Source organism: Camelus dromedarius, chromosome 21, assembly GCF_036321535.1.
Source record: "Camelus dromedarius isolate mCamDro1 chromosome 21, mCamDro1.pat, whole genome shotgun sequence".
Taxonomy (NCBI): domain Eukaryota; kingdom Metazoa; phylum Chordata; class Mammalia; order Artiodactyla; family Camelidae; genus Camelus; species Camelus dromedarius.
In genome coordinates, this window is record NC_087456.1 from 28,261,881 (window position 1) to 28,406,059 (window position 144,179).

At 40.2% G+C, this 144,179-nt stretch overlaps 2 protein-coding genes and 1 long non-coding RNA gene across 3 annotated transcripts in view; 2 read left to right on the forward strand and 1 right to left on the reverse strand.

The window, feature by feature from the left end:
• The window catches only part of LOC105100345 (usherin), a 370,866-nt gene extending 343,708 nt beyond the window's left edge, over positions 1 to 27,158 (forward strand). Inside the window, exons 40-44 of the mRNA XM_064477011.1 lie at positions 1,511 to 3,027; positions 5,722 to 6,043; positions 23,681 to 23,890; positions 25,736 to 25,974; positions 26,941 to 27,158. Coding sequence (XP_064333081.1) covers positions 1,511 to 3,027; positions 5,722 to 6,043; positions 23,681 to 23,890; positions 25,736 to 25,974; positions 26,941 to 27,157 — 2,505 coding nt within the window. The 3' untranslated portion in view covers position 27,158. The remainder of the gene's footprint in view (positions 1 to 1,510; positions 3,028 to 5,721; positions 6,044 to 23,680; positions 23,891 to 25,735; positions 25,975 to 26,940) is intronic.
• Positions 27,159 to 36,106: 8,948 nt separating this feature from the next.
• Positions 36,107 to 39,748, forward strand: LOC135318803 (uncharacterized). The gene is made up of 3 exons (XR_010377176.1): positions 36,107 to 36,333; positions 38,908 to 38,979; positions 39,699 to 39,748. It is a non-coding gene; the product is annotated as an uncharacterized LOC135318803 (long non-coding RNA).
• An 11,426-nt stretch (positions 39,749 to 51,174) lies between these two features.
• KCTD3 (potassium channel tetramerization domain containing 3) lies at positions 51,175 to 102,799 on the reverse strand. Its single transcript, XM_031438373.2, has 18 exons — positions 102,653 to 102,799; positions 98,330 to 98,383; positions 97,875 to 97,920; positions 96,094 to 96,167; positions 90,515 to 90,573; positions 90,162 to 90,242; positions 89,106 to 89,246; positions 88,559 to 88,649; positions 84,221 to 84,411; positions 73,850 to 73,965; positions 66,026 to 66,113; positions 65,784 to 65,900; positions 63,793 to 63,963; positions 60,225 to 60,380; positions 56,570 to 56,666; positions 53,816 to 54,000; positions 53,599 to 53,737; positions 51,175 to 52,843 (listed from the first exon to the last, which is right to left on the reverse strand). The coding sequence occupies exons 1-18, from the start codon at positions 102,733 to 102,735 to the stop codon at positions 52,279 to 52,281; spliced, it is 2,454 nt and encodes an 817-aa protein (XP_031294233.1). The 5' UTR covers positions 102,736 to 102,799; the 3' UTR covers positions 51,175 to 52,278.
• Positions 102,800 to 144,179: the final 41,380 nt, after the last annotated feature.

Consider the following 144,179-nt stretch of genomic DNA (forward strand, 5'->3'; position numbering starts at 1 on the left):
GGCCAAAGGAAGGCAGGCAGATAGTGTGTCCAGATTCACATGCACATGGCAGCAATCATGTGTAACATGAGAACATTCTTTTCTGACGGCCTCCACTTTCTTCAGTCAAATGTCCCATCATGTCAACAACCACCTGTGAGGGAAGGAGGGTGGTGTTGGCAGTTAGTGGGGAAAGGAGATGATACGAAATCATCACTTTGGAAAATGAGACAGCAAGCACATGGGACAATAGAATAAGATGACAAGTTGGTAAACGTCTATTAAGAAGTTTTGGTAAGAAATCTAAAGTGAGACCAGTCAGTACATTTGAGTGTTTTTCTCCAAACCCAGTTAGAAGTTATGGTACAGAAGGAGAGTGGAATTTAACACTAGTTAGAGATTTGCCAAGTGAATACGATTAGAGGGGGAGGCAGGGAGTCACTGAGGCTCAAATTGATTATGGAATCTAAGCTCTCTCCAGAAAATACACTGTTCCCCTTCCCTCAGGGGTGTGATCTTGCCCAGGGACCCCAAGAAGAAAATCACACCAAAATATAATAGTCCAACACAAATAGACTTCCAAGTCTAGGCTATTTAATCTTCAATCACATTAATGTATATCAACAGTCCAATCAGAGTCGAGCTTCCCCAGGAAGAACCTGTGGGAAGACCTGCCTCCCAAGGGACTCTGATGTGTGTCCATTTCATCTTAAGAGGCACCATCATAGGGTCACTACCACCTACAGGAAAGTATCCTGTCTCTCAGGGGCATCGGAGCATGAAAAGAGTGGGGAGACCACCATTCAAAAACAGCTAGATTCCAATTAAATGACTTCCCATCTTCCCCAAAGAACAATGAATAGTGTGGGATGGAAAATTGCTCTGCATCTGCATCAGGAGTGTCCAAATGGTTTTCCCCAGAATGAAAGAATACTTTGCTCCCAAGAAACGATCAGTTCTTCCAAAGCTGGCAAAAGAAAACATGGTGCTTTTTGCCCTCTCCTAGTCATCGGTTTGTATGTATGTTTCTGTACACACGTATAACATGTATTTGTACACACGTATGTGCACATGTGCTTACGCACAGACATGGACACGGTTTCCGCCCTGGCACCCTGGTACAAGTGATGAAGCATTATCATTCCATTTCCCAGTAAATGCTGTGGGAGGTGGACAGTGTAGACGGACCCCATTTAGCCTCTTCAGGCTGAGATCAGGAGCACTTACTATCTATAAAAGAGGGGACTTGAATACTATTCCCCACTTCTAATAAAAGAAAAATAGGAGGGGACCCCATGAACACTCTTCAAGTCCAAGAATCAGGTTCAATAGCCCTTAGCTTTTAGATACATGCTTACGTGATAGCCAACCCTAAAAAAAGAGAAAAGGCAAAGATCATATTCCCCAAATTAATATCAGAAAATGTCTTCTGGTTAGAGTCATCAAGATGAGGGCTAGGAGGCAGGAAAGGTTAAAGGGAGGAGACACCTACACCAAGAAGTCACACACCTTGCTTCTCCCCTCCCTGCAGACATACAGTGTCTTCAGCGATGGCGTCCTGGAGTACGCGGGCCTGAGGCGTCAGTTTCTCTTCCGGCGCCTGGACCCCTTCACCCTCTACACACTGACCCTGGAGGCCTGCACCAGGGCCGGCTGTGCGCACTCTGCACCCCAGCCCCTGTGGACGGAGGAAGCGGCTCCCCAGTCTCAGCTGCCTCCCACCATCCAGTCTGTGGGGTCCACCAGCGTTGAGCTGAGCTGGTCAGAGCCTGTGAACCCAAATGGAAAGATCATTCGCTACGAAGTGATGCGCAGATGCTTTGAGGGAAATGCTTGGGGAAATCAGACAATCCAGGCCGATGAGAAAATTGTTTTCACAGAATATAATACCGAGAGGAAAATGTTTCTGTACAACGACACAGGTCTGCAGCCATGGGTGCACTGTGAATATAAAATCCACACTTGGAATTCAGCCGGCCAGACCTGCAGCTCTTGGAGTGCAGTGAAGACAAGGCAGGCCCCTCCAGAGGGCCTCCCTCCACCTGAGATAGCCCAGGTATCTGTAAGCCCCCCCAAACTGCTGATTTCCTGGGTGCCCCCAGAGAAGCCGAATGGCATCATCCAGTCCTATAAGCTTCGCAGGGACGGGGTGCTCTATCCCTTCAGCTTTGATGCCATGACTTTCAGTTACACTGATGAAGAGCTGCTCCCTTTCTCCTTGTACAGTTACGCCATCACAGCCTGCTCCAGGGGAGGCTGCTCCACCAGCAGGCCCAGCAGCGTCACAACCCTTGAGGCTGCCCCTGCAGGGGTCAGCCCTCCAGCCCTCTGGACCATCAGTGCCACTCAAATAAATGTATCTTGGTCGCCACCATCCATTCAAAATGGAGAGATCACTAAATATTTACTTCGATTTGATGGTGAGGAGTACCTGGCTGGACAGAGCCTGTCCCTGCTGGTCTCCCACCTGCAGCCCTACACACAGTATAATTTCTCCCTGGTGGCCTGTACCAACGGAGGCTGCACAGCCAGCGCAGCAAACTCCGCCTGGACGATGGAGGCTGCACCACAGAACATGGACCCGCCGAAACTGCAGGTCACAGGCTCAGAGTCAATAGAAATCACCTGGAAACCGCCGAGAACCCCCAACGGCCAGATCAGAAGTTATGAACTTAGGAGGGATGGAGCCCTTTTGTATACCGGCCTGGAAACTCGCTATCATGACTTCACTCTCACCCCAGGCGTGGAGTATGGCTACACGGTCATGGCCATCAACAGCCAAGGGGGTGTTTTGAGTCCACTTGTCAAAGATCGGACCAGCCCCTCTGCACCTTCAGGGATGGAACCTCCAAATTTGCAGGCCAAGGGCCCCCAGGAGATCTTAGTGACCTGGGACCCTCCAGTCAGGACAAATGGTCATATCGTCAACTATACCTCCTTTATCCGTGAGCTGTTTGAACGAGAAACAAAAGCCATACACATAAACACAACTCATAATTCTTTTGGCACACGGTCGTTGACGGTAAACCAGCTGAAGCCGTTTCACAGGTAGGTAGCTGACGCTGGGTTTACTGAGAACCGGCCACTGCCCTTTCTGTTGAGTGAGCCCGCAGTCAGTTCCAAGGAAGACTCGAGTAGCAGGATAAGTAGTGTCCCCAGCCCCCATCCCTTTAGCCTTCCAAGTGGACTAACCACATCCTCATCCAGCCAAAACCTGCTTGCATAACTCCTGGAGAGCAAAATTCTTGCAGGTGATGTTTTGAGAGTCAGTTTTCTTACAAACGTTTGCGATTTATCACGATGTCTGGAACAAGTAGCAAGGAGGTTGGGGCCACTTCCCTGAGTCTGGTTTCTCCTGGAAACAAGACAGCACCTGGACAGGTCTGAGAACCCTAGTCGTGCTATCTGACCTAGGCTGGGAGGAAAAGGAGGTATTATGTTAAAGAAGGAGAAAAGTGCCAGTCAGTGAGAGCTATTGCCAGCCAGAGCTGGGCTGATCCAAAGTTTGTTCCAGGGAGAGTCTTTCTTACTGAATCCAGCACCTCTTCCAGGGTTAATGAGGCACCTCTGATTCCATTTGCCCCACCCTCATGGTCCCCCCAGCTCTGATCTCGTGGTTTCTCGGGACGGTGCCACCTTGCCAGCTCATGTTTTCTCAGCGGTCCCCTCTGTGCTGTCTGATGAGCACGGATGTTTCCACACAGAAGAATCTGACCAGCAGCCCTCTTCCTATAGCTTAAAGAATAGCTTGGCATTTTTCCCCATCACATTTTAAGTAACTTAAAATCCCCAGAGAGAAGAGTAATAAAAGTCATATTATGCTTAAAATTTAGTAAAATGAACAGAACCACTTAAAAAAATTAAAGGCTGGGAGGGTGTTGATTTCCAACCACCGTCGGTAAGATTCAGCTGTTACTGTAGTCTACTGACGTGTGGATCAGATCCCTCCGGTAATTATCTCTGATACATAGTGCTGTTTCAGTGCAACATTCACGGTCTTCTGTGCATCTACTCAGGACAATTATTTAGGTTCGCATGAAATATTAAACAGTAATTAAAACTTCCACAGGTATCTTCCTTAGCTACTCCACATGCTGTGTGAGTTGGCTTTTATCTTACTCTGATTCAAGGCATAAAAAAGGACCACATTAGCTGCAAAGCTATACATTTTATACTGGCTTCCTCTTTACCTGACTGGTCCCTGCAAGTTTTAAAGATCATAATCAGTTTGCTCCCCTCTGAAACTCGTATTCAGAAGGATTTCTAGGGAAGAAAAGGTTTCCAGATGTGAAAAGGGCACTTCTCTCAGGCTGAAAAAAGAAAGTCTGATTTTTCTGAGAAACGTAGCCATGCTATTTAAGGCAACAAGATGTCTCTTGCCTGTCCACTTTAATTGAAGACGTAAGTGACATTAATGACTTAAAACAGAATGTCACTTCTATATGAAGTTGGGATTCGTGTCGTTTGGGGTCCTTCCAGTGGATTGATGTTTATTGAAGACTGCAAATTCGTGTGTTCTCCTTGGGGTACCGCCAGCTGATTAGTTGGAAAAGAGATCCTGGGAATACACTAAGAAACAGAAAGAATCTGACCCAGAATTTTAAAACTGCCACAGATAATCCTGAAAACAAATAATCCATATGTGGAAGATCTAAACTGACTTCTCAGAATCGCTTAGAAGTCAGAGCTGCCAGTCACAGCTGGTAGCCCCATCACGGTGGAGATGAAGCAGGCATCAGAGGAGCGGGAGAGAAGGAGCAGCAGAAAAGGGGAATGAGAGGCCCCCAAAGGGAGAAAGGGAGAGGGGAAACAGAAAGAAAGCAAGTCAGAGAACAGAAGGCAGTGATTATCTGCAGGAAGGAAAGCAGAAAATTGAAGAGGGAAAGGCTGGAACCGAAAGAAATAAAGGGCGAAAGGTAGGTGGTGGCCAGAGCTTGGGGGGAAATTAGGGGTGTCATAAAGTCAGTGGGGCATGGGAAAGAGGGGGAAGGAATTATTTGCAGCCATAGGCACTTAAGACTAACAAAAGCCCCTTCTGTTGGAATGGAAACATCCCAGCTATGTAAATAGACCTTTCCGAGTGGCAGGAGACCAGCTTTGAGGAAAAACGTAATTGATTGGTTGAGCTTAACTGGATGGTGATAAGGTGTCTCCGTGATTGATAATCTGGTGTGTGGCTGGGTAAACTTTGGCCCCAGAAGGTCTCTGTGTGGTGTTAGGGAGCCTGTTTTAAGATGTCAGGTATCAGGTGAGGGGATTTATTACCACAGAGACCTTAACTCCGTGATGTTCCTTCCTGACCTGGAAACACTCCTGAGGAATCATTTAGCTCCAGCTACAGAGGGAGGAGGAGCCCAGGGCTGTGGAAAACTGGTGCAGACTCCCAAGATCTGCATTCTTCCTCACTGTGTCCAGTCATTCTGCAGAATACCAGCTTCCTGCTGGATAGAATCTTGAAAGGTTATTGATTCTGTACATTCCTGTTTAGGGAAGAGTTGCATCCGGTCCACCCTTACTAGACAGGTGAGAATCTTTGCTGTAGTTTGGAAAGCCAGGAGGATTGAAAATGTTCTAAAATTTCCGTGGAAATATGACTGTTGTCCTTGAAAAGGATTCGTTGTAGACAAGAATAAATATAAACGTATCTTTTTGTTTTTTCAGAAAACACTTGGTCTTTGAAAGATTCTTCCCATGAAAATCTATTTTGCCAATAATGAATCATTTCTGCCTTGTGTCCCGAAGGTATGAAGTTCGAATTCAAGCCTGTACCAGGCTGGGATGTGGGTCAAGTGACTGGACATCTATCCAGACCCCTGAGACTGCACCTCAGAAGCAGCCCTCTCCACACCTAGAGGTGCAGATGGCTCCAGGGGGCTTCCAGCCCACGGTTTCCCTTTTGTGGACAGAACCTCTCCAGCCAAATGGAAAAGTTTTATATTACGAATTGTATAGAAGACAAGTAGCAACTCAGACTGGAAAATCAAGTCCAGTGCTAACCTATAATGGAAGCTTGACCTCTTTTAAGGATGCTGAACTACTGCCTTTCACAGAGTATGAGTACCAGGTAAGAAATGTGTATACCAACAACTCACACTGAGATGGTGTGCACATCTCCGCGCCTGCCTGGGAGAAGTGCTTGCAATTTGAAAAGCTACTTAAAAAAATATGGAGCTTAAGTAATTTAATAATATTCTTTTTAGGAGGTGTGAGTGGTTAACGAGGGAGGGAAGGGCATGTTCATTTGCCGCCTTCGTTTTCGTGGTGCTTAGTCTGCATGACATGTGCGTGTTATCCCTACGCAGATTTCAGGTGAAGCATTTGCATTCCTTACTCACGAAGTGGTTTCCACCCTTAAGCTTCCGTCTGTCAGTGTTGCCTTGGTCGGAAATACTCCTTGTGAAAAGATTGCTTTGAAAATGACTCATTAATGGTACCAAGAGGAAATAAAATCTCATGGCAAGCATCTCCAGCCCCTGTCCTCAAGAAAGTCACAGGCTGCTGAGAAAAGTCTAGAGGAAAGCAAACAACCTGTGCGTGTTTTGTAGGAGGACAGCCTGAAAAAGAGGGCCTTGCATATGCCCCAAAAGCCAGGAATTAAGAAAAATATTGTGAAGGTATTCTGAAATCTACAGAAGACTTCTGTTAGGTTTGTTCTGTTTTGCCTTCAGAGTGCGTTTGCATTCTTCTTGTAACAGCAGCCCCAGTTCCTGTGGGGGCAGAATTCCTCCACCCTGGGCTCAGGCTTGGTGCGAGTGGCAGTCAACGTGTCAGGCTGTCTCCTAGCCAAGTGGTGGGCACCTGAGCCGTGCTCAGCCCCTCAGGCTTGCCTGGGGCTGAGCAGACTTGCCAGCAAAGTAACTCAATTTTAAAAGGGGGAGCTAAGAGGTCCTGATAAAATATCTCTAACTTCAACTCCAAAGCTTTTCTTATCCCTGTCATTTTCAAGCAAGTTTCTCCAACTGTTCTTTTAATTTCATATACAGTTGTCCCTCAGTATCCAAGGGGGATTGGTTCCAGGACCCCTGCAGATACCAAAATCCTCAAATGCTCAAGTCCCTTGTATAAAAATGGAGTAGTATTTGTATGTAACCTGTGCACATCGTCTCATATACTTTAATTCATCTCTAAATTATTTATAATACCTAAGACAATATAAATGTGATGTAAATAGTTACAATGTAAAGGCTATGTAAATCGTGGCAGGCAGGCAGCAAATTCAAGTTTTGATTTTTGGAACTTTCTGGAATTTTTTCCCCCCAAATACTCTCGATCCATAGTTGATTGAATCCGTGGATGCAGAACCACAGATAAGGAGGGTTGACTGTACTCCCAAGAAACTCTTTTGCCTAAGTCAGAATCAGTTTCTCTTGCTTGCAGTCAAATTGTTACCCCGAACGGGGAAGGGAAAAGACCCCAGTTCTTGTCTTAACAGAAAGATAAGGATTCAGATGGGAGATGGAAGCATTGTGTAGTGAAAGTTTTTAAAGGTTTTCTTTAGGAAAGGAACAGTACACCTCCAATAATGGGAGGCGGGCTGATCCGAGGGCGGAGAGCAGTGGTCTTGTTTGCCCCCTTCTCTTACACCTTCGCTTAGAGGTGGTCTCTTGATTGATTGATGGCTCTTGCCCCTGGAAATCTTTGGCCTCTAATTAGACAAAACTAAGTGACCCACGGATACTAAAAGCAAACCAGTGATGATAGCTTCCTTGGCATCATGTTGTGTCCTTGGGTTAAGTAATTGGCCACATGATCTATAATGTTTCATCGGTTTTCTAAGGAATGGTAAACTCCAAGCATGGGTCTTGCTGTTGGAGGACGGAGGGAATGAAAAATACCCACCGAACTGAGAAGGTACCTTGAGACTGAAAAACCTCCATCTAATAAATGGCTCAGTTTATTACAGGGTAACTTACAGGGTGGGGTTGAGTGGACAGTGATTCAGAAGACTGGTAGCTGCCCTCTGCCCTGCGAAGGAACCAGTGGGACAATTTTATCCTTAATCTAGAGTCTGGGTGTAGGTGCCTGGAGACAGGACGTGCGTTCCTAAGTCAGGATTTCTGAAAGGGTATCTATTTTCACCGGGAATATGTCAGCAAAGGTCTTCATCATTGTTTGGGGACTAACAGAGCATAGAGGCCACCTGGTCCTAGTGATTGTTAAACAATGTCTATTAACTACAAAGTCCTTGATGACCGAGAAGTGATTCACTGCACAGGACAGTCCGGGGTAGGGTCAGCGGAAGGGCAGGAGGAACTGTGTGAGCCCAGGAGGGTGTCCGTTAGGCCAACAGCTGTACTCTCACCAGAAGCTAAGGACAGCCAGGTACCAGGGGACCCACATGTCAGAGGGGAGATGAATTAAGGACGTCAGGCTCCACTGTCTCTTTTGTAACTGTTATTATTGTCTTCATCTTCCATACTCACTGTATTCAAACGAAATTATTTAATTTGATTTTCATAACAAACTGGTCTCAAAATTGCATTTAGTAGCTAATCCTATGTTGTTACAGCATAAGGATAGAGAGAGAGAAAAAATCTAGCCTATCAGCCCCAAAATCCAGTCCTTACAGGAATTATTTTCAAAAATATAGATTAAATGCCAAAATAAATAAACTAAAATATTGGATTTATTTAGCCTGTGTAAATGCTGAGTCTTTATGGATCCCGAGTTATCTTACAGAAGTCATTTAGGAAGTAATGTACTAAAAAAATTGATTTCCCTTTAACAAAAGAACATTTTGTCTTTGAGATGAATTCAGATTGCTCTCAAACCTGTCTGAGGGCTACTTTATCTTCAAGTTGTTTTTTCAGAAAATACCTTTATTGTCCTAGAGTCATGGGTTCATCCAACATGTCTGTGATTTGACCCGTCCGCAGAGGAGTGTATTTTTGAAGCAATCCATATATTTGTATGGAATGAAAGCAAAGAACTGAGAAACTGCCCAGAAATGTGAACCTATTCATCAGGCAGGTGGTGATGATCTGTGGTTGGGTAGGTGGCTTCCACCTGGTGTGCCTAAGGGGGTCATGTGTCCATCCCCACACCCCTCTACATGGCCAGACATCGTTGTCTTCGTTTCTGGTTTTAAGTCATGGAAGGTAGCTTCCAAAATTTAGTTATGTGGTAGAACAGGACAGCGTTCTCTAGTCTAAATTAATTCATCAACGACCAGCGATAGCACCCGGGGAAAAGGATAGAGCGTGGATAACTTCTGATGGATGGGAGGGTCAAGAAATAGCTGAAATGAGATTCTTACTGAGAGAGGAGGGAACCACTGGCTACAGAAGATCTTAACGCCAAGGACCGGCAAATGTCGCCTACCTCACAACAATTCACACAACCAGCCTGGGAACCAGCAAGTCTGAAGGCAGGAAAAAGCGATGTGATTTTATGAGCACCTTCTAAGTTTTTCAGTAATATCTCAATTTTTAAAAAATGTCATACATTTTATTTGTCAACAATTTCTCGATAAAGCCAAGAAGTTTTCTAGAAAGAGTATCTAGTTATGTTTTATATGAAAATGCTATAGATTGAATCAAGTTAAGTTCCTTTTTCAGAAACTTTTCAGGAACACTCAAAAAGTAGCCATCCTACATGTAGGTACACATTCTGAATCAAAGTGAAGTAAGAACTAGTTGTGCACATTCTATTGGTGTGATTTTTTTTAATTGAAATATAGTTGATTTACAATGTTGTGTTAGCTTCAGGTGTACAGCATAGTGATTCAATTATACATATATATTCTTTTTCATATTCTTTTCCATTATAGGTTATTACAAGCTATTGAATAGAGTTCCCTGTGCTATACAGTAGGACCTTGTTTGTTTATTTTGTATATAGTTTGTATCTGTTAATCCCACCACTTTCCCTTTTGGTAGCCATAAGTTTGTTTCTATGTCTGTGAGTCTGTTTCTGTTTTGTAAGTAAGTTCATTTGTGCCATTTTTTTAGATCCCACATATAAGTGATATCATACAATATTCATCTTTCTCTGTCTGATTTACTTATAATGATAATCTTTAGACACATCCATGCTGCTGCAAATGGCATTATTTTGCTCTTTTTTGCCACAGTTTCTTTATCCAGTCATTTGTCGATAGGCATTTAGGTTGCTTCCACATCTTGGCTATTGTAAATCGTGCTACTGTGAACACTGGGGTGCATGTATCTTTTTGAATTAGATTTTCTTCAGATATATGCCCAGAAGTGGGATTGCTGGATCATATGGCATCTCTACTTTTAGTTCTTTAAGGAACCTCCATACCATTTTCCATAGTGGCTGCACAAAATTATATTCCCAACAGTGTAAGAGGGTTCCCTTTTCTCCACACCGTCTCCAGCATTTAGTGTTTATGGACTTTTTAACACCATTCTGACTGGTGTGACGTGCTACCTCACTGTAGTTTTGTTGTGCATTCCTCTGATAACTAGTGATACTGAGCATCTTTTCATGTGCCTACTGGCCGTCTCTATGTCTTCATTGGAGAAATGTCTGTTTAGCTTCTTCCACCCATTTTTGGATTGAGTTGTTTGTTTTTTTCTTATTGAGTTGTATAAGCTCTTTGAGTAATAGCTCGATATTGAACGCCCTAATGGTAGTGGCTCCCAGTGTTTATAGTACAAAAAGGATTGCCCAAAGAGTGCTTCAAAGTGCAGATACCAAGGGGTGGGGTGGGGATTCCCCAAAATCTGCATTTTTTTTTTAACAAGCAGCTTAGATGATTCACAACCTACTTTTTTGAGAAATACTGTCCCAGAGGGTGCAGCGTTGTTGCCATGCTACTTAAGCCTGATTTTCAAGCACTGATTTCCTGAATCAGTGGTCCTCAGCCCTGACTGCACATTAGGGTCACCTGGGGAACTTTAACAGCCTTTCCCCATCCCCCTGTAGTTCTGATTCTGGGGTGGGTCCAGGCATCAGTGCATTTCAAGGGGTCCCCAGGTGACTCTAATGCACAGCCAGGGTTGCGAATCACAGTCCTAAACCATCGTAAACTGATTGCCTAAGTAAGTGCAGCCTGCTCCCCACAAGCGCCTAATTTACATGATGATAATTAACGACCAGCCTATCTACCTTGGTCTGTCCATGGCTTTCCTGAATCTGAGTCCTGTTTATGGCTTTGGTATGAAGCTGGAAAGGGGGACAGACTATATTACCTGCTAAGCTCATGTCTCCATCAATCAATTTTTTTTTAACTCTGGAGTGTGAATTTCATTTGATTTTTGCTCTCGTTGTTTAATTCTGTTTCGTTTCTCACTTGGGAGACCTGGATTTTTGGTGGGAAGAGTAACATTCATCATTATTTACAACGGGATTTTTTTTTTCGTAGTTTGATTCATTTCAACAAAACTTCTGGAATTCTGGGATTTTGAAGGATTTGACTCTGAAGGATCAGCTTTAGTAAAAGGAGTAAGATTTGAAATAGAAATCACAGAAACTTGGATTTTTTTTTTTAAACTACTTCACCCAGATGAATGGCCTGGCTTTGCAGAGCGCTGCAGCTCAGGGTCCCATTAACAAACATTTTTCAGTGAATTTCAGATACAATTTAGTTTACCCAGAGCTGATTTTCAAACAACTCTATAAATGTGTGATTCATCCATAAATGAGATGCATCTTTACTAAATGAAATTCTTTCAATGCACAGAGCTTTTCCCTTTTCTTTTTCTTTTTTTTTTTTTTTGGTGGTGGTGGGGAACATTTTAAATATGAACTTTATTTTAAATTTAAAGAAACACTGAAAATAAACACTTTTTACAAATTCTATCAAACAGTTAAAACATAATCTAGGAATGATAAGCATTAATTCTTAATTCAAAATAATGACATTCATAGATTGAAACTTCCTCTGTGCTTTGGTTTCCTTATCTTTAAAATGTGGATGGGAGCACCACCCAACTCCTGGGCTTGCTTTGGGATAAAATGTGTTGATACGCGAATGTGCTTAGGACAGTGCCTCATACATAGAAACTATTCAACCATTATAATAATAGCAGCTATCATTATTATTGCCTTCCCACCTCGGAGCTGAAAGAGAACTTCTCTTTGTATTCATAAGTCAACCAAGGACAGGTCTCTTCCCGACATCCTACAGCTGTGTATCTTCCTGTGACCAAGAGGACAGAGGACCGTGACTGAGTAGGCCTGCTCATAGGACCCCTTCCTACAGTCAGGGGTTCAGGGGTATGTGGGGAACACTTTTACCCAGAACCAAGAGCTGCCCCGGCACACGGCACACACCAGCCATGCTGCTGTGAAATAGATCATTTCCCATTAGATGCTCACAACCATTCTGTTTTCCAGGTGAAGAAACTGAGTGAAAAAAATCACACAGTTTTGGGCAAGTTACTTAATTTCCTATAGCCTCACTTTCTCATTAAAAAAAAAAGGGGGGGTATATTATGAGAACTGAGAAATGTTATGTGTCTAGCAGGATGCCCGCTACATGGTAGGGCCACCTCCCCACTCTACCCTCAGCCCCCTACTCAATAAAAGAAGGGAAAAAAGCCAAGTTAAGAAAAGTCTTTTTTAAAAAATTTAAAAAGAGAAAGAAAATCCTTAAGTCTCTGACAGTGAATCATTAATAAAATGCTAGAGTGTAAAAATCTCCAGCCAGGAGCACAGCTGGCTCTGAGGGGTGATGCCCTTTCCACGAGGCACCTCGGCCTCCCTCGTCCTCGCTGCTTCTCTCCCAGGAGGACTTGCCCGCATTCCCACGGCTAAGCTTCTTTCCAACTGTCGTAGTCTGATTCTGCAATTCTGTGACTGGCTATTTGCTTCAAATTGCTTGTTTTCTGTTCCTTTCACCCTTAACTCCTCCCTTCCCTACGCGTTTTTATACATCACATTTAAAGAAAATTTATTGAGCATGTTTTCTGTTTGGCTTTGGACTTGGCATTTAATTAGATGTTAATCCCACGAATGTATGTCTGACCAGCATTGAGGCTTTTGTTTGGTTCATTTCTCCCACGAGATCCCAGCCACTCCACCCTCAACTCCCGCAGCTCAAGGTTTTAAATGATTTATTGATACTGGCTGACTCAGCAGTGTGTTTATTCTAAAATTTTAGAGCCTGAGCACTGCAACTTAGCCTGACGGCCATCAGGACATTTCAGTGAATGGAAATCTGAATTCTGCCACTGGGCCAGGGACCATGTCCGGTTTTGCCATCAGGTCTTTTGTGCCAAGAGGAGATCGTTTCTGCCTGTGAGTGTGTGGGCACACTTGGCAGCAGGCCCTAATTCACACCGGTGCAAGTCCCTGTTCTTTCCTGTCTCTCGCGGCAGCTCCTAGGCCCCCATTCCTAAATCCCCATCTCTACGTTACAATCACTGCGCCGCCTGTGGGATGGATGGCTTCTCCCCCTCAAGGGGAAGAGGATGCTAAAACCATTCACTGAAGCACATGTTGATCCCCCCGTCTCTGTGTTAGAGGCTTGTTTGCTGGACGTAAAACATTCAGTGCAACCAAATTTTCTCCAACTGAATGTAAATAATGTATAATTTCCAACCCATTCTCCTGGCTCTTCACAACAATTCCTGTTCAGCAAGGTAGCTATAAAAGTGAATGCTTCCCAAAGTCACCTGGGCCTTAGGTCCTACCAGAACATCCAGGAAAAGGAGAGACATGTTTTACTTATTTCCCTTGACCCTTTAAGTTGAGGATTTAATAACTTGTCATTATTATGCACCCACCAGGTTCAAAGTGTAAACCCAATTGCTAGGATTGGAGCAGGAGGCTAAAAACCACAGACTCTCCCCCTCAGGGGCTTGAAGTGTAGTTGATAAGACAAAGAAACAGCCCCATGGACAATGTATTCATAAAAATGCATGGAAGGTAGCATCAGCTGTGAAGGGACAGACCTGAATGATCCAAATGATGGTGCAGCAGACCCGGGAGAAGCAGAGACCTCGTCCTCACCTTCAGGGACAGCGCCGTCTCGGAGCCAGACTCCCCTGGACGCTCATTCCACTCCCTGGCCTGATGGTCTTGAGGAGCACGGGGTGTTCCTTGATATGAGAGACATGAGGAGGCACTATTTCTCCATTTCTTCAGTCTCACAAAAAATGCCCTTCTAAATCTGCATTCTCTGATGCCCCTCCCAGCCTACACACTGTTATTGGTGCCTTGTAAGGGTTCAAAATGTTCTCCCCTCCCTCAGTCAGGATCTCAGCAGGAAGCAGCATGCTCTAAAGGGCATTTAAAGGGAATTTAATGAAAAGGTTATTTACAGAGGTGTGGACGGGATGAAGGGAGTCAGCAGGATGTTGAGGCATCCAGGGACAGCCGTAGCCAGAAGCTATTTCCCTCTAGGCCTAAAGGGACAAGGGGAAGAGGAAGCTCCTGGAACCCAGCAAACGCTGTAGCCAGTGGGGAGGGGCTGCCCTATAGAAGCCGTGCCCATAGAGAAGGAGCACAGCCTTGCCAAACTGGGATGCCACAGAGAGAGCGAAGGAGAAAGCTGAAACTCTCTTCCTCTTTTGTAAAGCAGTCTGCAGAGCCAGCTTTTGGTGGGTGCAGAGCAGAGGTGGGCAGAGAACAGATTTGGGAACAGACGGAGAATGCCCAGCACATGCCCTGTACCCCAGACTGGCACTGCTTCTTGCCCAAGTTGTGACAGCACCTTCCCCAGCAGAATTCTTTCTGAGCTAGGGGATCACCTGGCAAGCTTCGGCTGGCCACTCTACGATTATTGACAAAACATTAAGTAAATCTGAAGGTTTTAGGGGGATTGCTTGGACTAATGGTTTGTTTCCATTAAATTCTAAATAAATGTCTTGGCCTATAGGAAGCAATCAAATCTACAGGTGGAAACAAAAACGTTAACATATTGAGGTAAATCAGATGCCTTCAATTGAAATCTTTAAGAAGATGGTCGAGGTTTTCTCTTGTAAATTGATTTATCTATCTGATCATGACTAAGATGCCTGTAAGTGTCTAGGAGATTGTACAGTTCTCTCCCAAAGGCATATTTGCAATGGAAACTGGAAATGGATTTCTTTTCTTTGAAGAATCCATTGAATTGCTCCACTGTTTCCTTTTCTCATAGTTTGGGGTGCTTTTGAGAAATTTTAGTTAATAATAAGGTATGTAGAGGATGCCATCCAGTCAACAAATTTTGATGTAGAAGTAATATTTTGGAAAAGCCAGGCTTTATTTATTCTAACTCTGAGTTCTAGAGTGGAGAAGTACCTGGAGACAGAGACACAGAGAGCTGTGGGCAAACCTCAGGATGCTGTGAGGGTTTTCAAATCTGTTGTTGATTTATCACAGCTAAATGGACCCAGAAGTGAGTTATAGAATTGCTGTTTAGTCTCTCTTTCTCTCCCAAGCAGTCAAGTCACTCTCTCCTGACTTTCCACACAAATAACATAATAATAACCATCATTCTTTATTTAATGCTTGCTGTGTGCTAAGGACTGTGTTAAAAACTTCGCATGCTTTAACTCATAATAATCATTTGAGATAAGGATTATTATGAACAATAACACTTAGGAATCCGAGGCACTGCGAGACTGGTTAACATACCCAAGAATACAGCTGGTGAGCAGAAGAACTCAAATTTGAACCTTGAAATTCAGGTTCCAAAGACTGTGTTCTTAAATTCACCCTCTGGTGGCTCCAAACTGCATTTGTGTACAACTCTGGGGCTTTCAAAATTTTAATAAAATATTTATAAATGTACTTATCCACCACCCCATCCCTCAAAATTTATAGCAATTTTATTGCACATAAATCTCAGAATAGCCTTGCAAGGTAGATAATTATTTCTTCTGTATCATCAGAAAACTAAATGATAGAGCAAGTTACCTAGTCAGAAAATGGCAAGAGTTAGAACTCAGGTCCAGATGTTCTGCCCCAAATCCAGTCCCCCCGCAATAGGAGCATGAACTCCTGACCCTGCCAAGATAAACTGACTTAGGTTGTAATCTGGGCTACGTGGTTTATTGGCCCTGTATCCTTGGCCAGTAATTTACTCTCTAAGCCTCAGTTTCCTCACCTATAAAATTGGAATGAAAAGACCCACCTTATAGGGTTGCTGTGAACTTTAAGTAAGTTAATTTAAAAGCCGGGAGACGGTCTTGTATGTGTAAAATTAAAATTTAAGATAGAAATATATAGAAATTATTCAATATCTAGTTATCCTTGTATAATGTAAATAAAGTCCCTCCCTTAATGGGAAACAGCCCACCACCACCCCGACTCCTCTTGGCCTTCCATAAAATGCAGGCTTCTTTCTGGTTCCATGAGGTCTTTCCTGGTCTGACTTTTGTCCACCTCTGTCCTCATCTCATCACTCTCTGAACTTTACTCTCCAAGTTCAGCCGCACCAGCCTTTTTGAAAATCCAAGAATCCAGCCTCAGGGCCTTTGCACTTGCTTTTTCTTTGCCCAGAATGTTCTTCCCCAGATCTTTGTCTGGTGTCCTTCTTCTTGCCATTAATATCCCAGCTTGATTATTACCTCCTGAGAATGCATCCTGAACAGTTCACCCATTCTCTGCTACATCATTCTGTGTTGTATAGTGTATGCACTGCTTAAGTTGTTTCCTTTCCAGCACAGATCATTACCTTTTTGTTCTGTGTTCACTGACTGCCTCTCCCTACTAGGGTGTTAACTCCAGTCTTGTTGACTGTTGTATCCCCGCTCGTAGAGTAGTGTCTGGCACACAGAGGGGCTCCATCGGAGTCTGTCAAATTAATGGATGATAAATAATAATCTGACCTGGTTAGCTATGCTATCATTTCTAGAGATGTTAGTCATAATTGGTGATTGTGAGCTTAGCTTACTCTAGCAACTAATTGTGGAGAAAGGATATGTTTCCGATGTTATATTTGTAGGGTGTAGTTATTATTTTAGTTAACATAATGGAATTCAAGTGTGTTTACACATGTTTAGAGTGGTATGGAAAGTATTTGAATAGTATTTGCCTCTGCATAACATGTACTATTGTTTTAAGTGTGGTAAGTGGCAGCCGGTACAAGTGCCGTGATGACTGTGGTCATTTCCATCACTTCACTTTGGGGCTATTCTCTGCAGAAACAGCCTTTCCATGCAGGGTTCCACAAACTCCCTGGGCAAGTATGTGATCAATTTCAAATTTTCATTATCATTGTGAACATCAAATGGAAGCTAATCTCAGTATTTCCCAGTGATCCTGAAGCCAGTTTTCCCTTCCTCGTATTTCAGAAGAGAGCCATTCATGTTTATCGAGCGCCTCTGAAGGGCGAGGCTGGGTGCTAAGCAGGAGTGACGGAAGGCACCCTTTCTGGCAAGGAGAATGTCTTGTAATCTCTTTACTAGCTTCACAGCTCTGAATTTCCAAAGTGCCAGTAGAAAGGAAGACAATGTTCTGCTGTTCCCTTCTTCCCCTGGGTCCCAGAATTCAATTAAAATCATGTTTCATCTTGCCTGATCCAAAGCGTTTTAGATTAAAGGAGCCTGGTATGCAAGGACCGTATCTGTAAAAGCGTAACTAGAATGGACCCTGCAAAGCACCATACAAACAGAGATGCTGAAGAAAGTCCATTTGATGATGAAAGAAAGTCAGATAGGTAGATAGTTAGACCGCTACACAGAGCTTTTCTGCAAATTATTCCTTTACGACTGCAGCCTGCAGGACTGTTCACGAAATTAAAAAAAAATAAAATTTGTTATCACATCATTTGAGATTTATTGCCTCCTCTTTTTAGCCGTGAGTCTCTCCTAACCACAGTTCTGGCGAAGCCCATTTTGCCATGTTGCTCTTTGAACATATTCAAAACCCACGAGAAGCTACCCTTTTAAAGAAGCTTTAGCCCAAGAGCCACGGGAAAATAGACTCCAAGGTTGTGGATGAATTGATATGATTTCCTTGATTGTATCTTTTTATTTATGAGGCATAATTTATGAGCGCTGGGGAGCAAACTGCAATGAGTGATGACTCCCTACAGCCAAAGTCATAAATCAGGAGCCGTGAAAGAAGAGGTGATTTTGATCGAATCTATTGAATTAGCTGTTGGCCTTAGCCAATACAGGTATCGGAAAGACCTTTTTAATATCTATTTGTCTCTCTCCTGGGAATGTGATAACAATCTCATTACATGCCCCTAGGAAACAAATAATTTAATTGTTTGCCTGTTAACATGCAACCTATTTACTCTTCTTATTAATTACTGGCATGGCTGTTCATGTCAGATTTTTGTCTATTTCTGATGTGAATTGTCATGAAAATATATTCACATTCCCTGGTTTTTTATAAACAATGATGTTGCCTCCCTAGCACTGCTGGATATAAAACAATATTGTTGAAATATTTTTGTTTTATCAAAAACTGTCATTATTCCACCAGAAGGATGTTATAGCAAGTCACAGAAGTTACAGAAAACTGAAAAAAAACCCTCCCCATGTCAGTCCTCTGAGAATAACAGTTATACTACAATTTATAATAAACAGCCTGGGGAAAAAAAAAAGAGCAAAATCTCAAATCACTCCAAGGACAAGGACAGCCACCATCACTTACACTAGGAGCCAACAGATTAGAGCGTTTTTGTGAAAGATCGCTGGCTAAGTTTGGTTATGCCTGTGGTTCTTTTCTGTATGGAAAATGATTGCAAATACAGGACCAAGCAGACATCAGCTGGATGCTGACAGTACAGAAGGCATCACCAGGTATGTTCTCCTGGTCTTATCGAGACGTGGCATTTCCTCGGCCAAAAGAATCATAAAATATTTTTACAAGTAAGGAGATTTTTTATGATATGATAAAGGAAAAACACATCAGTAAACCTAAAAATTTACAGCAAAAGTTTCTCTTTGCACTAAGACTGCACTTGGAAAACATCAGTCCTAGGAAATGCTGTTTCAGAAACTTACGAGCCACTGAGTGAGACAAAGCATTAAAATGAAAACTACTTTATAGTTAGTTAAGTGTGGAAATTGCAGTAAAGAATAAGTAGCTCTGGGAGGGGGGCAGGTAGAGGTCTGTGGTAGAATGTGTGCTTAGCATGCACAAGGTCCTGGGTTCAGTTCCCAGGACCTCCACTGACAAAAAAAGAAACAGAAAAAGAATAACTAGTCCAGTAAGGTAAGCACCCAGTGGGCCGCCACTCTATGTGGAGAATATCTGACACATCTCCCCTTTTCCCATCCTCAGCCGAGTCATGGTTCCTTCTCATTCTCTTTTACAAAACTTATTACAAATGCTTCTGTTCGTGAATCCTTGCTTTCCTTTGGGAATAAAATTAGGAGAAAGTTTGGGTGAGAGGAATGAAGAGCATTTTGAATAATTAATAACATTCATCTGGGCTGCAAGGAAAAAAACAGACCCAACAAGTTCCAGAAATATTGGTGTTTCAAGAAATTTGCACCTGGAATGAAAACGAGGCAGCAAGAGGTGGTTCTTCCAAGGCCAGTGCACTCTGGTTTTGTTTGGAACCGTGGCCACGGTGATGAACTCGGTGATGACTATTGCAGCTGTAACATACTCAAACAGATACGTGCTTTGTGCTTATTTGAATGACTGAAGGCAATGACAAAAGTCATGCAAAGTGCAACCCTAAAGAGACATCACGTGAGTAGAACTTAAAAAAAATGTCTGGTGCCTAGATTTCTGTACCTGGTTCTGTAGCGAATAACAAGACTGGGCAGAAGAATCACTTGGAAATGTGTTTAAAAGGCAGGTTCCAAGATCTTTTCACCAGACACTCTGTTCTGGGAACCCAAAATGATTTTGATGATCGTAGCCAAGACACACATTTTGACAAAGACCCCTCTGAAGGAGGACTTCTAAGAGGCAGTTAGAAAGGACACAGGACAAACAATTGAACCCATTGTTTCCACAGCAATGAGATTTGGACAGCTTGGTCACAGATGTTGACATTTCTTGTAATTAAAACTTTTTAAAGCAAAATACAGTGATTAGTCCAGGGGGCTGGGGAGGTAGGCAGAGGGTAAATAAAAGAATAATTTTATTTTTTAATGGACAACAGCATAAAGATTGTAATAGTCACTAGTTAGATAACAAAAATTACATTGAAAATAAATTGAAACATATTAATTTATTTTTCACTACTCAATTATAGAATTTGTGGTTAGATCATTTTAGTTATTTTTAATTTATTCAAATAGTTAATCTGTGTTTTCTGTGACATCTTCTTACATTGTACCTCCTTTCATGGTTTCAACCGAAACTTTAGAGAGGAGAGCACTCCAATTCGGCTAGTCCTAGTATGATCTCATTTTTAACAGCTCTGCACTGCGAAGTTCCTAACACTTATAGTTATAATGTGTGTGTGTGTCTGTCTGTACACACACATGTACAAGTGTTCATTAAATCCAAATAATAAGTTACTTCAGTGGAAATTTTAATCACCTTTAATTTTTTTTATTATAAAAGAATAAATATGTTCAGTTCAACTGGATACTGTGGGCATGAGGATATTCTGAATGAACAAAAGATGAAAAGTATCCTTACTCTTTTTTCTCTTGGCCACAGAATTCATAAGCTGTACTTTTGTTCCCGACTCTTAAAATGTCCCTTCTTTTCTGTGAGTAGCTCACACACTGTTGACATAGTCAATAGTCATGTGAAGGACTCTTGGGTTACAAACCAGTTGCATTGGCTTATCAGTTAGGTAACAGGTAGGTGGTAGAAGATAGACAGATAGAACACGTAGAGATACACTAAGTGGGCCACCCTGTGTCTCTTCTCAAGATATTTCATTTCTCGATTTTTATATGGGTTCATTAAAAATAAAAGATCAGGGCATGTTACTCAGATTTTCCCATGCAAGAGCTCTGCTTTTTCTTTCTCCACCATATAAACCATGGACCCAAGTCTTGGGACCGTGGTTTCTCAGAAGAAATAAATCATAAGCATAATCTGTTAGTATTTTTTATCCTGAACCTCAAACTATACGTCACTTCCTTTCTCTCTTGTTTAGCTGGGCGTAGACAAAAATCCACAAGGACTTTTGGATAAAGGACTTAGAGAATATCATTGGTGGTGTCTTTTTTTTTTACTTGTCTGCTGGTGATTTGGTCTAAGAGCCTGCCTTGTGGTGCGAGTTTTATCAGATCCATAATGCTGTAGGACCACGGCTTTCTCTTCATTGTAACTGCTTTCATTTGCAGAAGAGCTCATGTAAATAGGCTGCTCCTGCTTTGCATAAGCATGTTGATTTATATGAATGCTATTTTGATCTCAAATTGATTGAATACTAAAAAGAAAGGCTCGGGGAAAAAAAGCACTGTATTATGAAGGTCTCCTGTCAAAGACAAAAGACACTAGACCCCACCTACATTCCCGGTTACTGGTGGGGAATTCTGTATTGTCTGGTTTCTAGGAGAGAATATTTCTAAAGAAATACAGCAAGACATTATATTATTGAGACTCAAGTGTTTTAGATTACCATGGATTAAATTGAATTTTGGAAATAGGACTCCACCCAGTAAAAGCTCATGTAATGCAGAAAAGCATGAGGTTCAGTCCTGTCTGCCAACACCAGCATTAAAAAGCCTTGCTATTGCTAGTATTCGGTGCTTAGTAATTAACTGGCAACTTGCTAATTTTTATTTTATCACACCTAGTTGCACTTTCCTCCTTGTTTTCTTCTCCATCCATTGTGGCCCCCACTAAAATTCTATGTGCCCTTAAATCACCAAAGCCCTACTCATGGCAAAGCATTTGATACCAATTTGTGTACCTTATTTTGTATCCCTTTCTCAAGAATATCTCCTTTTCAGACTTTGCCATCACTGTGTGATCAAAAATGTCCCCCTACTCCCCCTGAAAAGATACTTGCAGTAAAAGAGGTCAGTGTGGAGCAGACTGAGGGGTCCAGGACTCTTTCACATCAGCCCTGAAACCTGGCCTCTTCACCAGCCACCCCCTGCAGCTCCCCGTACCCTGTTGCAAGACTGGCCTTGGCCATTTCGGAAGAGATGCTAAGAGCAGCCGCAGTTCTGCTCTGCCCTGGACCCTGGTTTCCAGGGAGCCTGGCTCTCCCATTGTTAAGACAGTTTCTTGCTCCTTGCCTCCCTGTGCCTATCAAAGTAAACCTCCATCACTTGAGACGACCTGGCCATGTCTATTTACTCTCACAAGCTAAGAGACTTTACCTGATCCAGAACTGCAGGTAATTGTCTACACACGAGTCACTTAATATTCATGATCCTGAGTCTCTTATTTTTTATCCGTATGGATGACACAAAAATCAAAAGCACAGTTTACTGGAAAGAGCGATGGAAGTGTTCACTGGTGAGCAGAATTCTAGTTTCAGCTTTTGTGACTCCTGTCACCTTGGACAAGAGAGTGACATTTCAGAGCTTCGACTTCCTCATCTGTAAGAGGGGCTGATAATACCTTCTTCAGCCACCCCACAAGGTGGTGATGTGAGGACTAAGTCAGCTAACATGTGTTAAAGTGCTTTGTAAAGTACAGAATTTATACAAATGTGAGTGACTATTATGCAAACGATGAGAGAAATGTATCAGAGCTCTAAAAAGAGCAGTTCCTGCTATGTAAGTAGGTTAGTTACTTCTTTTTAGAATGAGGCATGTATGTCAATTATTTCTCAGTAAAACTGAAAAAAGAAAAAGGGTGGGGGATGCTTCTGGCAATCCTATCAGCAAGAGGCTGGAGGTTGGCATTTGACAGCAATCCAAGAGCAATTCAACATCAGAAATTTTACTTTTACAAAGAAATCTACCCCAAAAGAAGTATGGAAACACTGATAGGAGTTGGTCTAACTACTGAAAATCTCTGTAATATTTATTTATAAAAATGAATATATTAATATTTATATATAAGTATTGTATATACTATATATTGTGTATATTATAATATTTGTATATATATATATACACACACACACAAAGACACTAAGTGAGGAGAAAATTTCCTGAAGTTAGATTCACACAGCACGAAAGCTTACTAAGGAGGACTCCCACTCCTAAACATGCAGACAGTCTGCTTGGATTGCCATTTAGATCTATCATCCTGATTGATCACTGTGTAGCTGGCTGTTATTGGGTCTAATTTAACCCTACACACTCACACATCCATCTCCTCTGTCTATTGTACCTGACACCCTACAAATTACTTACTCATGCAAATGATGACCTAAGGCAACCTTTTAGGATATTCGTGTTTAATTATACAAATGGTCTTTGATAAATAAGATTATACATCCTTCCATATGTTTATTCCCTCCTTAATGAAAGGAAGATTTAATTTTCATGCAGATTTGATGGGGACGGGGTTTAAGAATTGCTGAGTTTTATGGAGTCTGCAGATCCATGCAGTATGCAGAAGTTGACAGAATCGCTCGGTGCCCAGCACAGAGACGAGCAGTTTCCAATTAGGCTTTAATCAGCCCAGCCCGTCGCAAAACTGGGGCTCCAGTCAGCCTCCTCAGTGGTCCGGTGGTCAAAGGCAAGGAAGAGGGAGGACCTGCCCTCCTTTGTGATTACAAAGTTGCAAGACCAGGAGGGAGGGTACAGCTCAATGGTAGAGCGTGTGCTTAGCATGCACGAGGTCCTGGGTTCAATCCCCAGCACCTCTGTTAAAAATAAATAAACAATTAAACCTAATTACCTGCCCCCACCAAAGGAAAACAAAGTTGTAAGACCAGCTTGTGCTTGGCGGCTCTGAGTTGGCAACTTGTTTGCAGCCTGAGGTTATCTTGCTTTTGACTGGTCTCATTGATTTCTCTTTGGAGGTCTGGGCTGTGAATTCAGCAGGAAAAGCCCCCAGCCGCTGGACGCGGTGTAGAACCGGGCCTGCCCCGCCAGAAGGTCTCGGGGCCCCCAAGTTCCATGCCGTCTCTCCCACCCACGCAGTGGCCGACATCAGTGCCCCCCGGAAGCCCAACGGGATCGTCAGTCTCTACAGACTGTTCTCCAGCGACACCAGCGGGGCCCAGACAGTGGTGAGTAGCAGTACTTTGACCGGTTTATTTTTTAAAAAATAATACTATACCTTGATGCCCTTGCTCTTTCTTCCCCTCGCTCCTTCTTTCTTCTCCATCTGTTCTCAATTGCCCTGTGGTGCCCTGAGAAGCACAAAGATCCTTCTGTGAAAAAATAGCATTGGGAAACATCCAGAAGGTACGTCAATGCTCAGGGAAGGAAGGGCTAAAGGCGTGATTAAAGACTCTGCAAATCACGTAAGAAACCTAAGACTTTAGAGATCATCAAATTAGGTGAGTTAATTTAATTAGAAAACACATGTCAAGCACTTGACATAGTCATGGCTTATACTAAGGAGCCAACAAATAGTCTTCGGTGGTGGCGTAAGTGCTAACATGAAAAAGGAAAAGAGCACAGGAAGGCTACCCTCGGAGTCCCCATTTTGGCATGAGCAACTCTCTAGTAATACACTGAAAACTCAGTGTTTGATGACTTCGAGAAAGTTCCAGCTCTTTGGAAGAGACAGCAGAACAGCTCACTGTCTGTGTGGTAACACACTTGGGGCACATGGAGGAGGCAAAATGGACTGTGGGGGAATATCGTCTTTCGATTTTGGACAAGCCACTGGGTGGAAGGACACTCATAATCAGCCAGACCAGTTCCTGCGTAATTTAAATGAAGAGACGACGAACCAGTGGGATGAAGTCTCTTTTCTCTGCAGGACACCTTGTGTCACTCTCACGTTTCTCATGAAAAAGTATAGATTATGATACTTTGTTCCCACAAAGCTCATAGAGAAACTTCGCAGATCCCAGTATTACGTTATAAATTATTTAGACCAATTTAGGGAGCAGTTTTGGCAAGTGTGGAGAAATCCTCTGAGGCCAGCGAGCCAGGTATTGAAATATAATTTCAAAAGATAGCTCACATGCAAGGAAGTCTTGTGTTGAATGTTAAAGAAATATTAGCATATTTTCTACAAGGCTTTGTAGTCAATAAATATAGATGATGTAAATACAATCAACCCTTGATTATCCACACTTATAAAATGGTAATATTAATAAACTAAAATAATTTATATTTGGAGTGCACTGTACGCATTTTTTTAAACAGCAGGTAACTCTTCTTAATTATACATCGCTTATGTCAATGTGAAAATTAGTTTCCCAGTTTCTGAGCTCTTCTGTTTCCAAGAGCACTTAATGAAACCCCAATAAGTTAAAAAAAAATTTGCTCCAAATCAAAAAGTTTATAATACAACAAAGGTAATTGAAGAAAAATACTATATTTCATGCAAATCAATAACCTTGGATGGAGACATGAACTTTCAAACTCTCAAATATATATAAATATATAAAGCATATATTTCAAGTTCTTAAATACTCAACTCTAAGATTTGGGAAGATTAGAGGGGATTTTTGACCCCAAAATTAGATGCCAGTAACAATGGGAGAATAAGGACCTCAGTGAGTGTTGACTTAGAAATGTAACTTACAGGTAGATTTTGTTTTCCGAAAAGGGCATCCTTCTGAGGGTCACGGAATTTGGTCAATATTTTGTGAGTTTTGCACCATTTTCTAATGTCTTTCTATGGTAATGGACAATGTTGTGCCTTGTGACTTCTCTCGTGTTACTCCAAACTTCTGTCTAACTTTTATTTCATTGCCTTTTTTGCACGTTGAAGCCATGCCTCTCCAGCTGGCTGGGTCACTCCTGAGGGGAAGTGTTGTGCTAGAGGCCGCAGTGCAGCTCCCAGAGTGACCAGGGTGGGACCCTATTCACAGAAGGTGTGATCCTTGGTAGAAGTGAATCAGCTGCTGTGGTTTGTGACACGGCTGCATCCCGTCTCCTCTCTCCTCCTGCAGCTGTCTGAAGGCACGGCCGCCCAGCAGACTCTTCACGGCCTGCAGCCCTTCACGACGTACTCCATCGGGGTGGAGGCCTGCACCTGCTTCAACTGTTGCAGCAAAGGGCCAACAGCTGAGCTGAGAACGCCTCCGGCTCCGCCTGCAGGACTGTCCTCTCCCCAGATCCAGATGCTGGCCTCGAGAACAGCCTCCTTCCAGTGGAGTCCCCCCCAGTTCCCCAATGGTGTCATTCAAAGGTAGCATGGGGAAGCCAGAAGGACAAATAAACCACAATAAGACATGCAGAGAGACATGCAAATACCCACACTCCCCCAGGGGGTCTTCCGTACTGAACAGCCACCTATAGCAGAACAGACCAAAAAAATTGATCTGAGTGGTAACGTTCCCTGCAAAGTATTTCAATCATAAAATCAACTAATGATAGAAATGTGAACTATCTTTAAATAAGAAAGACGATGCAATGTGCTTCCATTCCCAGAAAGGCTCTGCCCCTCACTGGCATGTTTCATCCTACAGGGCGCAGCTGCCACATAAGGAACTTCAGTGGCTGCTAAGTCAGAATTTCCTTGATCTAATTTAAAATGTCATGATCAGCCCCTGTTTGAAAGAACTAAGACGTTATTTCATTCAAAGTAATCTTAAGGGAAAAACGATATCCTTTATTTTCGACAGAGGAAAACAATTTTATCTCTCCTCTAAAAAGAGAATGATCTGATCGCTACCAGCAAGGATTCCTCAGCGCTGGGCGGACGGCAACACACGTACACACTTGGCGTCGCTCATCACTTCTCTGGTTATGTCCGCTGCCTGTTCCAGTGGCGTTTAAATAAAGTGTTTCTGAGAGCAGTCTCCCGCAGATGGAAATTTTAAAGAGCTGGTAGTTCTGTGAAAACAAGATGTCTTCTCACAGAATATCACCAAGTTTAAAAGAGAGTTAGATGGTGGGGGGTGGGGGGTGAATATAGTTCAGTGGGAGAGTGGGTGCTTACCTTGCACAAGGTCCAGGGTTCGATCCCCAGTGCCTCCACTTAAAAAATAAATAAGTCAATAAATAAATGAACTTAATTACTCCCTCAAGTCCTCAAAAATAAAATAATAAAATAAAATAAAACAGAAGTCATGCTAAAAAAAGAGAGAGAGAGAGAGAACCTTAGACTAACCCCACTACCTGTCTTCTCTTTATCGGTCCACTCTCATCCCAGCTACGAGCTCCAGCTCCACACGGCCTGCCCCCCGGATTCGGCCACCCCCTGCACTCCCAGCCGAGCAGAGACAAAGCACACGGGGCCCGGGCAGAGGGCCAGCGTCGGGGGCCTCCAGCCCTACACCAGCTACCAGCTGAGGCTGGTGGCCCACAACGAGGCGGGCAGCACGGCCTCTGAATGGACCAGCTTCGTGACCCAGAAAGAACGTGAGTAGAAGTGGCGGCCACACAAGCCAAAGGGGTAGAGGACAGCGTGGGGGAGGCCGGTCTGGAAAGGCTGGGGAGACAGTTAACTAAAGGGACAGTGTTTTCTGTTCCATTGACTGCTACTGAGACATCAGTGAGGGTGACCATTGGGAAAAAAAATGCCCATTGGCTCAAAAAATATGGAGATCAAGAGTGAATTTTGGAAAAGCATTCATGTAGCAATGGGATGAAAACCAACATAGAGAAAGTTAATTCATGGGTAAGAGGAAAACAGACAAGCACTTGAGGGGAGTTTTTTTTTTTAAACTGAGGTACAGTCAGTTCACAATGTTGTGTCAGTTTCTGGCGTACAGCACAATGTTTCAGTCATACAGGAACATACATACATTGCCTTTCATATTCTTTTTTACCGTAAGCTACTACGAGATTTTGAATACAGTTCCCTGTGCTATACAGCATGAACCTGTTTATCTATTTTATAAATACCAGTCAGTATCTGCAAATCTGGAACTCCCAGCTTATCCCTTCCCACCCCCTTCCCCTCTGCTAACCATAAGTTTGTTTTCTATGTCTGTGAGAGGACTTTTTAAAGAAGTTTGTCACTCTGTTTCCTCTCAAATGGCACAGCGTGATCGCTAGCATTTCCAGAAGGAACTGGGGTGAGGCACTGTCAGGAAGAGCAAAAGGGCCGCCGCCTGCAGAGAAGGGCAATCAGCGAATTAATTAGGGCCTCCTTACGTGTCCACAGAATAACTTCTTTTCATATTTTATGACGTTTATGTATCTACTGTTTAAAAATCGCAGCTGAAAAAAGGATTGAGAATAAAATAAGTACTTATAATCCGAACCAGCTATGTAAATTGTGGGGTCCACTGGAAAATGAAAATATGGAGCCCCTTGCTCAACAGTCATTAAGATTTTCAAGACAATGACAGCAGAGCATCAAACTAAGGGTCTTCTACCTGGGCGGCCTTGTACAGCTGCACAGGTCGTGAAGCCTGTCCTGTTTATAATTCTACCACACCCAGAGGCAACCACCATGAATACTTTAGCATAATTCATTCCTTTAGTCCCTTTCCTTTGCAGAGTTTTTATTACATGGCTGAGATCATACTCCAATGAAAATTCCACCATCTGCTTTTTATACTTGACATTATTTTTTTTGCATTTCCCATGGCATTAAAAACTCTTTAACCACCCAGGTTAATGGCTATATAATATTCCATCATGTGAGTTAGTTGGGCTTTTCAGTTGTTCCTATTATTTTCCTTTTATAAATGCAATGAGAAACGTCTTCATGAACAAATCTTTGTGAATGTCTGATTATCTTCCTGAGTTTCAACAAATGGAACTGACGACAGCAAGCATTTTGAGTGTGTTAAGGCTTTGGCTACTTAATGCAAATTTGCTCTCCAGAAACATTATATCAGATTATAATCTCACCTTCAGTATTCAGCGCTGACATTTTTAGAAGTAAGAGTTTTACACTTGTGAAAATCCGGTGTCTCATACAAAGACCTTAATGTGTCAGAGAAACGACATGGCAGGATATTAGCAGGGGGTCACATTTAGAGAGGACTTGCTCTTTCCTGGCACTGTTCAAGCATTTTACAAATAACCCTTACCACAAACCTCTGAAGTAAGTACCATTATTACCCAAATTCACAGAAGAGAAAATTGAGGTGGGACTATGGACTGTGCCCTGGTGGGTGAGGCTAAGCCGTGATGCTCAGTTAGGTGAGGTGTGGTAAATGCATTTTCAACTTAGGATATTTTAAATTTATGATGAGTTTCTTGGGATGCAGCTTGATCATAAGTCAAGGGAGATTTGTATATATATCTGTGTAATTATAAGCCGATTGTGCTAATTATTCCACGTTTTGTGCATGTGTAGCCAGAAGGCTGTGTGAGGTTTTCAGGTTATGACCAATTCTCTTTTTAGTCATGAAGCATAGTTTTTGCCAGATATTTCCTCCTTATGCTGGAAGAACAAAGTGAACGGGTTTAAGACGTCCTGCACTGGTTCTTCCTTGACACTGGAGAAGTGGCTGAAGGTTACAGTAGCACCAAAGGAGAAAGGATGGATCCACAGACATGGAAAAACACAGTCAATGACTGGCTATCGTATGAGGGTTAAATACCACTTATGCTCCTTTTAACTTATTATACAAACTAGCAGAGAGTAGATGTGGGTCAGAGAATACAAATCAGAATATGCTTTGAAAATAGTATTTGCAATTTTCTATAAACGTGGTCACATATACACTCAGAAAAGGGTCTGGAGAAGCATCAGCAATGTATTCTGCCCTCTCTGCCTGAGCCACACCTTCTGTGGATGAGCAGAGGTAAGATGTAAATGTTTAACAACTGGCCTCCTTGAGAGAAAAACATCCTGGTTCAAAGTTCTTGCCAATCCACGGTGTAAATACTCCCACCTGGCTGAGTTCAAAGTTGCCAACATGACAGCACTGAACACAGAGTTGGGAAGAGATCATGCCCATTATAGAATATTTCCACCATCCAGATACAGTACATGTTAGTGGCCTGAAGAGCTTAGATAACAATAAAAAGTAGGGAAAAAATTAAGAAGTTACAAAGTTTTAATATTTATTACCTTTGTTTTAATATACTTTGTGTAGATTTACATGATTTAATTTTAATAGTGGCTGGGTTGAATAACTGACTCACAAAACTCCTGAATATTTAACCAATAGGATGGAACATACCCATAAAAGTGAATTAGTAAATCATGCTCCTTTAAATAAAGTGTACTGACTGTAACAAAAGAACACGGGCTTTGGAGTTAAGCAGACCCGGGTTCAGATCCTTGGTCTCCTACCAGCTATTGACATTAAGCAAGTTATTTGATCTTTCTGAACCTTAGTCCCCTCACCTGAATAATTAGGAACTCTTTCAACACTGTTCTGAGAATTAAATGAAGCAAAGCACATCACGTACTTCATTGTACTTTACTACCTTATCAGCATAGTAGCTGCTACCATTTTCTCAGTTTCCAGATCCTTTATTCCTGATTATTTTGGTTGTTAGATCACTCTTTTACCTCGAGAAGATCTCCAAATCCTGCCAGGCAAGTAAAGCCACTATCTTTCTACTTTTGTGCTGTTCACAAGCATTTTCTTTGTACCGTTATAATGTAGAGGAGATGTGGAAATCTACTGAAATTAACAGAGTGAAGCCACCCAAACACAACAGTCTGTTCCATTGTGATATTAGGCAAAATTTGTGTTAGAAAAACAGGTATTTAAAGAGAGCTCGGTAGCTCTTGTTTCAGTATTTGCAGAAAATTTTTCCTATGGCTTTATGAAAGTACCTTATTTTGAAAGCTAAGAATCAAATTTGTCTTCATGGTTGAATCTTACAATCACAAAAGTATAATTATTCCTTACTTTGTTATATTTTCTAGCATCAGCAACCGATGGATTTAATTTTTAGGGGAAAAAAATACCCAATTTATTTCCACCACTCACTTTTTTCCTTTCTTAAAAGCCAATTTCATACATAGATGGATCTTAATGCTGTTACAAATGTATTGATTATTTTGGAGAAGATGAGATCTCATGAAATAAATCTCTTCTGACTTGACAAGATGATATGATATCCCATCATCTGTTTCTACAAAAATTGCTCGTTTAAAAGATGAGCCTCAGTTAAGGATTGTTCTTCCTTTATTTCAGTAAGGAGCTAAAAAATGAAAAGAGAGCCTTCCTGCTAAATGCACACAAAGTTGCTCCTCTGTCTGATATAATACTTAGGAGACCTGAGCTTGATTATATACTAATGTACTGTACTATTGATTGATTAGTCAGGGCAATGAATTATTATACACGAGTTGCTGTTTGCAAGGCTTTTTAACTATCTTAGAAAACAAACTAACGGTTCAAGAAAAAGCTTTACAAATAAATGGGTGCCAAAAGAACATAATTCACCATCTAAGCAGTTTGGTTTGGAGAAAAAAAAAATATATTAACTTCATCTAGTCCTTGGGGCTTTGTGGCAATAAATATTGATTTGATATGAAAAATAGCCATCCACTGTAGTTAATAGTGTTAAGGATACTTTACCTGTTAAAAAAAGGAAAATGCAACAAAATATGAGCCCCAGGGTTAGGCTGGTGAGCAGAACCATTGTATGTTAATAGTTGTATTTCATAAAACACCAGTCTCCATTGATTTTTTTTTTTTTTTTGGAAGGCAGGTGCAATATTGCTGAGAAAGCATTTTACACATGTTCCCGTTGGTTCTTGTCACCCCCCAAGGCCAGGTTTTTCTTTAAGCAGCAAGAAATACATGAAGGGTTTCAGCAAGACCAAAAATGTTTTTGCTCATTTTTTAAAAATAAAAAGCATACACACACACCACCATTTTTAGAACTTACAACTTTTTTCCAAACTATTTTAGAACTTAACAACCGTTTTCCAACTATGTTTCGAACTCGCATCCTTCTCGCCGCAGCGCCCCAGTACCGCGCCCCGGTCTCGGTGGACGGCAATCTATCGGTGGTGTGTGTCAGCTGGAGCGGCTCCTTCCAGCTGAACGGCCGGCTGCGGGGGTTCGTCCTGACGGATGGAGGGCAGCGCGTGTACAGCGGCCTGGACACCGCCCTCTGCATACCGAGGACCGCGGACAAAAGTGAGTTTCCGCCTCCGGTTCCTCAGTGCGCAGGGAGCTGCGTCTCCCGCTCTCCGAGATGCGCTATCCGCCTGAGAGGTGACCGGCAGATGCTCACCACTGACGTGTCCTGGGTTAAGTGGTCGCTTCTCGCGGGGAAGTTACTGCTCGGCGTAAATCAGGTTTTCCGGGGGGATTGTGCTGGATGCACTATGTTTCCGATGCGGTCCGCGGAGCGCTGCCTCCGCTGACTGGGGGTCCCCAGGCGGGAACAAGACCCCAGGGCTGGTTGTGTTCACTAGACAAACAGCACCCCCAGGCCATGAGTATCCAGAAACAGTACACTTTTAGGGACTTGAGAGATTTTCCTGATGCATCCCCAGCCTCCAGACTGAGCTCAATCAGGCCATGACCGGCTCCAAATCCTAAGGACCCTGAGTAAGGGCTTTACTTCACCGACCTCGGGATCTGTTCTTGAAATAATTCTCTTCCCTCTAAAACTGAATTCTTTCTCCCTGTTTAATTTCACATCCTTCTTCTGTTTGTCTTGTTTTTAAATTGAAATGAGAAAAATCTTTGCAAGGTACGAAGTATTTTCTACAATCAATGTGGCCACACGACCAATAGATGGGAGGCCATTTTAAGCAATCTAAACTTTTACAATGAATTAATGAGTGGGTTTTTTTTTTCCTTGAAAATTTGTACTATTTATTTTGGCTAAAAGATTCAGGTAAATAGCTCCAGCATTGATTGCATTTTTAGTATTTGAAATTTATCAATAACATTTTCACAACTATTCAGCTACACATTTTCATGGTCAGAGTTCTTGGTCATCTGGACAGCGTGTTGGGATGGGGAGGTGTCCTGGCAGTTGGGAGATCCCAGTTCCACTCCTGGCCAGGCCTGTAACCATCTCTGTGACCTTACAAGACTCCCTTCCCTCGGGGTCCTGGCTATTGTGAGAGTTATTTAGACCATTGGCTTTCCAAGATCCCTTTTGAGCTCTCCTGCTTAGCGAAAAAAACTCTGGGTCTCCAGGAACACCTGTATGTTTTAAAGGAACAGGTTTAGATCAGATGCAGAACAAGATGCACTGTATGTATCATCCCTTACTCTGATAATTCTTTCCCTTTGCTATATAGTCTCTGAACTTATTTAGTTGTTACTTATGTACACACACTATCATTACACTAATAAAAGCTGTTTTTCATGATAGTTTTTAAGTTAGAAATAAGTTTGCATATTAGGTGAAAACTTACAACTTGCTGGGGAATCCTATGTCCAGATGTTTTTCATGCTGTAATACATTACTTTTCTAACACTGTGCCCTCTATTTGTAGGTGTTGAAAAGCTGAGTCATTTACCTTTTCTGTAGCTTTCTTTTTCCAGGTCACCTGCACTACAGATGAAGGAAGTGTTAAGACACCTTTGGTCCAATATGATACCTCTACTGGATTCGGTAAACATTTAACTCGAATTATATTTAGTGTAGCATCTACTCATTTTCCTAAAGAAAGTTGCTTATGTTTGTTTATACAGACATACATCTTTGGAAAGACCATATGGAAGAAATTGTTTTAAGTATCATATGAAATTTTTTTTAAGTCCTCATGAAACTTACATTAGGCCTGGAATTAAGATATACTCTTAAAATGCCAAATCATTGAATTGTAGATGCAGGGAGACATGACTAAGCTTCTAAGGACAAATTCTGGCAATAAAGAACTTTGTGAATTTATTTACCAGAAAAAAAAAAGTGAATTTATAGAGCAATTCAGAGGAAAGAGATCAGAAGAAAAGATAAAATACTCTAACGCCAATTTGTGTTGATCAGAACAATAATATTCCAGATTCAGAGCCTAAAATGGTAAACTTGGGAAATTTCTGTCCTATAGCCTCTATAAGAGATTATGATTGACTGTTAATACCAAGTAATTTAGCCAAAATGATGAAATTGCAATTTTTACAAAGCATCTTTTAAATTGAGTTCTACCCATAATCTTTGAATCTAACATACGCAGTAGTTTACAGTTTCAATGGGCAAATTAGAGAAATGCCAGATCTCTTTCCCAGGCCTCTGGCAGAAATTCAGAATCAAAAGGGTCCAAGAATCTGCTCTTTAAAGGAATCCTGCCCAGTGATTCTGATGCAAGGGCGGGACCACACGCTGAACAAAAGCACAGAACCTAGACTGACCCACCTGTTCAATCTCACCAGTCCCCTCTCCTCGGTCCGTGGGAAGTATGCCTTCCCCGGAGACAGGCAATTAATAGGGAGCAGTTTATGATGACTCCAGTTCTGTGCTGGGTTTTTCTTTAGAATCAAGGTCCAACCAGGTGAATTCTCTACCCTGATGGTGAACCTCTCCCTTGATGAGTGGGGTCCCTTAAAATAAAAGTTCTTTGCAAAGAAAAAAGGGATACAGAGACACCATCCTGTCCTGATTTCAAGCTTCTCATAACACAGGAGAAATTTCCTGTCGGTTCATGAATACAAAGTGGTTTCATTGCTGAGAGAAGGAGCACCGAGGACTGTGTGAAGTTATGGAAAATTCCAAGATGTACTGTCTGACTAATATCCATAGTCACTTTTAATTTTTCTGATATAACTTTTTAAATGTTTCTGTCCCCTTGCCTGAAGGCAGCCTTCAAGCAGGCAAGTCAGGCAGACCTCATTTCTCTGCGACTGTTCGGAGGGTTCTTTTTCCCTTTTGAGGCTTCCCCTGGGCAGGCTGCCTTCATTCCCCTGTGTCCTCCGGGGCAAGGGGTCCACTAGGCCCGTCAGATCAGTTTCTGGAGCTACAGCCCTGTGGCCCACATGGAGAAAACTCTCCTAGCGCATAACCAAAAATTGTGGGGATTTTAAAAAAATCAAACACCACACATTGCTTCCTAATTAGAAGAATGCCGATCTCCTGAAAGTGGATGAGAACTTTGACGCCAACCCTCCATTTTAGAGATGAACCAACGCAGACCCCGAGAAGCCCGGACTTTTCAAGGACAGAGCTATGAGAAGTAGAGTTAGGGTTATAACGGACGGTATCCCTCCGTTCATGGGGCTCAAACTTCAGTTTTAGTCCTTTCTCTCCCTCCCTTAACATCCTCACCCCAGCGCTGAGTGTGTCCCCTTTAATCCTCCCCTTGAGAATGTGGCTGTGAAGCGCCAAGCATGCCATCCTGTGCTCAAGGTGCTGGAAAGGGGGACGAAGGTCCGTGTAGCCAGGAGGCGTTTGCGGCTGTCTGTCTGTCTGTCTGTCTGCCCGCCCGTCTTCCGCACTGGCTTTAGAAGAGCAGCTTCCTGCCCCCCGCGGTCTGCCGGCCTGCAGGGCGGCCCCGTGGATCCAGGGCTTCTGAGCTGGGCCCGGCAAGGGGCCGGGCTGCTGGAGATGGTGTCTGAGACCCTCTCCCGCTCGGATGGCCAGGCTGACGGCCTGATGCCCCGGCCGTACGCTGGCCGGCAGTGGTCCCGTAAGCCCTGCCGCGTCTGTTCGGCTCATTCCAGCTTTCCCCACGTCCGCAGACTTCACAGTCCTGGTACTCCCCATCCTTCGGTTCTTCATCCCTAGAAAGCCCTTATTAGCACAGGGCCTGGCACAGGGGAAGTGCTCGCTCAGCGTGAGCCACTTTTGTCAGCCTCCTGTGCAGAGAATCACATTGAGCTCTCAACGCTTGAATTAGAAATCAAAGGTTCGCGGTCCTCCTGCTGAAGGATTTCCGTCCGCAGGAAGCTCTCCCAGGGCATCTGAGCAGTGCCTCGCAGAGCTTTTGCTGCTTTTCAGGGAGGCTGGAGTACAAGAGGTGTAAAGGCCGCGTGTTAGCAAGCGCAGGCCACAGTGGGAGATGTGATCTGATGGCTCAAAATCCAGTTTGCACACAGCTTCTCAGGAACAGGGCTGTTGCATGAAGTGAGGGGACCCTGGGTCACACAGCACTGACTGTGTGTGTGATGGGGTCTCTGTGGCAATGCTGGTATGGGCTCCGGCCCCTCACGTGAGCCCAGAAAGGACTTTGCTCCCAGGGCACACTGCTGTGAAGCAGGCATTCCTCCAGGTTACTTTGGTAACCCTCTTAAAAATCCCTTTGCCCCCCCCCACACACACACACACAACTGTCTTTCCCAGGAACGTGCCAAGGCAGCATCTCCTTACCACCCACTGACCCTGCTACACCATTTCCCCAGCCTGAACCCAAGGACAGCCAAGCACTACAGGACAAACTGCTTTAAATACCTTTCTAATTGACTGTCAGACAACAGCGGGAAGAGATCACAAAACTGCCTTCGTAAATAAAGTTTCTGTCCTGGGTTTTGCAGGCCTGGTGCTGACAACTCCTGGAGGAAAGAGAGGATCGAGGAGCAAAAATACAGAATTCTACAGCGAGCTGTGGTTCATAGTGTTGATGGCAATGCTGGGCTTGATCTTGCTGGCCATTTTTCTGTCCCTGATACTACAAAGGAAAATCCACAAAGAGCCGTACATCAGAGAACGGCCTCCCTTAGGACCTCTTCCGAAGAGGATGTCGCCGCTGAATGTCTACCCACCGGGGGGGACCCACATGGTACTTCTCTGAAGGCAGCTCCGTTCCCCTATCCCTGGACTAAAATGTTTGTTTTTATTTAGAGGGAGATATTTTCAGAGCCACAGCGACAAGGGACTAGATGACAGCTGTGTTTGGTAAAAGGAGGTTCACCCTAGAACAGCATTCTCAGCTTTGGCTGCACATTAGAATCGCCTGGTGCTACAGACTGAATGTTTGTGCCCCCCCCATTCATATGTTGAAACCCTGACCTGAAATGTGGTGGTATTGGGTGCTAGGCTCTTTGGGAGCTGGTTAGGCCATGAGGGTGGAGCCCCTGTGAATGGAATTAGTGCCCTTATGGAAGAGACTCCAGAGAGCTCTCTGGCCCTTCCACCCTGTAAGGACCATGAAGCAGATCCCCACCAGACACCCAGTCTGTCAGCACCTTGATCTCGGACTTCCCAGCCTCCAGAACTTAGGAAATAAATGTCTGTAGTCTCTAAGCCACTACGGTGTTCTGCTATAGTGGCCCTACACCTGGGAGACTTTATGAAACACCCATGCCGGGCCTTACACACAGCCCCAGGAACCTTACCCCAGGAGCAGTGGCACCCAGGACTCAGGCCAGTGATCAGTGAGCATTTCTGTCCCTTGACGCACGGCCCCCGGCAGGCATGTCTGCCTCATCATCCTTCCTGAGGAGGAACCCAGTCTGGCCCACTTGGTTAACTTCGAGATTAAGAAGCTAGCACACCACTCCTGTGGGAAGGTTACTCTGGACCATTCCTTGCTCAGAGTCTTGTCGCTTTGTTTTGTCAAAGTGAGGCCCATGAGCTACCGGTATCTGCATCACGTAGGAGCCAGACCTGAATCTTTGAGGAAGAAACCCAAGAATCTGCCATTTCAACCAGCACACGGGAAGTCTGATGCACAGTAAAGTTTGGGAACAGCCCTAAATGAATGAAAGGACAATACAATTCCTGCGAACAGTGTGTCCAGTCCCATAACCAGTGAAAACTGGGGCGGGACGCTTACTGCATGATGGCACTCATATGAAATATTGAAAGCAGTCAAACCCGGGGAGGCAGAGAATAGAACGGTGGTTGCTTAGGGGCGGGGGAGTTGCTAAAGGACAGGTGTACAGTTCCAGTTCTGGAAGGTGAGGAAGTACTGCTGTACCACACTGCAGAGAGCAGTGCTGAACTGTCACTTAACAGTCTGTTTGGAGGGTAGATCTCTCACTACAATAAAAAACAAACAGGTGGGGGCTGCTGGTGAGTCCTTGCAGTCCAGACCAGACCTGGGCTGAGCTCCCTGGGGGGCCAGACATAGGCCTGAGCAGAGCAATGAATTGAAACACCCTCCCCTTCCACTCCCCTGACCATCCGAGCAAAGCGGAGTGGCGCCCACCTGGGGGACTTCTGCTGAGTGGCCAGTACTGTGTGACATGTGAAGAGGGGACAGGCTAGTGGCCAGGGGCCCTGGACCCAGAGAACTGGCCCATTGTCAGTGGTGAGGGTGCTACTTACCAGCGCCAGAGGGTTCACAGCAGTGAAATCTGGGGTGTACCAGAGTGCCGGGCAGTGTTCCCCAGAACCCACTGATTCACAATTTAACTCTACCCAGTTGGCCCAATATACTTGCAAGCCTGTTTTTATAAAACCTGTTTGAGATGACAGTGTTCTAACAAAGTTGGAGACGTGGACGAAAATTAGCAAAGGTTAGTCAAACTAAAGAGAATCCAATTTGCACTAGATGAGCAAAACAAAATGCTGATGTGAATGTCCCTGGGCTCCAGAATCAGCAGGTGAGAATCCAAACAGGAGCAAGCCTGCAGTCACTCGGTTCCCCAGACTGACACTCTTTTCGCTTGAGTCGGTCAACGCTAGCTACCCTTGGAACGAACACACACACACACACACACACACACACACACACCACACACACACACACAAACACACACCTCCCCTCCATCTGACAAGCCCTGGTCTCATTGCTGCTATAACCCTGTTGCAGGCACCCCTGTCCTCTGAATAGGTAAGATGCTCTTTGATATCAGAGGCAAATTGGCAAAAGGACTTTAAGCTCCACTCTGAACAGAGCAAAATGGGACGAGGAGCCAGAGAATGAGAGAGCATTTTGTATTTTTTAACTTGAAGTTCATTAACATTTTCAAGATCACACAGCATACATTTAATCCACTGAAGTTTAAGTGCAGGTCTTACTTGTACAATCAGCCCTGCCTATCAGCAGGTTCCACACCAGCAGATACAGAGGGCTGGCCATGGGACTTGAGCATCCTCAGATTGGTACCCGTGGGGGGAATCCTGGAACCAATCCTGTTTGGATACTGAGGGACAATTGTAAAGTAATTACTGGCTTGAAGATCCTTTCATTCCCTGCAATACAAAACAAATAATGCAGTGTCACCTTGACACTAAGCAATTAGTTTCTACTCACCGTGATGTTTAAATTGCAGAAGACTTTACATATATATAAATGCATCTCTGGATAGTGTTAATGTGTGGGTAAGATTATGCTGTCCTTGTAGAAACGCAGAGAATTTGTTTTCAGATGTTCCAAACACTGACTGATGTTCCATTCTGTTTCCAGTCTGACTCTGTGGCTGATGTATCTGATGTGTCCAGCAATGTTACCCTAAAAAGTTACACCATGCACTTTGAGGTACCGCTGTGTGCTCCACAAACGCATGAGCTGTGCATGGGGCATCACCTGCATGGGGAAGGGCAGACCTCTTCGCTGATGGGTTAAGTCAGCTACATCAGAGCCCACGGTCGCTTAGAGCAGCCACGTGTCCTAATGGCACATTCTAGAGCCTGACCACAGAGTGCCTTTGTCTTTCCGCTGTCTTTATGTCTCCTCTTTGGGAGGCTGGAATCCTGTAGCACAGAGAACAATGTGGAATGAGAAAAGAGAAAGGGGAGAAGGGAATTTCCTGACACAGATCCAGGAATTTTGGAGTGAAATACAGCACGCTCACTTTGCAGGGGACCACCTTTGTGGGTGGCTGTTGACTCTGGGAAAGGGATGTTCTCACAAGGAGGCTCTGTGCTGACCCCTGGGAAGAGATCACCTTGCTAAGTGCCTGCCCCCCCCCCCCCCCCCGCCGCCACTTGGCTGCTTGGTGGCGCAGCAGCCCTTGGCCATGAGATCAGTAGCCGGAGCGCCAGTACGGGGGCTCCTGGCCGTCTAACGTGACCATTTGCTTCCTGTCTCACCCTTCCCAGGAGGCCGGGGTCCGCAGCATTCTAGATGAGCTAAGTGCCATACGAGGATGTGGGGACAGGGTTCCCTTCGTTGACAATGTGTGACACACGATTTTCTATGCTACTTCAAGCCCATTTTCTTTAGACCTTAATCACCAACAGCAACTTTCTTTCCAGGGCTTGGCTGATACCAAAATCCCCCGGTCTGGGACCCCTGTGAGTATGAGGAGCAACCGCAGCCTCTCTGTACTGCGCATCCCAAGCCAGAACCCGGTCAGCCAGCCCTGCTCCGGAGGCGCTCTCCTGCGCAGTGTCAGCCAGCTCATGGACGTTCCAGATAAGAAGGCCTTGATTGACGACTCGCTCTGGGAAGCCATCCTGGGCCATGACAGCGGACTGGTGAGTTGATGTCCTCACCCAGAACCTTAGCTAGGCTCCCCACAAGCGTACCGATAAAGAGATGGCATGGAAACTTCCTGTTCCCATTGAATGCTGACCCCACGGCACTCAGTGCACCCCTCTGACCACTAACCAATTATTTTTTTAACGACCTGGCTACCAGGGTCACTACAGTTGCTTGATGAGCAGTGTAGAAACTCTCGTCTCATTCTCAAGGCACCCGGTAGATGCTCAAAAAATAAATTCATGAGTAAGTGAAGAGAAACAGGCTGTACTTTATTAACTTGGGCAGAAAGTGATGGGCAACATTGGAGCTGGCCTAAAGGAGGCATGAAGTACAAGCACCTGTTTTACTAAAGGGAGGAAAAAAAAAAGGAAGTGCATTTTCCTTCTGGTTTATGATGAGAAGAGAGAAAGAGTCTCTCAGCAGGATCAATAGTTCCTTTCCAAGAAACTCAGAAAACCATGATAAATCAGGGCATTACTATTTATGAACTACATTTTTCATAATTTCAGTCCAGGAGGTACAAATAATTGACTCACTGAAAGCTAACCTCATCATTGTCTAGTATTTGTTTTGAGCCCCTTAGTGGCCGAAGTGAATAAAATCTTCAAGTTTTTAGCACCCATCACGCTTCCCTGTGACGGCTACCTAGAGGTCTGTGGGGGGACCATCCGTTGGGACATGGGATGCTAAACAGATGGCCAGCCAAGAGCTTTCGCCCCTGTGCTTAGTCCTCAGGCAGGAGAAGTCCCCTCCATTTCTGTCAACCACTGGCTTCTGCACCTGGACCCTCACTCCTCCCTCTCTCCCAGGTTCTCACTTTTCCTTTGCTGCAGAGTTGACGACTTCCATGAAGCCTTTCTTAACCAAGGGCAAGTAATACACCAAGTTTCCCCCAGCTCCAGTTTACTTCTAATCACAGTAAAAAATAAACTAAAATGTACAGTCCTTCTGGCTTGTCCAGAATGAGGATATATAATAAGCATCTGAAAATCATGGGCCTGTCTGAAGTTGTTGTGACTGTGGAATTCTGTGATTCCATTTCAGCTCTAAAGTTTCCAAATGTCTGCGATAATTTTATTAGGTTGAAACACAGAGAACTGTTCCTTGATCATATTTGACATGCAAAATGGCAATTTCGTATGGTTCAACGTAATACATTGAGGGCTTAGATGCATGTGTGCCCTCACCCAAGGACACACAGCTAATAAGTAATTTCTTCATGAAACTGGGATCTTAAAAACATCGTCTGATTACAGAGCCCTGCGTCTTCACTGTTACACTGTACTGCCATTTTCACTTTTGACAGTGCTGGTAATGGGCAGGATGCAGAATGATTCCATGAAAGCTTTTGAAGATGCCAGTACTTGGCAGATGATCTTCCAATATTTGGCAGATCATGTGTTCGTTGTAACATTATAATCAACATTACTCACTCAATTCAATAAATACAAGATACAGTAAGAGAGTAGGAAGCTGTGGAGCACAATAGCTTGCATTCTGGCTCTTCTGCTTGAATTTTGAACTAAATCTCATATATATGTGTATACATGCATCTGTGTGTGTGTGTGTGTGTGTATGTGTATATATATAATCTCTCCACTTTACAGATGAGCAAACTGAGGCTTAGAAAGGTTAAGATATGGCACAATGTAACACTTGAATAACATTTTGCACTCGCCTGTAGTTCACGTGTGCCTGTGGACATGATCCTTTCCATAAGGAAACGCAAGGATGGTCTCAACCACACCTTACAGTATTGAGCATAGAATGTTAGCCTTTAACAAAACACTGCGTACTTTTTACGTAACACTGTTGCCAAACAAACATCCTAACCAGCGATGATCGGCGTCTTTTTCAGTATGTGGATGAAGAGGACTTGATGAACGCCATCAAGGGTTTCAGCTCTGTGACTAAGGAACACACCACATTCACCGACACCCAGCTGTGAAGGACGGAAACCTGGGAGCTGGATGCAGGTGCCACACCCCCTTCCCTCTGGGTTGTCACGCATCATAAATGCTAAAAAGCCGTTTCTTGTTATCCTGTGATCCTTTAAAGAAGAATGAGGAGTGTTTTTTGAAATTGTTCCTCCCTAAAAGAGGTCTAAGAAATGTTATTTTCTGGCGGTCTGAAATGAGGGGTTGTCTGAAATTTCACGTCCATAGGAGCATACTTATTTTGCTCTCCGTCTCTTGTGGAAGCTAAATAAGCACGGGACTTTCACTTGGCTCCGCCGGCAGGGACGCCATTGGTGAAGTGCGTAATCAGAGGCAATTTCAAGTTGGCCCCCAGTTGTTACGAGTGAGCAGAGAGAAGTCACGAGTTAAAAAACGGATTCTTCCGCGAGGGTGTACTGCCACTCCCTTCAGCAGCACAGCTTCGCTTCTTTCAGTCCGTTTCTGTGAAAGTTGACAGGATCCTGTGCGGAACACCAGTTGTAATGATCATAGCTGCAAAATGAAATTGCAGCTTGAGACCAAGCTGAAACGCCTAGAGAAAAATGAACTCTGCCTTGAGGCTGCTCACTTGGGTGTAGGTTCTATTTCACTGCAATGTTTAGGGACACAAATATTCACCAAACCTTTTGACCGAACGCCACTTAAACTTACACATAAATGTCCTTTCTTACATTTGTGAATCTTCTGAAAAATCTAAGGAATAAACAGCTGACTTAATTATTTCAAAGAGCACATGAAGCGTTTTGATATTTCACACAGTTTTGAAACTCCAGTCAGTCCTTTTCATAAGATTCTGTTAATTCACTGAATACTCAGGAATACTGACATCTTCAACTTGGCACATTTCACATGGAAACTACTGTTCTATTTATAATATTTAATTAGCCTATGTAGAACTAAAAAAAAAAATTTTGTTTCTTCTAGCTTTGAAATTTTTAAAATTAACATTTTTATCTAAATACAGGATTATACACATGCAAAAATCTGTATTACATCCCTTCCTTTCAGAGGACTGTTCACTATTTTAGCCCTGCAGTCACTAAAGGTAGATGATATTCAACAGGACCAATTCCTATGGGTCAGATCTGCTCTATGTGGATTACAAAGTCATTGATGACAGTGCTACTTTTTCTTGCAAGTCAGCGTAAAAGGTATTTAAGTTTGTTCTTCGTGGAAAACAATGTAAGAAAACCTCTTCTTCATTCTTAAAAGGTTTTAATGGCTCCAGAAGTTATAATGAATTGTATGTCTCAAACAGTTGCCGGACGTATTTTGTATTTTGTGAATCACATTCAGCAGTAGGTGGATTTCCCCAAAGCTGCGCTGGCAAAAACTTGTAAAATAAGGAATAACCTTATGTATTCTGCGTAAAGACTATGAATTGCATTGACTGTCCAACAGTCAGAGATCATGGACCTGAGGTACTGAGACTTCATCCACATCGTCGGAAGAGCAGCTCCTCAGAATGACCACCTCCTGGACAAGCCTTGCCAACCTAAGTGTCAAAAGCACAGACCAGTGTTAGCAGAAGCTCTGTCCCCTCTGCTACAAGCAAACGAATCTGGAATCATTGTGCATATTTGGCAGCAGGTGTTCCAATTTTTTTTTTCCTCGCCAAAAGTGTTACACTTTCTGAAATGGAAACATGGGATTGGCGCGTTTAGTTTACAGGCGTTAATTCGCTTTCATTGATTTGGTCAGTTAGCTGTAGAAGCTGGCACAGAAGAGCCTTGACCGAGGCTGAGTTTTTGATTCATGGGAGCTACTTCTGAGATACACAGAGAAGTGCTCCTTTCCAGTCCGGTGCTTGCATCCTCAGCCTTGGTCTACTCCTCTGCAAACGTGAGTCGTGGGTGGATTCGGGAGGCGGAGAGCATACTCATGTCTGAAAACTTAACTAGATACTGTTACCACATTTTAAAACTTCAAAAGAACACAAATGGAGAACTGCGGGGCCTGGGGGTTAATCTTAAATCTTTCTCCACTTAATCATCTAATTAGACATTTAGCCACTACATGAATTCATTTCGCTGTATCACTTACGTTTGGATCCCACGGCTCAGCATGGTCAGGAGCCTGCCCGGCTTCCACCCACAGCACCGCCTCCGCAACACTCCTGACCTTACCTGTGTTCATTTCAGAGAGGAAGCCCCAGATGTTGTCTGGCTGTTTTGAGTGGTATTACGTGCCAAGCCTCCAGCCAACAGTGTAGACTCACCGCTAGAGATTCTGATTCAACTGGTCTGGGGTGGGTCTGAAGCATCGGCCACTTTCAGAAGCTTCCAGTTTTCCTAACGTTGAGAGCCAGTCGTGCCAGGAACCTGGAGAAATTCATGCTGTGCACAGGGACTCCAGCACTCGGCCCGCTGCTTTACAGAGAAAACAGAGGGTCCTCTCTGAATCGCCTGTTTCTCATCCTGTTGCTTGAAGAGGCCACGTTCTCAGCTTAAATGTAAGAACTGCTATGTTCTGTTGGTCCTAACGTTAACTGTTTGATAGAGTACATAGCTAGGCTTCGATGTGCTTCACTAAAAGTTGTATTTATAGATGATCTATCGTCATTCCCACTAAAAGGAAAACCTAAATATGAATCTGTTACAGTACCGTATTGCTGATCTAAAAATCACGTTGGCATCAGTGTAATTCAACCTGAGCAACCTGTAAATAAACCATAGGCCAGGTGGAATAATTCAGTGAGAAGGAACTTAATTGTGTCACATATGAATAGTAGTTTATTTCCGAAGCACAAATATCATGTAAATTAATCGAAAGATGGTTTGCTTAATAAATATTTAAATGTGAACCAGGTTTGATTTAATATATTTATGAAAAAATACTCTTAACAGCTCGGAGTTGTATTTACAATTTACACATAAATAATGATAAAGGTGAGCCCATTAAGAAAAATAGGATGTTCTGGATAATCTCTCAAACATCAATGTATTAGAATCAACTGTGGCATTTTTTTTTTTTTTACAAAACATGGGTTCCAACCACCAGAGATACAAACGTAGCAGGTCTGGAGGGAGGCCAGGGCAACTGTGCAGGTATGACCTCAGGTTGTAACCGAGCAGGACCCTGGGGGGCTCTCCCGGGACGACCCCTCCCCCAGATCCTCTGCTGTGGCTCCTCTCTGCAGGACCCAGGTATTGGTATCTCAGGTATTTTCCCCAAGTTTTTCAGATGCTTAAAATCACCTCCAAATGGAAGAAATTAACTCCTCAATGGTCATGAGCACGGAGCCCCCGGACCTGTTGGTGCCTAAGGGCCCAGCACCATCAACCCGTCAGAGAATTGTGCACAGCTGATCCCAGACCCTGGGATGCCCGCCCCCGCAGCCTTTAACAAGGCTCAGCTGAACCCCCTCTAGGAGTTAGTTCCGCGTCTTCCGGGTGGGAGCTGCGTGTTCTCCTTGCTCGGCCTTGCAGTAAACTTTTTTCTACCCAATGCTTAGCTGTTTGGGTATTTTTTTGGCCTCACTGCGAATCGGGCACACAGACTTCTGTTTTGGTGAAGCCTGAGGAGGAGTTTGTGCCCGTGGGAGGTTGACCCCGGTCAGGACAGCCCCTTTGCTGGGTCCCAGAAGCTGCCAGAGCTCACTTCGCCTGAGGAACGGGGAACGACTGTCCCCGACAGGCGGGGCCGCCCCAGCACAAGGCTGTTTGGAGCTGAGAAACGTCCGGAGCTGCAAGCACATTCCGTGTCGCCTGCGGGTGAGTGGCTCCGGCTTGTGCAGGCTGGAAATTCTCTTCCCTTCACCTGGGCGCATCCCCACCAGGAAGGGAGCCGCTCTGGGCGTATTGGGAGCCACCTGGGGTCCATCCTCCCCCGGAGCCAGGCCACTCTGGAAGCTTCCATCTGGGAGTGGAAGTGGCATTTCGGGGCTGCCCCTCATCTAACCTGTTTGAACTTTTGTTTGTGGGACCATGTTTGTTGTTTGCATGTGTGTATCTGTTCTTGGCCAGTTGAGATGCCTTTGGTGAGTAACAGGGCTCCCATGCGATGACACTAGGGTATCCTTCCTTGCATTGGCTTTGCTGTGGTAGTGGATTGCCTGTGGATTTTCCCTTTCTGGCCTTGGTCATTCATTCAGCCTCATCTCTGATGTGAATTGGCTGGGAATCCCCCTTTATGGGGTTAGGAAACTGTGACCATGAGAGGACGTTTTGAATTGTTGTTTGTTTGCTATTTGATAACATTGGCCATGAATAACTAAGAACGAACAATCAGAGGTCTGTTCCATCTTGTAGTTTCCCCAGGGTATATTTTGCAAAACTAGTAAATCTTCAGCTATGCTCCTGTAAATGAAAGGAAAATGTATTTTTAATTGTAACACTGTGGGCTCAGTACTCCCTGGGATCTGGAGAACAATGGTCCCGTAATGGCTCTGCTGTTGCATCAAAGTGGGCCTCCTGCAAGCCCTGTGGCTCGTGTGTGTGTGCGCGCGCACATGTGTGTCTTCATACCTGAGTCCAAATCCTGTTCTCTTTTCCTGGTTTTGCTGAAAGTGAGGCACATGAATGTCACCAAATTTATAGATATATTATTGTCTATTTGGGAAGTGAAAAAAAAAAAATCCCTGAATATAGCCAAGATGGTTGGGTTTTGTAAAAGCAGTTAGAAGAATTTTCGTTTCTCTTCCTGTGTCCTTGCAGTATAGATGATCTACCTGGTCTCTCAATGGAAGGAAAAAAAAAAGTTTTTATTTTTTTTAAACTCTAGCGGAAAAACTGCAAATCCTCTGGTTCTGTCTATATAAAAATTCACGTGTAAATGAGCTCTATGTAATTGACTTAAAAGTTAACTGCTTGTAAATTAAATACTTCTACATACAAAGAAGTGAGGGAGAACAAATTTCAGGTTCATGTAATCTAGGAAATACTCAATATTGAATTGATACCGAATATTAAAGCTACCTCAGGCTTGTTGGTATAGTAATATAGACGTGGCTTTTATCACACCTAGGTTTACTGAAAGTAAGTTCATGTTTCTGTTGCAGAGTGTCGTCAGCTGAAAGAAAAAAAATAACTTGGTATGATGAAATTCTTGTAAGTTAAATGCAAATTTCGATGAGAGCTTTTGGGTGAACTCTTGAGAAATTATTGTTTTGGGAATGTCTACTTAAAAGTGATCTCTCCAGATATTTGGTAACTTGAAATTTTAGAGTTGTGCAAAATTAAGTTAAATGATAGAAGTTTATTGAGTAGTTCCATAGCTAGGTCATTCCCAAACAAAACAAGGTATTGAAACATTCACTAGAAATTAAGATTTTTAAGAGTTGAGGATTCTAATGTAAATATGTAATTAAGGCTACTAGAAATAATGAAGGAAACATTGCAGTGTACTGTGGGAAAGTAGAATAAATGTGTTGAGTGGAAAAAAAAAGGTATGAGGAATGGTACTGCATTTTGTTAACAGAAAAGGTGACTTGGTTCTAGAGCTGATTGTTTCTGGATGGAAGAAAAATAAGGGACAAACTAATATGGATACAGAGTTTGTAGGTACAGAGTTTGTAGATAATATGGGTACAAGGTTTGTAGAAAGGGAGCCCTAAAAAAAAAGAGTTCTGTGCATGGTCAGCCTGAGATCGAACTCCACTGCGTAAGTGGATTTTGTTATTAAAAGTCGACTGGTGCAGGACTAGATTTATTTCCTCTGTGAAGAGAACAAGTTTACTTAGAATGCTTTTTGACAATAGTGTGAAACTTCTTGATATTTTTGACAAACTTCCTATCAAATTCTAATTCAATGACTACACTTTTTTGGTATGTATTTTTATTGAAGTATACTCAGTTTACAATGTTAACATCAGTTTCTGGTGTACAGCATAATGCTTCAGTCATACATGAACATACATATATTTGTTTTCATATTCTTTTTCACCATGTTACAAGATATTGAATATAGTTCCCTGTGCTATACAGTATGAATTTGTTTATCTGTTTTATGTATATTAGTATCTGCAAATCTTGAATTCCCAATTTGTCCCTTCCTACCCCACCCCTACCAACCATAAGTAGTTTGTTTTGTGAGTCTGCTTCTGTTTTGTAAATAAGTTTGTCCTTTTTTTTTTTTAGCTTCCACATATAAGTGATACTATATGGTATTTTCTTTCTCTTTCTGGCTTACTTCACTCAGAATGACACTCTCCAGGTCCATCCATGTTGCTGCAAATAGCATTATTTTATTCCTTTTTATGGCTGAGTAGTATTCCATTGTATAAATATCCCACAACTTCTTTATCCAGTGATCTATCAATGGACATTTAGGTTGTTTCCATGTCTTGGCTATTGTATATAGTGCTGCTATGAACATTTGGTGCATGTGTGTTTTTGAATTAAGGTTCCCTCTGGATATATGCCCAGGAGTGGGATTGCTGGATCATAAGGTAAGTCTGTTTTTAGTTTTTTGAGGATTTCACATACTGTTTTCCATAATGGCTGCACCAAACTATCTTCTCAACAGTGTAGGATGTTCCCTTTTCTCCACAGCCTCTCCATTTATCGTTTGTGGACTTTTTAATGATGGCCATTTTGACTGGTGTGAAATGATCTCTTTGTAGTTTTGATTTGCATTTCTCTGATAATTAGCGATATTGAGCATTTTTTCATGTGCCTATTGGCCATTTGTATGTCTTCATTGAATTGCTTGTTTCTGTCTTCTGATCATTTTTGGATTTTTTTTTCTTATTAAGTTGTATGAACTGTTTATATATTCTGGAAATTAAGCCCTTGTGTCAGTCTCATCTTTAGCAAATATTTTCTCCTATTCCATAGGTGGTTTTTTTTTGTTGTTTTGCTTACGGTTTCCTTTGCTGTGCAAAAGCTTATGTTTAATTAAGTCCTGTTTGTGTATTTTTGCCTTTATTTCCATTGCTTGGGTAGATTGCCCTAGGAAAACATTGCTGGAATTTATGTTGGATAATGTTTTGCCTATTTTTTTTTCTAAGAGGTTTATAGTATCTTGTCTTATGTTTACGTCTGTAAGCCATTGAGTTTTTGTGTATGGCGTAAGGGAGTATTCTAACTTCCTTGATTTACATGCAGCTGTCCAGTTATCCCACCATTTGCTGAAAAGACTGTCTTTACCCCATTGGATGTTGTTGCCTCCTTCGTCAAAGATTAATTGACCAAAAGTTTATGGGTTTATTTCTGGGCTCTCTATTCTGTTCCATTGATCCCTATGTCTGTTTTTGTACCAATACCGTGCTGTTTTGATTACTGTAGCTCTGTAGTGTTGTCTGAAGTCTGAGAGGGTTATTTCTCCAGCTTCATTCGTTTTCTTCAGTATTGCTTTGGCAGTTCTGGTAAACGACGAGACTTTTGACTTCAGCTAACTTTGGGATACTTCGGAAGGCCCCTGAGACACGTCAGAGAAAAATATTTAACTAGGATTGGCTGGCATGTTGAATTGCATGGGAAGCATTGTCAAATGAGTGATAAGCCTCCTCAGATTATAGTGTGGTTAATGTTGATATGGATATCCTAAAACTACATAGTTTCTGAAATTTAGACATGTCCTGGCATAATGCTATCAGTCATGATTCCAGTTTTTACCGTAGGTTGTTGTGTCACAGCAACTTGATTAAGCTTATCGAAAACATTACCAGATCTTTTACTTTGCTTTTGGGCCTTCTGGCATCCATAGGTAATTGATGCTTTATAGGACTGTTTCATCTTCAAGATTTATAAAAAGGACTTTTGACAAGTACACTGCTGAGCTGGGTTAAGATATTTTAAATGTCTAATGTAAGATGACTTCATGGAACTGTTGGTAAAAGGAATTGATTGCATGGGATTGAGTGAACTAATTAATATGGTTGCAGTTTTTTTGGTTTTGTCTGAAATATTGCTGGCTTTTAATCGGTTTTCTAATTGAACTGTTTACCAAATGCTTGTTTCCCAATCAATATTGCCTCCAATGTTTAGAATAGAAAGAGAATTCTCTTTTCAGAGTATAACTACTCATGATGTATAAAAATGCCTGCTTTTTAAGACTCTTGCTAAAAAGCACATGTATGATGTTTGTAAACAACTGGGTATAAGTGATAAAACATATGGCCTATAAAGTGTTTCCCCACTATCGTACCTTATTAGTTTACCCCAACGTGGCAAATATAAAGGAGGCCTAGCACTGAGGGACATGATCTAAACCTGGGGCAGGAGACACCACCCCAGCATTGAGGGACAGATATTTTGATCATTAATGCTTTTTACTGAAAGATTTATAATTAAAAGGGGAAATGATGAAAAAATCTGCACATACTGAGGTATGGGGAAGTCATTATGGCTTATGTGTGGTTTGACCTAAACTTTACTGACCAAAGAGGCCTGTTTTATGGCCCCTTAGACATGCACTGTACATCTGTTTTGGCCTTCAGGAGGGGAATGCATTTCAAAGTCAAAGCAGAGTAGCCGTGGTTGAAACATCAAAGGTGAAGCTGGGTGGCCATCTTGGGGGCGACTGCAGGCACGTCTGTCCTGCTGAGAACTCACTTTGCTGTGTGATACTCGGGGTGCCACCAGCCATCCTCAGTGTCCGCTGGCAGATGGCAGCTGCACCCTTATGACCTCAAGGTCTTCTGTAACTACTTTTGGACAACAAATTGTTTTAGATCAGAATTTAGCAAAAAAAAGGAGATGTGTGTAGAGCCAACTGATAGCTCTTGTTATATATCTGTTAATACCACATCAAAAGTTAAAACCTACTCAGATAAAAGTAGACAACCGGTTACCTGGCTACAAGTCTCCCCCAGATTGCCAGGTCTAGACTGGTTTTCAGGCTTACTCTCCTGACTTGCGCAGGGAATGAGCTCTTGGATCTAGGACTTGGAACTTGGGAATATTTCCAGTTGGGGTCCACTTCCCAAACTGAGGTAAGACTACATCCCATTTCAGCAGGTAGTAGCCAGTGTGATCACTGCCCCCACCCCACTCCCTGAAAGATTTGGGGAAGGATGAAGTATTTGTTTCAACTTTTACATGAGTATGATAATGAGAAATAAGGGTATAAGGGATATTTACAATCCTTAGTAATCCTGAAATTATGCTTTGCCTAACATTTTCCCTCACTGATAGCCTAAGTTTTCATACATATAAATTTTTCACTTCTCTCTCCCTTTTTTTTTTTTTTAAATTACAGGAAGAAACAAAGACATGAACAAACTCATACAGGTGCACTTTAAACAGGATAACTTCCTTAAATAACTGAAAACAGTCTTGATCAGTTTTATTTGACTTAATTGATAAATAAATACAGGAGAATGGTTATAAAACCACTGGCAATATAGTAAACTTTTTAAAGAATTTATTTTGACTTCACCCACTTATATTTCTCAGAATGGGAATATATACATTATCACCAATAAATGCTTAATGCTTTAAATTTACAATTCCTTATTTGCAGGAAGTTGGAAATCATTCCAATTAAATGAAAAAAAAATAATTTGTTCCTGTAATTCAAAATATATTTAAAATAACACTTTTACAGCAGTCAAAATCTTAAACCAAAAATTTAGAACAGCACTCTAAGTGTAACAAAACAGCCACATCCTAATTTAATTACTTTGATTATTAACAGAGTGAGAAAAAAATACGTGGCTCTAAAAAAAAAAACAAAAAACCAGGCCGACTAACAACTGGTACAGGTTTCCTTTCTGGGCACTCTAAGCTTTGTCTTTGTTATTTTTGTTTTTCATTTGTTCAAACACAGACAACTGCACCAACTTTAAAGAAGGTGTAAATGGACTTTTGACATTTAATACCAGTGATGCTGGCTAAGATTTAAGAACTCCAATAATGAGAATCAGAAAATAATGACAATTAAAATAAAATTATCCCAAAGGACTTACTACTACATAGTGTAATCTGGTATTCAACATCAATAGTGTTTTTGAATTATATGATTTTTTTCACAAACATAGCACCTCATTAAATATCTGGTAAACACTTTGCAATCACAATACGGGTTGGGAGACTAAGTTCCAAAGAGAACTATGTAGTTTGCGTAACACAACACTGCAAGACAAATCTCAGGCAAACAATCAAGATTAGGAACGCGGTCTGTTGGTTCCCACACTCAACGGGACGCTCACCTACATGGGCGCCATCTTAGTAAGACGTGGTACCACACGCCCCAACTCCACAGAGTAGATAAACACCGAAATGGACTCTTGCCTTACAAATGATCTGTTAACTGTGCTTGTGAAACTAAAAAAATTTTCCAAAAGATCCGAAGAGATAATGGTTATTTTATCTCCCTACCCCAGGTAATTCTGTTAAAAAGATACTAAATGAAGTCCAATCTTAAGTTTGTAAAGTTTTGGTGTAAAAGCTAAAGCCAGTAAACTGTAACTCATTTAAATTAATGACAGGACGACTCATTTTGCTGCATGCTACAAGCTGTACTCTTGACCTGAAGAGTCACTCTTTCTGTGCCGAGGAGACGGGGTAGTTTTTGTAGGAGACGGGGACGCAGTACCAGGCGAGTCGGTTCCTCCGTCAGAAGTACTTGGTGATGATGCCAGATAGGGAACCTTCTTTCTGCCAAGGAAACCTCCTCCGTCAAACCCTCCTCCTTTCTTCCGTAACTCCACTTTATTTTCATTTTCATCTTCTGATGACCTTTTCTTGGAGTCTAGAAAACCTTCAGCTGTTTTATGTACCTCCACTCCACTATCTGATTCTCTCAAACTTTTACCTTCTGTTCCAGGAGACCTTCTCTCAGACATATTACATTCCCCTGTTGCCCGTTTTACTTCGGCTTGTATTGGACCCAAGTTACCATTTTCAGGGACAGCTCTTTCTATATTTCTGTTCAAATTAACAGTCTGGAAATCCCTGTAACTGTGAAAGCTCTCAGTCCTCCGTGCTCTTGCTAACAAAGGACTTTCCCTGTAAGGCCTCATGGAACCGTAAGTAGCTGCTTCATGGATGGTTTCATTGTGCTGAAGCTGAAGACTGAAATACAGTTTTTAAAAATCACAGTTTACTTTTTTTGGATTTCTCAGGGGCACATCTTATTAAACTACCAATGAAAACATATATAAATATATAAATACTGTACCATATACAAAGAATACTACATCCTTATTTATACACATAAAAATATTTTAAGCACTCCACATACCGTATGTGTGTAAAATTAACAATGCAAATAATACCATACATCTATTCATAGTGATGCTAGATTTTTGAATAGCTAAAAAAAGCTGGGGGGGAAACCTTTTAAAACCAATGTGGAAACAATGTAATTTCAGTATCTGGACCTTAGTTCAGATTTTGGAATTTTTTAAAAAGTATGATTAAAGATATACTGTGTCATTGCATTAGAAGTACATAATGCCTAAGTAAAAGATTAGACAAGATGATGTATAATCATTTTGATTACTATGTCCCTGAGGCAACAGGAACAAAAGGTCCACATACCATCTAAGGTGACATGTGATTTTTCTCATTTCCTTTGAATGAATTCTCGATCATATAATAGGCATCCACATTGACAGCAATTCACAAAATAAAGAACAAAAAACATTTTTCTATGAAAAGAATTAGATATGCATGTAGATAAGCTATTTAGTAAAAATTTTTTTAAAAACTGAGTATCAAAGTCTGAATTAAAAATGTACTTTGAAAAATCTGGCTTTCCAGAACTACATGATTATGTTATCACAGCCAATCTTCCCAAAAGCAATCAATTCAGTTCTTTGACCTACCTAGAACTTGATTCCCGAAGCCGGCTGTGCTGAACCACAGACGTGGCCGGGCTGATGTTGGGAGTAGCACAACGAGATGTGCTCAGATCACACTGATCCAGCAATTTAAGCAGCTCTTCTTCAGTGGGACCTCCTACGTCTTAGGAAAGCATACAGTCATTACAGTCTTATGTCAAAAGCCCACCCTGTGACGAACAACTTTCCATATGGAACCTACCCTTTTCCTCACTTTTGTTAACCATGTCCATGGCAGTGGTCAGATCCCACATCTGAATGCTGCCATTGGTGTGGCCTGTGAACAAGTAGCGCCTTGGCCTTGAGCCCATCCTGCTGGAGCCCTCACACTCTCTCACTGTAAATGAGGATATTGTAGTACAGTCAACAGCCTGGATCTCACAGATTCTGCAAAAGATATCGTAGAGTTATAAACCACAGGGAACAAATGACATTTTATCATTCAGATTTTTTAAATTACTTGGTTATTTGCAGAGTTATAGCTTAATTATTCCATGTATATAAAACAGATTTAAAGGGATCAGAGAAAGTCAACAGGAATAAAAGTCAAGCTTTATTTTCTTGGAATCTAGAGAAAATAACTCTTATAAAACAATGTATTAAATAACTTAAATAGGGCAAATAATTTAAATCAAACTTATAAGAAAATTAGGAAGAGCCTTGATGCAAACTGAGCAATTCCTTAAAAGGAAGTTATGAAACTAAAAGCACAGAAAGAAACAAAGCAAGCAGACATCGTACTCTAGAAACATTTTGAGAAATCGTTTAAAATTTCTGTGAAAATTTAAAAAATCTAAAACCAGAAAAAAGGTATAGCTGTATGGAGAGGTCTAAATATAATCTTCCAATAGGTTAATACTCCTTAATTTTTAAAACCATTGATTTGCATAAAAAGATAAAAGAATCTGTCAAAGAACAATTGTCCACATTTGACAAATGAGGAAACCAAGAAATAATGTCACTAAATGATGTGCCAAAGTCACACAGATGGGTTAACAGAATTGTACTTGATTGAATCATTTGTCCCAGTGAACTTCAGAACAGTTAAGGAGACTTATTAAAGAAAAAAAAAGAATTAAAAACAGTGCCAGGCAAATGCAAGATCAGAAAATAAACAGGAAGTGAAATCTGTAGTAATGTGAGCAGCACAGGAACGGAATATGAAGCTGAACTCTGAGGAAGTGAAGCCCCGCAATGCCCACAGCGACACAGGCTAGCCTTTCAGCACAAGGTTTGCCACAATTATTTCTGCAGATATTGTTTCTCAGATTAGAGAATTTACCCTTTATTAAGTGCTAGGACTGCTTTTTTTTTTTTTTAATCAAACTGTCAAATGTTTTTCCTCTGTTTATCAAGATCATTTTCTCCTTATTTTTGTTAATGTACTGAATTACATTTATTTCTCAACAATATCTGTGCATTGACAAATATATTTTTTAAAAATCTCGACTCCTGTCTACTTAAGAGTCACCTCTCTCCGTATGTGGAGCCCACAGATGCAGAGGGCTGACAGTACTACACCAGTTTTTAAGATACCTGAGCGTGGGAGATTTTGGTATTCACTGGAGGGGGGCATCCAGTCCTGAATACACAGGGCAGATTGTAAATCAAAATTAATAAAACAAAATAAGCCTATTTGCATGAAAACAAGCATACATGATTTGGGTCTTTTAATTTTTCCTATGGGACAGATTCCTTAGAATTAAAACTTCCTTTAAAACTTTTTTTTTTAACATGTTTTTTTCCCTGTCCACTTTTAATAAAACCATTTCACTTCTCACTATTAAGAACCTGAACTGTCTTTAAACAGAAAGCTTTGCTTCACATTATCTTCATAAGGGGCTGACTTCCTATTAAGGGTCTGAGTTCCTACTTAATTTTACAAAGTAATTTGTAATTTTTGGGGGGGTTAGGGAGGGAGATAAACCCTAAGGGCCTGGATTTTAATGAGAGACAAAAATCTCCAGCATGGTTCCTTGGCTTAATATTTTTACAACTCTAGCTTTTCCTCTGGAATCTTAAATTTAAAAATTGTGAAACTTGTTTTATCATGCAGAAATTGCAGTTAATTACAACAGACTGCTACTGTTTGAAGTTAATGGAAAATTACTTAGGGACAGAACAACACTAGCGAGGACATCAGAATTAAACAAGAATATGAAATAGTACATTGTTAGAGGATGTTGTTTTAACATCAGGCTTAATAGAAATTTGGTAGCTTCTTCACCTAATAGGCCCACAACACTAAGTCACAGTAATGCATTTCTCAAAATAAAAATTTGGTCTCGAACTATACAGGTTCCTAATACATTTTCTTAAAAATAACAAAAAGATAGCTTACTACATAAAAATCATTAATGGAATCAATTCATTTAACAATTGCTGATGACTAGGAATTTTACTTTTTTCACTTTCGACATGAAAAAAATATTGTTTTTGAAGAGGAGAAATGTTACAGTTCATATGTTTGAGGCTATATAAGGCTATAAATAATTTTAAAAGAAATAAAATTTTAGTCAAATGGAAAACAGGAAACTAACTTCTACTGAGCATCTATTATAGTCAGGGATTACAAAAGATGTTTTTCATGTGTTTTGCTCATTTTATCCAGTGAAATCTTGCCAAGGTAGTTGAACTTTATAAAGTAACTGAGGCTCAGAGAAATGAAGTAATTTCTGGTGAATTTACATAGCTAGTAGCAGGAAGTGCAGAATTAGAATTTAACTCGACCGCCTGCCATCAAATGCACTGCGTGCGTGTTCTATCCTATCACTAGTCCCTCCCGACTATCCACAGCATCAGTGAAAATCTTAAGTAGATCCTAGAGAATTAGCACTAAGTATACTGTTTTAAGTTAAAACAACCACAAGGTAAAGAACAGGCTTCTCTCTCAATAATTTGTTCCATAAAACAAAAGCGAATTCTGAATAGAAGTACCTTTACAGTAAAGTGTTACCTTTTCCCAGTAGATGAGAGTCTTACGAACAGTTTGTTAGTGATGGGAACAACTTTTTGGATAAACACCTGTTGATCATCTCGCTCTCCAAAAGGCCCTTGGTCAGAAAACAGAAAATGTCAAAAGTTAACTAAAAGTTAATTGGTTTCATTTAACAAAAGGAACATTAATATAAATATTGAAAAAAGATTTTTTATGCCAATCAATACAGCACTGCATTCCATGTCAAAGTCAGACACAAAATGTGCTGCTGCAAGTACCTGCATCAGAAATTTTCAGAAAATACAGTATTTCAAAACTACATTTTATGCAGTAAGGCTATAAAAGCTGAAGGCAATACTCTGCTTGAGATTGTGCACTGAAAGCACTAGGAGACTTGTTCAAGTAAAAGTTCTGCATTTACTCTTTCAGAAGGTGCTCAGTTACTAACTTCAAAAAAGGGATATATAAGGTTACTTTATGTATTGTTATTTTTTGAAAAGCTAACATGCAAAATCTTAAATAAAATGCAACTTCATCAGAGCCTGTTGTACCCTGCAAGGAATTTAATCTAAAACATTCAATTATTTTTACTTTATTGCACTTGGCAAGGCAGGTAAATGGCTCGTATGTTTTCAGAAAGAGTCTGAACAACAGTATAAAAAGTGTTTTCATGCAAAACTTAAACATGAAATTTTAGTAATTCCCTTTTCCTGCCATACTCATTAGCTAAATACCAACTCTATATTCACAAAAAGTAAGTGATCTATGGCATAATTTTTAAAGACAGTATATTCCAAGTTATCTTATGTGAATCATACTTAATATAACAATAACATTTTTATTAGTTAGCAAATACTGAGGCTTACTATGTGCCACAGTAAATGCTTTACAAATCATTCATTTTAATCATCATAATAACCATACAAGGGATGCATTATTATCTCCATTTTACAGACAAGAAAACTAAGGCATCAAGAAGTTAGTTAATGATCTCTTAAGTCCCACTTGATGAACCAGAATTTGAACCCAAGCTGTCTGGCTTTTCACTAAGCTATGCAGTTGCCCAATTACTGGACAACTCTCTGAAGTCTAATTCTATTGAAATAAAGACAGTCCTCACCCAATAACCTATAGTCAAAATACTGATGATGAGTAAATAACGAGGCATGAGGACTATGGGACTGTATCTTCCCTCCCCCTAAACTGCATTACTAATGTGAGATGCTCACCTAACTTCACTCCTCAGACCTTAAAGAGTTGTCCGCACCTCCCCTCTTGTAGTTTCTCCAACTCCTTTGCCCAAGTGGCCCGTTGCCTGCAGAGCACACACACAAATTCTCACTTCTCTCCTATCTTCAGTGGCGGACAAGGGAAGAGAGGTAAGAAAATACACCCTTTGAAGTTCCCTCCCCTCTAACTAAAGCTCCATTACTTTTTTTCAGCGTTGCCTCCAACATCTGTTACTCCATTACCCACTGCCATCCAGACTCCACCCACACCACTCTACTGAAACTGGACTTTCTATTCTGTTCCACCAACCTCTATGTCTACTTCTTAAGATTTTTTTTAAAACAAAACTATAAAGAGAAAAGAAAAAAAAATCTCCCATCCCCCTTTTAAATATGTTCCAGGACTGTCTTAAGTAATTTACAGGGCTGTTTCTACATACCTTTCATTCACATCACATGCTCTCCCACATCTGAAACCTGCCTACCTACCTAGTCTCATGTCCTACTGTTCTCGCCCACATACCAACAATTAATGATGTTCCTGACATTTTCCAAACTTGCAGGTTCTCTTGGTTTCTATCCTTATAACATGCTGTTTTCCCTTCCAGGAACATCCCAGTACTAGAACCTTCCACACTTTCATGCTGCAGTTCAAAGTCCTACCCAACCCTCACCTCTTTCAGTTCAAACATTAGGACCCCTATGAAGTGCTCTGTCTGGATGTCAGTTTCTGTCAAAGTGGGGATAACATCTACCTCATGAAATTGTCAAGAAGATTAAATGCGAGCCTATGTTACAACACCTAGCACACAGCCAAGCACTACCTTCCCTGGGGGCTTTCTGTCCTATGCACTTGAGCGAGAAGTGTGCAAGATACAACTGTTTGCTTCTTATGCCCACTGCTCACTGTAAGGCGATGTTCACTCACTGCAATTTTTCAGATTTCTAATGCATGGAGCAAAAGTGCTCAGTAAGTATCTGCTGACACACTGCACCTTTAACTTACACAATGTTGTGTGACAATTGTATCTCAAAGCTGGAAAAAAAGTTGACGGAAGAAAACCATACACTTTCAGGGACTATCACCACACATGGAACCAGGATCACAGAGTAACTGTTAAAGTTGGCAAAGCATTTATCTTTCTGAAAAACTAAGACTGAGGTAGTATAATTCTTATAAGAAATACATTTTTTTAAAGCTGTCTATTTTGAGATCTTCACCGTGGGAGCATATTTGGATGGACATATACTTCACAGTTTCATGCAACTAAAAATTCTAATGTACTCCTTCCTATTTTCCATCAGTGCTATAATTTCTCCTTATACAGAATGATCAGGAAGGTACATTAGTTAATCAGCAGGTCCTATAGAACTTGAAAGTTCAGTGGGTACAATGCATGGATGGTACAGATTCTTTCAAGTGAATCCTTGGGGAAAAGAACTCATCTCCATGAAGTCCCTGTGTGTGGTGTATGGGGAAGAAATCAAACAACTTTATGTACCTTTTGCTGAAATCAGAGCGTATCAGCAGAGACATGCCACACTGTTTCCTAGCGGACGCCATCAAAACCACTCTCAGTATGTAAGAACCAGCCCTTTTCCAGCTACAAAGCTATTTTCAGGTTGATTATTAGCAATGAAGGAAAAAAATACTTCAAGTTTCAAACGTGTACAGCCATTGTGGCCTCTAATTATAAACAAAAGTGGTTAGTAACTGGAGATGCTATCATTTAAATTAGGAAATGCTAATAAGATGAAAACTTTGCTCTAAACTTTTTAAACAATTAAAAATTATGCTGTAATACAGATCTTCCTCAGCTTACAATAGGGTTATGTCCTGATTGGAAAGTTGAAAATATGCTGTGTCAAAAATGCATTTACTACACCTAATGTACCAAACATACACTAGGCTAAGCGACCTTAAGTGAGTTCAGAACACTTACCTCAGCCTACAGCTGAGTAAAATCATCTAATACAGAGCCTACTTCATAATAAAGTATTAAATATCTCACATAATTTATTGACTACTGAACTGAAAGTGAAAAACAGAATGGCCGTCTGTGTACAGACTGACTATCAGCCTATCACCTGTTTACCCTCGTGGTCACGGGGCTGACTGAGACTGCAGCTCCCTACCGCTGCCCAGCATCACTAGAGAATACAGTGCCGCGTGTGCCTAGCCTGGGAAAAGATCAAAATTCAAAATTCGAAGTACTGCTTCTACTCAATGCGTATCACCTTCGTACCACCAAAACATCAAAAAATCATCTGTTCCATTTTGTGACTATAGAAAACGCAATAAACTTCTGTATTAAATGAGTTTCAAAATGAAAGTGAAAAATTTATATTTAAAACTCCTTTTCAGGTTTCTACTACAGATGTAATCTTCTTCTTCAGCACTGCCTATACAGTATTTGAAAATGTCCCAAACCGATCTAACCTACCTATGTCATTTCCGGAGGAATAGCTTCCATGACTTTCTGTCTCCTCCAGAGAGAGTATCTTGAATGACGCTAACGGGGTAGAGCCCGGCTGAGTAGAGATCATTCCTCTGAATCGTGTAACTGTCCATGTCCGGACATGATTATTATCAGCACAGACTGGGAGGGAAAGAATACAAAAGAGTTGTTACATACAGATTATGAGAGCATCAACAAAACCTCTTTCATAAACACATTTTAACATTTTTTCATATGATCTACATTAAATAGATCATAGCACATTTTGAGTGGCAACTTAATCTTCAAATCATACTTAATTTGTACCTAGCCAACAAAAATGAGATAATTGAATATGGTTTACCTGGCTGCAAATATAAGGTATATAAGTAAATTTATGGATCCTTACAAAAGTAGCCTGTAGGGTATAAATTTAGAAAAGGTTAAAAAATAAGTGTCTGTAAGAGAGAAGATGCTGAATATTATTCTGTTCTGTGGCTAAACTGTAATTTTTCCAAACATACAACCTGTTTCTGCTTATGTTACTCAAATATTAAACAACCAAGATTTGGAGTTACTGAAAATTTATTGGTCCAAATGACATTTGTCAGAAAGCTTGTAGGAACCAGTTATTTACTGCTAATTCATAGTTACATCAAGGAAAGATTTTATAAACCTGAGAATTATTTTTATATAAAATAAAAGTACATTTACAAAACATATTCTAATTAGCTTACTTTTTTTCATGTAAGTAATAAGTGGGTATATACTGAGATATCTCCTAATAAGTAACCTATCTCTTGGTTTTTTTATGGTTTGTTTGTCTGAAAAGCTACTCCACGAGAAAATGTAAACCAAAAAATGGTATCATTAATACAGGAACTCTATTTCTGTGGTGTGCCTTAAGAAATTTACTAATTTCCCATTTATCATAAATTCATCAGTAAATACCAGGAAGTATACAAAATTTCTTATATATACACAACATTTCCTACTGGGTAAAATGTCACAGTTGCCTATTTTAAACAAAACCTTAGATATTTAAGAAGTGTAAATAGTTATTTACAACAAAATTCTGAATCCTCAGAATGCCAACTTTTTGGTGAAAAAGCATTTAGTTCTAGGCTATTTAATCAGCTTCATGGGAAATAACTTGCTGATTTTATTATTAGGCTTACTAGGATTCAGAAAAATAAATACTTTTAGCAAACTCAAATACAGTTATGGCAACTTTTTTAGTATTAATTATTATCTAGTATTTTTATTTAAGACATTAAAAACGAATGTCATCACATATATGTTCATATCCACCAGGTGGCAGAATAACACAACTGAGTATACACAAAACACTCCAGATTTTTGGCTGAATTGGATAGTTTTCTTGACAAATTTATTTAAATTTCTAACCTACATGAAATATTTGGTGTTAAAATACAAATTTAACTAAGTAGTTCTTTGGCATCACATCCTACGATAACGTAATCACCATCAAAGTAACAGCAATTGTTACTGAGTAATAAGCACCGTCATTTACACATCAAGACAATCTTGTTGAAAAGATAACCTATTTTACACTTTTACTCCGAAGAACTATGCTAAGTGCTGAGAAGAGGGTGGAGAACGAAAGTTTCTGCTGCTGTAGAACTTCCTATATTCTAGAAAAGGAAGACAGATGATAAATATGAGAAACAGTGATAAGTGCATGAAGAAAACAAATGAGACACTGCGAGCAAAGAGTGACTGCCGGAGAGAGGTTTGGAGCAGCCTCAAGGAGGAGGTATTTGAGATGGGACCTGAATGACAAGCGATGGCAGTGAAAGCAACACCTAGGAAAAAACATTCAAATGAACAAGTGTGAAGGTTCTAAGATATTTTAAGGAAATAGAAAAGTCAGTGAGTGAGGGCATCATGAACAGTAAGGCAAGTGACATGGGAGGCTGGGAGAAGAGAGCTGAGAGGTAAACAGGACCCAGAACAGGAAGAGCCATTATTTATTCCACACACAATAGGAAGGCCCTGGGAATCAGAGCTAGTTTGTATTTTAAAAAGATATTTCTGGCTGCTGTGTGGAACATGTACCACAGAGAGCCAGAACAGAAACAGGGAAAGGACTGAGCAGCAATGCACACACAGTGAAGTGGCCTGGCCTGTGAGCTATGCTGCAGCCAAGCTAACAGGACTTACTGATAGAGTACACGTCTGCAGCGGGGGTGGCTGACAGAAATGGAGGAATCAAGCATGACTCCTAGATTTTCAGCTTGAGTAACCGAGTAGTGATATTGTGCATTTACACTCAGGCTTTTGAGAAAGAAATCAAAAGTACTATTTTATCCAGGTTAATTTTTAGATGCCTATTAAACATACAACCAAATACTAAATACAAGCATTGGAAACATAAGTTTGAACTCCGTGGATGGGCACAGGGGAGAGAAAGTCTGGGAGTCACTGGCATGTAGATGATATTCTCAAACCACCAGGCAAAGTACAAAGAATGGAGAATCTAAGAGAGAGATCTGAGGTACTCCAACACCTAGTAACCGGGCAAAAGAGGAACCAGCCATGGAGAATGAGAAGGAGTCCTCAGTGAGGCAGGTATTAGGTGAGTACTGCTTTATGAACGCTTAAAGAAGAAACTATTTCAAGAAGACATAGTTATATCCAAAACAACCAGACATTTGATAAAAGCATATATATTCATCCATCCATCTATTCATATATGAACCAGGTATTTCGGTTCCATTTGGTGTCTAATCAGTGAAAGATGCTTCACCTTTTTATATTAGGTAGTCTCCATGTAAATAAACTTACTATATGAAAATGACATTTATAAAACTTTAAGTTAGGCAGGAACTGATCTACAGAAGATTTAATACAAGATTGTTTTAGAAAAGCAAACTCTACTGATAGACCTGATTCACAATTCAATTTGCATAAAGTCTTTCAGAAATCACCTATCAGATACGATGAACTTTACAATGAAATCTTACCTTGTGATCATTTTATTTTGTGTCATGCTAATGTTTGAAAAGCTGTAACTAATTTTTTAAGTATCAAATTAGTACCTAAATTAAAAAAATCTATGGCTATGAACCCACAAAAATGTTACTTTCAAATAATCTATACATTTTACTAATTTTTAACATTAGTAGTCAACATTAAACTAACATACTAACTAGCATTAAACCTTAAGACAATACAACCAAATTTATATTAAATTCATACTTGAAAAAGACTCTAATAAAAAATTCTTCTCAATAGGATGATAAATATTTTGAAATAAAATGTGTCATGAGAACAAAATATTAAAATAGAGTAAACAAAACACGTGGAACCTTCTAAATTTATGCATACTACAACCAGACAAAAATCAAAGAAACCTTAGAAGACAAATCACAATTATTTCTTCAGTTATTAAACTTTTCTACCACTTCTTTTAGCATATTTTTCTCACATAAAACACTGCTTTCATATTCTTTTAGTTTGAAGGAGTCTAAGAAAACTACAGCCAAGGTAAGGCTTTACCTGAGGTAGACCTCCTTACCAGTAAGGAGGTGGTCTAGTAAAATCACTTTACCTGATACAAGATGCTTCTCTGACAGCATAATTTTGGTGACGGGGCTGCGGTGGACTGTGAAAGTCTGAAAGAGCTGAGGGCCTGACCCAACCGTCTCCGGGTGCTGTACAATCACTCGCACGGCCCCAGAGCTCGTGCCGTAGGCGATCTCAATCCAGTTACCACTGACACCTGTACGAAGACACAAGTTGAAAGCTGGTGTATTAGAAGACAGTGAGTAGAAAGCTGCCCTTGAAAAGCGCTCCCCGTGATTAAAGAGGCAGAGCTGAACTCAGCACTTCTATCAGCCCCAAACCCAGCTCAGCACAGAAATCTGAAGACCTCTCTGTCCACCTTAAAACCTCTATTTCCTTTATAAATCTTTCCCTAACACTCACTCCAATACAGATTTGTTCACTCTCTCCCTTGTACTGTGTATCAGGTTCTACCACAGCAACTGTAACACCCCAATTCTGTATCTAGTCCCCTGTCTGTCTACCTCTATGCATTACTGATAAATCTGTATCACATGTACAGAGTGCCTGAGACATAGTAGATACTCATTAAAAGTGACATGCTAAGAACACCACTGACACAACATAGTATTCCTAAAGCCATATTCCACATTCCATCTAGCCTAGAGTGACCACCTGTTTTACTTCTGCTACAATAATGAATCTTCTCTGAATAATCAAGTATTCTATATACTATTTAACAGCTTCAAAACAGTTAACTATGGAATAAACACACCTACGTTGTCTCTTCTAATTATGTATAGCTAGCTCACCATGTTGGGTTCATGTGGGGCTTTTTTTTTTTTTTTTTAAACAAATGCCTAGACTCCATCACATATTTAAAGAGAGAATGGAGTTCAGCAACCATAGTCTTTAAAAGCCTCGTGGAAACCTCTTGCTTTTAACAGCTGTTCTTTCTGATTTCACCTGAAAATACTTGAATCAAAGGAGAAAGAGCGTGCTATGGAAAACATTTCTCAAAACTTAAAAGGTGACTCCATTCTCATGTCTTAAAGACACTGCCACCGCAAAAGAAGTTTTATTCTCCCTTTTTAATTAGATTTTTTAAAGTATCTCGTTCTAGAGCAGGGGTGAGCAAACTTTCTGTAAACAGCAAATATTTTAAACCTTGCATGCTGCATCATCTCTGTCACAACCACTCATCTCCGTCACTGTTGCACAAAAGCAGCCAAAGATACTACGTAAAACTATTAATAAAAAGAGCATGGTTTGCTAACCTGTTCTGGGGTAATATAGTTTAAATCCTACTATAATTTCAATCAAAATCAACTGTGTACACTAGAATACTTCGTTAACACTGAAGATAATGATTTATTTCAATAAATTCAATAAAATGACTTTATACAAGGAACACATTCAAACCTATTACTATTACTGGGTATGTTATTTCCTAGAAATCCTTTCATTACAGATAAATTTTTAGGTTGCCATTTATCTTTACTCTCGAATATAAAAATTCCTAATTTACAAAGTTAGTTTGTTAACTTCATTACAAGGACCTTTGAAAAAGCAGTGAAAGTTATGGATATTGAAGTTTTCCAAAACTTAAATTTAAAATTTCTCATGGAAATAAACTCACTTTCCAATAGAGATTAACAGTCTAAGAGCTTTTTTTTAAATTGTTGGTAAAAAAAAAAATAAAGCTGTTAATTTCAAAATGAAATTGACTACTATCATAGGAAGTTAAATGTGCAGGTAAGGTTTTAAAATAAATAATTTTAGCTGTTGTTATAATAAGGCTTAACAATGCAATTCAGAAGAATAAAAGTTCTAATTTCCCACCTCAGATTATGCTTGTTCATCAGTCAGGTCTGACTTCAATATAAAACCAAATATAAACTTTTGACTAAATGATGAAATCCTTATCACTGCAGTTCTCCAAAGGACGGACCAGATTAGCGTTAGAAGAAACCAATGAATAAATACACTTTCTCAAAAGAACTTCAATAATTTACAACGATTTTGCTGTGTACTAACTTGTTTTGGGTGTGAGGTAAACACTCAGAGCAGTAATAGCGTCATTTGAAGGATCATGATAAAGTTCAGTCACAAGAAGATCATTATCCTTCATTCGCAAAGGGAACTTCTGCATATCTAAAAAAAATTAAATAGCATTAAAATAGTCAATCTATTTAAAACTAAGGTAATGTTTTCTTGTTCTCATTTAAAAAAAAAAACAAAACACTAAATAGGACCATATTAAGTGCCTGAGCACTTACCTATGTAATATATCGACCCATTGTTACATCCCAGCAGTAGGAACGACCCAGCCGTGTCGTAACTAGTTATAGGAACGACGTCTTGAACCTGATGCGGTGAGAATAGTTAGATGTCAGTTACTAATTACAATCTACATTTCCCGCTCAATTTCCTCAAATTTTTTTACTTTTTTTAATAAAAAGGAAACTAACACCTGCTTTAAGTAGGCCTTAGAAAATGGACTTCCTTTACAAACACACACACCCCCACATACAGTCCCGGGGAACTCTGAAGGACCACCAATATAGTCCTTTTAAAGCTTTTAAAAAATTTTTATTTCCAACAGCAGCACTTTCCTTCAGAATTTACTGGGTCATCTCCTTTCTCTGTATAGGACTGTGACGTCAGCACACATGAGGACTGGAAAACCAAGTGTGACCAGGCCCCTTTCTCCCTTTTCTAAGAGATTAAATGACATGCCCAGAATCAGAACTAGAAAACAGATCAACTGATTTCCAGGGAGCACTTGCTCCCTCGATAATTCACTATCATTTGAAAAGATAGTGTTTTCTACTTTCATTCTCACCACTCGAGACTTCACGTCTATTTCCTAGGAAACAGCCAGGCAAACAAGTCCTCAAATGCTTTTGTTTTTTTTCAAATACTAAAATAAAAAATCCATTTTCCAAGCAAATCAATATAGTTACAAATTAATAACTGTCTATATTTGTGCTGGAAAAAAAAAAAAAGCAAAGGGCATGATTTTTGCTATAAAACAAAATGAAAACTGAAGTGTCAGAATACCGGCAGTAAGTAAAAATGAATCATCCCTACATGCAACCAGGCCAGATGCAGGTGAAACTCCCAGGTGACCTTTAAGTGATGTACTTTTTATGTAGCAGATATCATCCAGGTGCACAAGTACTAGAATGGGTAAGGGAAGTGAAATGGCACTTTTGCTCTGTAGGAGCTTATAAACTTGTGGGCAAGAAGGAAAAAGACAATTACCACGTGGTGGGCACTAAAATAGGGGGTGCAATACAATCACAGAGACAGGAGTCTCATCTCATCTCCAGTCCAGGGAGAAGGGCAAAGGTCAAGGAAAAGTTGAAAAAGGAAGTAGAACTTGAAAAATTAAAAAGTCAACTAGCTAAGAGGTAGAGAGAGGGGACAGTGCACATCTGACAGGACATCAAGTACAGCACAAAATCTAGGAACATTCTAGTTACAGAAATTTAAAAAGAGCTAACACTTGGAAATGAGGACTCCTGTAAGCTGTTCATGTCCATGACCCTAATTTCTGAGTACCTCCAGGTGACATGCACCGTTATGAGTTACCCTAGAAACACCCCTGCAAAGACTCAATGACCACCCCCAACCCCGGGCCAGGTTTCTGTTTCATCAGCACCAGCAGGTTTTGTAGCAGGTTAGCACTGAGAACTCCTCAGTGTGTCTGAAGAATGGAAGGGAGGCCGCTTTACGCACCACTGACCAATTCTCTCACACCAAGTGCATCTTTTTTAGCCCCAGCATTCCAGAAAGAGCCTCAACTCTGCCCCAGAACCCTCACAGTAAGAGGTCAGGGGTAGGTAAGGCCATGAGACCCCTCTGATCCGTTTCTCAGGGCAGGAGTGGCAGCGGCCTGGAGCCTCCCAGGCACACCCACGACAGACGTCCAGTCCAGCCCACTGTGCTCAGGGAGGCTGGGCCCTGGGCCTGGAGCCTTCCTGCCCTTTCCCTGCAACCCTGGAGCATGCTCTGCTCTTCTCCTCATGCCCAGCCCTCAGTGCAAGGAGAGCAGAGAAAGCAGGGGATAAGTAAAGTGAGGCCACAGAGCAGCCAGTACTGCTAAGTTCTTCTCCCAGCATGAGCTAAAGTCAGCCGTTTTGTGTCTGCCTCTTCTTGACCCCAAAGACTTCACGTCAGGAACGTGACTGTACTGACTCATTACTGTCTTTAGTTCAGTCATGGTGGCCACAAACCCAAGGTGGAGGTGGATTTTCTCTCCCAAGGTAGCACACAGTGACTATCATTAACTTCTATGTAAAAATTCAAATAATTTACCTAATTTTGAAAATAATCAGCCTGTCTTCCCAAGCAATACAAGGCCTCTAGACTCTTTTAATCACAATCTCTTCCTGGATAATCATTATTTTTTTTTAAACAGTATGTTCTAACCCTCATGCGTTACTTTTTAATACTTAGATTCACCAACTATCTATGAATCCCTTCGCTAGTAATGTTTACTGTATTCTCCTCCTCCTTCTCGGTGTAAATGACCTGCTTAGCAAAGGGCATTTCTAGAGCAGTCCTTCCACTGAAGGTTGTAAGTGACAAACTCTCAGTATTATCTGAAAACATCTCTCTCTCATGTTTGAATAATACTTTTGCTGGATGTAAAATCCTAGGTTGAAAGTTATTTTCCCCACTAACTTGAGAATTGCCTACTGTCTTTTGGCTTCTACTGTTAGTGATGAAGAGACTGTTTTAACTACAGTTAACCTGTCATTAACTCTGGGCAGCTTTATGATATTTTTCTCTTATCATATCACACTAAGTATGAATTTCATTTTATTTAGCCTGATGTATTTCTTTAATCAACAGACATGTCTTTCTTCAATTCTCCAAAATTGCTGGCAATTATCTTTTCTACATTGCCCCTATTCCCCTATTCCTTTCTGAAAATGTTATTTTTTCTTTCTTTTTCATATTTTCTGTCACTCTTTCTGCTTCATTGTGAATTATATTCTCAGACATGTCTGTCAATTACTTTTTAGTTGTGATTCTATTGAAACCATTAAGAGCTTTGTTTTTAATTTTCAATGACCTTTACATTCCTCCTGTTTCATTTTTCTTCTTTTCTGACTGATCCTATTCCTTCTTTATAGTCTAGTCCTTCTTCTATCTCATTAAATAAGTTTAGAATTTATTCTACAGTAGCTGTCTAACTGTTCAATTATCTTCAGTTTTGGGGGACAAATACTCCAACTGTTTACACTTGATGACTTTCCCTCACTTGCTTTCACGTGTAGTTTACAAACTTAGGGAGGTTCTGGGCTCTCTCTCAGTAGAAAATGTTCCTTCCACAGAGTCCTACATGCTCTGTATCTCGTGAAAGTTGGGGTTCATGTCTACGTCTAGAAATGTAAATGGCCCTAGACCAGCTTTTTATATTGATTTCTCAGACTAGAGCTCCATACCACAAAGGCTTATCTTTGTGTTTTCAATTCATGTGTTTGTGCCCCTAATTTGATGATTTTAGTCTCAATTTCTCATTGATGGTTTCCCCCTGCACCACCTCTCCCCAGTCCAACTCCAAACACATATCAAGCTTTCTTCTTCCAAAATCATTGAGCAGAATGTCCCCAATCTTCTTCTCAGGGGCTGAGGCAAACCGTTAAAGCTTCAGATTTTTGCAGGAGGCTAGTTTTCCACTCTCCCATGAAGCCATGCTTCCTGTGCTCTGTAAAACCCCAGAGCCTTTATTACACTGATACATGATATGCAAATATGTATAAACAAACAATAAAATTCAATTATAGATACAATACATATGCTGTTTTAATATTTTAATCCAATATTTCTGTATGTCAGTAGCATATGACAGAGAGGGGCTTGTGCCAAGCTGATTTTGCTGTTACTCTAAATCCTAAGGAAGAAATATAACAAACCTGAGATAACATTCAGTACTTAGACATCCAAACATCAGTCCTCTCTCCGACGAATTCTGAGCCTAAGATTCTACTGCCCACCTTACTCTGATTCCTAACTTGCAGGGTTTCATAAGCTTATCAGAAAAACAAACAAACAAAAGCTAATTCCCCCTGAACCCTACTTGTGACATCAGTGCTCCAAACGCCTCAGACCATGAGAGAAGAGACGCTAAATCAAATCAGCCTCCCCACTTCTTGTCCAGCAGCACAGCCGTGAGACCCCAGAAACTCACTATTGAGTCCCCGTTCCCAGAGCCAATGTCTCCTCCTCAGGCTCGGCTCCCACTGCTCATTTAGAGGCTGGGCCGTGACTCAGATGGTGACCTTGGCTGAAGACCACTAGTCTCTCAGGATGAACACAGAGAGAGTTCTCTAACCCTTTAGGAATCGGATTACATAACGACTTTCCAGAACTAAGTTCCAAAACTCTCTCTCTGTTTTATATGAGAACGAAACATGTATAATCTATGTTTCCAACACACACCTAAGTTTAAACTCGAACAACTTGGGAAACAATGCCTGAAGTCGCTGTCCTGCCGTGTGCCTCAGCCTAGGCTACCTACCTGACAACACTAATAAGTTCTTTATTATTAATCTTCTTGGAGCTAATGGTGGGAATTAAACAAAAAGAGAACAAAAAAAGAACACACTTCTTTTAAAAAAAAGAATTTTTTTTCCTACCCAAATCATACAACGCTTTTTATAAACTTTCCATTAGCATTTTATTGAAGCTATCCTAGTAAGAAACTGCTACACAAAGGAAAATATCACAACGGCTTTTAGGCTTAAAAACTTTGCTCTCCCCCCCTCACGCACGTTCGTCTGACTCAAATGCTTCATCAACCTCAGTTCTGCCACTAGAGCAAAGAACTACAACAGCTGCCCTGTGTACTTCCCGTGCTACTCACGGGAAGAACCACTGCCAGAGGCCAGACCAGAACCTGCCCCGCCAGCACCACAGCAGTCACAGCAGGCAGCCTCAGGCCAGAACTGTCTGTGGAGACTTGCAGATCAGATGCTGAGATCTCATCACATACCATCTGTGTACCGCACGACAAAAAAATATCATCTGTCTGGGTTATAAGGCTTGTTTGCTGCATGAATGCTCACCTTTCCTGAGGTCTTCCCGAAATGTGGTTAACAAACCTACTTTGTCAGATATGGTTTTCAATTCATGCATGTACCAAACAAGCAGCATCAGGTTATATATATGGGACTAAAAAAAGGTTAAGAAACAGTATCTACTTTGAGGATGCTAGTACAGGGTTTGGTATGTCAAAAAAATGAAAACTTTTATAGGCAGTTGTGGTAACATTAGTAAAAAACAAAACAAGTAATAAAGAAGCACGTCCCTTCAGGAACCTAACTGTACCCTAGGAGTTTTATGGCATGGACAGCACATCTTCTCCCAGCCACTCAAAGCTCAGACTGACATACTTAGCCAAGTACTCGGAGAGCAGATCTTCCATAAATCATTAAAACCCACATTCCTCTTTATGGAAATACCACCAAGCTGAAGAATCCCTCTGATCAACTTCCCTTCACCCGAACTTTAGATCAAACTACATCAGTCTTTTCCCACCTTCCGTGACCCATCATTTCTGTGGTAACAACATTTACCACGCCTTTTGCTATGCCTATGTGGAAGGCCGATTCTTAGTGAGTATCTGTTTTCTACAAACATGACTTCTAATGTCTGCATCTAAAACAAAACTTAGTTTTCCCTGATGGTAATCTCTTTCATTAGAAGTCTTTCAGTCTCCCCATCTCCCTAGTACCTCAGGGCCATAAGATCCCAAGAATGTCCCTCCACAGGCTCAACACAATCATGACATTCAATTACCCTCTCTCTGCCCAGACTGCAGCTTCCGAATCAATCCATCATCTTTGTTGAGGAGCTGGGTACCCGGATCAGTTTGCTTTTCACCCTCTTCTCTACTATTATCCTGGCACCTAATGGCCTCCGTGATGACCCTGACAGTTCTCTGACCCCTATTTCAACTACCTTCATCTTTAAGTCAATTCACCACATGATTTAAATGGCTACAACCATTTCACCGAGAACTGCTTCAACTCAACCTGAAGTTCAGTCTTGGACCACAACTTCCTATCTTTCCAACAATTCTCATTCCTTCTAAGTCATCAATCTGCTTTACCGTCCCTTTAGTCCCTTGATACCCCTGCATCCTTCTCTGCTTGTCTGGCATTTCTTCTCTTCTTGATCTTACAATTTCAACTACTCTGCCATTTTATGTTTCTCATCTCTTCGTGTGTCTGCCCATTTTATCATGTCTCCCATCCTGAATCAGGTCAACACTGTTTTCTTTTCTCTTGCCCCTGTTCCCAGTACTAAGCATTAATAAAGAAACTCACATAACTGTATCACTAAGGTCCACTATAAAGTTTTTTAATCTCTGCAATCCTTGATACATACTTCCAATGCCTTTCTCTTCCACTGGGTTTATAATCTTCAGTATTCCTTCCTCACTCTTCTGTCAGGGAAAGAAGCATCTCTACTCTACTGGGTCAACCCCTCTAGCTGTGTTCTAGATCCCACACACTCCTGACTTCTAGGGGACTAGCAACCATCTCCATTCTTTCAATTTTCATACACTTTCTCTGGCAACTCCCCTCTCTGACTAACAAGCATGCTCAAGTTTCTCCCATCTTAAGAGAAAAAATAAAGCACTGAATATTTTTTCCTCTATCTAGCCTTGATCCTTAAATAATCACTTTGTTTCTCTGCTTTCCTTCACCAACAAACTTCTTGAAAGGTAACTGAATTTGCTATCTCTAATCTCTGATTTTTTAATGCCTTAATTCCTGCATTCTGTAACCCCCCCCATCAAAACCTAATTAACTTACATTTGCAAATGATACCCCACTGCCAAAATCAACGTCATTTCTCAATCACACCATGTATGTCCCTTTTGCTCTTTGTTTCCTATCTTGTTCCCTTAAAAGCTAATTTTCCCCAGGATTTTAAGTTTGGCTTTTCTTTCCCTATAGATATCCTTTTAATGAGATATCCTCTCAATGGTAAGTCTTATCAATTCTTTTGGGGGGGGGGGTATTTATTTATTTATTTATTTATTTATTTATTTATTTATTTATTTATTTTTTAAATGGAGGCACTGGGGATTGAACCCAGGACCTTATACATAAGCATGTGCTCTACCACTGGGCTATACCCTCCCAATTCTTATTTTTCAGTCACCACAGAAGTAGTGTGGTTTCCAAATACTTTTCTCTAGCCTTTTCTTTCCTAAATTCCAAAGTGGTACTCCCAACGACACACTGAGCAGCTGTATCTGGATACCCACAGGAATCTCAAAGTAAACATACTGAATCACTCTCATTATTCCTCACACCATCTACCAGCACATGCTTCTCTTCCTCTGTTGCCGTTCAATTTAAAATACTACCAGCCACTCAAACTGTCAAAACTAGAAATTCATCTCTCTCTCCTTTAATTTCCGTATCTAATCAGATACCAACTCTGTCATTTTAGGAAGACCTGCTTGTGAAATGCTTATCAAATAGTCTCATCTTTGCCGTCCACTCACCTTAGCTGAATCTCTGGTTCTTTTGCTGGATTACTGCCCTGATCTCCGGTCCACGTTTCATACTAGCTATCACCGTTATCTTCCTAAAGTATGGATCTGATCATGTCACTCTCTGTTTAAAGTCCTGTAATTTTTGTCCTCTCCGTCACAATCAGGCATTAACCTTTTTTTCAGTCTTATCTTTCTTTATTCCTCTCAAGTACCTGAGATCACTTAGCTTGTTGTCTTGTCTGAACAGGCTATGTATTTTCACACAGAACTGTGTTTCCACTCAGGAGATGAAGTTTACAGGGACCACTATTCCCAAGGCATGAAACTTAAAATATTTCAAGGAAATAAAGAAATGTCAAACCACAGTTAAAAAACTCTCTCATTTTCCAAAGTGACATAAAATTCTTGAAAATATAGTCAAATTTGTATCTAGAAGCAAATTTACCACTAAATATACTCCACATTCTGTATAACCAAAACGGAATATGAATTCCACAAGAATAAAGCAGATGCATAATCAGCATGAGTTTCAGAAATCATTTCATTTCTGTAATATGCATTAGTTAAAACCAACCTGCCAGTGCTGAGTGACAGCATTCCACACTCCCACTTTCCCTGTGTGACTCGTGGCCACCAGCTGGTTACCAATGAAGAAGAGAGCATCTACGGGAACACCGAGGCTGAACACGCCTTAAAGGACAATGAAAAACAGAGATTCATCAGTCACCATCTCTAGAAGTAATCAAAACCCAGATTAAAAACAGCTTAAAGGTGTTTCACTTCTACAAATTATGTGGCAGACACTTTGGGAACTTTGGGAACCAGAAGCAAGAAGCTTGTAAGCTGTTAAGCCACAGGTAAGCCTGCCCCAAGTAATCTCACACTGATAGAACAGACTGTTACCTGAAGCTGTGGCTCCCAGACCTAGCTGATCGTTAAAACAACTGGGCAGATTTTAAGTGAACAAAATAAGACAGAAAGGATCCTGGGATTCATGCCAGACTCAACAAATCAGAAAACCCACTGCATTTTCATAAAATCCATAGGAGATTTAGCTGCAGTCTGCTCGTAGACCCAATATTTGAGAATCACTGATCAGAAAACACAGATGTGGCAACCTCACTGAGGCAGAATGTGTCTAGAAATCTAGAAATAAGCAAAAATGGGGGCGGGGGGAGGAAACCGGCAAGAAGTCATGCTGTATTAAAAACAAACATTCAGGCCTTTACTCAGAGCTTATTTTAAACCTCTCATTTCCCAACACTGTAGATATCAATTCAATTCACTCCAAGGACACTACTATACTAGGCCAAGGGATTAAAAACCATGAGAAGGTAGATAAACTACAAGGATTTACTGTGTAGCACAGGCAACTATATTCAGTACCTTGTAATAGCCTATAATGGAGAACAGAAAATAAGAATATATACCTATAGCCATATCTATCTCCAAATCACTTTGCTGTACATCAGAAACTAACACAAAACTGTAAATCAACTACACTTCAATTAAAAAAAAAAGTAAGATAGGCTATTATTAGGAATTTATGATTTAAAAGAAAAAAATACAAACAACCAATTATAACATAATGCAATAACACCAGAAGGATGCACACAGTATAGTAATATCCAGAGGAGTGAAAGGGGGTAGGAAAAGGGGTTTGGGAATATTTCTTAGAAAAGAAGCCATCTGAGTCGAGTTTTTTAAAAAGGTGAACAGGAATTCGTCAAATTAGGGGATGGGGAATGGGTAAGCCTGGAGAATCTGAGAAAAGGGAAGAGGGAAGCAGGAGAGGGATGCTGTAAGGCTATCCCACATTAACAGCAAAAGAGCCACAAAGTCCCGGCTCCCCTTGGTACTGCGGCCCATATAGCCCTACACAGTCGTCTCTCTTTGGCAAAGAACTACACCAGCAGTCAGGAGATTCTGGGTTGGAATCCTGCCTCTGAAAGTACCTTTCTTTGCCACCTTTCTGGTTCTTACTTTTCTGATCTATAAAACAGGGTCCAATCTAAATGTCTCAAGGCTCATTTTCACCTTAAAAAAATATTATGACCTAATTTTGACATTTAAATAGTATTATCTTGATTATTTGAAAAGCACCTTATGAGAAATATCTTTATATAATTATGCTGGAAAATAAGTCTTACTATATATAAAATATTGTCTTATGTGGATCTTTAGGTGTCTCAGGTATCAGTTTTTTACTTTTAAAAAAGTGCCTAATATGTGACAACATGAACAATTTTACCAGTGTCTAGCTGAGAAAAACAAGGATTCATAAGGCTTTGAAGAACTCACGGGAAGAAACAAACCAATTAAACGCATCTGTAACATGTGCCAGAAAAGATAACTGACTTTTTTTGAATCTTACACCAATAAGGGATATTTCTCTTTCTGTTCAGAACTGTGCTACATATAAGAGGAGACCAGCAGCAAAAACATACCACCTTGAAAATTCTTAACTGATCTTGAAAAAGCCAGGCATCTAGCAGGAAGAAAAATGACATACACTGGACAAACACAAAAAACAAACAAACAAACCTGGGCAGTATTGCTAGGAATGCCTTCCATATATATTTTACGTATGTATAAATATATATTTATATACATACACAGACCATCTCAGCCCAACCTGTTAACCAAAAAAACCAGAGCAAAATAAAACACAACAAACACAGAAGCAAAGCTCTCTGACCAGAACTGGCTGAGAAATAAACTTGCCACCTTGAAGCAGAGTAATCATTTCACACGCAATTTTAGGGATCCCAATGTATTAGTACTTTAAGTTTGATGATAGACAATTTTTCAGAAGTGAAGATAACTCAGTTATCTTGGGCTATACTGAGCACTATGGGCTGTGTGAAAAATAGAAATAAAAACAGGAATACCAGAAAACACTGACTACTTGAGATAAGAATGAGATTCTGGGAAATCAAGGAAGACATACCAAATGATCTCAAGAAATTTAAAGTGTCACTCCTGCTTAGACTCAACAATCCTGACCACTATCCACAAGGAAGATACCAGCATAAGGAACGACAAGTTCTTGTCTGAAGGGACCCTTTTGGGAGAACACTGCTTACAGCAGCAGTCCAGCGGCGCTGTCTTATGTAAGTCGTAACAAGGGAGTTCAGCCCTGGGGGAGCTCTATCAAGTATACATCAGCCCTAACAATTTTCTTTGGATGGTGTTGTTAAGTTCTGAAGAATATCTGTACCAACAAATGATTTCTTTTACAAGGAATGAGCAAAGTACTATGTGCTAACTCATAACATAGCTACCCACCACATTAGCCTTTGAAAAAAGGGCAAGGCATAAAATCTCCTTCACATATTGGTATGTTAGAAGTGGCAATTAAAAAAAATTAATCATGATTGATTTCTGTATAATTACCACTATATTATAATTTCAAAATTTTAAAGTTTTTTTCTAAAGTTAGGGACGACTTTCACTGCCAGTCATGATCGAGTAAATGGCATCAGACTATTCCTCACTATAAATAACAGTAACAAGAAATTGGCCAAAATACATGAAGTAACTGTTTTTAGGCACTGGATAACAGGCAGTGGAGCCCATGTAAGATGGGAAATACAGAAGAGAAGCCCCACGATCACACTGGCTTTCTGTGTAAGCGTTCCTGACCACAAGGAACCAAGTGATGGTTCCTCTACTGAGAATGCTGAGATCAGGGCTGTTGATTCAGCTAGAATTTATTAACAAGGTATAAGAAAGAAGGGAAATGCAACAGGGTAGGAGAGGGGATGGCACAAAATTTGTATAGGGGTATTGAGCATTTTTTTATGTGCCTATTGGCCATTTGTATGTCTTCACTGGAGAATTGCTTGTTTAGGTCTTCTGCCCACTTTTGTTGTTTGTTTTTTTGTTTCTAAGTTGTATGAGCTGTTCATACATTCTGGAAATTAAACCTCTGTCAGTCACATCATTTGCAAATATTTTCTCCCATTCCATAGGTTGTCATTTTGTTTTACTTACGGTTTCCTTCGCTGGGCAAGAGCATATAAGTTGAATCAGGTCTCATTTATTTATATTTGCTTTTATTTCCATTGCCTGGGTAGACTGCCCTAGAAGAACACTGCTAAGATTTATGTCAGAGAATGTTTTCCCTAGGTTTTCTTCTAGGAGGTTTATAGTGTCTTGTTTTATATTTAAGTCTTTAAGCCATTTTGAGTTTATTTACAAATGGCCAACAGGCACATGAAAAAATACTCAATATTGACAATTATCAGAGAAATGCAAACTGAAACTACAGTGAGGTATCACTTCACACCAGTCTGAATGGCCATCACTAAAAAGCATTTATCCACCAATAATAAATGCTGGAGAGGGTATGAAGAAAAGGGAACCCTCCTACACTGCTGGTGAGAATGTAGTTTGGTGCAGCCACTATGGAAAACAGCATGGAGATTCCTCAACAAACTAAAAATAGACTTACCATATGATAAAGAATCCCACTCTTGGGCATACACCCAGAGAAAAATATAACTCAAAAAGATACAAGCACCCCAGTGTTCACAGCAGCACTATATACAAGAGCCAAGACATGGAAGCAACCTAAATGTCCAGTGACAGATGACTGGATAAAGAAGTTGTGGTATATTTATACAATGGAATACTACTTGGCCATAAAAAAGAATAAAATAATGCCACTTGCAGCAATATGGATGGACCTGGAGATTGTCATTCTAAGTGAAGTAAGCCGGAAAGTGAAAGAAAAATACCATATGATATCACTCATGTGGAATCTAAAAAAATTGAGAGAGAAAAGAAAAAGGACACTAATGAACTCATCTACAAAAGAGAAACAGACTCACAGACATAGTAAACAATCTTATGGTTACTGGGGGAAAGGAGGTGGAGAGGGATAAATTTGAGAGAGATTTGCAAAGAAAGGTTAACCACAATATATAAAAATAGATTTTAAAAAGTTTCATCTGTATAGTACGAGGAACTATATTCAATCTCTTGTAATAACCTTTAATAAAAAGGAATATAAAAACAAATATATGTATATACATGCATGACTGGGACATTATGTTGTACAGCGGAAACTGACACATTGTAACTGACTATACTTCAATTAAAAAAAATAATTGTATAGGGGTTTCCTTATGCCTTGGCTGAAGCCAGACTGCACTTGGGCTGGGAGAGAATCCCCAAGGAATAAAAAAAAGACAGGCTGCTATAGGATTGGGAGCTGAGTGGAGATATCAGAGGTCATATGTGAGTAGCTCTAGCTCAGGCAAAGTGAAGAGCCCTTCACTCTTCAGACATTCAGTTAAGACTCCAAAAAGGCAACACTTCAGAAATAATGACCACACCTTTGGCTAAGAGCCATGCCCTAAAATAAAAAATAAAGCTGAGAGAGGCTAGCTACCCTTAACAGAGCAAAAAATAAAATAAAATAAAATAAAACAAGCCCAGCAGGATCAAGATCCTCTAGTTAATTTAATTGTCTGACAGAACAAATTTCATACCTTTTAAAGGAAGACAATGCTGTCAATCTATACTCCCTATATAATGGATCATGCACACGCCCAGCACAGAATCACAACTTCCTAGACACATGAAGCAGCAGGAAAATACAACTCAAAGTAAATGAGATGATGCAGATATTGGAATTACCAGACAAAAACTAATAAAACAGCTATAATGAATATGTTGGATTTAATAAAAATAGGACAGAATGAGTGAATAGACAAGAAGTCTCTGCAGAGAAACAAAACTAAAATAGAATCAAAAAAGGCCATCTTAGAGGTGAAAAGTCCAGTATCTCAAGTAAAAAACCTACCAGATGGGCTTAAATGCAGATTGAATACCACAGCAAAAGGGCAAAAAGCAGTAAAGATACTGATCTAAACTGAAGAACAGGGAGAAAAGAAATTGGGAAAAAAAAAAACAGTGCTTCAAAATAATGCTTCAGTGGGCTCTAGGCCAACATGAAGTGGTCTACGAGGAAACTGAGTCTCAGAAAGAGGAAAAGAGGAGGAGAGAATTAGGGAGGGATTATAGGGGAGGGAAAGCGGGGGAGGGGAGTGGGGGGAAGGGAGAAAGAGAGAAGAGTCCTCCCTCAGTTGTGCCAAGCAAAAATGTCTCCAGACACTTCCACATGTCCCCTAGGGCACAACATTATCCCTGGTTGCAAACCACTAATCTAATACATGTACAGAACTATTACAAATCAATAATAGAATGACAACCTCATAAAAAGAGGGCAATGATTTAAAAAGGCACTTCTCAAAAAAAAAAATAATACATATGGTCAATACACAGGTGAAAAGATGCTCAATATTATTAGTCATTAGGGAAATGCAATTAAAACATTAAAATCATTGCACAATCCACCAGAATGGCTCAAATTAAGACTGATAATAAAGAAGTGTCTGTAAGGATGTAGAGCAACCAGAACTCTCATACCTTGCTAGCAGAAATGTAAAATGGTATAACCACTTTGGAAATCAGCTGGGCGGTTTCTCATAACGTTAAGCACACACTTTTACACACTTTTCATGTGTTCCAGAAATTCTACTCCTACGTATTCACTTAAAAAATATGTCCACAGCAAGATTTCTCCTTAAATGTTCACACTAGATTTATTCATAATATCTCCAAATTGGAAACAAATCAAATGTCCATCAATAGACAAATGGATAAACAAACACTGGCATATCAACTTAATGGAATACTACTCAGCAGTGAAAAGGGATGTACCACTGATGCACTCAACATGGATGAATCTCAAAAGCATTATGTTGAATGAAAGAAGCCAGACACAAAGGAACATACAGTACATAATTCCATTCATTCTAGACAAAAGAAATCTAATCTATGCTGACAGAGTCTAAACTGCATGTGTAAACAATGGGGTTTATGCTGAACACCTGCTTTCTTTTTGGGAATCTGGAATCTTGGTATGGGCTGGGCAGAGAGTACTTATGTGACTAGCCTCTAGGAATAACCTTGGGCACCAAGTCTCTAACGAGCTTCCCTGGTAGACATCTCACAAGTATTGCCACAATTCATTGCTGGAGAAATTAAGCATGTCCTATGAGACACCACTGGAAGAGAAAGTTTGTACCTGGTTTCCACTGAGCCTCACCCCATGTCTTTTCACTGGTCCATTTTGCTTTGCATGCTTTGGCTGTGATAAATCACAGTTCTAAGTACCTCTATGTGCTGAGTCCTACGAGTCCTCCTAGCAAAACACTGAATATCGGGAGCCTTGGAGATCCCCGACATATATATATAAAATTCTGAAATTCAGGAGAGGGATCAGGTTATATAAACATACAAGTCATCATCAGCACACAGAAGGCATCCACAAAGCTATTAGAGTGTATGAGATCACTAACAATAAGCATAAAGGAAAGTCCAAGGACTGAGCCATGGGTCATGACAGTATTTTGAAATTAGGTAAACAGAAAAGTACTATCAAAAGAAACTGAGAAGAAACAAAGAGCCAGAATAAAAATCAAGACAATAAGATGTCCTAGAAGCCAAAGGAATAAAGTCTTCAAAAGGAAAAGAGCAATCAATTGTATCAAATGTTATCAAATAATAGCTCTAATAAAGACTATGAACGGATCCTAGGATTCAGCAGAGTCCAGATTAAGGGTAACACTAACGAGAGTAGTTTATGGAGTGGTTGGGTGCAAAAGCATGGTTAGAGTAACTTCAAAGGAGAAGAGGAGAACATAGAAACAAGATCAGATAACTACTGTCTCTTCCTTTAAGAGGAACCGAAAAAAAAGAACAAAAACTGGAGGAGAAGATACTACTGTATTGTTTGGGGCATATTTCTTTTTCCTAACCATATTTAGCTATTTAGGGGAAAGAGATTTGGCCAGGGATGTGGCTTCTCCAGGCTGATAAGGCAAAGGAAGAGATGCAAGAAAATTGAGGCTCTGTGCTGAGTGATTGTAATGACAGAATCCCAGCTGATAAAAGGGAAATAAGTGAAAATCCCAGTGGAGTTAAAGAATTTTTGAGTTGGAAAATTAGAGTTAGAAATTTCAAAGAAATGACAGACAGTAATCCAGAGTGCAGCTGAAGAGTACATCCAGCATCATCTCCGAATGCTGTGAGATTTGAAATTTGGGCACTGAGCGGGTACACAACAGCTGAGAAAGGAAGGAACGTGGCCTAGAACAATGATTCTCAAAGTGTGGTTTGGGAATCCTTGTGGGTCTCTGAGAATTCTTCTGGAAGCCTGAAGTCAAGACTTTTTATGGTAATGTTAAAGCATCATTTGCCTTTTAAAACTTCTCATTCTCTCAAGAATATAGAGAGGAGTTTTCCAGAGGCTACATGACATGTGATGCGGCCACCTTCTAGACAATGGCATCTGCATATGCATTGTTATGTTTTCTGCAATGGTCTATGGTGCTAGGCTTGGGTATAACTTAACTATTTAAGTTTCCTAAGATTAACCTAGTTTGTCCTAAATATCCACTCTGCTTTTACTAGCTGTCTTCAGTTATATCTGCTATCATTATTTGAAAGCAAAAGCGTTCCCTGTGCCTTCAAAGAAACACAAGAAGAACACTTTGCTATTCTGTAAAATTAGTTTTTAAAATGTTCTGAAAACCTTTCTAAATTTTTAAATTTTAACTAAAATGGTTTAAAATATTTTAACCTAAAATAAATTTTTAATACATTTTTCCTATATTTAACTCACCTATTCAACCCACAGCTGCACCACCTAAATCTAACAGTGTTGAAGAAGATATATAAGACATAGCAGAGTTCTTAATTCAAAGGGAGGACTCTAAAGAAACTGCAAAACTGCACATAAAAATTTAAAATAACAAAAATCATCTTTCCATCAACACTCTAGATGCTAATAACTTGTCTTATTGTGCCTATGCAACAGAACATTTCTGAACCCAGTTGTGGGTTCTTTGAAACCAAATATTGAGAGTTTAAAGAAAAAGAAGTATTTTAAATGAAGATGTTAAAAACTCTTTAAAAGCCACAAACTGTTACAGAATTTCAAGCTAGAAATGAAATAGCCACTGAACCATCTTACAGGGGGAGCTGCGGCATTACACTGGCTAGATGAGTGCACACCGTCGCTGGGAGACTGACAAAGCTTGAACAGATGACGATGCTGAATGCCTGCTAAACGAAAAGTCAGTAAAAGAAATCACAACACTGGCACTTTTCAATGACACAGTAAGTCCTTGAATTAAAGACTGGCGCAGACGGTATCTTGTCTGCAGGATTGCATTTTTATCTTACAAATGAATGTACTGATGTAGCTGGACCTCGTGTTTTGTTTCTGTTCAACCAGTTATCAGCACCAACCAATCGTTAGATCTTTTATGTGACTATCTGGCCACAAACACACAGAATGTTGAAATGTTGGAAGTGTTGAAGTGTTTTATGAATCTCACACTTTATCCTAGAACATCTATGTTGACATTTGCACTGATGGTAGAAAGCAACGTTGGGTAAAAACAGCAGGTACCTCAGCATGAATCAAAGCAGTGGCACTAAACTAGACTGCTAGTGATTAAATTCTTCTCTGCTACACATTTCCAAAGAAACAAAAAAAGGCCAGTTTAACTTAACAATGTCCTAGATGGAGAATTTGTACTAAGTCTCATCTTCTTAATATTCTGTGTGACCAAGTACTTTGTCTGTGCCAAGGAGAAGCACCTTCCCACTAGGTGGAGGTGACAGGAAACTAGCTGCTCTTTTCAAAGGGCACCATTTTCATTCAAAAGGACAACTAACAAAATAGGAGAATTCACATTTGGGTACTGGTAGACTGCTAAAAGTGAACAAAGTGAGCCTGCTATTTCAATGATACAAATTCAGCGTTTCAAGTGAAAATCAGAATTTTGGAAAACACTTATCTGCCAGTGAGTGTGACAACTTCCTAACACATTAGAGTTCAGAGATGTGAGCACTGGTTATAGTAATAAGCGTGATTGTGATTTTTTTAATATATATATTGTGCAATGAAAGGTATCAACCTCTGGAAGATCTGTGTAACTGAGTAAACCAACACCTTCCAGATGACCAATGCATGATGTTATGAAAGCACGCGAGGACACGAGCTCCACTCAAAGTACAAAACTGGCTGATGGAGCCTAACCTAACAGAGTACGAAAAATTCATCGATATGATTTCAACATTTGGGGACAGTAGCAAACAATACCCACAATTATCTGAAAAGACTACATAAAAATATGTTTTCTTCAACTACGTATCTATGTGAAGCCAAATTTTCTTCATATAGTTCAACAAAACTAACAAAACACAGCAGACTGAATGCAGAAATAGGTATCAGAATAAAACATTAAAGAGACTGACAAAATTGTAAACCACTGCCACTCCTGCCACAAACATTTCTGAAGATACAGTTACTCTTCATTAAAAACGGTATTCATGTTAGCAAGCAATGGGCTTACCACTGTTATTTTTAAATTAACTAATAATATTTATTAAAGTTTCAGTTTTAATTCCTATTTTGGTAAATATCAATAGTTACAACCTATACAAAACAAAAACTCTCAATGGTCCTGAATGTCTTTTTAAGAATGTAAAGTGAGATTTAGTAAAGATTTAAAAGCTTGAGAATTCCTGATCTGGAAGCAACCAAGGAGGACCAAGAAAGTTATTGCACCCCATCTTCAGGCCCAGTGTGTGAATGAGAGGGAGAGGAAGCAGCCACCATAAATGGGACTCAGGAAAAGCACACTCTTACAGAGCAGCCAGAGTTGCTTTTTCCCCCTTTGCCAGGTCCTTCCTCTCACACTGAGCAGTCTTGTAACTACTGGACCCGGGAAACAGGATGCAGCAGCCCTAGCCAACCAATAACTAGTCAAGCTAGTTCTGATATTTAGGGGCAACCCCTCTTAAACTTAAGAATATCATATATATAAGCAAAATGCATCATAAGCAAGATTTTTCGTACCAATTTCACTTCCACTTCCTCCGTCCTGGACACTCCATAAGATGATGCTGCTCTCTGAGGCAACAGCAACCATTTTGTCTTTGTCCCCATGTGGACCCCCGACCACTTTTGCATTTAAAGCTACTCGTTCAATAGTCCAGTCCAAATACGGGCTTGTAAACACTTGTTGCCATCCTGAAGATTCTTTGATTCTGGTAAGAACAGACGTAAGTTAGACTCAGCAGCACTCTAAACAAACAGAAGACAAATGAATGTACTGAAATAAATTTAATCTCAGCTAGTTATCTACTTTTATACATTACTAAATATAAAATCGTGTTGATGTATTTCCTGTGCAAAGCCAGATTATTCCTGAGGTACCTCGTAGTTACATACATAGGGGCCACTTCATATGTTTACATATTTACATACATATAAACCACTTAAAAAGACACTAGAGTTCTATACTTCTCCAAAAAATAATTTAGCAAAGTCCTTCAAATTTTCAAAACCTTTAATAATTTTAAAAAAAAGGTAGTATCTTTCATTTTTCTACACAAAAAGAGTGGTACTGTTATTTTCTATGGGTAGAAATAGTCAACAAAAATCAGAATTTCAGTTATTATTAATCATATAATATTAACATATTAATATTATTAATAATAGTAACTGAAATTCAGTTGTTCTTTGATACTTCAGATGATACTCTATGCAGGCAAACTAAGATAAGAGAGTAATCTGGTAAACGATATATACTCCCAATACTTTGGCACAATCCAGTGAATAAAATGTGGGGCTTTGGAAATCATTCTTAAGACTGGATTTTAAAGGTTTCATTCTTAAGGAAAAAAAATCTCATGAACCTATTCATTCTCCATATGTAAAAGCTTATTATCACAATTCAGATTTGCAGTTGACTGAATAAAAATGCTTTCTTTAGTATTTAATTTCTGATAAACATATCTGCAAGTTTTTAATAATTTTTTTCATCCTAGCTCAATTTAAGTCTTTCAGATATGTATTCTGTGTGATTATATAGTAAGCCTTCATACATTTAAAATCTATACAGTTAAGCAATCATGACAATAAATGACCTGAACTTTAACTACGGAATATGTATTTTCTAAAGTTACACCAAACAATTGATGCAAACAAAATTGTAAAGATTCTCTTTGCCTTACCTAGAGGGAATAAGTAGGAAGAAAATAAGTTCTCCTTTCTATAGTACCTGACATACACACTATAAAAATCAAATTTCAGTGTTCATAAATGATGGTCACATAACGACCTAAATGAAATCACTTTCGCTTCATTTTTGTTTAAAAAATGTATGCTAAAGCAATACAATTATAACTCACAAAAAATGCAATTCAACCTTTTTATTAATTTCAGGAACTAATGATTTCCTTAAACTTAAAAGCAATACATAGAAAAACATAACAGGATTTTTTCCTAGGCATTGTATGATTTGTAATTACCTACTTCAGCCACCAGATGGGATTCATGTGTTAAAATATATAAATGGAAGTAATTAGCTCATCAAGTCTAAAAATTGGCAAACATTGAAAAATGAAATACAGATGCTCTTAGGGACTGTCAGACTGAACACAAAGCAAGAATGAGGACAACATGCTGCTACGTGGAGGCAGACATGTATTAGGCTCATAACAGTGTTCAGGAAAGAGAAGTTTTATCTTGTGGTCATTAATTTAGGAATACAAATAATAAAAGTAAATATGATCTAATCTTTTACAAAGATTGTACTTCTTAGTTACTTTTCTCTAGAGAATTTAGAGTATTATAAAATAAAGAGATACCAAAAAAAGGAAAAAGAATCAGGACAGCATATTTGAGAGTGATTACAACAATAACATAATTTAACTCAATAAAATATGTGACTTTACTTCTGGTTTTAAGTTAAAATTAAGTACAAAGAAACTTTGAAAATTTGCTCTATAATTTTCCATACATATAATACACAATTTTAAATGTGTGAAACAAGACAGAACAAACTCTAAATATTTCAGCACTCCATTTCTTTACTCCTGCCTAGTGGGCCCACCTCTGGAACTGGAACATCTAGGCAAGTAACACGGTCACCCTCCACGCTAAGACCTCGGAGACACAGAGTGGAGAGGACACGCCCTACAAGATTCTGAAACGTACTACAGGCAGCTGTACCACAAACTGGATGAGAATAAGCATGTGAGAGTCTACAGTTAGGTCTGCGTGTGTGTATACACACACACACGTACATATAAAGCAAGATGAAGGGGGCTTTAAAATTCAATCAGAAGGATGATTTCTGTAATAAATAATCAGAACATAATTAGCTACCCACCTGGAAGAAAGAATACTTTTCTAAATCTCACATGATATACAAAATGTAAATTCCATATGAATTAAAGATCTAAAATAGAATATAAGCTCCAAAAGGGGAAAAATCCAAATACTCTTCATTAACACAAGTAACATGTTGTAAACTCAGCAACAAAAAGAAATATAAAAGGCAAGCCTAATAATGTAGAAAATTAATGAATATAAGTAAAAAATATACAGAGGCTCAATGCACTACTCTTTCATTTTTTTTAAGGTTTTTAATTTCTTTCTTTCTTTTTTCAGGGGGGGTAGTAACTAGGTTTGTGTGTTTGTTTGTTTGTTTGTTTGTTTATTTTAATGGAGGTCCTGAGGATTGAACCCAGGACTTTGTGGATGCTAGGTATGCGCTCTGCCACTGAGATATACCCTCCCCACTGAAATTCAGACATAAAAAGCTGTGGAAAAACAACTTGTTGAAAAGATTACACTCGTAAAGTAATTTGAGCATTTTCCTTTCCTCTCCTTTTTACTGGCATTATGTTGAATGATTTAACTGTACATGAGGAAGTTTAGTACGTCCTTAATTCTTTTCCTGTCACTTTGCATGGGCATATTGCTCTGAAATTAGTGACACTACGTGAAAACAAAGAAAGGTCCTGGTCAAAAGCAAACACAAAGAATGGAAACTGTAACAGTTTTATCCTTCTTACATTTGTCACTCAATGAATGAAACTTTGTGCAATACTGTGTCTTTTTTCAGGCAAGAAGCAATCTTTAGCACTGCTGTACAATAACATAAATTAGGCTGTTACACCTGAATAACTTATTATAGTAGTTATTCAACTCCTCTGGAATCCCTTATCAAAAAAAAAAAAATACACAATATTTAAACAAAAAAGTAAAATCTAAAAGTTTCTCAATTTTGACCTGTAAGTTGGTAAGTTCAAAACAACACTCCTAAAAAAAATTCCTTTTTGTAAATCAGCCTTGCTTCATACAGATCATCCCCAAAGAAATCATTCAAAAAATATTTTCCATACTATTCAATAATATAAAAAATACATAGAACACTCTCAAAATGCAAAGCGTGTACCAAATATTCACTGCAATAAAAATACAAAGTGGAGATTACTGATATAAAAGGCTTTTTTACCACATACAGCAAACTTTTCATTAACAGTTTTTTTTTTTAATAACATCTGGGATTCTTTACATCTGTAAACGTAAAGACATTTTAAATATTTTTAATCTATTGTGGCTACTTTTTCTTAACTCAATAGTGACAAAATATTTATATATATTTTGAATTTTCAGTAATTAAATTCAATAGGATAATGGTCTAAACTAGTCTATCTCAACCATTTTTGTGCTTCTACACCATCCTCTTTCATCGTCATTTCTCACTGCACATAGTGATTCTGAACTAAGAATCCTACCTTTTCTCTTAAAAAAGAAATCACTGGTCTACACCTTTCCTCATTCCCTGTTAGTTTCTGAGAATGCAAGAATCAGCAAAAAACAAGCCACCTCTGTGTAAAGCTAGCCCATTATAGATATTAAACTACATCACTTCTGTCCACAGCTATCCTGCTTCACTCTCTCACTCCCAACCACATGGAAGTCACGACCAACCAAGGCAGCTGTACTCCCCCTATTACAGAGCACAAGAGACTCAACCATTACAGACAAGAAACACAGGGATCACATCAAAAATCATGCCTCATCATTTACAACAACAGAGAAATGATTCAGAAGCGGGAAATACTAGGCTGGAAGGCATAACTTCATGATATCTTAGCTGTATCACAATCATACTGTGTGGGCAATATTTAAGACATGCTGAGGCTATCAGTAATATTTACCAGATTAGCTGTGAAAAGAAAAGCAAACTAAATCTAATCAGGAAATCAGAAGTGGGCAAAATATGAAGGGGAAAAATCTGATGACTAAAATAAACAGCTCTTAAATCTATAAATATAAAATCCATTATTGAAAACTACCCCGCAAAACAAAAGCAAATCATTATTAATTATACAATACCTATAACACACAGCAAAATGGGCATACGCAGCTACAATCCAGTTGTGATGGCCAGCTACTATTAGCACCTTTCGTGGATCCACAGGAAATCCTGTTGATAACAGAAAAAGAAATATTTTACGTTCTAAAGAAGGGACTGGCAAACTCTCGCCAAAAGGCCAATTCCAGCCCTCTACCTCTTTTGATAACAAAGCTTGCTGGACACAGCTGTGCACATCTGTTCACACACTGTCATGGCTGCTTTTGCACTACAGTGACAGGACTGAGCAGCTCCCACAGAGACCCTCTGGCCCGCGAAGCCCAACACATTCACTGTCTGGCCCTTTACATACAAAGTTTGCTAATCTCCATTCTAAAGATTTAGCGCAAACAAAAGATCCTATACTTTTAAAATAAAAATTATATGCTAAATGAGAGCTTTAAAGATATAAATGTTAAATCTAGATTAAAAAGAAAGATAAAGCAAAAATCACATCTTTAAAAACAACTACTCATTATCATCTAGAACTAAAAACATATTTTTTTTTTTAACATAACCTTTCCTTACCTAGTCTAACAGTCTCTTCTCCAGGTCCAGAGAGAACAGGCTGGGTACCATTTCCTCGAGCTTCACCTTCTGTAGAATTTAGTCCATTCCTAGAATCAGTAGAGGATCTAGTTGTGTTGTTTATTTTACGACTAGGAATACCTATTAAAGGAAAAAGATGATAAATTTATTTCTAAGTTCACCTACCAAAAATTAAAAATTTCACACTGTAGCTAAGAAACAAAACAATGTGAATTTCATTATAGCAGAAATTTATCCTCCAGTATACCAGTTTATTGCAGATAATTGCCAAAAAACAAGATGAAATTTTTTAAATACAGTTCTTTCCACAGATTTCTGATTTTTAGCATGTTATACATAATAAACAAGACTAAGATTTACCATATTATACCCTGGATTTACCCAGCTCTAGGTTGCTGAATCAATCACTCACTCATTCAGCCTGTCACTGCTCTTTGTATTTATGGAATAGTTACTACTTGTTAGGTACTATGTACTAATTTAAACTGCTTCAGAGCTGAACTGCCCTATCGTTTCAAGGGTCTCTTATTAGACAGGAGAACCTTTTCCAAAATGAAATCCTCCTCAGAAGCCTCCCATATCACAAGAAAAGACCAAACTCTTCTAACTAGGTGAAGTGGAGCAGCAATGACTTGCGCCTCACCCTCCTCTGTCCTGTACTCTGACCAAACTCTGCAAAGCTCCTGGGTTCCCACAAAGGAGACTGACCATCGGTTCTCTAACAGAGGGGTTGGCAAGTCTGGCTGTGGCCAAGTCCAGCCTGATGGCTGTTTATGAGAATGAAGCTGTGTTACAGTCCCGCGCAGTCACTTCTTCAGTGTTTACGGCAGAGCTGAACAGCTGCCATAGAGATCTAGCTCACAAGCCCACCCTAATGTAGAGCATGATTTCACTTCTGTTTAAAGTTCTCACCACTTTTAGTAGATTTATAAATGAGAAACTCAATAATCAAACAGATTTTCCTATTCACATATTTGTACTTACTTAATGATAAAGATACTTTTAAAAAAAAGTAAGTAAATAGAGCACAAGTACCTGGTGGAGGCAAGTAACCATGGAAAAGGACACTGCCACAGGATGAGCGCTCCAGTTCTTCGCAGAGGAGAAGCCTCCTTACTAAAAACATTTCAAAGCAAACTTGTCAAGAGTACATGCAAACAGAAAAACAGTACTCCACTTTTATTTTCTCTAGTTCACGAGGATAAGGAAAGAAAAGGAAAATGTTTAAGTTAAATCAGGTGACAACATCTTTTTACTACGAAAATCCACAAAACGCAAGCACTGACTAGTCCATCAAAACTTAGGACCTGATATAAAACATTTCATTTGGGCAAGTTTTGTGCTCAAAGGGTCATATCATAAACATGAAATATTACGAGAATACACACCTAATGGAGTGATTCCATAAAATTCTGCTTCATGCCTGAGAACATTAATACTCACTCCCCTACGAAAAAACAAATGAATAATGTAAATCCTCTAACACTGGCAGCTTGGATTATCATCTGAAACAGAAGGAAAAAGTACTAGGTTCTTAATGTGAACAAAGTCATAGGGCTTTAAAACTTACTTTTTTCCCTAAGATCCTTAATCATTTGAAGAAGTCTAAGTAAAAAACTGCACCCCCAAAAAACTATTTCGTACTTAAAAACTAATCATACCTAGATGAATCGGGGGACTAAATGAAACCAGGGCTTTACAGGGTTAGTACAAGTAAGTTATCAGGAAGTTTCTAATAAGGCAGACATGAGTAGAAATCATTCTCATGGTATTAATTGCTTTTAACTTTTAATCACAATTTCTACTCATATTTTAACCTCCCCAATTATCCTGTAAGCTCCCTGCAAGCATGACCTACTTCTGATCTACGTTTGTGTATCTCATGCAGTGCCTCTCACAGTGCTTGTAAAAACTGGTTATGCAATACATATTTACTGAACAAATAAATTCAGACTAATGACTCTCTTCTTATCAAAAACCAAAAATAAAATCAAAATAGAAGGTAGAGGAATTCAGTCTTAAGAAGGGCAACATTATCCAGATAAAGATGTTCCAGAGGATATGATATGAAAACAAGAAGTGAAAGAATGGAAGCTTAACAGTTTAATAAAATGATTCATTTTAGGTTTCAGTTATAATCTCTCCTTACTTCAAAAATATTGCCTGGGCAGAAATGAGAGGGGGCATCACGACAGAGCCCATGAAAATTAAAAGGATAATAAATAAAGGAATACTATGAACAATTTTATGTCCACAAATCTGATAACCTAGATGAAACGGACCAATTCCTTGAAAGACAACCTGCCAAACTCATACAAAAAAAGAGACAACCTCAATCAGTCTATATGTACAGAAAACTGAATCAGTAACAATCTTCCAAAATAATAACCTTCCAAAATAACCAGGATTCACTGGTGAATGCTACCAAACATTTAAGGAAGAAATTATACCAATCCTCTACAATCTCTTTCAGAGGACAGAAGCAAAGAGAATACTTCCTAACTTATTTTAGGAGGCCAACACTACCTTAATACCGAAACCAGAAAAAGACATTACAGGAAAACTACAGACCTATCTCTCATGAACACACATGCAAAAATTCTCAATAACATATTAGCAAATCAAATTCAACAATGTATTAAAAAGAAATACACACCACCACAAGTGGGGTTTATCCCAGGTATGCAAGGCTGGTTCAATATTCTAAAATCAATTAATACAGTCTACCACATCAACAGAGTAAAAAAGAAAACTCACATGGATCATATCATCAGGTGCAAAAAAAGCATGTGACAAAATCCAACACCCATTCATAATAAAAACTCTTAGTAAACTAGATATAGAGGGGAACCTTCTCAACTTGATAAGACTATAAAAAACAAAAACAAAAACCTATAGCTAAAATCATATTTAATGGTGAGAAATATGAAGCTTTTCCACTAAGATCCAGCACAAGGCAAGGATGTTCCCTCTCACCACTCTTTTCAACATTCTACTGGAAATCTTTACTAACACAGTAAGGCAAGAAAAGGAAGTAACAGGCATACAGATTGGGAAGGTATAAAGTTGATGATCACAGATGACACTTAATATAAAACAATTACCCTGATATAACACGACACTGTGGTTAGGTTGTATCTAAAAGGACATCGGCATACCCAGCTGCGTTTAGGTTTTCTCCTACGTTATCTTCTACAATTTGCACTTTACATGTAGGTCTGCGATCTACTTTGAGTTAATTTTTGTGAAGGGTGGAAGGTCTGTGTCTACCCTGATTTTTTGTTTTGTTTTTTTTTGCATGTGGATATCCAGTTGTTTCAGCACCATTTGTTACTCCATTGTTTTGCCTTTGCTCCTTTGTCACAGATCAGCTGACTATATGTGTGGGGTCTATTCCTGAGCTTTCTATTCTATTCCATGGATCTATTTGTCTATTCTTTCATCAGTACCACACTGTCTTGATTGTTCTAGTTTTATAATAAATCTTGAAGTTGGGTGGTGGCAATTCTCCATCTCTGTTGTTCTCCTTCAGTAATGCTGCCTATTCTGGGTCTTTTGCCCTTCCATGTGAACTTCAGAATCAGTTTGTTGGTATCTATAAAGTAACTTGCTAGAATTCTGACTGGGATTGCACTCAGTCAGATCAAGAAGGGATGAACTGGTACCTTAACAACACCGAGCCTTCCTATCTATGAATATGGACTATCTCTCCATTTTTTCAGTTCTTTGATTTCAATCATCAGTTTTGCAGTTTTTTTCATATAGCTCTTATACATATTTTGTTAGATTTTATACCTCAGTATTTCTTTTTAGGCAGTATTAATGTAAATGGTATTGTGCTTTTAATTTCAAGTTTCTCTTGTTCATTGTTGGTATATCAAAAAGCAATTGACTTTCATACATTAATTTTACATTCTGCAACCTTGGTATAATTGCTTATTAGTTCCAGGAGTTTTTCGTCCATTTTTTTGGATTTTCTATACAGACAATGAGGTCATCTGTGATCATCAGTTTTATATCTTCCTTCTAATCTGTATGGCTTTTTTTAATTTCTGCAAAGCCAATTAACACATGTTAGAGGGAAAAAGTGTAAAAGTTATTCTTGCATATTTGGGAACAGCAAGCACTGAGTTTGAGAAAATAAGGACTTAAAAATGAGAGGAATAAAGATAAGCTAGACTTCATTAAAATTAAGAACTTCTGCTCTATGAAAGACAATGTCAGGAAAATGAGAAGAGAAGCCACAGAATGAGAAAATATTTGTTTAAGACACATTTGATAAAGGATTGTTATCCAAAATATACAAAGAATTCAAAATTCAACAATAAGAAAACAACTCAATTAAAAAATGGGCCAAAAACCTTAACCAAAGAAGATATACAGGTGGCAAAAGCATATGAAAAGATGCTCCACATCACATACCATTAAGTTAGTGCAGATTTAAAAAAAAAAAAACGAATTACTACTATACATCAATTAATATGGCCAAAATCCTGAATCCTAACACCAAATGCCGGCAAGGATGTGAAGCAACAAGAACTCTCATTCATTGCTAGTGAGAAAGCAAAGTAATACAGCTACTTTGTAAGACTGTTTGGAAGTTTCTTACAAAACTAAACAAACTCTTACCATATGATCCATCAACTGCACTCCTTGGTATTTACCCAAAGGTACTGAAAACTTATGTCCATACAAAAACCTGCACACAGATGTTTACAGCAGCTTTATTCATAACTGCCAAAACTTGGAAACAATCAAAATAGCCTCTTCAGTAGGTGAATAGGTAAATTGGTACGTCCAGGTAATGGAACATTATCAGTGGTAAAAAGAAATGACATGAATAAACATGGAGGAAACTTAAGGGCATATTATTAAGTAAAAGAAGACAATCAGAAAAGGCTAATCGGTAAAATGCAAGCTTAGCACGCATGAGGTCCTAGGTTCAATCAATCAATCGATCAATCAATCTTAACCGCGCCCCCCGGCCAAAAATAAATAAATAAATAAATAAGAAAAGGCTACACACTGTGTGATTACAACTATGACATTCTGGAAAAGGCCAAAGTTATGGGAAAAAGAGAAAAAGAGAGAAGTGGTTTGTGGTGGGGGGGGGAGAGCAACAGGCAGAGCACAGAGGATTTTTATGGCAGTGAAAATATTTTGTACAATATTACAAAGATGTATACATGTCACTATACATTTGTGATAACCCACAAAATGCACAACACCAAGAGTGAACCAAAAATAAACTACTGATTTGGGTGATTATGATGTCAGTGTAGGTTCATCAATTGTAAAAAAAAAAAAAAAAAAAAAGTATCATTCTGATAAATGATGTTAATAATGCAGGTTAATAATGGGGGTGGGGGGTTATGAGAAATCTCTGTACCTTCCTCTTAATTTTGCTGTAAATCTAAAACTGCTCTTTAAAAAAGAACTCTTAAAAAAGAAAAATATTTCCATGGGCTTGATAAACACATGCAATTGTGATATTAAATTGGTTTTATTTGTGAAATTGGTTCTTAACTAGTTTAACATAAGAACAGTTAAAACTTTCTTATTCTATTTCAAAACCACTTTTGTTAACAGTACAGTAATACTGGCTAATTACAAGGTGGCTCAGGACACCAATAACAGTTCTGGGGAGGGCAGACAGACAAATATGGTAATGAAAATAAAGTGTGACAAGGGCAATACAAGAATTTTATGCAAAAAACAGAAGCAGAATACAGTATTTTAAAAAATTCCTTCCCATCTTTTTTTGGAAAGTACTACTTAAAGAGTTAAAGTTTGCTAGGCTTCCCTAAGTAACATAAAGAAGCAAGTTGTAAGAAAAGTAGTAAATCCAGACATTTAAACTACTTTTGCCTTTCATGGGTGATTGATTCAGTTGTGGATTTGTCACAAGGACACTAACGAGAAGTAAATTCATGCTTCTTTAACCAAATGCTAAAAATAATTTTACTCCAGAAGTAAACAGTAATATACTCCCAGCCTCTACCCCAGGCCAAAAAACAGACAAACAAAAAGCCCCAACAAAGTCTTTTATTCATCCAACAAATATCTACTGAGCAGTCACTATACATATTGTTTTGACAACACTGGGAATACAGCAGGGAACAAAGCAGACAAATCTTTGTCTTCAAGAAGCTCATATTCTAGTGAATATAAACCAAAAATTGTATTATTATAAAGAAGCAGCTAAAGAAGTAATCAGAATTTTAAAAGCTGTATCTGAAAAAGTATTACTAGCTCCTTAGTGAACATTCACTAGTAGTATACGAAATAAAAGTAGAATAAAATGTAAATTTTTCCTGGTAGGAATCCAGACTGGCAAAGTGAAAGAAACAGTTTAAATGGTCATTCACTTACCCACAAAAAAATATGTACTGTTACACGTCAAACACAATGCTTGATCCTAAAGATACACAGTAAATAGTGCTTGCCCTTCTAGAATTTAAGTCTAATGGAAGACAGACACTGGAGTAGCGGCAGTATCAGAAACTATGGGTACCTACATCAGGTGGACACAGTGGAGATCACCAAAGTGATCAAGCCAGGACAGAAAGGGTTGAAACTGCTGAAGCAAGAGAAATGAAGCAGGGGCTGGGTTAATGAGCCTTAAGAACCAACATCAAGTACAAAATCCGTAGCCAGTAATCCAATAATGTATCAAATAAGGGCTTTATGCAGAGTAATAACCAAATCAGATTTACATTTTCAGAAGACAATTTTGGCTATACTGTGAAAAATGAATAGAAGGGATGTAAGAATGAAGGCAGGGAAACAGGCTAGGGAGCTGTCAAGAGTCATCTAGAGGAAGAGGTGATGGTGGCCTGTGTCTATGAGAGTTTACTTCTGAGGAAACAAAAATAATCTTGATGGGGAAAAAACCCCTTTCTTCATAAAATGTATCTAAAACCATACCTATCAATAAAAATTTACTTTAAAAAGATACACTTCTTACCTTAAGTCTAGCTCTTTTGTCCGAAGAAAATTTAAAATGGGTGCAAATGCTGCTGGATCTCTATCAATAAATATCTGTAAATAAAGAAATATAAAGTTCATTTTCAAATTACAAATTAAACTTCTAACTTTAAAACTTATGGAACAAATATTAAATTATTTAAATACTGTATTTTCTTCCACTCTTAAATTTTAATGATTCTAAAAATTGAAATGCAGTTATAACCATGTGCACTTAATGTAGTAGTGGTGGTGTCTCTTCTAACCTGAAAAGCCATTATTAGATTGATAATATTTTAATACGCAGGATACATGGTATCAGATAAGTCAGTTTTCCCATTTCTATTTAATTAATATGTTTGGTGAAAGTGATACCAAAGGTAAAATTTTTATCTGAAATATTCCAGAATTCAAATAAATACTTTGAAAATATTATGCATAAATAATATTTCCTATATCGTCTGATCATTAATTATTGGTGACAGTGATTGTGACTTAACATAACTTGTGATTCATATGTGAATCATTAAAACACCAAGGTACTTTTATAATACACGCAGGGGCAATCAAGAAAAGTAAAAGAATAGACATACGTGTACGTATGACTGGGACAGTGTGCTGTGCACCAGAAATGGACACACTGTGACTGCCTGTTCTTCAATTTAAAGAAAAGACAAGAAAAGTAAACACTGCACACTGATGTCAAAACTGGAAGACAATACTACTCTCCTTAACCCTTTCCTATACCACTATCTCAGTTTCCTTGAGGGCTACGGGTGGGATGGGGGGAGGGTGACGACAACAACAACAAAAGTTTTTTAAGTAACAAACACAGCACTACAGAAAACATACAGGGAAAATAAAATGTTTTAAAAATACAAAATACATTAATTGATAACTTTTTACAGGAAGGTATGCCAACATTATTTTGAACCAATTACAAAAGTTCTAGCTATAAAACTGAACGCCATTTAAAGCTTATCTAAGTCAGACAATCAATTATATACGGTGAGTGAGGTTCTTCTGACTCCATAAATTCTTGCTTTTGTCTTTATTATAATCAGAAATTGAAGAACCATCACAGATTTGTGAAGATCTTATTACTGATGTCTTTGTTACAGTCTCACATGGACATATCTGTTTGTACTCCTTTATTTCATCTGCAAATCTCACCACAGAAAATAACCTCTCGGGTCACTGTTGTCTCCAAACTGAAAGCCTTGTTTGCTTTTGTGAGCACTAAACATTTACATGCTGTTGTGCACATTGTAACTGCTTTTTATATGTATAAACTAATTTTTTGTCCTGAAATTTAATAGTTCTTTACTTCCTGTACTCCACCATTGCTGCACTAGTTTCCAAGGTTTTCTCCAAAATAAAAAATTGTAGGTCTTTACTAATCTACAACATCTTACCATTCGAATTCAAAACCAAAATACTTTAGTATTTACATTCATCTATTTACTGTCAAAGGTTCAATTACTGATTAAAAGAAATCTTTCCTCTACTTGCAATTGTAAGCTTATATCCTACAATCCCACTAATCATGCGTACTTAAGTTGCTATATACAGTATTCCCTGTTTCAGGTTCTCTTCTGTAATTATAGAAACACTATTCATGACAAGAAATAAAAAACTTGTAGTACATATACTATCTTTCATTTAGTTGTTATTAAAAGAATAGCCCTCCTCTCTTCTGAAAGTCACCATATAATAAGGATCAAGCATTATAAGCATTATTTGATCAAACTTAGAAATACACATCAACATTATTATACTCACAGCACCAGTTTCATCTCGAAGTGTTGAAATTCTTCCACTCAGCAAGCTAGAAGTCATTAACATTAAGACAATTAGTTTTCAAAATCTGAGTGTAATTAAAATGCCCTAATTTTTTCAAATGTCAAAGACCAATACAAAGAATCATCCTTTCTCCAACATAAAATAACAATTTAAAAATTCTATTTTAAGAGTTAAGATTTTTTAGTGGGGCAGGTATATAGCTCAGGGGTAGACTGCGTGCTTAGCATGCACGAGGTCCTGTGTTCAAGCCCCAGTACCTCCATTAAAACAAACAAAAAATCTAATTACCTCCCTCCCCCCAAAATTAAATTTTTAAAAAAGAGTATTTTTATTCAAGAAATAAAAATATTAATTTAACAGACAAGGAAATTTTTATCATTCTAATAATCAACTGTATTAAAAAAAAAAAGGTACTAAAGAATTATATGAAATACCTGGAAAAAAAAGAATCTGGAATCCACATAAGTGTTTGTCTTGAGGTACTAAACCTGCAATTAAAATGTATCTTGTATTATAAATGAGGACATGATTTGAAATTTCAATGCTAGCTAACGTGCTTTAATACACTGGCTAATGATTTACACGTTGAGTAGCTATGACTGTATCAATTATATTCATTACATTTAATATTTCAAAATCTTGCTACTTTCAATTCAGAGTTAAGATTATTCCAAGAGCTCGCAACAAAAATCAAATAATTTATTCACATATATTGCTTCCTAAAACACTACTTTCTAGCATGCCAATATGCTGAAGACTCAACAATTAGCCCACATACCAAGTCCAAACTTCTCAACATAATACACAAATTTATCTTCAGGTCCTGTTTCATCTCTCCAACACAAACTGCTTCCCCCTCTAAAAGACAGTACTTCTTAATATCCCCAAACAATTCATGCTTACACCATTTCGTATCTTTATCCCAGCTGGATCAACTTCTGTCTTTCCAATTGTCCAGATCCCATCCATCTTTCTTAGCACCATCCAGGTTCTACCTGCTCTTTAACAGCTTTTCCAAATATTCAATCCTATATTGTCTTTCTGAACTCATACTAATCCCATACATAATGCATTTAACACTTTCTTTATATGTAGTCTTGGGCTATTCACAACTGTTGCATTCATTCATTCAAAAATAACTCAGTAAACACTGTTTTGAGGTTAACTGCCATTTGATCAAGTCTGCTTGTTACCACCAATTTTAGGGGGAACTTTAACCAAAGCCTAGTCAAACAGACCAGGACAAAACAATCAACAACTGATGTAAACTAGCATGATAAAGAATGCAATACAGGGCTCATCCAGTCCTGCACTTGATGTCTGAATATTTTCTTTTTAAGATTCATCACACCACACTATGTATTTCTTACTCTTCCCCATCACCATGTGTCTTCACACAGAAGAGAGCCTAACAGACCTTTACTTTCACTCCACATTCATTTTTCTGTGCCCATCAACCAGATTAAAAAAGGAGCCAGTTTACTGAAGAAAACACAGCAAATTTTCCCATATATTCTTAGCAGAATCATAAGAAAAGGTTAAAAAAAAAGTGAGAAGCAGATTACAACTAGCTACTGGAACTGACTTGGTCAACTAAACAGAAGCAAACCCAGTAAATGGTAAACTGAAAGATCCAAGGATCCACTGCAAAAATGAATCACTGTTTTGGAGGGCATCAAATTAATTCCAAATAAGGATCGCTTCTAACTTGTGACCTTTCATGTTCACTGCATATTCAGCAAATTGTCTGCCAAACAACTCAAATTTTGTGTTACTTAGAAAATTACACTGGTCTGCTTAAAGTCATTTTAGCAATTTCAATTATAATCAGCAGTGGGTTTAGTAATCTGGAATTTCTGGGCAAAGGGATAGGACCTTCATCTCCACTATTTGTTTTTCCCCAGACCAGGAAGAAGACAGGAGTGGGGAAAAAAAAAACAACCCACGAAGTTCTAAAACTGGTTCCAAATACTGTTTCATGAAAAATTACATCATTTAAAGTTACATATGACAAGCAATGTATATGAAAATCTTTTTCTATGTTTTTATCTCATACCCACAGTATGCCAAGAAAAGAATCATACGTACTCTGGTCTCAGCAAAAGTTACTACTAAAGATATCAGCATATCCGCATTAATACTAAATGCTACTTGCCTCCTACTAAATTTACTTGGAAGCAATCTAGTTAAAATTATTTATTTTGCAAAATTACTATTAATAATGCCACTAATCCTTGTATTGCCTATCTATTGCTTCACATTTCTTTCACAATCCTGGAAGGTTGGTACTATTATTTATTATTTTACATTTTAGGAAACTAAGCACTGAAAACTAATTTGCCTAACGTTGCTCAGCTACTTAGAGGTAAAGCCTGGGAACTAGTACCCCTTAGTCTGACTCCAAAGTTCTTTGTTACGAGTCTCCCACTGGCTGGTCCCAGACTTCTCTCATCAGGTCTCAAATCACACTTATTCATAACAGAGTTAATCACAGATTGAGCCCTACTGGGTTTCTTTTACTTCATTAGGGTTTTTTTGGTAAATGGTATTAACAATTCTAAATGAAACCTGATGTTCTCTACTTTTTAAATAATCCATGAAGTGTTAAATACATACTAAAAATTGGTTATTTCTGTAATTCCTCTGAATATGTCCATTTTCCTATCTTCTTTTGGGAAAGAAAAAAAAAAACTTCCCTATAGCATAGCCTTCTCTGTTCACAGTAAACTAGCTCTCCTTCTCTGAGTTTCACTTACCACTTCAAGCTAACGTTGATTCTGTGCCACAGGTGGTCCCATCAGCGGCAATTCCTCAACTTCAATTCCTTCAATTCCTTGACCTGAGAATTTTTTTCTTTTACAATGACTTAAGTGACTGTGTTTTATACAAGATATAGATGACTTCCAGATCTCTTCTAGCTCTAAAATGCTCCAAGAGTCTATGGTCCAAAGTAACTCAAAATATCCTTAGAACACTTGGATGTTCTGTTTTCTATAGGCCATGTCATTACTTGTTTTATAAATTTACCTTGGCAAATCTAAAGATAGTGTTTTTTTTTCACTTGTTTCTTGTTCCTATGTAACAACTCTCACCTGCCTTCTAAATTGTTCAATCTAATAATTTCTCATTTTGTATTCTTTTCTAATATCACTTAGAAAAATTTAGAGCCTAATAAAATCAAGTTTCTTAACTAACGAAACATAAAACGTTCCAGCTCTGTCCTACACAATTTAAAATTTTAAACAGAATTCTAGTCATTAATAACTATTAAGCTACCCACTTTCAACATTCAGTGAATAACAATACTGTTCAATTTTAGAATTAAATTAGGAAGTACTTTAGAACACCTGAAAAGAAATACATGCGCAATCAACAGAAATTAGAAACTCCGGAGGGTAACAGCCCCGTGGTAGAGCGCGTGCTTAGCATGCTCGAGGTCCTGGGTTTAATTCCCCGTAACTCCATTAAAAAAGAAAGAAAGGAACTAGTACAGGGATTTTAAATAACTAAAGTGTTAGTCTTCTGAAGGGAAACTCTTACAGGGTATTCCATTTTTGCATCTCTAAATAACCAAACCTGCAAAATTTTCACAGGATTTTAGGAAAATACCCATTTTTTACATTAGAAGAAATCGATCTTCTGGTCCATGAAACCGTTATCTATATAGGAACAATGCTGTTGTAAATTCTTATACTAATAAACAGTTTTGTTCTCGGAGATAAAGGGAAAAAAAGAGTGAGCAGAAAAAGAATGAAGAATGAGTGTCCTGTGCTGAATTCTCTAACATACTTAGAAAACTACTCAATTTTTAGGATTAAGCCAGTATATACATTTTTATCGCTACGGCTCACAGTGTTGCCGTTCTGCCTTTTAAAAAATACTAGTTAAAAAGCCCTAGATGTTGAAAACCTTTCATATTCTCGAGCATAGCAAAATACGCTATATCCCAGGGCACCGCATCGTTACCTCCCACCTGGCCTATAATTCAACCAGCCCTTCCTTGAAATAAAGCTGGCAAACTCCCATTTCTGAGAGGAGTGAATCCATAAACACATGACCTTTCCCTTCAACAAACTTATTAAAAGAAAGGGAGCAGAAGGCCAGAGAGAGACTAGAGAAGAGCTTTCGGTCTGTTTACTAGCGGGGGCTCCGAAAGGTGCCACTATCCGAAGCTTCCCAGAACGAACTCTTCGAACTGCGGCTTCTGGACACCCTGCCTTGAAAGCTGAACAGATCCTTCGGAACCAGGCACCAGGAAACTCGGAAAGTAAATAACAGGGCTCTGCAAATCTACTGCATTCCCTCCACGAGATTCTCGGCCCCCCTAAGGAGGCGTGGGGAACAACCCTGTCCGTACTCTTCCTTGCCAGGGTAAAGAGACACCTGGCGGACCGGAGAGAAAGGGAGGCAGGTTCACCTGCAACAGTCAAACCACAAGGCCAGGCTTCGACCAAATTCCTGAAATACGCTCTAGGGTCAAGTAAGGAAGGGTACAGAATGTTCTCGGCCGGATCCCTCAGAGAGGGGGAGGGACGGCGACCGGCCTTCTGCGCGGCCATAAGTAAGGGCCCGACCCTCGGTGGTTACCAAGACCGCCTGCCTCCCGAGATCCACCGACCTTCTCCCGCCCGCCTGGTCCCCTCCGTTCCCTGCCGGCTCGGCTCCCACGTTCGCCCGCGAGCCCGCGACACCGGCGTCCCCCGCCCCCGGAGTCCGCCCGCCGCTTCCCCGCTCTGAGCCCTTCCCCGCCGGCTCACCTGGTCCCCCCCACGTTCAGCTGCACGATCTCGCCGCTGCCGGCCGCCGCCGCGGCGAAGCTGCCGCAGTGCCCTCCCGCCATCTCCGGCCGCCCTCTCTCCCCGGCCGGGGCAGCCGAGCCCGCGGCGGGAGCCCGAGGCGGCGGCGGCGGCGGCTGCAGGGCCAGCAGGGCGGCGGCGGCCCGAGGGCGGGCGGAGTGCGGAGCCTCCCCCACCTTCCCGGCGGCCGGGCGGGGCGCTCGGGCGTCCGCCTCTTCCCCTCCGCTCCGGCGGCGCAGGAGGGCGGCCGGGCCTCCACCTCCCGCGGCCTCCAGGCCGCCCGGCCGGCCCCGGCCTCCCGTCAGCGCTCGGCTGACCCCGTCGTCTCCACCGCCACGGCGGTCGCCGCAGCCGCAAGCTCCGCCGGAGGAAGGGTCGCCACGCGGGACAAAACACCGCAGCGCGCAGTACTTCGTCCGCCGCGGCCGCGGAGCAGGAGGAGGAAGAAGAGGCGGGGAGGAGCTCCCCAGCCCCGCGGCGGGCGCGGAGGGAGGGCAGAGGAATGCGCTCCTGGCCCGCTGCCTGGCCCTACGGGATTCCGTTTCTTCTTTCCTCCCCCCGCAACCCCAACCCCTCTTTTACATTCAATTTTTCCTGCTCCGGGACTCAAGATTTCCCAGATTGAGGGCAAGTCTGGGCAAACCGTCCTGAGTATCTTTATTTTCTCCCTTCTCCACGTGGATTCGGGAGATGAAAGCAAAACTTCTTAGAGGTAGTAGAGGTCATGCTTAAATGTTTACATTACCATTTATAGTGGAAATGCGGTGAGGATTTGGGGATTTTAAAACTTTAAAGCGCTTACTCCAGCAGACTCGTTACCTTACCCTCTTCAGTTTCATCCCCGCTCTCCCAAGCAGTTTGATTTTGTTAAGCAGGGGAGGAAACAAAACGACAAAAATAAGCGAAACAAAACAAACAAAAACCCTAGGCTGTGTACAGCAACACGTTTACGAACTATAGTAAGCACTCAACTAAAGTCTCGCACACACATATAATTTTGCTAATTTATTTTTTGCTTTACACAGTGTATATTGGAATCCGGAACCTTAATGGCTACTACGATATATTTTTAAATGGTAATACTGTAACACCTTGTGAGATAAAAGTCATATTTTACACTAGGATGAGAATATTTTAAACCAGTTTTTTTCTTTGCCTGTTTGGGCCTCTTCCCTCCCCTTTAGTGTGTACTGTGCATCTGCATTCACCAGACCTCCTTTGGAGATAACGTTCCCACTTAATCTCATCAAGGATTCCAACTGTTCAGGAGATAACCTACCTTAAACATGCAGCCATGATTCATGACCCACTCACCTTGTGCATGTGCTCTTAGAAAATTGTTTCTTAGCTGAGAGAGTGAAAACCCAAAAAGGATCTTAAAAGCAGCTTAAAATTGGAACAGCCTTTTTTTTAAAGCAATGTTTCGATGAATTAAGATTAAGCAAATCAGAAATACACGTCTTAAATTTTCCTCGAAACGTACATGAGTACCACAGGAGCACAGTTTATTGTAAGTCTGGAATTTGTTTGACTTCTTAGAGTAAACACAATAAGCAACTAATCACAGTAAGCAACGTATCTTCTGCATGAACACATCACACAAATTCATGTGTGCACACTCATCCATGTGCACACACATAACTATACACAGACACCATCTCTTGTTTCTATAATGCAATGATACTGTATCATTATGACCTTCAGCCAAAATGTATTTGTAAGAAATCCGCTCTTATACTAGGATTGTGTCACCAAATTGAAGTAACACCTTGAAAAATTAATAAATTGAACATTTTGAGAAGCTTCATTATTAAAAATAGAATATTGGATTTTATAAACTTATTCTCCAATATATAATGCACAGACTTCAGAAACTGTGCCCTTATATTAGTTTCTGTCTTGAAATTGTGTATCATATATTTGATCATTATCAGCTGTGTCAGCAATGTATAGTAACTCAGTGAAAGAGTAAGGATAATTTCTCTTCTTGTGCCCTCAGATATTTTCAAACAATACCTTTCTTTAAAGAAATATGTTGCTTTCCCAATACTACTTCATTCAAAGTAGAATCATCACTGCAGGAAAATATTTCACATTGTCCAACCAGGGAAAAAGGGACAAAGTTCACCCAACAAGTTTCCGGGGACTCATTGTGGGTTCTGATTCTGACTCTGCCACTTACTAGCTCTGTAACTTCGTGCAAGTTTCTTTAACTTTCTGAGCTGAAATTATTTATATTATATTATTATTATTTATAAAAAATTATTTATTAATAAATAAAAAGATGATAAAAGTATGTCACCCTACATGCCAGTGTGGTTGTAGGATGAAATTTATTCATTCAAAACTATCCATAGATCGTTTACTCTGAGAAGCTAATGAAAAACAAGGACAGTCCCTGCTCTCAAGAGATTTACAGGCCAGTTGGGAGGACAGACAAGTAAACAGGCAGTCCTATTAGTGTGGGACACCATGAGAACTCGTGAGGATTAACACAAAGATAGTTTTCATCCTTTTAGAAGCTGGTATGAAAATTCCTCTGAGTAGTTTACAATATGCACTTGGACAAAGCACTCTGTTAAGCCACTTGATATGGAAAGGGAAGCTCAAAAGGCACTTTCAATCAGCAGTAAACGGTTGCCAGACAGACTTCTAATCAGGTGGGTTCTGTCAACTGCAGGGTTTCTCGTTTGGTTGAGCTCTGAGGCTAAGGCATTGGGCAGTTTAGAGCAGAATGGAATTGTTCTGCTCTGTGATACAGGAAAGGTGTAGAGGGAGGGACCAGACCTGTTGGTTGCAGAAGGTAGGAGACGTTAGGGAAGAGAAGCTACAAAGTGTGTAAATAGATTTCTTTCATTCAGCTGTTTACTGTGCCAGGTATGCTGCTGAGTTCTCTACAAATCTATCTTAGGTCCCCAACAATGCTAGGAGGTAAGGCATTTCAGAGTTGACAGTAAGTTGTTTTGGAACGAGTTATGCAGCAAATGCCATCTCTCCTGTCTCCCCTATGAAGTCCCCAGTTAATCTAGCATTATTCACTAATATTTTAGAGAAGTTGATTTTGGGGAGGCAACTTGAAACAATGTTTGAGAACACTGCTGGAATCTAGATTATACACCAAACAGGCATCTAACTCAATGTGAGAGGCTCAGGTACTGCTTCCTGGAAGAGCTATGATTTGAACAGACTTGATGGAAGACTAGGATTCAGCCAAAAAGAACTGTGGGTACGGTATAGGATATATCCGGCCGAGAAAGGCGCAAATATCAAGGCTGAGAGTCAAGAGCATTGACAGCACATTTGAGGAACTGTCAAATGTTAACTTTCACTACATTAGAGTCTTGCATAATAAAGAATATCACATAGGACTTTTTCTTTTCTTTTCCTTTTTCTTTCTTCCTCCCTCCCTCCCTTCTCTCTCTCTTCCTTCCTTAACCGTGGCTCCCATTACAGCTAGACTGCTCATGAACATTCTGAATATACATAGAAGATACAAAATATGTCAAAGCTGCCACTTCTGCAAAAGGAGTGATGGTGAAGGGAGAGATCCAAGTATCACTTTCTGATTCAAATCATTAGCTAAGGAGGTCCATCCATTTTATTAAATACATTTGTTCTACTGTAACATGTCTATCACAGCTGTCATCTTTATATTTCTCTACTATCACCCCAAATCGTGCCTCCCTGGTGTTCTACAGGATGATTATAATGATTTACTAAAGGTCTTCATGCTCTTTGTCTTCTTTCCCTGCCAACTAATCAATCACTCTGCTCTCCAAGCATACGTAGAAGTTCTTCTGATCATGCTCCCTAGTACAATCCTTAAATTAGGTTCAAACTCTTCAACCTGTAAGTTTGCTTCTGATGTTCTCTGGGAATTTAGCATTCCATCAAGTCTAAATACTATTAATTTTCAACACGTAAGCGTCCATCAAGATGCATCCTTGGAAAATATCCTATATTTGTATATATCAATGCTTATTATTCTGCTTGAACCTCACACCATCCTGTGTTTACTTACAAAGTCCTACCCTTTGAATTGCAGCTCTTTTACAGAGACTTCCTGATTTCCCACCACTCGCTATGGAGCACAGATGAGATTAATTCCTCAATTGAATATTCAATGATTTTACGCTTATATATTTTATATTTCTGCAATATGTGCTTTCATCATTGTATTTTACCCCTCTTTCTGGTCTCTAAGTTCTTGAAAGATAAACATCTCGGGCACCAAACCTTGAGCAAGACCTGACAAGATCGATGTGCATTCCTATGATTCCCAGCCTTCTGGAAAAATGTGAGCCTAAGTATTTTCTCATCTGTTATTCCTCATTCAAAAAAAAGTATTTATAGAGCATTTTCTTTGTATGCAGCATGTAGTACTTGGGACCATAAAATGATAATGACAGCATGTTTCCTGCCCCTGTGCATTTACAATTTTCGTAAAGGGGTGGGTGGTGAAAAGACTAACCATCAAATAATTGCACAAAACTCATTAAATTTCAGTTCTGTAAGTGCTAAAAAAGAGAAGCATGAGATGCCCTATTATCAATACTACCCTGAACTTTCATCCCTCCGATCAATTTTCCCACTGTGGTTTCCCATCAGAATCCTTGCCACAGTGCTTCCTGTGCCTGCATCTCATTAAAAATAAACAGGTCAACTCTTACTTTTTCTTACGGTGATTTCTCTACCAACTTGCTCTAACTGAAGCCTGGCTCCGCCTTCCCCATTCTCCCTGTGCCCACTCCCTATACAGGTGTCTTACAGTCTTACCAATGAAAGCTACACTACTGGGCCAGGAGGCATTTTCCTTACCCTCCCTCACCCCCTAGCCTGGCCAAACCATGTTCTGCTTCCACTCCAAAGCTTTTCCAATCTCCATGTAAAACTCTACTTCTAAAACTTCCATTAAGTGTTTGGAAAGAGCACTGTATAATCAGGGAGCTGAGAGAAAGCGAGTGTGGCTGGAGTTCTGAGCGAGGGACAGTGGTTTATATAACGAGGCTGAAAAGACAGGAAGAGGTCACCATGTGGGCCCTATGGGCCATGCTGAGATGTTAAACTCACTTTTTCCTTTTTTTTTTTTTCCTAATGGAGGTACTGGGAATTGAACCTAGGACCTCATGCATGCTAAGCATGCGCTCTACCACTGAGCTCTACCCTGCCCTAGATGTTAACCTTTAACAGGTGTGAAGAGTTCAGCTGAGTTGCAAAGTGCTGAGCTATCAGGTGTCCTCCGATTACAAAAATGGGCCAAAATGAAAGCAGCAATCAAGCTTTTAATAGAATTAACAAAAGGCTAACCCAGAGAAAGCACTGACTCCCAGTTTCCACTTCCCCCTTGACATATACCAGTATAAGGTGAGTGGATTAGCATGGCTTTGGGAGATGGGAAATCCCACTGCTGAGAGAGACCCCAACACAAGGATCCTGTAATTTTATGAACTCTGGGCAGAAGGAGAGGAGCCATCACCCTGAAGATAGATAACTTGGGAGCTCTGAAAACCTGCATGGTGGAACCACAGCATCCTGCATGAGGGACAGCTTGGAACACTGGTTCTTGGAGAGGCCCAGGCCCCATCAAGCAGAAAAACCGCATGGGGATTGACTGTCACTGCCTCTGCAGCGGGAGTATCAGATCATATTGCCAGGGTGGTCCCCTCCACTCAGCAGGATGTTCATACCCCACAGGACTAGGGGGCCCCAGCTGCCCAAGGCTTAGAGAGAGGCATGCTTGTGAAGCTTGGGTTCTGGGACAGGTCACCAGTCAGGAGATGCTATTGGCGAACAAGGCATCTGCCTAATTTAAAGCGCTATGCTACCCAAATGCTGGCGGGAACTAGACTGCCTTGCCCGAGTGGGTCAGGCTCAGGCTGGTTGGGGTAACACTAATAAGAAGTACTTGGGGGCCCTGGTTGCAGGAGAAGCCCTAATAGGCAACAGGTCCAAATGGGGTCTTAATGTTGCCTGTCTGCAGCCTCTTTAGGGTGTTCTGCGTCTTTGGGGGATAGTTTCCTTACACCCAACAGGATGTGCAGGTGGTTGAGGCCGGACCTTACCTCCATAGACCTGGAGGGCCAAGGCTGTGCAAGGCCTGCTGAAGGGGTGCGTACTGGGCATGCCCGTACAGAAAAGTTCATGATAGCCCGGCACCTGGAAATCGACAAAGGTCGAGAGAATCTGGATCACAGCAGAAGGCTTTTGGAAGACAAGGCATACTCTTAAGCACCAGTCCTAACATACCTTATAAGGAATGTTTGCTTTGTTTTGTCCCCTGAAGGCAAAACAAAAGGTCACTACACTGCCTTGGTGGAGGGTGGGCGTCCTCCAATATGGAGGCTTTGCAGGTGTTGGGGCCTGATAGCTTCACAGGCTTGGGGAACCCAGTGGGACTGAGTGCTGAAGGGATGCGTAACGCGCATGTGTCCGCAGCGCAGCTGTGGGTAGTTAGGGCCCTGGAATTGGGCAGAAGTCGGCAGACGCCGGATCACAGTAGTTGGCAGTAGGAGTTCAAGAGGTAAGAATAATTGGAGACCTAAACCAAGCCATGGGGAATATTTCCCCCTAAAGGCAAAACGCAGGGTTACTTGACTGTCTTGCCAGGGCTGCACCTAGCCGGCTGACTAGAAAATTCTCTAAAAAGAGGCACCTGGGAGCCTTATTTAGTGGAGAAACCCAGGATCCGATCAGAAGCAAGCCCAAATGAAGACTGCCTGAGGGTAATCCGCCAGTGCCGTCTCAGAGTGTATTCGAGGAGGGGGTGGGGAGGTGGAGATGGGCTGCCTTACCTTGGAGGCTACGCAGGCGTTTCGAGCGTGGATTTAGCCCCACCACCGGGAGCGCCGGATTGGCCAAGGCCTGCCGAAGTGGTGTGTACTGCACACGCGCGTCCTGCGCAGTTCAGCCAAACCGGGAAACTCCAACCGCGCGAAGATCAGATGTCGGGTTACAGAGCCTGGTTTTGGAAGCGCAAGGAGCAGGCAAAATCACAAACCTTCACCTTCTCAGTGGGGAATGTTACCCCTCGTAGCAAAACGCAATGGTACTCTACCTTCTTTTCAGGGCAGGACTGCGCAGGCACGCCAGTTTGCCCCTTAAGAGACTCCTTGGAGCCCTGGTTCTTGGGAAAGCCCGGGTCCTGATCTGGTAGCAAGTCCAAATGGGGATTGTCGGCCCCCCGTTTGCAGCCGCAGCCTCGGAATGATTTTCAGGGGTGTTGGCTTCCTTCACCGTGAATCCTATGCTGGTGTTTGGAGTCTCGACCCAGCTCCACAGCCTGGAGGGCCCCCGCTGCCCAAGGACCGCTAACCCGGTAAGTGCTGCGTAAGCGCGGCAGGGCAGGGTAGCCAGGGACCTTTCAGAAGGCAAAGGTCGGAGAAAAGGGGTCACAGGAACAGGCTTTTGAGGGAGAAGAGGAGGATGGCCGCCACTTTGCCTCTGCCGCTTCAGAATGATTGGTGTGTGGGCTGCCTCCACTTTGAAAGCTATGCTGGAATTTGGGCCGGGTTCTGGCTTCAGAAGCCCGGAGAGCCCCGGGTGCCCAAGGCCAGCGGAAGGGGTATTACTGTCCCTTTGTGTGAAGAGCAGTTCAGGGGGTCCAGAACCTGGAACAGGGCAAATGTAGGGAGAAGCCGGGTTACAGGAAGGGCTCTTGGGAACCAGGCGCATGCATTATCGCAAGTCCTGAGCTACCCAATGGGACCTATTCCTCCTACAGGCAAAATGCAAGGGAACTGGACTTCTTTGCCGGGGCAGGATCCAGCCTTAGGTCCACAGGCCTTGAGGGCCCGGGTGCCAAAGGCCCGCTGAAGGGGTGCGTACTGCGCATGCGTTTGCAGCTCAGTTCAGGGTATCCAGAGACTCGGACCAGGGCAAGTGTCAGAAGCCAGGTCAGTAGCATCTGCTGGAAAAGGTGTAAGCCTCATCGCAAAGCCTAACCTACCCAGTGGGGAATGTTCCCCGGAAGCAGTAACGCGAGGTTACTTCACTGCCCTGAAAGGGCTGGGATGGGCGTGCTGGCCATTGCCCACTCTATTAAGAGACACTTAGGAGCCATTTAGGCAGCAAGTCCAAACGGTGACTCATGATTGCCAATTTGCATCTGCCACCTGAGAGTGATTTTTGGGGTGAGAGACCGCTCCACCCTTAAGGCTAAGCAGGTGTGGGCCGGGACCTAGCTTCACAGGCCTAGATTAGGGTTACACCTGACGAGGATTACTGAAGGGGCGTGTACTGCGCGTGAGCGTGCCGTGCAGTTAGGCCAAGCCCGGGATCTGCAACGCTGAAAAGGTAGGGAGGTGCCGGACACATGAGCAAGGCCTTGGGACACAAGGCATATGCCTCATACCTGATCATAAGACCTTACTTGTCCGGGGGAACTATTCCCCTGAAGGCAAAATGGAAGGATGCTTCACTGCATTTGCAGTGCAGCGTCCAGCCCGCTGGTTGACCTGGATACTCGTGGTTGCTGAAAAAGCCTGAGACCTGATCAGGCAGGCAGCAAGTCCAAGTCAGGATAACTGTGGGTAATTTGTTACTTACACTGTAGAGTGATTTTTGGGCGTGGGCTCCCTAACTCTGGAGGGCATGTAGAATTTGGGGGCTGGGCCCTCTTTCCACAGGCCTGGAGGGCCCCAGCTGCTCAAAACCTACTGCAGAGATGCATACTGCATGTGTGCATATCACGCAGTTCAGGGACCTGGAACAGATCGCCAATTTGCAGCTGCCTCCTTATTTTTGTAGTGTGGGTGCCCTCCATCTGGATGCTCTGCAGGAGCCTGGGGCCTGGACTTAGCTCCACAGGCCTGGAGGATCCTGGCTGCCGAGGCCAGGTGAAGGGGTGCGAACTGCACATTTGTGTGCAGGGCAGTCAGGGAAGCTAGGGACCTAGAACAGGGCAAGGGCGCAGAGAGGGTGGGAACAGGAGCAGGATACTGGGGGAACAAGGCATCTACCGAATTCCAAAGCAGTTTCCACCAATGCTCATATTCCGTCTGAAGGCAGAGCACGGGGGTGCTGGGCTGCCTTGTCAGGGCCAGTCTGGCAGCATGGCCAGGGGAATCTCCAGTAGGAGACTTCTGGGAGCTCTGGTTCCTGGAGGAGCCGGGGTCGCAATCAGGCAGCAAAACCAAATACAGACTGACTGTAGCCTGCGTGCACTGCCACTAGGGGCCACTTGAGAGGGTTGGCTCCCATCTCCCTGGAGGCTTTGCAAGTGTTTGGGACCTGGTTGCTTAGTGCCTGCTGAAGGGACCTGGAATAGGGCAAGGGTCAGGAGAGGTCAGGTCACAGGAGCAAGTTCTTGGGGGGATGAGGCATCTCTCTAATCCTGAGCCCTAACCCTCACACATGGGCATATTGCCCTTAAAGGCGCATCCTGGGGATACTGTAGTCTGGGGTTTCGTGGAGCCGATTGGGCTGGTGATTTTCAATAAGAGACACGTGGGAGCGTTGGTTGCTGGAGAATCTGAGGTTGTCTGAGGCTTGGGGTGGGCGACCTATCACATGGGCTAGGGAAGCTCTCTGATGCAAGAGTGAGAGGGCCGAGGACCTGTACAGGTGTGATGAGTTTTTTTAATTTGTTTTTCAAAAAATATTTCCTGCAAGATGTGCTGTTTGTGTTTTCTGATATCATTTCATCATGTTTAAGTAGCAAGAACCCAACTCCTAACCGTATGTCACAGGCACACCCCCTGTGTTGCCCTGACGGCCTCTGGACGTGGTACGTTGTCAGCTTCCATATTGATGGGTCATTATGGGAAATGTGCCTGTGCTGCTCTGCAGTTTTAAACTCACACTTCTCACAAAATTCAACACAATCAGGGCCTAATTTTTCAAGATGAGTTATTGGCACCACAATGAATGTTCTCTTTGTGTGAATTATAGCAGCTTTTGTTAATTGCCTAAAATCTGCAAACCTGCAGGAAACATTTGCAGTAAATTGATTTTTTTCAGACATGGCCTTGGTAATAAGTCAGTCTGGTGATTAATAAGTGCTCCTTTTGATCGTGTTCCCTTGTAATTAAAAAGCCTGAATACGATCAAGAGAAATCTCAAAACTACATCCACCAAAAATATCACAGTAAGAACAGCCACCAGGGCTGAGGTCTGCCGCTGGTCTTGCTAACTTCCACTGCTGAGACTCTTTCAGGTGCAAATGACAGGAACAGGATCTATACAAAGTAAGGAAATGCATTTTAGGGCTTGTGCAACTGGGAATGAATCCAGTTTCAGGTTTGGTTGGATCAGAGATGTGAAGGAACCAGACTGTAAAAGTGTTCCTCTTTGACATACAATTATTTTGAGCTGAAGGCAGTTAAGAAGCAGCAAACCTGGTAAAAGCTCCCCATTCTCTGTGTAAAGGGAGGAAATAAGTTCTCCTTTTACTGTAGTCACTCTTATCCACCCAGAGACCTTCCAGAGGAATCTGCAAACAAACCTTCCTTCACTAGTTCCCTCTCCCCTCAGTTTGCCATCGTTGGCAGCCTGAGACTCCTGCGCGCTGTCCTGTCCTTCCTTGTACTGTGTTGCTCTGTGTTGAAGGTGGTAGGTGTGCCGGAATTTAAGCTGCCATTTGAGTTGCTTTTCCTTTGGGTTCCTGCACATGATATGCCCAGTGCACATGAATACACAGCTGGCCCTTCTCCTGTTAAAATGTCTTTTTGTTAAAGAGTTCCAGCTGAAAACTGAAGATGGATAAAATTTTGCCTCCCTGTGTAGGAAACAGGTTATCAGTACCTTTCTCCCCCTTTGTCTCTTGGTTCCTGTCGTTCCTTCGACTCTTGCTTGGGTTGTCGCTTTCATTAGCAAAGAGCTAGCCACAGACTGACCCCTGCCTACATCGTTCCTGTGACTAGCGGGCCTGGAGAAAGAGAGGCTTTCTCTCCCCTAGATTCCACATATCAACTTCCAGGGCTGAACACTGAGGGGTAAGTTGTATATCCCTGTGTATCCCCACTTAGGATGTGGGCCAAGGTGGGGTTAGTGTTTCTGAGCATCTAGGTACTGGGCATTCTATGTGAACAAGAGAAGTGGAGCCCCTGCTCTCCTGTGGTTTACATCCTGGTGGGGGCGATGGGACATAAACTAACCAACCAGCCAACTGACCTCCGGTCTCCAATAATAATTTTATATCATAAATGTTCTTTGAAGGAAAATAAAGTAGGTTAAAGTGGTGAAGTAACATGGTATTAATATAGCAGTGGTGGTGTCAGTGGCTACTTTTTGGGTAGTGGGGTCAAGAGAGGACCTTGGAAAGCCGTAGCGATCTGAGTAGCAACAGACCATGGTATCATGTACTGTGCTGTGAGTCTTTTGTTTACTCTAGACAAAAATACAGAAGGGAGGGCTTCTGTTTACTGTACTCTCGGGACTGTATATTGTAAGAGATCTCCTTAACATGTTGGGTTGCATCAGTCATGTGTAGGAAGGACTGTTACCTCTTCCTGGAGATGTAGGACTTTGCCCAAGACACATGGCTTCTCTGGACTGAGGCGTGTTTGATTGCCAAGGTCCCTTTCAGCTCTAAATTCAATGACACTGAATTCATTCTATAAGTAATTTGTTTTCATATTTGCTTTTAACATTCAATAATGTCGAAATGAATGATGTAAGCAGGACAAAATCAAATTGTAGAATCATCATTTACATTCACCAATTTATAGAAGGACATTATAAATAACCTTACCTAAAAAAAAGATAAAAGTTCTATTCTTTAATGACTCATGTGTCAATATTTGTAAATCCTATTAAATAACTTTAAAAATGCCTAGTGACACAGAATCATTATTTATTTTCTAGCTTCAGAGCAAGCTGTGATTAGATTAATATCTTTTTGATCAGTAAACAGTGTAGTTGACAATAACCTTGGCAGCCTGTAGAACAAATATGTAAAGAAAAACAACCAAGTTTTATATTCCGTGCCTGTTCGTGCTAGTACTATTTGATTTAATGAGCCTGAAAGAACTAGAGAAATGTTACCTATGAGAAGCTCTTTTTTGACCAATCATGCTTAAAAAATAATAATGATCTCTAAGTAATTATCATTGTGTTAAAGTCATAACAACCACAACAGTTACAGGTAACATTTATCAAGCAGGTCCTATATGTCAGGTGCTTTTCTAGAGGCTTTACATATGTATTTTAATCCTTCGCAATCCGATGAGGTGCTGCTATTAGCAACTGGCTTTTCACATAAGGGAACTGAACCAGAGAGAAGAACCTGCCTGAGCTCACACACCTGGTTGATGGCAGAGCAGGGTATGAGTCTAGATGTTCTGGATCTTAATTCAAGCTCTTAACTGCCTATGATACTTCACCCTGCGTTTAAATCTGATGAATAGAATATGAAGTTTGTTTTGTCCGGGGTGGCAAGTTACATTCAGAGACTGAAACTGTCTTTGCCATAGGTTGTCTCACTGTGGCAATTACACTCACTTCACAAGCCGATAACATACAGGATGAGATCTCTTAATAAGCCAATAGATAACATGCTCCAAAACAATCGTGGATTAATCACGATCTTGTTTCAGGCAAGAGGAGGACGAAAGGGGTAAAGTCCAGTTTTAGCTGAGCTGTACCTTTCTACCTGTTGGTCCTCGGGAGAGTGGGCTCAGCCAACCACAGCTGATGTCTAGCTGCCAGAGCAAAAGTGAAGGTCCCTTGTTGCTAGGGAGGGTGGGATGCCGGCGTTGGCAGACAGGACGATCTCCTGGGGCCACTACATGGCTTTCACCACTCCCTGGCAAAGAGTCACCCTGTCCAGCCAGGAGCCAGTGCCCTGAGGTTTTTCAGAGAGCTGTTTATATTGGCAGACTCAGACACGGAACCCTGGGGATGCTGGTCAAACCTCTTGGCATTTGAATCTTAATGTCCCCCAGCCATGGTTGCACCTCTACATGTTCTTGTCCCTAAGGGCCCATCAGTGCCCGAGGTAGCTGCCCTGCTGACGGCTTGACTGGAGGTGTCGGCAGTGACATCCTGATACAGCTGCCTCCGTGTAAGCAACTTCACTCGGAACAAAACAACTTCATTGTTAGATTAAAATAACAAAACAAAAACAACTCCCCCCCCCCAAAAAAAACAATCCCCCAAAACAAGTGGATTTGAAATCATATCGAACTAATATACAAAAGTCTTTTAATCTAATTTAGATAAAACGGGGCCATAGGTGACATTTACAAGCTCCCGTTTTCTCTGTTTTCCTCTGTTCCTCGCTACTCTGTTGTCTGCTGGTCATTTGCTCCTGTAACCTCCAGGCCTCTTTAGCTCTGTTCTGTCACCCTCAAAATGTGTGAACCCCCAAAGAAGCTAGTATTGATTATAATTTAGTATCATTCGAAGTCCACGGTTCCCCTCTTTCAGGAGGACTTACAGTTTATACTGTATACCATGCTTAGGAACAAAAGCTTCTTTTTTCCCTGCTAAAGGGATTTCAGATTTAAGCCAGTGGATGGGAGACATATTTAGAGGCTCATATTGCTTCTACAGTGTGGTTTCAGAGTTTGAAAGTCAATCTTCTAGCCTACCTACTTAAATTGTTTCCCAGTATTTGACACTGTAGGAAAGAGTACTTAAGCTAAATTATATTTTTAAAAAAAAAGGCAAAATGATGAACAGGCAAAGGATGACACCATAAATTTGAAATAATTCCTTGAGATGTTTTTAGACTGCGATATGTATGGAAAGGTCTTTGAAATGAATTGGAGGGAAAAATGAAGTAAAATTCTGATAGTTGAACCACCTCCTATTGTGATGAGACAAAATGTTGCTCACAAAATAACAGCTAAACACATTGCCTCCTGGATACGTGTTTCTGGTTAAATAGATTGGTTGTCCGTCCTATGGGGAGATACTGCTTCCCTGGAGGTGTTGGAAGTTGCCTCCGATCTCCTCAGCTCCTGTCCCACCGAGAGGGAGGAAAGGAGACTCTGAGGACGTGCAGCCCTAAGGCAGCAATCAGAACTCTTCAGTTGAATTTTTAGACTCTGGTTTGTGGGGTTTATATGTTTTCTATTCATTTTGTTTTCTCTTCTGAACGCCGTCTGCCTATCTGCATGACTATGTCTCTCGTGAGGAAACTTTGCCTCAGATGCTGAACTTTGGGGGAAAATCAAAGGTGAATAGAATTGGTCAAGCATCCTCTCTCTTTTTGCAGTCCCCTTTTCCCTCTTATGATTCTTCTTTCAGTCCCTCTCCCTCCTTCCTTCCCTCCCCTCCTTCCCCCTTCCCGACCCCTCCCTTCTCCTTCACTAGAGCTCCCTGAGACTTGAATTCTGCCTATTACATACACCTTCTCCTTGCGTGACCTTGGGCAAGTTCCTGAGCTTCTCTGTACCTCAGTAATTACCTCACAGAGTAGTTGAAAATATTAAAAGAATTTAAAAAGGGTAAAGCACTTCAGTAATGCCTGGCACATGGTGAAGCGTTAATCATCTTCATTACCATCATCCTGATTATTCCTCTCCGTAAACATTGACTGAGGCTTACCTATGTTTCATATGCTGCGCCAAATAATTAAAATGAGCAAATGAACAAAATATTTCCATTGGGAACTCTTGGTCTCAATGCTAAGTCCCCCAAGCCACATCATCCATTTCTTTAGTGCATCCTTACTCTCCCCTGCCAGATCTTGTCTGTTCTGTTTTCTCATTCCTTGGGGAATGCTCTTTGCCAGGTGACAATAGGTGGTTTGAATAGGTGAATATAGGCATATAAAAATGTTAGTTTGAATCCTGTAGATAGGCGTATGTTTCCAGAAGGCTTTCAAAGAACCAACCGTGGGGTCAGAGTTTTAGATATCAGAGCTACGGTACTGGACTTTTAGGACTCAGTTTTATTCACCTCAGCCATTCAGTGACACTGAAATCACATCCCAGTCTATTAATTATTTTGCCTACATGTTTGGACGGCTCTTCCAGCTAACTTTCTTTTGTGATTGATGTAAAGCAGATAATGTTGATGGAGAAAATGTTTCTACCTGCTTTTTATGGTCTTTGTAGCTATAGGAGGTGGCCAAGATTCTTTTTTGATAACTTTTTGTTTAGGATTTATGAGGATTCGCCTTATTTCCTACTAAATAATAATTCTTGTCACCATACTTCAAGCCCTTTGTATCAGATTAATGAAAGTTTGTCATCCTTGGGGCATTTTCTGTATTCTTTGCTGGGTTATTTATAATTCCCATGTTAAAAATGATCACAATTACTGGTCTTCAGAGAACCATGTACACTGATACTTTTCTAGTTCGCTTTGGTTTAAGCACTTCCCAAAGAGAAAGTACATATCTTCATTTTTTTTTCCCTTTTTCTGATTTGTTCATTGATATGCGGTAAGGTCTCAATTTCCAGTCCATGTTGCAAAATACACTAGACATTCATTGGGTTCCTCCCTATTGCTGGTGTGTATGCTGGGTCTTTTTTTCCCCCTAACTCTCGTTTACTTGTCAGACAACAGAATTTCCAATACTGGTCTCTGTTTTACTCAGTTCACTAGAACTGGCACTTAGGCAGGATGACTAATCAGGAAGCCAGGAGAGGTTTTATGTACTAAACAGGAATAGCCTCTGGAAGTCTAGGGCAGAGCAAGGGAGGAAGATCATGGAACCTGCTGTGAGCACATACTCTTGGTCTGAAGGCTGAAATCGAGCTCACCTTCCTGCCTTTGGAAATTGTGCCTGCAAAAATTTTAAGCAGTTTAAAAAAGTAACTTATACTGGGAAGTAGATTACTCAGGCAAGTGGATCTACGTAACATACGTTCTCTCAGCTGCTCATTTAAGACAATGACTTCAGACGCTTCCTGAAATTGAATTATATTCCGTTTCACTGCTTTTTTTCCTTTGATACACAAAACTGAATTGTTAAATGTGCCCATGAGTCAGAAGTCTTAGCATGAGAAAGGTCCTAACAAGATGATGACAAATTATGAACTATATACTAATAGGGTCATTGTGGGGATTAAAATAGATGAAAGCTGTAAAACACTTAGAACAGTGTTTGGCATAATTTTAAGCATTCACTGTTTGTTAGCTATTAATAGTCTTATTATTACTATTGGGAAATATTCTGGGCTCATTTTACCCTGTGTCACTGCCTTGCAATTACAGGGACAAAGACCGATACAAATACAAAGTAAGAACCTCATACAAATGGTGGTTTTGATACAGACTCACATCGCTCCCTGGAATATATACCAGGTTCTATCAATAGCATTGAAAAAAATCATTTTGAATTCAGCTATTACCAAACAGTTTATTATGGTGACTATCAGGCAATCAGGTATGCATTCTATATTATAATTCACTCCTTTTTACAGCTGAGAAAAACCACAGCTCTGGGAAGCTTTCACTAAATTTCCCCAGCTGGAGAATGGTAGAAGGGGTCCTATATTACCACTGTGGTTTACACAAAGTTTTGAAATAAATTCTTTATTATGGTATTTTGAGCAAAAAATTGTCTATTAATTTTCTTCTGGTTACTTTTGTGTGTGATTTTAACTGTTAATGATTTCCATTAAGTACATGGTGAAATTCATGTTGATGTGTTTCCAGGAGTCCAGCCTCTTAGTCTTCCGGTTGCCGATTGAAATAGTTTGCCTTAGTGGGAGGCGGAATAATGATCCGTCACAGGTGCCCATGTCTAATCCCTGGAATCTGTAAACATGTTAACCTTACAGGGCAAAAGAGATGCTGTAGATGGGATACTTGAGAGAGGGAGGCAGGAGAATCAGAGAAAATTCGGGGACAGAAGCAGAGGTCAGAGGGATGCAGTTGCTAGCTTTGAAGGTGGAATAATGAACCCTAAGTCAAGGAATGCAGACCACATCTAGGAGCTGCAAGGGGCAAGGAAACCAGTTCCCTCCTGGGACCTCAGGAAGAAACAGCCCTGTGGACATCTTGGCTTTAGCCCCATGAGACTCATTTCAGACTTCTGACCTCCAGATCAAGGTTATGTTGTTTTAAGCCCCTGGGTTTCTGGTAATTTGTTACAGTCGCAGTGGGAGCCTAATAGACTCTTTGCAGTGTTTACAAAGTGTCGCACCTTTTATTGCTCCTATGAGTGAGGAAATTGGTTTTTTATTGTTGAGATCTGGGTTCTGATCAAGTTGTTTGCAGTGATATACACGTATCAACCCATTTTTTATCAGTGAAGATCTTTAGGTGTGGGTTGATTCAGTATGTGAGGCTAGGAAAGGCTGGGAGAGGGCAGCTGGAACCACTAGAGATTGGGGAGGAGCTTGTGGGGAGGAAATGGCTTTAATTGGAGAGATTATCAGGAAATTCTGATTGTCTCATCCAGTTGAAAGTCCCTGATCTCATAATAGGACTCGAGACAATTGAGCAGTTCTGTGCTCATTGCGGTTCTAAGAGCTTTACTTACATTGACTCATGTTTTCCTTACAAAAGCCCTGTTGAGGCAGGTGCTATTAATAATACCACTATTTTACAAGTAAGGAAACTGACACATAGGGACATAGGTTTTACTTAGACATTTTGCTCATCATAAAATTGTTAACCTGAACTGGTTGCCAAATTGTAAGGTACATAAACATTTATCACAGAATTATTTTATGTACACATTTTAAACCATTAAGCTTTTTTTTTCCCCTTAACATTTTGTATTTAACCAGCTGTTGGGTTACTAGGCTGCCATTTAGAATATAATTGTTAAAGATAGGTTAAAAATAGCTGTTTTAAGCATCTTGTCAAAGGCATTAAGCAAGAAGCTACTTTTGCATAAAATGTCCACTGGGTGGCAGTTTTTCATAAAAAGTACACATTCTTAGATCTCATATCATAGTTTTCCAAAAATTTATAAAGACCAAATGAATCATTTTTTAAGGTTATTAAATAGTTAATTTTGGGGTTTCTTTAAAGGGGGGTGCCTTTGTGCTGCATTTAGTATCTTTTCAAAATAGAAACAGCTTTAGCGGCTTAACACATTTGTGTGGTAATATATACATACCCCTTTAAACAAGAACTTACTTTGAAATGCATTTTTACAAATTAATCATAACATACTCAGGTGGCACTTGAGCCCATGGGAAAATGTGTAAAACTGTTTTTCATTTTAAAAAGCTGTAATAAAGAGCCTATATATGGTCTTACACCCAGTAAGTTTATACTAAAAAAAAAATTCTCATTTTTTAGGAGAGACTTGCGAAAGATTATACATATGAGCTTACTTCCATTTAATCGCATAAATTTCTTTCCTACCTGCTTCAAATTTTCCTGTGAATGACAAATTTCCTCCCACTAAGAATTTTCCTGGTTACCATTTGAGGCCAGATCAAAGTTTTTAGCTTGTTTAGGGATGTAATTCAGAAGAAAAAAAAAAGTATATAGAAAGCTGCTCAATGTACTTTTAAATACTATTTCTGTAAAAATGTATTTGATGCCTGGTCAGCAGACACCTGCCTGCCCCCCCCCCCACAACTGTAGGTAGGAAGCTGGCCCCCAGGGCGTTGTTCCAGGCACCAAGGAGTGCCCAGTGCGTTTCAGTATTCACCTCCTTTACAGCTTGTTGACCAGCAGGTCTCCTCCTTTCCTCCCACTGCTGCTTTAATCCCTTCTCCTTTGGGCTGTGTCTCAGGTTGTTAGCACACTCGTCTAGATGTTTCTAAGACATCGCAGACTCTTCTGTCTTTGGCAGCAGCTGCTTTGAGCTCTGGCTCCCTAGCTTTTAACATGTAAATGTGCCAGTTCTTGAATTTTAAACTGTGCTTTAAAATGTTCTGTTCAGTAGTTTACCCTAATCGTGAAAAAGAAAAGATTCTACCACTGTCCCAGATTTAAACATCAGTGACTACACATTTAATGACTCGTACTTTCTCCACTGAACTGAATTTATGAACTTAATTTTTGAGCTACAATATTCAAATACAGTTGAACTTTGAGCCTATCACAGCACACGTGACAGGCGAAACAAGTGCGGTGAAGCCAACCGGAGTATTTTCAACATCCGTTAGTTAGCTATGTCACACATTTAAAAGGTGAACTCCCTGGGGGCAATTCATTCATACCGGTTTTGACAATTTTCAAATCTGAAACTTAAATTTAAACAGCAGCTTTTTATCTTATACTACTGGGTGCTAAATTTAAGCAGTGTTTTAGGTTGAAATGTCATTATTTTCTTATCAGAAAAAATGGAAATTAAAAAAATCAACTACTAATTGCTAGTTGATGGAAACAAACATCATAATCAATTAGGGGGCTATTGAGTATCCATATAATGCCGAAAATGTAGAAGATACTCAAGTAATACTCCCCTGCTGATGGACTGATTGAAAACGCCTATTGCTTTCCACTAGCCTCAGGTATTTGTGTTTTAAGTCACTGCAAAGGAAAATGTGAGCAAACGTCAGTAATTGACTCTTGTTTTTAGCCACTATATTGTCTCATTGCCTGGAAGTCTAGAAAATATAGCTCAGTGTTAGCTTTAAACATAACTGTAGGAAACCATTCAGTGGAGCGCTTTATGCATTGTTAGAGTTGTTGAGTTTCTTGCTGTGCTAAGAGTTGTGTTGTTTTTTTTTTTTAATTACATGGCCCATTGACTACCATCAAATAACTCACAATTTTTGGCAAAACAAGACATGCACAAACTGAACATTGGCTAATGAAAGAGGACAAAATGTGACCGTCAAACTGCATAATGTCCTAGCTTTCACAGTGACAAGCATCATGATGCAAAGCAAATATCTAGGTTGACCACTTTGCTCTACAGGGTATCTACCTCTAATTTTCATTAAATAAATTAAAAAAAACTTATAAGGCGTCATCATTTTTTTAAGTCTAAATGAACACAAAGTCTAAATGCAATTTTAATGCCCAAGTCTTTTCTACTTATGATTGTAAAGTACAGGATAATTAACATTTTTTATTTCTTACAGCTCCATGGGGGTTACCACATCATATAATACATGGAAAGTACATTTCAGAGATATCCTCATCAAACTAATATTTACACCTAATTTTACCCTGTAGGCTGGTTATAATAAGTCAGCACCAAAGGCCATATTTTATTTGCTTTAGTTATTTTTTCTCCATTCTGTAACTCTCCATCCCAGTTTTACTTAGTGTTTGGTGCACTTTTCGCCCATTCCATGGCCTGGGGTGTAGGCTGGGGACCGGGGGGAACTGTCAGGCAGGAGGCAGAGATGGGCTGTGCTCACCAGTCTCCTCCTGCAGGGCTCTCCCTCTCCAGATTCGGCGGTCACATCGTGTAGAAATGCCCCGGCCGTCAGAGGCAGGATATGTTCCCTCCCTCACGATTTAATGGAGATGAGTAAATATTTTGTAGTTCCACGGTTCCAGGATGGAAAGCAAATGGCAGAACCCACTGTGATGTCTGTTGGCACACACCAGTGTTCCAGTGCAGAATCAAAAGCCTGAAATCAGATGCCCACTCCTTTAGACAATAAGGAGAATTAATAAAACTTTCTAAATTTGAATTTTTGACTTTACTTAGAATCGCACTGCAGTGTTACTATGACTACAGACCCACAACATTTTATCTTCAAATATGTGTATAAGATGCCACGTTAACACTAGAAAATCATTTATTACTCCATATTCACAAGAGTTCAGTTGAGGTCCAACCCTAATGAGGCAAAATCAGTATTTAAAGCACGACCTGCTGGTTCCCACATTTTATTTAGGCAGTCTTTGTTTACCTCTTTCTCCTCACTGAAGCATCTAGCTTTCCAGATACTACAAACTTACGGTCTCTTTGGATGTTATTACTGGAAAAAAGCAAAAATATTGGAAAAAGGCCAACTGGGGTTAACTCCTGCCTCTGTCACCTATTTAGCTGTATGATCTTGGGAAAGTTGCTTGAATTCTTTCAACCTTTTTCCCAATCTGTAGAATGGAGATCAATAAAACCCACCTTATGAAATTGTTGTGAGAGTTAAATAAGAGAGTAGATATTAGGTTCCTATGTGGTATGTATTCAACAAGGTAGTTTTCTTTTATATAGTTAACTCCATTCATTAAAAATAGTGATACACATGGAATTATACATTAAGCAGAGACTCTTAGAATTGAAGTAAACCTTTAATATTATCTAATCCACTTCCATTCAGTCTTCCCTATAACATTGTTGAAAATCTGTAGAACAGCTCCGTCCGCACAGTCAGAATCAAAGGGGCCTAGATAGCAAATTGTCGATATTTTTAGCTGGAAGACTCAAACTTGCTTAAGCAAACAAATGAAATATCGGATTATGACAGGTTCTTTGGTCAAGCAGTTCGGTTGATTTAATAGCTAAGGAACCAGACTTACCCCATCTCTACTTTGACATCCCCAATCTGTGGATTTTACTCTCTGACTCTTGGTCTCAAGATGCTTCAGCTGTACTCAGGATCCCAGGCAGACATGACTTACAGCTGGAAGAGAGAGAGACCTCTTCTCAGTGTCTGATCATTCATTCATTTAAGGGGGAGGAACTCATTCCTGGAAGTGCCCTCTCTAGAGTCTCTCTCATTTTGATTGGTTGAAAAGTCCATTTCCAAATCAATGACTTGCAAAAACAAACCAACCACAAAACGATAAAACAAATTTCACTATGACGGTTTAGAATAATCATTTGAAGAGAAAGATTGCTGATGAATCGAACTTGTTATTGTTTTGCTGCCTTTCAAAGCAGCTCCCTTCCAATAAAGAGTTTGCTAGTTCTCACCAGTTTGCCCTTCTCTGTTCCAGTGAAGTAAAGCAAAAGGTTCTGTAGAAAGGCAAGGTCAGCTGTGAATGATTGTGACAAAGATACTGTAATGAGCATCACACAGCTGTTACGGGGTGCCGTAGCCCAGAGGTCCTAACGAAGGATGGCTCACGTGGGTGCTGATCTTGTGATTTACTCTTAATTTCTTAAGTTTCATCTGTGAGCTCCCTCAACTTTAATTTGGAGAAAAATTCGGATAGCTGCTGTAGTAAATTTTGGATCTAATCCTCCCATTGAACCTCAAAACATGATCTTCAAAGTTATCCACAGTCATCTTTGGGTCATATATAATCATTTTTCTAATGCCAAGTGGGGAGGGGCAGTAGGTAAGAATTGAGGTTTTAAAGAGGTAGATTGGTGCAGCCACTATAGAGGACAGTGTGGAGGTTCCTTAAAAAACTAAAAATAGACTTACTATGTGATCCAGCAATCTTACTCCTGGGCATATACCCAGAGAAAAATAAAATTCAAAAAGACACATACACCCCAATGTTCATAGCAGCACTGTTTATAATAGCCAAGACATAGAAACAACCCAACTGTCCATCAACAGATGACTGAATAAAGAAGATGTGGTACATATATGCAATGGAACACTACTCAGCCATAAAAAAGAATACAATAATGCCATTTGCTGCAGCATGGATGGACCTGAAGACCATCATTTTAAGTGAAGTGGGCTGGAAAGAGAAAGAAAAATGCCATATGATATCACTTATATGTGAAATCTGAAAAATGATAAAATAAAAAAATAAGGATGCAAATGAACTACTCATTATTTATAACTTAGATTGTTAATTTCTTGATTATAAGTAAACACATTTGACTGTCCTTTATGATTGGATTACTGCATTCTGTTGACTTATTTTGTGGTTGGCTTTATTCCTTTGATAACTAAGTTTAAAAAGCTAAAGCTCTAATCTGTTCTTAGAAACAATGATCAGGACATATATGTAAGCTAAAAAAATGTGTAGTGTATTGTATATATGTATTTACATACAACATAATGTATATTGCAGTCATACGGTAATAATTCTACCTAATAAAACTGAAAAATGAAAAAAACAAAAAAAAAAAACCAAAAAATTCTAACTAGGTTTGAGTTGAAATAAAGATTAATTGGGAATTACTGAGGGAAAAAAAAGGCAGCTTTTTTTTTTTCTCCCAGTAGTTGGTGACAGGCAGCAGGGTATGTTCCTTTAATTCCTGACTCCGGTAGAGTCAAATCCTGTTCTGTTTCACACCAAAGGCAGCCCTGGTGGAATAAAGAAGAGGCATCACTTCACTTTAATGAGAGAGCCACTGCGCTCTGACGTGAATCTCTCCTCCTGGGTGTGAGACAGGTGGAGGTTCTTCAGTCCCCTGAAGGAATGAAGAAGGGGGGGGGGGGGATTCTGCTCTTTGTTTTTAAACAGAAAAGAAGACAAAAAAGAATTATGTGAAGGAGAATAACATGTGGACTCTCTTTTTTTCTTTAAATTTATTTTAAAATGGTAGTGGTAATATTTGGTTATTATAATATGATCATGGAATAATGGCATGAATTCCTGAAAGAAGGGCCCACTTAAAATATTTCACCTACTATTTTTATGTTGTTCCCAAATAACAATTACTGTCCTGATTCTATTTAAAGAAAAGATACCGAAAACTCTACATTTCCTTTATCAGAATGGCCCATTGAAGACAGATCTTTTGCTGGTTTAGCCAGTGGACTGAATGGTGGGTTTTCATCTCCCAATTTGCTTGCTTTACAACAATATGAGATGACCCAGATTTCTGGTTAAGTCAGGCCCCTAAATTTTCTCTCCAATTTTTTTTCCTGCCCACATTGTTGATTGAAGGAAAGGAAATACATAAGGGAGGTTGGACCGTGCTTTTTAGACACATACATGGGAGTAGCATTTATTTAACAAATGCTTCCCTGACATTATATAGTTTACATATAAAGTGAGACCATTGATATCTTTACTTTTTACATGCAGTATTTTTTTTAAGTTATATAATTCAAAACAATGTGAAATAAGAGCTTTGTGTGTTAAGTGCCTCGATTCTTGCTACGTATCAAGCACCATGAGGGGCTGAAATGTTTCCCTTCTGACAGTGAACGACTTAGCCTGCCACTGTTTCACAGGTGCAGGATGAACACACAAGACTGCTGGTGAGACACGAGGGGGTAACTACTCACAGCACAGCAAGCTGCACAGCATCATCTGTGCGTGGCTTCCCCCGCGCTTCCAGGCGGTGGTGGGTGGTGATAATGGACAGACCCTTGTTCCGCACTGAGGAACCTCAGCTTAGAAAGTTTCCAGTGTTATAAGGGGGCTGTTGACACACCTATCCATCCTTTGCCCCAAAGGGAGGCTGTATTTTTATCATGCTCATAAGAAGGCAAATTTGCCCTCCATCCCAGAGGGAAATACTATCTCTATTTTTCCTATTTTTTGAAAATAGAGCCTGGAATAAAGTTTGTCACGAGGTGTGTAAAAATATGACAGACCCATAACATATCACATATGTATATGGTGTGTGCGTATATATACACCTCATGTATAAGCATACATATGTATACCATTTAATTCAGCAATTCTATACGGACAGCTTGTAATTCTTGTTTTAGATGTAAAAAAGCAACATCAACCAAGCATCTTGCCTAGTGTCACAGAGATTGTAACGGACAAATTCAGATACTCAATCCTTTGTTCTACTCAATAGCTCATAATCTTTCTGATCAACCGGTACACAAATTGCCAAGAATAGGGACCTGACATAATGAACTGTGACACTACTGAGTTCTAGAAAGAAGGCCCTTTGACTTTCATGTTCTACTAAAATTAAAGAAATACCTGTGTTGCTGCTCTCCCCGTAATTGGACTTCTTACAAATTATATCCGATGCAGTGCCGTTCAAACAGGTATGTAAAATGGTGGTCAATGAAGCAGTATGGTTTTCTCCCCCCTCGATCAAACCAGTTGCTCAATGTAATTATTATCTTGGAAGATACAGTTAAAAAGATGTTGAATTAAATTGAGCTCTGAAAATTGCTCACCTCATGATTCCTTCTGATTACATCTTGGCGTAATTCTGCTGAGTTTCAATATGTAATTTAGGGATAATGTGTAATTGGTATTGGAACCATTGCTGCTTCTCCACATTTAAATAAGAGGCCCATTTTATTAGTAATAACTATAATAACTCTGCTAAATAGGTTGTATGACTTAGTCACTCATTAGGAAATTATTCCTCAGCAGGAACATATTACCTTTATATATTTAACAAAAGTTTTAAGTAGGAAATTTATTAGCAATGCAAGTGTTTGCAGGGAGATAGTCTTTACAGATACTGTATTCAGGTTCTAATCAATTATTTCCCATGGTGTTAAACTCAAGAGCTTATTTTTCATTAAGTTTTATTTTTAAAAAAACTATATCTACATGAGACATTAAAAAAATATGCAATGATGTTTAGACCCTTGCTATCAAAATACCAGAGAAGTGACAAGACTCTCTACAATTTCATCACAGTTGGTTGATGCCTTTTATACAGAAAACGTTTTTGTATTATAAAATTACTGCAAATATGTATAGTAGACACTGGTATCCATTATATACTAACCCAAATAACCAATCCTAAATAATGGATACGTCCATTTTGAACATGATTTCTTGTATTTGTCTCACGTATTATAAGTTTGATTTTCTATATACATGTGAATACATTCCTGAAATTTGTTTTTCATAGATCCTCTTAGGAAGAATTTATGCCATCAGTGAGAATGACAGTTAAACATGGCATTCCTTTGTTGATCTGTCTTAATACAATAGTCTTAATTTAATTCCTAGGGAGATAGAAGTAGAAAGAAGAATCTGTAGACTGTAACATGATTGGTTTTAGTCCTGAGCACGAGGGAAAGAAACATGTTATACAGAGGAGACCACGATGGCAAAGCACAGGATCTCAGCTGACAAATTTTATGAGGCAATTACTCTGACAGGTCCTTGTCAAAAATAAGAAGGTGTGTCTACATGGGGAACAACCTGCAATTATCATAATTATTATTAGGCAGGAGTGGTTGGAGAAGGCAGGAATTCCATGGAGTATTTCATCCCAAGGGAGAGAATCTGAGCATGCTCTCTGGGTTGTAGCAGGCAGTTCCAGAACACATGTGTTTAAGATGCGTGTGGAGGTACGATTCTCCAGTGGTGTGATAGTGGAATTGCTCATCTAAAACATGGTGCCCCTTCAAAAGGCCTTTTTTTTTTTTTTTTTTTTAAACTTGGCTCTATGGAGGGTAATGTAGCAGAATTCAGCAGGACATAATGGCCTCAGGAGCCAGGCTGCCTGGGTTCGTAGCCAGATTCTATCGCTTCCTAATGGTGTGATCATAATAAATTGCCTAGCGTCTATATACTTCAGACTCTTCATCTGTAAAATAGATGTAGTAATAGTCCTCACTTCACAGGGTTTTCTAATGCTTAAATAAGGCAATGAATATAAAGGATTTAGTATGGAACATAACGTGTTGAGTATAAGTTAGCTGTTATTACCTCTACATTAGAAAAGAACGCCTTAAAATAATATAGCACTTGATAGCTTTCAGACTTTTTCCCCCTGGCTCATTTAACCTTCACAGATCCTAAGGTAAGAAGTTCAGGGGTGACTCTCCTCCCTGACAAACTAGCAAATTGAAATTCAAAGAAATCCAGTGAACTTGCCCAAGTCCTATAGTTAGTAAATGATGGGGTTGATTCTGTAATGAAACGCCCAGTCAGACAGACTTCCCCCTCTAACATCCTCCTTACCAGGTCATGTCTTCTCTGTCATCACAAGTGATGGTTTTACCACAGGCTAGATGTTTGGCAGGTGTAAGAGATGAATAATATAACAACAGCAAATGCTATGTAACAAGAGTAACTAGACTTGAAAACTGGGGGGGGGACTTCAGGGAATAAGAACTAGAACTGGGTCTTGATAAAATCTTGGGAGGCATAATAAACGCACTGCAGCCTGGCTGGTATGTTAGTGCAGACACTGTAGATAAAGGATCTATCTACTAAAATTGAAAATATTTTAACATGGAATTAAGAAAGAAATAATAAATGATACAGTGTATAATATAGTGCTTAGTTTCCACATATCCAGAAATGGCTAAGTCTCCATTTTGCTCTTAGCTTTGTAAGTTTAAGGAAAAAGGAATGAGCCTTCATTCTAATATTTAAGTTGCCCCATCACGCAGTATAAATTGCCTGCCTTTAACAATTATGGAAGATTTTAGGCACAGCAAGACGGGAAGAAAATTAAGTCAGTTCTGCAGAAGGAAGTATTGCCTTTTCAATAGCTTTTACTAATGTCACTTTGAAAAATCTTGAATATTTCTTTTCCTGTTCAATTATTAAAAACAATACGCTTGTGAGACTTAGTCCATTAGTTTTGATTTTGTTTCATGCTGTTTTGTCTAGTGAGATGCTGCGCTAATTTTCCTGGGCAATAACTTAGCCCTTCAATTTTTTCTGAGTTGTTATATTCTGCCAATGATTTATAAGTATTCAAATATAATTACTGAAATATTTTTGTATATTTAAAAATAATTGAAAAGGGTAAAGCAATATCTGGAAAACTGATGATTTAAACATAAAAGCTTTGTGTTTTAATTAAAATTTCTGCATATACCTAAAGCTGCAGGCATATAAACCTTTGGAAAAGGAGATGCAGTTTATAAACAAAGACTAAAATACTTGGCAACATGCATAATGCTATTTTGGAAATATTAAAATGGATCTAATAAACTAAAATTTACTGACCATTTGGGCTAATTAAATTTCACTTAGTGATAATATTGATTATTATTATGAAAGAAAGGTTACTTAAGTTATTTTTTAGCATAACACATAAAAAAAGGATTTGACTCTTATGTTTTCTTATCTCTAAAATAAAATCAGCGTCTCTTAGGAAAGACTTGTGATACTTTCATTGCATACTATATTTTCGCCACTGGGTATCAGCTGCCACAGTGTCAGATGTAGCATCTCAGGAGGATAAATGCATTGTTAAAGAGAATCATTTCTAACTATATTTAGATTATAAATCCTTTTGAGACCCTGATGGGAGCTTGGGTCGCTCTTCCCAGGAAAATGCACATACACATTATGGATTTTAGGTTTGCAGGTGAAATAACTTGTGCCAAAGAAAATTTGCCTTGTGATTTAACCAACTGAGTCAATATTTATAGCTTACTGGGTCTGGAAATCATGGAAGAGAGAAGGTTTACATTTTTTATTGGCTAGTGTGGCAGGACAGATAACACAGCCATTGAGATCATTGAAAAGAATTACAGGAAGGGACTATTTACAGAGTGAGAGGAGGTTTAAAAAACTAATAAAGGATGGTGGGATGCTCAGTGATGAGCAGCAGTCTTTAATAGAAATATTGAGGCAGAGATCCACACGTATTTGAGAAAAGCCTTTAACTTAAAAGATAGAGCCCAAATAAACAATAAAAAAAGATTACTCAGACAATTCAGGCAATGGAGGAAACTTAGAAAATCCTGTGATTTGTCTTACTATCTACTTGGTAAGAGAAGATACTGCATGTGTTAAATAAGAACTGTCTACCATCCAAATGAATAATCAGAGAATAAAGAAGAGCTCTTCAAAATTACACTGCTAGTTAATATTTTTAAAACCATTAATGAAACTGAGCAAGATAAAACTGAGTAAATCTCAAATTAGAAAAATGTACAAAAAAAAGACAAGAAGAACTCTGCTCTAATCTAATCTTCTTGCTCTCCAGGCCTTCTGAAGAGCTGTCATTTTGGATAGAAAGTTCACCTTTACCCATCGTCATTCTTTTTCTTTTTCTTTTAAATTCTAAGTCTTTGCTGTTTTCTTCGTGTGATGGCTCATATTCTCTGGTAAATTCCTTAAAAGAAAGACACACTACATGGAAGGTAACTTTAAGCCTTGCATAATAGGAATAATTGACTCCCTCCCACATGTTTGGTGTCTACTCTGCCTGGTATGGAATTATTGATTGTTTATTACTTTCTCTTGGCATTTTGAAGTATTTCCCACTGTCTTGAGCTTTCAATGGTGTACCTCTTGGATTGGTCCTTTAATGTTTTTTCATTGTCAATTAATTACCCTGAGAAAAAGATGAAGATGTTTGGCACTCTTTAAGATGAGGGGAGGAAGAAAAGCCTCGCCAAACCCCTGTCTCCTGGGTACCTCTCAGCCAGGTCTTCTAGCCTGAGTAGGTCTTCAGCCTCCCTGTCTTGATAGGGATTTGGTACAGTTGCCTATTCCTGTCTTCCTCTGAGCATCTCACATTTGTGGAGACACAAACTTGTGGTCCCTGAAGGGACACAAACTTGTGGTCCCTGAAGGACCACAAAAATTGTTTTTCATTCTGATTCCTGAAACAAAATGTTCACATTTTCTTCTAAATGATATACTACATCACACTTAAGAATCTAGGCAATTAGAGCAGAGCTCGATCTTTGGAAGCACACAGACCCATCTCAAACCACAGTTCTACTACCAATTTTCTGTGGAACCAGGAAAATTCAAATGATCATAAAGTAGAAAAGATGCTATCTATAAAGTGACCAACTTGATATAACCCTCTTTATTTTTTATTATGCAGGCAGACCTCAGAGATATTGCTGGTCTGATACCAGGCCACCACAATAAAGTAAATACCCTGGATGCATAGATATATACAATTGCTCTGTCCTCTTCTTGGGTTAATCCCTTGACCAATGTGTGGTATTCTTCTTTGTCTCTTGGAACAGTCCTGATTTTAAATTCTGTTTTGTCTGGTGTAAGTATTGCTATTCTGGCTTCCTTTTGATTATCATTTGCAGAGGATACCTTTTCCCACCCCCTCACTTTCAGTCTGTGGGTGTGTCTAGATCTGAAGTGAGTCTCTTATAGGTAGCAAATATATGGGTCTAACAGTATACATATTGATCCACATTTTCCCAGGAAATACATTACCTGATCAATTTCTTCAGTTATTGTAATCTATTAAATTGTAGTCTGAAACACAAATATGGATAACATTTTTGTTGATAACATATTTTCTAAGTATATTGTTATGGATTGAATTGTGTCCTCCAGAAATTCATATCTTCAAGTCCTAACCCCTGCAACCTGAGAATGTGACCTTACTTGGAAATAGAGTCATTGTAGGTATGATTAGGTAAATTAAGACGATGTCATATTGGAGTAGAGGGGGACCCTAATTCAGTATGACTAGTGTCCTTATAAAGAGGGGAAGTTAGAATACAGACACACCATCAGGGAGAATGCCACGTGAAGATGGAGATCTGTGTGATGCTTCTTCAAGCCAAGGTGCACCAAAGGTTGCCAGTAAGCCACCAGAAGCTAGGCGAGAGGCATGGAAGATCCTTTCTCATAGAACTCAGAAGGAACCAGCCGTGCTGGTGCCTTATTCTCAGAGTTCTAGCTTCCAGAACTATGAGACGAAAGATTTTTATTGTTGAAGCCACTCAGTTTGTGGCACTTTGTTGTGAGAGCCCTAGAAAAATAATTCATATATTAAATTTAATTAATGAGTTGATCAGCCTGCACAGTACCAATTAGCCATTTGTATTATCTTCTATTTTTAGTCCATATTTTATTGGGATTCACTTCATTTTGAATAGTTTATTTTCATTATATTTTGTAATGATCTGATTCATTAACTGTTTTATTCTGCTAACCAAATACATTAATTTTATCATTTGTAATATTCTGGTCATTCGATCTACCAAGCCCATAATTTTAGGATTAAAAATTGAAGATGTTTCTTTTTCCATAAAGATTTAAATTGTCCATTAAAGTTAACCCTATGTACTTTTAGCTATGTAGGTTCTATTTTTTTATGGTTATTTCTACCCATGATACTCACTATGCCTTTTCATGTATGACTGAGGTCAGCTCTGTCATGTGTAGGAAAGGAAAACATTTTGCTTTTTTTCTTTTAGGTTCTTTGGGTGGTCTAGTAATTAAATTGATATGAGACAGATTTACAGGAGAAAAGCAAATTTAATTTTGTGCATATGGAGTTCCTAAAAATATGAGATTATAAAGAAGTCACCAAAGCAGGCAGCTTTTATACCTTTTAAACCAGGCAACAATTATTTGTGAAGATTTGACAAAACAAAAGGGTTTGGGCTTGGGGTAGAACATTAATGAAGAAGTAACAAAGTTTGTTTATACATCATTCTTGGCCTTGAATTCTCTATCTCTGGTGATAACATGATGCTTTCAGTCCCCCTGGTACAAGGAAGGTACCTTCACTTGGGGATTTATTTCCTGATTTCAGGGGGACAAAGGCAGGGCAGAGTATCCTTCTTGCACCAGCTGTTTCTTCAGAAACTTTAAAATAATCACTATGCCCAAGTGGTGTATTTTGCTCTCCCTCACTTAAGAAGATTGTACGAGATACTGTGAGACAGTCTGAAAGAGAGAGGAAAGACGAAGGTCAAGAAGACAGGGAAGACATTCAGGAGACACATACAGACAGGTGCACTGACACAGGGAATGTCGGAAAGTCAGCAGGGCAAGTTTTCAAATGCCTATTAGATGAGGAACTTCTTTAGAATCAAAATACCCTCAGAGCCAAAATGCTGGGATCAGTCCACCTGCTTCAGGCATCCTATATTGTGTGTAATTACACAGAGCAAACAGGCTGTGTGTACACAAATAGTAGAACACACGCAGCAAGTTTACTTTAGAAGATGTGTCAGTCTGTATCCTACACCGGCTAACAAGAATACTTCATATGTTTGGAAACCATGAGTTGATACACCCAGAGATGTAGTTCAGTGTGGGAAGCCAGAGATGAATTTTGTAGGCTTCCCCCAAGGAGCCCTGTGGAGTATACAGGAAATACCTTTGCTAAGAAAATTCTGCCTGTAATAGCAGATTGTGGGACTCTCAGAAAAGCAGAGCTTTCCACTGATTGCTTACAAATGAGAAGATCAAGCAAATTATAGGACGGCTTGAAATGACTTCTGCAGACATTTAAAGAGAAGCATTCAGTTGCAAATGAAACAAAACAACCAGCATTTGCTATATTGTTCTATACCTGATGCATAGCTTTTGAAATCATGTCTGTCTTCAGCTGTGCAGCATCTGAGGGAGAAGCAATTTGGCTGTTAGCTTGACAAACTTGGGTTCATTTTAGTCTGACTGAAGGATTTTCTGCTTTTAAAACTTTAAAAATTGTTGTAGATGTTTAGCTTTCAGGTATATGCAGGTCGTATTGTTCCTTTTAAGCTTCAAAATGTCTTTATACTAGTATAAACCCTTGAAGAAAATGTTTCAGTTTTCGATATTTTACATACATCCTCTAAGGGAAAAAAGCTTTGAACAATCTCTAAATTTTGAGATAAATTACAGAATGAATGGAATATTGGGAGAGTGGACACTTTTGAATGCTTTATTGAGCTCGTCTTCTGCTTATTTAAGTCTGAAAATGTTTATAATACAAGAAAAGTGATACACAAAAAAGCAACAATGAAAGAATCAATAACTCCTTCCCTCTCGGGTTCTAGATTGAAAGCTCAGTTTGCCCCTTGAGTCTTAAATAGCCAATTTCATGCACAATTCCCTTAAACCTAAGTTCCACAGCAGAGAGAGGTTTTAACTGCTGCTTCTCCTATAATAGAATAAGCTATAGGAGAGGTGAATATGGTTGGCTCTCGTAAGATCCACTGCAGAAGTTTTGTAAACAGCTATGAGGCATTTGACACTTTCCCCTACTATGGTACCTGCAACTTTCCTTCTCTTCCTTATATTGTTTGGATCCATCAGAAATTCCTACAATTGGAAGGAGCCAAAGTGCCATCCATCTAATCTCTCCATCCACACCCATAAAATCTGCCAAACTCCCAAGTGTGAGACACTTTTTTGGAGAGACAGAGATATTCTTCGTAGTAACTCATCTTTATCCTTTTTTTTTTTTTTTTTGGATGAGCTCAGAGAGAGATTTTGAAAACATATTTCTGCATTTAAAATTTTTTTAGTCTCTTTTAAAACAAAAAGAAGGAAAAACCAATAGCACAGAAGCTTTGCAGTTCTTTGGTGCTGTAACAGTTCTTTTTTGTGGAAGGGGTGTGACTCCATTATGTAATGAAACCAAGTACTGGTTATAGGGGAAAAAACCAAACCAGAGTCTTTTAGTCCTGCCTCTGGAGTGAATTCGTGATGTAGCCTCAGGAAATTCCTCCTTGGCTTCAGTTTTCCAACTCCATAAAGTGAAAGGATTAGAGGCTATGATTTCTAAGGTCTATTTTCATCAACTTCATTCAGCAGTTCTGGTCAGGCTGCTGTTTCTAGGCAAAGCTGTCACGAGCTTGGCGGCTGTTAGCTCGATTAATTCGTACTTAACATATCCCTTAGGAAAATGGGAGGAGGAAGCCAAGACAAACATTGGAATGGCATGGCCGTTTCCCTGCAGTCTGCACTGGCCTGGCCATGGCTGCTGGGTGCACTCTCCCCTGCTTTCCCTCCTGGTCCCAGTTCCAGTATAAATCTGTGAAGCACAGGGATGTTCCTCGCAGTCTTCCTTCCCGAGCCTCAGTCCACCACAGCCAAGTACAATAGCCAGTGGATTCCAAGCAGAGGCCATTTTTATCTTTCAGGTAGATTTACCCTAGGCTTCTATTAGAGTATCAGGTCTTTGTCATGTTGATGACAGAAACTAACAAAGGGAAAAAGAGTGACTTAAAGCTTATTATCTCAGGTGAGATGGGAACTGATGACACTTCCCTTGTGCTGGAGAACTAGAGCGGAAGGACACATGGTAGCAGCAGGGAACTGCTACAACTCTCTTGACAACTTTCTACTCTGACAGTTGCTGTGAGAGTTCCCAGCTGTGACTGAGTAAGTGGGATGGTGTCACTTTGACACTGCAGCTGCCCTGTTGGCAAACAGAGGTCTGTGTGATCCTTAGGAAGACAAAATATGGAGCATTTCAAAGAGGGACCACTTTATGACTATCAGTACCTACAGGTCTTTAGTGAGTTGACTGATGAAATGAAGCCTGAATTCATTGTTTGGAAGGGCTGGGCTCACCAGGTAGCTATGAATTCCTCCTCGGTTTTACCAGAAGCAAGGAGACTAAAACTGAAAGACAGATGTTCGGCCAATTAGGTATGTCAGGCTATTTGCTTCACTTTTATGCCTTATGTGAGTTCATAGTTTTCTAAATCCATTCAAAGTTAATGGACAAAGAAAGTGATTTACACTCGACTATTGGAAGACATTAGATCGGAGCTGAGCAGTTACTTCAGGCCAGTTGGGAGAGCATAATACTCTATAATTATTTGGAGGCTATAAATACTGAGGCAGGAGAGGAGGCATTTAATAGGGCATTTAAAAGAGTACAGTAATGAGAAGTGAAATAATGCTTGGAGCCTGGCTGTTATATCAGGGGTAACTACATGACATTAAAAGCTCCCAAGAAATGGGATATTCTCATAAAGAAGGCTGCAGAAATCCCACTCATGACACGTTTGCCATTGAATTGGGGAAATGGAACAAATCATGGCCTAATACAAGAAAAGCAGATTGGTGGGTGGTGTCGTATAAACAGCACATTCATTATGTGACTAAAGGCTTTACAGTTGGTGCCTACTCTGGGGAAATAGTTGACTCACCTGCTCTTTAAGAGTCTCTTTCTGTCTCTCAGGACTGTGACAGCCTCCTCTCTCAGGCTGTCCCCATGATTGCTACATGCAGAGCAATGATTCTCTAAAAGGAAGCTGCAGACGCTGCGTGCTCAGTGGTGACTAGGGTTGTCTTGGCAGCATGCAAGCCAGAGGACACTCCGTAGGTGATCAATTCTACACATCATTCCCTGGAAGGACTCAACCCACCACCTAGACTTTTCCCCTCTCCCATCAGTTTATTCCGTATGTTGATGAAACTAAGCTTGGTGTTAATTGTAAGATTCCTCTATTAAGAGAAAAAAATAAGTATTAGGGTGATATGTATCAATTGTAGGCTAAGGATGGACATTGTTTATTGCTTGCAAGTTTCCCCCCTTACACACTCTAGTGACAGCTACTTGAGGCAGAGGGTCCCCCTTTCCCCTACTACCCTTCCTCCTCTGTCTTCCTCCTGAATTAATACCCTGAAATAGAGTTTAGATTAGAAGATACCAAGTTGCAAATGAGAAATTCTCCAGAGATGTGGAAAAAACTTGGACTCAAATTATCACATTTCATGTGTTATGATGAAGGAAACAATCATACAATCTTACCTTTGCATTAGACTTTTATATCTAAGTTTACACAAGCTAAAATTCATCATGCACTTTTTGGACAAATGGCTAAATTAATGATGATCCAATTTAAACCTTAGTTCTGAAGTGAAGTCTATGAGATTATTCAAAGTTCACCATTTGTTCTGCTAAAAATGAAAACCGGAAACAGTTCGTAATCCCAGGGACTCTGTTGCAGCAGGTAGGGGCTTGACAATTACATGCTCATTTTCAGTAGAGTCTGGCTTAGGGCTGGAGGAGATGAAGTTCATTGGAGGAAGCTGATAACAGTAGCTCATCATTTGAGATTTCCTAAGAAGTTGGCATGTTAAAGGAATTATAAAAAGATACTTTCTTTTTGGATTTAAAGATTCATCAAAGAAAAATATGTACAAATTGTTATAGGGCAAATAGTAATAGAAGAGTGAACATTATGAACATTGATAAAAGAGCTAAATATAATAACAGCAATAGGTGAGGGAGATGGACTTAAGAAAATACGGGAGGCTTTTAGGATTTGCTGAAACTTAATAAAATTTTTGAATTTGCTGCAGTCGAGAAATTCTGTACAAAACCATGGTTCACTTATTCCCAGGGAGATTGATCATTCCAGAATTCAAGTTTAACCTTTAGCATCTATTTTACATAATTAAATCTTGTTACCTGAAAAGTGCCAGTAAGTTTAGAAAAGCTGTCCTAAAGCTTTGCTGGGATGCTAGGGAGGAAAGTTGAATGAGAACTGCTCGTGAATCTGTACCCTTGGAGAAGGCTTCTGCTGTGGGTTTGAATTTGGAGTGCAAAGTGTTTCAGGTAGGTCTCATCAAAGGGAGAGAATGCGCACTTAAATAATCCTTCCAGGAGAGGGAAGAGAAGAAAGAGAACATTCTAAGACCCATTGCCATGACCTTGTAGTTTTGAGAGGAAGACGGTGTTCCTCTCAATGAGGACATGGGTCCCTTTCTTGGAATTGGTCGATTAGGACCAAAAATGTAAAACTTCTGTCACATTAATCCTTGTCTTTTAATTTCATATTAGACACCTATAGGAGATTCTAAACTTTAGAAGGAGTGTATTCTTTTCCTTAGGCCCTGCATTAGTTTACTTGTCTGTTATAATACAATAAATACAGGCATACCTCACTTTATTGCTATTTGCAGATAATGCATTTTGTACAAATTGAATGCCTGTGGCAAACCTGCATAGAGCAAGTCTGTTGGCACCGTTTTCCCAACATTTGCTTACTTTGTGTCTCTGTCACATTTTGGTAATTTTTGCAGTATTTCAGACTTTTTTCTTATTTGTTATAGTGATCTGTGACTAATGATCTTTGGTACTATGATGACTCACTGAAGGCTCAGATGATGGTTAGCGGTTTTCCCACAATAAAGTATTTTTAAGATATGTACATTGTTTTTTAGACATAATGCCGTTGCACACTTAATGGACCAGCACAGTCTGGTGTAAATTTAACTGTTACATGCACTGGGAAACAAGGAGATTGGTGACTCGCTTTATTGTGATATTTTCTTTAATGAGGTGGTCTGGATCAGACCCACACTGCCTCTGAGGGATGCCTGTACCACAGATGGGGTGGCTTCAACCACAGAAATGTATTTTCTCACGGTTCTGGGGGCTGGAAGTCCAAGGTCAGTGTCTTGGCAGGTTTGGTTTTGCCTGAGGCTGCTCCCTCCTTGGCTTAGGGATGAGTATCTTTTTTGCTGTGTCCTCACATGGCCTTTCCTCTGTGAGTGCCTGTGCCTGGTGTCTCTGGTGTGTCCTGATCTCTGCTCATAGACACCAGTCAGACTGGGTTACGGCCAGTTGCGATGATTTTTTTTTTTTTTTTTAAGCTGAATTGCTTGCTAAAGGCCCTATCTCACACTCTGTGGCACTAGGGAGTGTTAGGTCCTTTATTTCTTTTGCTCTGGGGAAATGTCTCCAATTTCTTTTGCTCTGGGGAAATGTCTCCACGTGTTTAACTCTTTGATTCAATATTTCTAGTTGGAGGTGAGTTTTAGAGAGGATAAAATAAAGTCATGGGTTGCTCAATTCGACTAGCTAAAGTACTTCCTTAAGCTAGCAGCTCCAGAACCCGCCCTCCGACCCCCGCACTGGGTAGACGGTAGTTGCCATGTTTTGCGCTGAAAAGTACCTTTCCCAGCTTATTAACTCAGTTTTTCCTACCAGTGCTTTTGATAAGGAAAATTATCCCAGTCAACTCCAAAATGGCCAGGATCTGCCAAAGCAGAAAATGAAAACACTTCTGAGCGCAAGTTGAGAGCAGTCAGTTTATCACCAAAGATGAGGAGGAGGAGGAGCTAGAAGAGGACAGGATGGGGCGAGAGGCGCGGGGAGGAAGCGCGTCCGGCTCGCGCAGTTCCGGGGGCACCGCGGCGTGTCTGTGTGACTGTCACTCCCTAAAGCTCATCTCCATGAAGTGATGCGTGCGAACGGTGTTCCTGGAGTGTCCTGGGAATATGAGGCCCTGAAGGGAAAGGGTTTTTTTTCTCCCAAAACAAAATGTGTACATGGCTGGAGAAACGCATGTATTGTCCATCAGTATCTATTAGATGTGAAGAGATTTGTTGCGTGGAGTCCGCTTGGCCAGGTCTGTAGCCTCCAGCTGTTTTTCTCCCTGTTGTTAGTTATTAAAAAAAAAAAAAAAAGTACCGTGTTTGAAAAGTAACCTCCAGGGGATTCCTTTCTGAAAATTATCTACAGTTTCAGTAACGGGGAGTGATCTCTGGTCGTGAAACACTGCAGAACCTTCCTGCTCTCAGTTCCCACAACTGCCCTTACGTTCTGTTGCTCTGGTCCTGAAACACGGACAGAGAAAAATAAAAATTTACTGAAAGAGATCTTTGTGTTATAGGTTCAGTCGATCAATAAGCCAATATTTATTGTCTATACTGTATGAAACTCAGTTGGGTAAATTTTTTTCCAAGCTGCTTCTGAAGTACAGAATTTTGTATTTGATGGCGGCACCAGAAGGAACCCAGTTAAGGTATAGGCCCAAAGCGACAAGGATCAGTCCTACAGAGGTGCAGTAGCAGAGAGATGGATGGGTTAAATGTAGCTCTCAGATGGCCCAGGAGAAGGGAGTAGATCTTTCATAGAGCTTGGTGTTGAAAAAAGTGGTAAGCACAAACCATGTTAGGTGTCCGTAGTGGGGCTGACATCTGTCTCTGGTCCCTCTTTCTCACCAAGGTTGCACCTAGGAAGGAAGGTTAGCTCTGTTAGAGTGCTGGGTGCTTGTGTTGTTTGGAAACCAAGAAAGGAGTTGGAATCCCACTTATAAGTCTGGGATGGAGAGAGCCCAAGTAGGATAGTAAGCAACCTACTTCTGTGCAGTGAACCACCCCCAAACTTAATTGGCCTGAAACAACCAATTTATCATATCTCATGCCTGTGTCAGGGATTCAGGCACACTCAGGCGGCTGATTGTTCTATGCGCATCAGTTCATGGAGATCGCCTGCTAGTATTCAACTGGCAGATGGGCTGGACTGGAGGGCTTAATTCACACTTCTGGCACCTTGGTAGGGAGGCTGGAAAGCAGGGCTTAGTTGGGATGGTTTTCCAGAGCATCTCCACGTGGCCTCGCCAGCACAGTGATCACAGGGTAGTCTAACTGCTTACTTGATGGTTGAGGGCTTTCGAAGACAATGTTCCAAGAAGGCGAGGAGGAAACATTTTACCTTAGCCTCAGAAATCTTATCTTTTCACTGTATTCTGTTGGTCAAGCTAGTTACCGAAGTCAAGCTGGTCACTAAGGTTAAGCTAGATTAAAGGAGAGGAGATTGAGAATCGAATTCTCTCTGAAAGAAGTACCAAAAATTTTACTGCTATCTTTAATCTGCCTCATAATTGAAGTCCAGGATGTCTTTCAAAATATTCACCACTCTTTCCCCATCTTTTATCATCAGAAATCTTATTTCCATAGCTCATGGAAGAGGGCTTTGATCAATCTAACTATTTTATCTAAATTCTTTTTCTTAAAATGTATTATCAGAAAATGTAGTTCATACTTCAGTCTTTATAGGATACATAAGATCTCAGGGTTGAATAAAGCTTCAATTCCTGGCTTTGATTACTATCTCAATTAGAGTTAACAGTGGGTATCACCTTTAAGTAAAGCAAAAGAAAACCAGCACCTGAGATTATTGCCCATTATTTTTTCTGTGTTCTTTAAATGGTACTGCGCAAGGATGTGACCCATAAACCACCACCACCGGTGACAGGTCTGCTTTAGGAATAGACTATCTCCACTTCAGCAATAGATCTGTGAATAGCTTGGGGATGGAGGCTGTGCTCTGAAGTTTAAGAAGCACAGTTCTGAAAAGCTTAGTTGTGATACATTTGAGACTGGGTAGGGTTGGTGATGTCCCCTGCAGTCACTAAAAGGTTAAGTCGAATTTTTGAGACGGATGGCAAAACCAATGATAAGACTATGTGGCAGTTCAAATGATGAGTAATGAGGCCAAGTTGTTAATGAAGATCATACAAAGAAACACTGACCGTTAAATACAGGGTTATTAGTTTCTTGGAACGAGGCAGGGAGAAGACAGGGAAGACTAAAGCAGAGATACAGAGGTAGCAGAGACACATGATAGAAAGATATTGCAGCTGCCTCAAGTTCTCTTTGGAATGAGCTGAGGTATAAGTTAACTGATGAGTAAAAATAAGTTGTTTAACTCAGAAAGATACAGATATACCTAGAGAAATACAGGCAAAGACGAATAAAGGCATATTCATTAAAGACCCACAAATGAACAGACACCCCTGTCCCCACCACACACACATCCATGGAAATCATACATATGAATGCAGACAGGCTTATTTGCTTTAGGCACTTTTTGGAATGAAGGAGGATATTAAAGAATATCAATGAATAACAAAGTATTCCACGAAGAAAGACATGACTGGCAAGGCTGACTCAGAAACCCTGATACAAATACACTGAGACACATCTCACAGACAGGTGCACACGCACCTCTCTTTCTTGTAATGAGATCCCTACCCTGGAGTCTTTCAGGATTTTGCCATTCAAGCCATTTGAAGCTACACTTCTTTTTAGCATCCTGTGAAAATACCAACTCTTGGCATTTGCCTAATAAGCCATATTAAACTTATCAGAGAATAGATTTTGGCTCAAGAACAGGAGGGTCCTTATTTCTGGCTTACTTTTAGTAATAAGATAATGTTTATTACCATTAGCTCACAATTACTGGAGTAGTTTAATATGCCCTAAGATTGCAAGAGTAGTTGTTAAGGTCCTGTTTCAATAAGCTATTGATAATTATATAAGCAGTAAGACATTCACATGGTGCAATTCCTTACATTTATTTTTTGAGGCACAGCAAGTATTTTTAGAGTGTGATTCAAGAAATGAATCATTCTGCCAATAATTGTGAATTTTACCTTTCTTAAAATTATACATTACTTAAGGACTGATTTTAAATATCATTTTTCCTTGAAAAGTAAACTGTAAACTGTAATACTGTTTTCCTAGTCAAAAATATAAAAATGTTAATATTCTCTATAACAACAACAACAAAACTCTGCTAATACTTATTTTGCTTCATTGCTGAAGTTCATGACAATCTCAGACATGAGAACTAATTGATCCCTAGCATGTAGGTGATGTGCTGATATAGATCATGTATCATGATTATTGAGAAAAATGATCTTAACTTATTGTGGATAGAAGATTGCATATCTTGTCAGAGGAGGCAAACTTTTTTTTTTGCTTTTGAATCAGAAAAATGAAATTTCTCAATTTAGAATTCTCAGATCACTGAAAAAAAAAAGATAGCCATTTAAAGTAAATCCCAAAATTTCAAATGAGATCAATGCCAATTGTATTAAAGCATCCAAAGTTATTGAAACTATATGTGTATATTTAAGCTCTATTTTCTTAACTTTTACTAGATGACACATTGTCACATAATGCAGTATCAAGTGATGGTGAGACATGAACTGTCCTGTTATTTGCGTTAAAAGCTTAACTTGTAAAGGACTGCCAGAGACCTAAAATTTATGGTTTATTTTGAGCTAAAATTGAAGGATGATGTGCCAAGATACCTGTGGCAGGCAGCCTCCAGGATGGCCCCCATTGGGTTTTTGCTTCTAAATATTCATGCATTTGCGTGTTCCCCTCCGACAGTGGATAGAAATGTCTTGTGTAACTGATAGGATACTGCAAATATGTGGAGTCTGGCTTCCAGAGCTATTTCATACAGTAGGTTTGAGCTTCCATTCTGATCTCTTAGCTCACGAGTTCCAGGGGTAAGCAAGCTGCCAAGTCATGGGGATACTGAAACAGCCCTGTGAAAAATCCTTGTGACGAAGAACTGAAACCTACTGGCAGCCTCCAGGGGAGTGTGCCATCTTGGAGACAGATCCTCCAGCCCCAGTGAAGCCTGCAGTTGCCTGTAGACCTGATCAACATTTTGACTGCAACCTCATGGAAGGCAGTGAGCCAGAAATAAGTAGCT

Bases quoted from the DNA above. Each gene is read 5' to 3' on its own strand.
- KCTD3 (XM_031438373.2), bottom strand. From the start codon at position 102,735: ATGGCGGGAGGGCACTGCGGCAGCTTCGCCGCGGCGGCGGCCGGCAGC. The intron at 90,574-96,093 runs GTAAGAAGTGTA...GTTTTTTCGTAG, and splicing joins ACAAAAGAGCTAGACTTAAG to GGGAGTGAGTATTAATGTTC. The intron at 52,844-53,598 runs GTAGGTCAAAGA...ACTGTATTTCAG, and splicing joins CTTCGGGAATCAAGTTCTAG to TCTTCAGCTTCAGCACAATG.